General features: G+C 46.0%; 1 protein-coding gene across 1 annotated transcript; it reads left to right on the top strand.

Annotated features, from left to right (window-relative positions):
• Positions 1-38,524: 38,524 nt before the first annotated feature.
• PLEKHG4B (pleckstrin homology and RhoGEF domain containing G4B) lies at positions 38,525-141,596 on the top strand. The gene is made up of 23 exons (XM_054991717.1): positions 38,525-38,638; positions 38,982-39,179; positions 50,974-52,351; positions 59,562-59,744; positions 60,562-60,685; positions 62,026-62,119; positions 76,539-76,625; positions 78,422-78,538; positions 82,435-82,533; positions 85,836-85,978; positions 86,303-86,441; positions 88,102-88,224; positions 89,482-89,646; positions 96,077-96,972; positions 125,262-125,514; positions 127,995-128,084; positions 128,185-128,409; positions 129,378-129,548; positions 131,453-131,633; positions 132,780-132,896; positions 135,162-135,431; positions 138,600-138,817; positions 141,555-141,596. Exons 1-23 carry the CDS (start codon positions 38,525-38,527, stop codon positions 141,594-141,596), a joined length of 5,427 nt encoding a protein of 1,808 aa, XP_054847692.1.
• Positions 141,597-144,179: the final 2,583 nt, after the last annotated feature.

The raw sequence follows: 144,179 nt of genomic DNA, 5'->3' as shown, positions 1-144,179 counted from the left end.
GGAGTGCGCAGCGGAGCTGGCGTGGGCTGGCTACAGCTGCTGCTGCAGCCATCCAGCCAGCTCCGTGCCACCGCCGCCGCGCGCCCCAGCTGGGCGCAGAAGCCGCGAGCCGCTGCTCGAGCGGCGCACAGAGGCTGTGCCCGGCTGGGGTGTGTGGCGGCGGCGGCAGCAAGGGGCTGGCTGGCTGGCTGGCTGCAGCAGTAGCTGCAGGCAGCCCAGTCATGCCAGCTTCGCTGCGCGCGCCTCCACCCCCAACACCCCCTCCAGCGCCCACGTGCCCGAGGCCACCGCCTACCTGGCCTCCATGGGCGCGCCGGCCCTGCACCCAGTTACTTCCTTATTGTTCTGGTACTGTATTGGAAGGGTACCTTCAGAACCGGTCACTTTAGATGTTTTCAGGAGGTACATGAATGGTGGCAGCCATTTTCCAGGGGTTTTCCAAGGAAAAAAACGTGATTTAAGGGAGTTCCCAGCAAGGAAAGTCACCTTCCCCTCTTCCTACCGTTGTGGTGTGGTGGCTAAAGTGACAGACTAGGAAATGGGACACCCAGGTTTGATTCCCTGCTTTGTCATGGAAGCTTGCTGAGTGACCTTGGGCCACTCGCAAACTCTCAGTCTAATCTGCCTCACAGGGTTGTTTTTGTGCTGGGAAAAAATGGAGAAGTGAGTGGTGTGTCTTTGGGTCTCCATTGGGGAGAACCAAAATAAAAAATAAATATGTAGCTACAGTCATGATCTCTGGATGGATGCTGCTTTGTGGTTCACAAAATATGGCTCAAATAATTACTTGCAATATGAAAGAGAGTAGGAGATAAACAGTCTGGGTAAGTTACAGTTAGATATCTTCCCAACCTTTAAGACTGACACTGGTGTGAACTTAGTAGAGATATTATAATAAAATTGTGTCCAGCAGGATAGCCTAACAAGAGGGACATGTCACCAAAAATTTGCCTAAGATGGCCTGACTATCACGTGCCATGAAACTATCGCTAAGCTGTGTGTCATGGATGCCAGCATCCGTGCCATTGTTGTGTTATTATGCTATCACTGTGTTGTGACTTTTATACTGAGAGTAATGTAGACAATTCTACCACTGTGGTCTGCTGCATTTTACACTGCATTTTATATTAAGTCAAATACTGTATCTTGTTCATTTTATGAGAAGAATCCTGAGGGTGTCCAAACTGCTAATATTAATTGCCAAAGGAGCTGGCAAACTCTCCCTTATCGCTAAGAAATATTCGCTTTCATTTCTGTGTGGCCTTGGCTGAAAGCTTGCAGCTGGGTGCTGAAATATATCTGCTTCACAGGAGAGAAGACTCCACTGTGTACCTTATCTCAGACGAAACTATTTTTTGTTCCCATGTAACTTTTTAGGCTTTCGCACCTAAATGCAAAGGGGGGCAGGAGAACGTCTCTATATCAGTAGTCCTATTGTTTGACTAGTTACTTCTGTCAATTTCTACCTATGAGTGAACATCTGAACTGTCTGGATCTCTAATAGTTTCTTCAACGAATGCACCTGCCTGCTTGCTGTGAGGGACTTGGTAATCCAACTGCCAGGGATTGACACCCTAGGACTGACATTTTGACTGAAGTTTCTTTTTTCCCTCTGTACCCGAAACTCTGTTATTTGGCTACCGGCATCATGCCATATGGGGTGGACCCAGGGACCACGGAGCCAGAGGAACTACTTATCAACCTAGACCCCCGCACCCGATGCAGGTTCTGAGCCTGGAGTCTCTGGGGGATCTTCTCAGGAACTGATACCAGCGTCCCAACCTAAGCTGGATTACTTTATGGATGTAAACGTGGCCGAGATGCGTGGACTTGGAACAACGGGGGCTCTCCCAAGATACAGAGACTTGGGAGTGATCCCCAAGGCCGGAACTGTCTGCTACCCCTGGGATTTACCTCCTTGCCAGAGAATGGGTGCCCCGCCAGTCGATAACTACCGAGGAAAAAGTATGAGGAAGGGGAGCAATGTACTGCCATCGTTCCCTAGAACTAGAGGAATACTTCAAGGAAGAAGAAACCCTCCCGCCCATGTTGGGGGCCACGGGCAGAGACCGCGGGGATCTGTGTGAACTTGGTGCAGCAACGGCCGGGCTGAGTAACCCATTGTTGGGCCAGACACTACAACTGCCTGTGCAGAGGACATTATTGGAACTGGAAAATGCCCTGTCGGGACGACCACCTCGGGGACTGAACCTCAGGAATTGGGATTCCTGGACCCCTTGAGAAGGGAGGAAATGCAGTCGATCGAAGCACAAATGCAGTCCCTTTGGCGAAACATGGGGCAAGTAGTGCAAGGGGTACAAGGTATGATGACTATGCCCCTGGCCGGAACCCCTACAGATTAACAGATGAGAGGAGCAGAGCAATTCGCGGAACTGCCGCAACCACAACTCAGACCGCTCCCTCCACCTCCAGTTCCTCCGCGGAGGAAAGAGATGACCCCGCCGATCATGAGAGTATCATGGGGACCCGTGGGCTTGAGCGATCTCAGAGCGCTGCCACTATCTGGAGTGGTGATGGGATTACAAATGGGCCCTGGCTCTACACAACCACAGGAGTGGTTGGGGGCGCAACCTCCCAACAGCAAGCGACGGCTGGATCATCACTGGGAGCTATGGGGCTCGTAACCGGCCGGCCGAGAGAAGGAGGAGGGAGGTTGGTGAACCCTCCCATACCCGGCCAACTTTAAGGCCACCAGTAGGATTACAATCTACCCCTCCAGTAACTGACATACCCAAAGGTCCACTGCCACAAGGGATTCCTCTCGGTCTACAACCCCGAGGGATGGTGGCAAGCCAGCAAAGGGGGACCAACCTATACCTACTATCTATGTCCTGCTACAAGCGTCTTCAACAGGGAGGATGTTTGTCCCAATGGGAATGGATTACAAAGAGCCTCACAGAGGCAGGGAGCTCCTGTCATGCAAACCCCGCTACCCAGGACGGGAGCGGAAATAGACTGGGCCTCAATGGGGACAGGATTATAACTAGGTCTCCCACTTCAAGGAGACCCTACTCTACAACCTCATTACTGAGCGATGAGGGGACAGGTGCCGTTGTACCAACCACCCCCACTGGTTCCGACAACGATAGCCCCTTCACCTTACCAGGGCTACAATGCACCACAATGGCCCCAGGGGGCCCAGGGAGGTCAAATGGTAAAATCTCCCCTTGGGGCCCCTACTGCATGGGACTCATGCAGTAGGACCATCAAAAGGGTGGTGCAAATTGGATGCAAGATTTAATGGCAACCCAGAGGATTTGGGATTTTTTATTGTGCAAGCACCAGAATTTTTCCAAGACTGAGGACACATGTTCCCAAATGAACATAGCCGGGTAAGCCATCTGGGATCCTATTTAGAGGGACCTGCAGCAACACAGCCCTAGATTCCTTCCAGTCTGGCTTCCGCCCGGGACATGGGGTCGAAACACTGCTGGTCGCCGTTACAGACGATCTCCGCAGACATCTGGATCAGAGCGGATCAGCACTGCTGATTTTATTGGATCTGTCAGCAGCGTTTGATACGGTCGATCATGAGCTTTTGACCCACCGCCTTGCCAATGTGGGGATCCAGGGGACAGCTCTACAGTGGCTGGTCTCCTTTCTCCATGATCGGGGACAGAGGGTGGCGCTTGGGGAGAGAGTGTCATCTCGTAGGCCACTGGTTTGTGGTGTGCCACAGGGAGCGATACTCTCTCCATTATTATTTAATATCTATATGCGCCCCCTCGCCCGGTCGGTATGGAGTTTCAGGCTTGGGTGTCATCAATATGCGGATGACACCCAGCTTTATCTGTTGTTGGACGGGCGGCCTGGATCGACCCCTGATGTCCTAGAGCGTGTTTTTGAGACTGTGGCTGGTTGGTTGAAACAAAGTCAGCTGAAATTGAATCCCACGAAGACGGAGGTCCTGTATGTGGGTCGTGGGGAGATGGCTTTGGGACCCCGGCTTCCTACACTTGATGGGGCACCACTTACATTGGCCCCGAGAGTTAGGAGCCTGGGGGTGATTCTGGACTCCTCCCTGAAGATGGAGGACTAGATCAAGGCAGTTGCCAGGTCCTCCTTTTATCATCTTCGGCAGGCCAGGCAGCTTGCCCCTTATTTATCTCCCCGCAACTTGACTACAGTGTTCCAAGCAATGGTCACCTCTAGGTTGGATTACTGTAATGCGCTCTACGCTGGGCTTCCCATGGGCCTGATTTGGCGGTTACAGCTGGTACAGAATGCAGCGGCGCGGGTCATTACTAGAGTACCGGTGTGGGAGCACATTACGCCAGTGCTATGCCAGCTGCATTGGCTGCCAGTGGAGTACCGAATCAGGTTCAAGGTTTTGGTGTTAACCTGTAAAGCCCTATGCGGACTGGGACCGACGTATCTGCGGGACCGTCTCTCACCGTATGAGCCCCAGAGGACTCTTCGATTTAGTGGAAAATATCTTCTAAATGTCCCTGGCCCTAGGGAGGCCCGCTTGGTGTCAACCTGGGCCAGGGCCTTTTCGGTCCCGGCCCCGGCCTGGTGGAATGCTCTGCCTTGCGAGACTAGGGCCCGGCAAGATTTGCTTGCATTTCGCTGGGCCTGTAAGGCGGAGCTATTCCGCCAGGCATATGGCTGACGCCAGGCGGTGCCCCCCCCCGTGGAGGGGGGGTTAAACTATTCCCCCATGAGAACGCAGATGCTGCTGCCACACTTATTATTACGGTATGGATTTGCTCTGGTAACACCGCTGTGTGATACACTAAACTTTTGCTATGTGCTGCTTTTAATTTTTTTAAAAATTATTTATAAGTAATAGATGTAGATGAGATGATTGTGTTTTTTAAGGTTTTTTTAATGATGTGTATATTTGTATTCTGTTATCTGCCCTGAGCCTGTGAAAGCGGGGAGGGCGGAATATAAATACAATAAATTAAATTAATTAAATTAAATGGTATGTAACTCTCTATGAGGCGGGAGCACCCAAACTCCTGAACCTAGATGCGTGTGTGTATGCCCTAAGAGCCCAATTTGAAGACCCTCTTGATGAGGAAAGGGCCAGGACCAAGTTAAAAACTATGTGACTGGGGCACTGACCTCTACGGGAATAAGCAGCCGAGTTCAGACAGTATGCAGCTAAAGTACATGATTACCATGAAGGGATTAAAATTGAACTCTTCAGGAATGGACTAAATTCGGACCTTCTTGCTAAAGCATTAGTGCAAGACGACCCCAGAATCCTTCTGGGATGGATCTAGTTGGCATGTGAGGTCAAAAACCGAGACCAGGTAGTGAAGCTTGTGAGAATGCAGCAACAAATGGGAGCCAAGAAAACGGCCTTGGAACCCAGAGGGAGAGAGCCAATGGCACCCAAACCACCCTCTCAGGAGACAGAGAGAGCCATGCGGTTGAGAAGAGTCTTATGCATCCAATGTGGGGGCATTGGACACTTTGCTTTCAAATGTCCGGGAAGACAAAAATTTGCCGGGAGGGGCCGGCCGGTGAGAAGAGCAACGGCTCCACCTAAACCTTCAAGTAAGAAGGCACCTCTAAGACGTGGCCAGCCGGACGCCGGACTGGAGGCTACCGAAACCCCAGAAACAGTGGGCGAGGACCCTTTGGAGGAAACTGAGGGCCAGCCTGCCCAACAGTTGGGAAATGACAACGACCTGTTGTAAAAAGGCCACAGCGGCAGGTCTCAAAGAAACCCGCACCAAGAAAGGTGAGAGAAAAAGGGGCCCTACTTTTTCTACCAGTAACTTCAGTTAACCCTAAAACGGAGACTCAGGTATGAGTGCAAGTGTTAATTGACTCGGGTTGCACTCAGGACTTGATAGCCCCAGCTCTAGTTACAGGGCTGGGACTCAATGTAATAAAATTGAACCAGCCTATCATATTTGAGGAAATGGATGGATCTCGTATGAAAAGTGATCCTGCTACCTATCAAACCAATCCAGTCCCAATGGGCATGAGAGATCACTGGGAATCCAGAATTTTTATAGTTAGCCCGGTTGCTAAATATCCACTGATGTTAGGGAACCGGTGGCTTTGGGACCATGACCCATACATCAAATGGAAGACAGGAGAGCTATATTTTGATGCGGGGAAAATTGCACAGGACATGTGTGGGCCCAAGAATGGGGTCGAAATGCTCCCCTGCCTCTAGATACTGAATTACTAACCAGTGAAGAGGTGGACCAAATCCCCTTCGAATACTGAGACTTGAAACAAGTGTTTGATGAAAAAGAAGCTGATGAACTTTCCCCTCACAGGGGTACGGACTGTGTCATTGGTTAATCCCAGGAGGAAAATTACCCAAAGGGAAACTATTCTATGAGCCCGGGGGAAAGAAAGGAACTAAGGGAATTTATTGACAAAAATTTGGTGCGAGGATTCATCCGTCCAGCCAACTCCCGCCATGCGGCTCCAGTACTGTTTCGCAAAAAAAGGATGGGGAGACTAAGATTCGTGGAATAAATGCTGTCTCCATGTCAAATGCCTACCCCCTCATGCTTATCAGAGACTTATTGAGCAAAGTGGCACAAGGAAAGATTTTTTCTAAACTGGATTTAAAAGATGCGTACTTCCAAGTGAGAATAAGGGAGGGGGACGAATGGAAAACTGCTTTCAATACCCTGTTGAGGCAATTTGAATATTTTGTCATGCCTTTCGGATTACAAGGGGCCCCGGGTTTTTTAATGAATTTGATTAATGAAGTTTTGCATGAATACCTGTACAAAGGTTTGGTTGTTTACCTTGATGACGTGTTGATTTATTCACAAGATTATGATTTGCATGTAAAACCGGTCAGAAAGGTGCTGACCACTTTAAGAGACCATAAGTTGCCAGTGAAACTGTATAAATGTGAAGGAGTTGGACTTTTTAGGTTTCCGTGTATCTGGGCACGGACTGAAAATGGATCCGGCCAAAATCCAAACCGTGGTGGGGTGGGACCCCCCGCAAACTAGGTGACAGTTACAATCTTTTCTGGGTGTTGCCAACTTCTATAGACCATTCATAAGAAACTTTGCTCAGATCTCCCTACCCTTAACTGACTTGCTGAAAACAAAAGGAACTAAACCCACTGATAAATTAAACTGGACTAAAGAATGGCAGGAGGCATTTGAGTAATTGAAAAAACTGTTTACCTCAGAGCCAGTTCAGCAGCATCCAAATGAGAACCATAAATTTATCGTACAAGTGGACGTGAGTGATGTCGCGATTGGGGGAGTTCTCCTGCAAATTGATGAGGAGGGAAAATTGCACCCCTGCGCATACGTGTCCAAAATGTTTTCTGAAATGGAGCGCCATTGGAGTGTATGTGAGAAAAGACATTTCTCAATATGTATCTTCTTGTCCAGTATGTGTAATGGGGAAATCCAGAAGAGGAAAAACCCCTGGACTGTTGCAACCACTTGAAACCCCTTCTAGACCATGGGCTGTGGTCTCGATGGACTTTATAACTGATCATCCCCCTTCAAAGGGACACACTGTCGTTCTAGTGGTGGTTGATTTGTTTCCAAAACAAACACATTTTGTTCCGTGTACTTCCATCCCCACAGCAAAGAAACTCACCACCCTTTTCAAGCAGCACATGGTGAGGCTCCATTCATTTCCTGAAAAGATAATTTCCGACAGGGGGACACAGTTCGTTGCCAACTTCTGGCAGGAGCTAATGAAAGTAGCAGGAATTGAACAAGGACTTAGCTCCACCGATCACCCAGAGACTGATGGGCAAATGGAATGGACTAACCAATATTAGAACAGTTCCTAAGATGTTACATCAGTTATCAGCAGGATAATTGAACAGATTTCCTGGCATTTGCAGAATATGCTTATAACAATTCAATACACAGTTCCACAGGCGCCTCCCCTTTTAAAATAGCACAAGGCTGTGAAGGGACAGCAATGCGTTTTGCTCAAACCCCAAAATCTCAGCAACCAGGAGATCTAGGAGAATGGTGGACTAATTTAACAACCCAATGGGAAGTCAAAAGACTTTGAACAAAGCTAAGGAAGACTATAAAAAGTTTGCTGACAGAAAACGTTCTGTACAATGGAAATTGCAAACGGGATTTTGTGCGTATCTTGACAAAAACCCAAGTGGGGAGCAGCCTAGTAAAAAACTCGGATGGAAATTTTTAAGAGCATTTACAGTTAAGAAATTGATCAATGAAGTAACTGTAGAGGTGGATCTACCAAAGAGGGGCAGTATGTCATGGATGCCAGCATCCGTGCCATTGTTGTGTTATATGCCGTCACTGTGTTCTGACTTTTATACTGAGAATGATGTAGACATTGCTAACTATCATTGTGGTCTGCTGCATTTTACACTGCATCTTATATTAAGTCAAATACTGTATCTTGTGCATTTTATGAGAAGAATCCTGAGGGTGTCCAAACTGCTAATATTAATTGCCAAAGGAGCTGGCAAGCTCTTCCTTAATGAAGATTGCCCTCTGTGCTGCTTGGCGGTGTGGAGGGCAATCTAAACTCCCCTCTGTCTGGAGATCAAGGGGCGGGGCCACCAGCCATGTGACCATGTGATCATGTGACCATTTTCAAGAGGTTCCGGAACTCCGTTCCCCCGCGTTCCCCCTGAAAAAAAGCCCTGCCTCCGTCCAGTTGGAGACAGGAGAACACAAGTGAACAGAGGAAGTGGGATCCCAAGAGAAGGGGGTGGAAGGTGGGATGGGCAAGTGGAGGTCTGCCTCAGCTGCTGGAAATGGTGGATAAAGGGGAGAGTGAAGAAGGGGGTGGAGAAAGAAGATTAAGGAGAGTAGGGCAACTGGGAGCCACCTTGTAGGTTGGGTTGAAGATCTGTGGTCAGGTGGACCTTTAAAGCAGCCACATATGAGCCCCTTTGTGTGCTTCCTGACTCCTGTCCTCAACAAAAATGTCTCATAAACAACCCACGTGAAGTGAGGCATATTTTACCCATGAAGAGATCTCCAGGTGTGTGCATGTGGGGGGGGGAGAATCACAGTTGAAACAGTCCTCAGGTGTGCACTTGCGATCGAGATGTTTGTCTGTTTAGCTGGAAAAAATTCAACAGGCTTGCATGGATAATCCCTCTGGAACATAAAAAAAATTGCTTCTGCAGTCTGCTGCTCTGTACCGTTTCTTACTGCAAATCTGCAAAGTTCATTTCATGGTGGAGTTTGCTGAAGTCTTGCACTTTTGTTAGGAAATGTGGTGATCCTCCAGCTCCCTGCAGGGCACTCGGGAGAAGCTTTGTTGTTGTGTTTGAGGTGGGCTCCCTCTCTCTCTCTCTCTGATGGAGGAAGTTACATCAGTATGCATAATGCAGCAACGGGAGAGCATTCTGGGCTGTTTGGAGGTGGACTCTTTAGTCTGTTCTCACGGTCTGATAAGTGTGCAACTGGCAGTGCAGAAAACGTCCTGAGAACATTTAGGGAGTGTGTAAAATTCACATGCAAAGGAGGGTGAAGGGAATCTAGCAGAGACGTCAAGTGAAATTATTAGAAGGGCATGGAGTTGAGTTACAGGCTGCATTGTCTTGACAAGGCTGATTTTATGGGCTACTTTTCTTTGTACTGAGTTTGGAGGACGTGTCATTATGAATCACCAAGCTGCAGCTCCAAAAGCAAGAGGTGATAATTATCTGAGCATAAAGGTATGTTGCATGCAGACACAATAATAATACAAGCTTGCCGAGTTACAGAAAGGCTGCATTTAAACAAAATAATTAACTGCAATAATGGTTTTATTATTATTTATTTGCAAAGTCACTAAGTAGTTTCATAGAGCATTTTAGGAAACATTTGCATTTTTCTTGTTATGGGCAAATAAATCAGACCAGCTTCCTAAATAATACTTCAGTGTCCATTTAAAGAGAGTGTTCGTTTTGGTAGTGAGTTAATACCATCACTGAGTTGGAGGGAGCCTGTTGAAACCTAAGATTGTCTCCCCTTTCTTGTCTGCTAACTTGGTGTTGATTGATAAAGAGGCTCTTCTAGCTTGTAGTTTGCTATCATATATTACTCTTTGTAGGAGACAGAATTTATTCTCATCAGAACTATAGGCAGCCGCTTGTATGAAAGAATGTGTTGGCTTGCCTTAGGGATTAGTTCCAAAAGACAGTCCTTTGAGAAGTGAAAGAAAATAACATAACTGCCTTTGTAATCTTATGCAAATTGTTAAAATGGTTCTGGGCTTCTCTTTTATTCTACTTTTATTGAGAGAGTGAGGCTAGGTTTTATTCCTTTAGCATTTTTTTTAAAAAAATGTTATTTCCTGCAATGTTTCCACATTGTAACCGGTGACAGCTTTTTGGATGCTTACGTTGGAATGAAAGTGCATTGACAAATCTGGACAAAGAGATAAGAAAACTTTGCGCATGCATTTGCTATTAATGAATGGGTTGCTTTCAAATAGGCTAAGCTGTACGAAGGAAGACTTTTGCTTCTGGAAAGCAAGTTCATTGTGTGTATAAAAGTCTGTAAACGTACCAGAACAGGTTTGCCTGATAGTGATGTGTAGGGCTCCTCAAACGATTTAGTGCTGCAACATTGCCTCAAAGACAAACTAAAGCGTAATATTCCCCGCAGAGCCAGTTCAAAGTATTCTGTTGCCCCCGGGGTTGGCTAGGACCTGGCTAGCTGTGAGGTGGTCCCAGAAAGGAAGGCTCCAGTGCCTGCCTTCCCTATACTGCTGCTGGCTCAGAGAGAGCGTCAGCTCCCTTCTCTTTGCGACTCCCAAAGTAGTCATGGTCGTTGGCCGGCTGATGTCCTCCTATGGGCCTTCAGAGTGGATTTTTCTCCTTAAAATTAAAAAAAACCTGAGGAGGATTTTAAGAGGATTTTTCCAGGTTCAGCTGCCAATTAAACCAGCATTTATATACCCTGTTACATTGTTTAAGATCAAAGGGTTAGTAGAACATACAAAGCCAGTAAGTAGGAGGAAAAAGTTGGGAGGGGGATTAATTGAAAGGGGAAGTTTCCATTTAAAATGTGAATTTTCATGGAAGGAAGTGGCCTCACAGAAACGGGAGGGGTGGAACATTGGCTTGGATGTGCCACTTGATACCACATAGCCGCCGAGCTCTTCCCCTTCTCCAAGCTCTTGAGGCTTGCTCTGTATGCCCCTGCCATCAGAGGTGGGACAGGCTGTGACCAGGGACAGGGCATTTTCTGTGGTGGCACCTCCCCTCTGGAATGGCCCCCATGAGGCTCTTTTGGGTGCCAGGCCAAAACATGTCTGTTTTGACTTGAGTCAGCCAGTAGGAGGCTGAGAGATAAGTCAGGGGGAGCTGTAAGTGAGAGGACTTGAAGGCTGCCGTTAGTTAGGGATCAAAAGTTCAAGCATTAATATCTGAATCACTGCCATGTTATTTAGAGTTTTAAATAAAAAGTTAGCTCCTTTATTCCCTCAGCCCTGCTGACTGACTGCCTCAAGGCTCAAGAGGCAGGGTCCAATATTTGCCCTTCTGCTGTGGTGCCATCGCTGGGTCCATTCTCCTGCGGATCCCTCCTGCCGTCGGCCGCCTGTCAGCTGCTTTCCTCAGGGCTTCTTCACCTAGTCGAGGGCTCTCCCATGTGGCCTCAGAAATGGCAGATGCAAGGCCGGGGTTGTGTCCCTTTTTATTTAAAACTTGAAATAACGTTGCAGTGATTCAGATATTAATGCTTGAACTTTTGATCCCTAACTAACGGCAGCCTTCAAGTCCTCTCATTTACAGCTCCCCCTGGGTCCAGGACAGGGCTCCGAGAGTGGTATCGCTTCGCAGGATCCTAACCAAGGTGCAGCCCAGTCCCTGCAGCCTCATCACCTGCCACCAAATGCAGCTGAGCCAGATGAACTCCCAGCCTGTTTAGGCTGAGGTTTGAGGCGCCTGCATTGCTGGATTGACCAGTCCGCTAGGTGCAAGCGCCCAGCCCCAGTCTCTGCTCCCAAGCCTTGCCAGCCAAGCCATAGAAGATGCTTTAAGCTGGGTGAAGCTAAATGGGTTTTCATACATGGGGGCGAGGGAAGATGTTTTTGCATTGTGTTTTGGATTGGAAAATGGGAGAACTCAAATGATTTGTTCCATTCTGCACAAGAAAGGGGTCTTTCCTTCAGAAAGCATGATGTCTTTGATGTCGTCTTTTCTCAAGGTTTACGTAAATGATTGTAGTGCCATGCAAAAAAAAAAAAAAGGGGGAAATTTCATGGTCTTTGCTTTGCCCAATTTAGCCTATAACAGTTGCTGGATCACTAGTAATTCAACAGGTGCAGCTTTCCCCCTCATGAACCCATTGTTCATGCACAATCATGAATATAATTCATGTTCATGAGGAAAATGAACAAATCGTTTTGATCTGTGACCTGCCAAGCTTAAAGTACTGTACCTCACTAGCCATGTGTGGGAGTCCATAAGAATTTTCTAGTTTTGTTGCCTGCCACACCATGTGTCAGAGGGTTGTTGAGCACGTGGCAGGCCACGTGGTAGCGATTGGTGTTTGGTGTGGTGGGCAGCTGTGCAGGCTGGAATTATGTTGCTAATGTGGAATTCAAACATTATTAGGTGCTTGCCTCTGGCGTATGGTAATATCTAATTTGGCCATCATTGCTGAATAAGCTGCCCTCTGTGTTTTAAAATCATATTTATGTTCTCTCTTCCCTAAAAAGCCATGGGAGTGAGTGCACATTATGTGCAAACATGCTTACATGCCTTTTTCTTTGAAAAATTTGTTTGGGGAGCAAGTTAGAGCTTGCAAATAGTGGGCAGGGAAATGAATGAGTGTCCATTTCCCTGGCATTTCTGTTCTCTCAGTTGTTTTCCTGAAGCAGCTTTTCTAAAACAAAACTGACTCTGGCATGTAATGTGTAGTTAGCCCATTAATATGGCTTCCATGGAAATGGCAGTGGATTCCTATCCAGATGCAGAGGTTGACATCTACATAGCATCGATATTGCTGCAACGTTGGGTGATCTGCCATTGTCCATTGCTCTGTGATACAGAAGTCCTAAGTATCATTAGGATGGCTTCGACATGTTCCAGAAATGCCAACCTTCCACATTACTGAAATGGTTTAAGTTTCGCTTCAAGAATTTCACCTCTTTGTTTGACTAGTACTCCAGTCTCTAATATCTCTGCAGGAGTTCATCCTATAGATTGAAACAGCTGGCCACCTAGCCTTTTGTTTTGTTTCTAGAAGAATCTCCTTTTAAAGCACAAACCATCAATCAGAAGTGGCAGCTTGGCAAGAAAAGGGAGGCTGGGACTAAAAGAGATGACTTAAAATCCACAAAGCCTCAAGCTTAGCCTTCAGGGCTAGAAGTAAAGCTGTTTTCGTAGGGCATGCTTTTGTGACAGCACAGAGAAGAAAAGAGTGCAGCGAGATGTACATTTTTGTCTTTCCACAGCACCTGCCGGCTGACCTCAGACCTACATGCCTTGACAGGTTGCACTATAAAGTTGGTGTTAGGCTGCCCCCTAAATCCACCCCACCCTCATTTTTTACATGGCTGACCCTCCTCATCTGACACCCCCTTCGCTTGGAGCTGGAGATGGGTTTGAACTGTTTGGTGTTGCACATGCTGTTCCTTTTAAATTACTGTGGCTGAGCTTCATTAATTCTCTGAACTGGAATTTAATTTTTGGCATCTGTCCTGTGTTAGTTTCTCTGTGAGGTTTCCAGAGGATTTCAAGTATACAGCAACAAGTGTACAGTAATAATGTTCCCCATTGAAGGAGCTCGTCACAGGAAGTTCAGTGAAGGGTACCAAGAATGGCTAAGAACACCGAAAGTCTTCTCTTGTGAAAAGAGACTGAAAAAATAGGCATATTCCTGAGAGGAGAAAGGCTTAAAAGAGAGTTACGATAAAGCAACAAGGAGATGGAGCCTCTGGATTTTCTGCCACATAATGAAAGAAGATGAGAACATTAAATTCAGAAGTGTTTTTCAGTAGAAAGCAGTTTTCACAAGTCATTAGCTCACTGTCATACAGCCACAGAAGCTGAGGCAAGGCATATCTAAGGGCATAACCACAATATGCCCACATGTGCTGGATCACAGGTGTGTGACTGGACTTACCGCAAAAAGCACTTGTTCATTTGGTGCTGTGAAGGAGCACTGTGAGGGGGCCGTAGAAAAGAGCAAGAGTCCAGTCGCACCTGTAAGCTTAACAAAATTTGTGGTAGCTTTCGTGAGTCGCAGCTCACTTTTTCAGAGGGGGCTGATAGAGGGTTTAGTCTCCTGCTGTACAATATGCCCAACACTTGACTGCTCACATGTGTGCGACTAGTCAGATGTACATCAAGGGAGCTCACCTTTAAAAAGGATCACTTGCTCAGCGCTATGAAGAGGTAGAAGGAGCTTCCATTTTTCAATAGTGGCAAGGATATGGGGGCTCTTCACCCCTTTTCTCTGTCTTCATGTGTCGTTCCTTGGGCATGCAGAACCAGTGAAAACCAGTGCAGGATCAGCCTAAAGCATCTCTGACAAGAGGCTGGATGAATACTTGTCAGAGATGCTTTAGGCTGATCCTGCACTGGGCAGGCGGTTGGACTAGATGGTCTGTATGGCCCCTTCCAACTCTGTGATTCTATGAAAAGCCCCCCACTGTTTCCCATTGGTGAAAACCAGGCAAGAGGGGAACTGGAAGCTCCTCCGCTTTGCAGCCCTGTTGTGGATGGAAACTGAAAGAAGTAGAATGAGATTCCTCTGAAACCGCTGTCTGTGAGATGTTTGTAATTGTGAACCACAGTTGGTTCTGTAGGAGTCTGTTGGCATGATGAGACTGCAGCTCTGGGGCTGGAGCCATTCTAGGTTCCAGACTGGCAAAGGGCAGCGTGTGGGAGGAGAGAATGGGTGTGGGGCATGCGTGTTGCTGCCTCCCTGCCTCTTGCTGTTCCCGAATGCCTGGGCCCCAAGCAGGCTGCAGAAAGCCTCTTCAGGAGCCAGCCGGGGTAGTACAGAGGGAGGGTGCTGGGAGCAGCAAACTGCTGAGTTGGTTCATATGATTTGGAGAGATGTCCCCCCCCCACACACACACACCCTTTCCAAGGAGCCTTGAATATTATAGTGCTTAAATAGCTTGTTGTCTCCAATGCTCTACCAACGTTTAGGATCCAGTCATAAAGACTAAGGAAGCGCCTGATAATGATGGTGAGATAAATATAGTGCTTTCCGCATTCTTTCTCCCCTCTAATATTACTTCTAAGCTTGTGTTGTGCATGGTTCCAGCTAAAGCATAATCCAGCCTGTCCAGGTGTTTCCTTTAAAACTGGAGACCAGCTTTGGTGACTTGTCTTCTGGCAATGCTCTCGTCATGATTTCAGAACAGGATGACACGTCCATAGTAATCTTTCTATTTAGTGCGCGCTCTGTTTTGTTTGTTCGCTTGTCCGTGGGGTGTGTGCCCGTGTCTTTCTTATAGCCGAGGCAGATCCCACAAAATTAAAGCCTGAAATGAACACTGTTTCTTCCAGTGCAGCTCCTCATTTAGTCATTGCCTGCTCCTGTTGACATCCTTGTGCCGTACCTGCTCCAGCCTCCTTTTCTTCACTTTGTTTTTATTGCTCGTCTTCCCTTTGCCCTAGCTTCCTTTGTGCGATTCCCTAGGTGCACGTGAAAGACTCCATATTAATCAGCGTCTTTCCTCCCTTCCCCTTCAGAGATGCTCCAGTTTCCTTGATCCGAAAGGATCATTCCAAGAGGGAGCTCAAGAGCAGGGTGACTCTGGTGTTCCCATGAATTTGTTCCCAGGGTGACTCTGGTGTTCCCATGAATTTGTTCTCAGGGTGACTCTGGTGTTCCCAGAGAGCTGCAGTAAGGCCTTTTCCGTGGCGTCTACTGTAGGCACTGCAAGGAAGAAAGGGCACTAGGGCCTGTGCTCCTTCTTCCATGTGAACCGATCATCTACTGTGGCTTCCTTTCCTTCTTTAGTCCGCTTAGCCGAGCAGGTGGAGCCTTGCTACAGTTTGTGCTCCCTTACAAAAATGCAGAATCTTGCTGAGTTTTCTGTATTGATTTTTTTTACATGCAGCCTTTTAGCTTATCTTTGAGAAGAGGAAATGATTCTTTCTCAGTTTGCTGTGAGGGTGACTGGCAGAACAAAAACATTAGACGCCCATTCAGAGATCTATACTGTTGTCACTGGTTCTCAGTCTTCGATGAACCAGATGAGCATTTATGTAAGCTTTAAAAACTCCTCTCTCCGTTCCTTGGAGGGAAAAACGCTGTAACTTGCATGGGGATTTCCAAAGAGGATGTAGGGTTTATCGCTAGAGAACAAGATGGGTTTGCAGATGCCAAGAGCTTCTGTTTGTTTACACTGATCCAGACTATAAAGACCTTGGAGATAATAAAGGAAGTTGTGTTAGTCAAAGCCAAAAGCAGTCCTTGGATACTTTGGGGAGAGCTTTCTGGAAATCATAAACTGACATGCAAAAGCTTAACCTGCTGTCTTCTGCGAGCAGAGTAGCACTTTTTCTCTCCCCACCCTGCTGTGAAATAGTTAATTAAAACTCTTCTAACTAGCTATTTCAAAATTCCTTCTTTACCAGCTCTGAATAACGAACACCCTGCTTACATGATCTGTGGCATGGCGTATGTGGCATCTCTGATGTCTGGACTGGTCAGTAGGAGGCTGTGACTGCAAGGAGCCTTGGTGCCTTGTGTAATAATGGCTAACAGTGCCTAGAGCTGAGCCTCACAAGTTGCTCGGTTATAACATTTCACATCTCTGGTGAAGGATCAAATGGGTGAATGCCTCTCTCTCCCACCCCTAGTCTTCTAGTGAGCTGCCCCTTGGTAAGTGGCTTGAGAGCGTGGCTGGTTGGTTCCATTTTGCAGGGTGAATTTGGCAAGCCCATAGGTTTGGATTTCAGTAAAGCTTTTGATAAGGTCCCCCATGACTTTCTGATGGGCAAACTGGAAGACTGTGGACTGGACTATAGGACAGTTCGGTGGATAGGGAACTGGTTAGAGGAACGCACTCAAACAGTGGTGGTCAATGGCATTTCATCAGATTGGAGGGAGGTGTCCAGTGGGGTGCCGCAGGGCTTGGTTTTGGGCCCGGTACTTTTCAATATTTTTATCAATGATCTGGATGAAGGAGTGAAAAGGCTGCTCATTAAATTTGCTGATGATACCAAATTGAGAGGAGTAGCAAACACCCAAGAAGATAGAATTAAAATTCAACAAGACCTGAATACTCTGGAGAAGTGGGCAGCTGTGAATAGGATGCAGTTCAACAAAGACAAGTGCACAGTATTACATCTGGGCCACAAAAATGAGAAGCACAAATACTGGATGGGGGATACACTTCTGGGCAGTAGTATATGTGAAAGGGATCTTGGGGTGAGAGTGGACTGTAAACTGAATATGAGCAGTCAGTGTGATGTGGTGGCAAAAAAAGGCTAATTCAATCTTGGGTTGTATCAAAGGGGCCATAGTGTCAAACTCGCAGGAGCTCATAGCCCCTCTCTATACTGCCTTGGTCAGGCCACACCTGGAGTATTGTGTGCAGTTCTGAAGGCCTCACTTCAAAAAGGATGTGGACAAAATCAAGAGGGTGTAGAGGAGAGCGACGAGAATGATCAGAGGTCTGGAGACTGAGCCCTACGAGGAAAGGCTGAGGGCCTTGGAAATGTTTAGTTTGGAGAAGAGGAGGTTGAGGGGGGCATGATTGCTCTCTTTAAATCTTTGAAAGGCTGTCATTTGGAGGAGGGCAAGGAGCTATTCCAGTTGGCAGCAGAGGGCCCGAAGCAATCGGCTTAAATTACATGCACAAAGGTACCAGCTGGATATTAGGAAAAACTTTTTCATGGTCAGAGTAGTTCAAAAGTGGAATCAGCTGCCTAGGGAGGTGGTGAGCTCCCCTTCACTGGCAGTTTTCAAGAAGAGGCTGGATGAATACTTGTCAAAGATGCTTTAGGCTGATCCTGCACTGGGCAGGGGGTTGGACTAGATGGTCTGTATGGCCCCTTCCAGCTCTATGATTCTATGATAGGTGTGACTGCATGTACAAAATAGACACCCCAGGGTAGAACTGGAGCCTTTGCACCTCAGTTGAGGAGAAGGAGTACAGGTCCAGAACATTCCCAGACAGTCTCCAGACCTATGAGAGAGCATTCCTTGTGCAAAGGAAAAGTACATGATTGGGGTATTTTAAATATACTTTTTTTGTCCTTTCAGAGGAAAAGTTGTAGTCAAAACACTTCTGCAAAGAAAAAACAAGCAGCCCCTCTTTGACAGAGAGATTTGAAAGCATGAGACATTATGAATTCCAGTAAGGTAAATGCCATGGGAACCCTAATTCAGGAGTGTTTACCTTTTTGGGTCTTAATGTTCAAAGGCATTGGTGCCGAATTTGGGGGCCAGGATGTTGACTGGAGACGGTGTAGGGAACAGATCACTCTAGTCTTGGGCCCATCTACGGTGGCTCCTAATCTGTTTCTGGACACAACCCAAGGTGCTGGTGTTGACCTTTAAAGCCCTATATGGCTTGGGATCAACGTACCTGAAGGACCACCTGCTCCCTTACGAACCCACCTGACCAGTGCTGTCATCTTCCAACACCCTGCTTCAGGTGCCTCTCACCTTCTGAGATTGGGCAGGTAGCAGCCTGGAGAGGGCCTTCTTGTGGCACCGGAGCTCTAGAAATCTTTCCCCAGGGAGACTCATCTGTCTCGTTCTGTTGACGTTTTCCACCAGCAGGTGAAGATTTTTGTTTGTTTAGTACACCCTCAATGACCCCTCCTTCCTGCTCATTGTTTTAATTGTTGATTTTATGCTTTTCTATATATTTTAGCTCTGGTTTTAATGATGTGTTTTTGTTGGTGGTCATGATTTTTAAGATCTGATTTTATCAGGCATCTTAGTGGCCCTTAAGAGGACAGAAAGCTGGGGTATAAATTTTATCAAATTAATGCTCACGTGCCGTTAAACAAGTGACGAGGGAAAGATTAGTGTGCTGCTTTGCCAGGCGTGCTGAGAGACAGCCAGATCCTCAGTGGCTCAGCTGGGGGCCCCCTGCTTGGGTCTAGGAGGCAGTGAGAGGCATTGCCAGGCCTTCTCCCACTCTGCCAGCCCCAACGCCGGTGTGTTCAGGGCTCATCTCAACTGCTTGGGCACAGAACTAACCCCACGTGCCAGGAAAAGGGTCTGGTGCGCCACTGTTTAGCATTCATGATGGGCAGCAGGGTTGCCTACCTTCCCTGTAAGAAGATTTGGGTCCTGAGTAGAAAACGTGACTCTGTTGTCACTGTAGGGATAATCTGGTGTCTGGGCTGTGCCGCTTTAGAATGCAGATGGAGGCTCAGGAGATTTAATGCTTCTCAGTGTAAAAAACATTCCCCACTTGTAGGAAAACAGATGTTAGGGAGAAGGCTGGGCTAGAAGTCTTCTCACTAGCAGACAAAAAAGTGTGTTTTTTTAACACAGAGAGCAGCACTTGCTCATGCAAACGCCCACCTGCAGTCTGAAGGAGAACAGCCCAGGTACGAGTTTCTCCTTTCTGTGGGCAGGGTCATGCTGCCTGAACCAGGACCCTCAACCTCCAGATATCCTGGGTGCTGTCAAGTGGGAGAGGAGCACCTGCTCGTTTGTTTGTGAGGCTTTCCAGTCTTTGGGTTCACTCGGGGCGTATCCACGTGCGAGCTATGAATCCAGATACAGGCTTAAATAAAACTTCAGTTTATTGACGTAAGGAGTGTTTGCAAAGCATGAAGCACTCAAAGCACAGGCAACAGATTCCAAACAGATAAAGCCTATACTGTTGCTAGCTAAAAGATACCTAAGCTTACTAACTAAGCATCTCTGGTTGTCATTCTTGGTAGTTTGCCTCACCCGTTTGCTAGCATGTGTACCCTCTCCCATGTCAGGCTGCACAGGACAAGCTGCAGAGACAAACAGGGTGGAGCTCTCAGCTTCTGTCTTACATGATGGTATGGAGTAGAGCATGAAGCAGAATGAATAGGACTCGGGGTAGGGTTGCCAGGTACCTCTCACTTCCCGCCAGGAGGGTGGAGTCCCTGGCACTTATCGTGCGTGCTGCATGAAGTCCTCTTTTGCGTGCGTGCGTGCGTGTGCACGTGCCCCAGAGCTGGCATGATGACACCACTTCCAGAAGTGACATCACTACACTGGCTGCGCGAGAGCTCCCAAGCCGTATGGTGCCTAAATCGGCCCCAAACGAAGCATGGGAACGGTCCCACGGGTGGCGCAACAACGTCACTTCCAGAAGAGACATTGCTGCGCCAGTCGGGAGCGCGTCCACAGCACGTGTTCCTGAGGTGTCTTCCGGTGGAAGGCAACCTCCGGAAGCTTGCCCCCTCCCGCCGATCGCTGGGTGATTGGCAGACAAGAGGGCAAATTCCTGGGAGTTTGCCTGCAGCCGGTGGGTACCTGGGAACCCTAACTAGGGGAGAAGGGTGAGCTGAGGAGCCATCTTTTCAGGCGTCAACACCTAACGACTCAAGAGCCAATCAGGGCAAAGCTGTTAATTGGCATTCCAGCTGTATGGGAGTGTAGACAATGGCTCCGTGAGGCCAGATGTCTAGAGAAGGGAGACTGCCCTGCAGGTGGCTTCAGTCAGCTTAGCCAGCGCATTCTTAACTAGGCAGGGGTCCTTTCATAGAGTTTCATAGAATCATAGAGTTGGAAGGGTCCATAGAGACCATCTAGTCCAACCCCCTGCCCAGTGCAGGATCAGCCTAAAGCATCTCTGACAAGTATTCATCCAGCCTCTTCTTGAAAACTGCCAGCGAAGGGGAGCTCACCACCTTCCTAGGCAGCTGATTCCACTTTTGAACTACTCTGACCGTGAAAAAGTTTTTCCTAAGATCCAGCCGGTACCTTTGTGCGTGTAATTTAAGCCCATTGCTTCGGATCCTACCCGCTGCTGCCAACTGGAACAGCTCTTTGCCCTCCTCCAAATGACAGCCTTTCAAATATTTCAAGAGAGCGATCATGTCCCCCCTCAGTCTTCTCTTCTCCAAACGAAACATTCCCAAGGCCCTCAGCCTTTCCTCGTAGGGCTCAGTCTCCAGACCTCTGATCATTCTCGTCGCTCTCCTCTGCACCCTCTCGATTTTGTCCACATCCTTTTTGAAGTGAGGCCTCCAGAACTGCACACGGTACTCCAGGTGTGGCCTGACCAAGGCATTATAGAGAGGGGCTATGAGCTCCTGCGAGTTTGACGCTATGGCCCCTTTGATACAACCCAGGATTGAATTAGCCTTTTTTGCCACCGCATCACACTGACTGCTCATATTTAGTTTACAGTCCACTCTTACCCCAAGATCCCTTTCACATATACTACTGCCCAGAAGTGTATCCCCCATCCAGTATTTGTGCTTCCCATTTTTGTGGCCCAGATGTAATACTGTGCACTTGTCTTTGTTGAACTGCATCCTATTCACAGCTGCCCACTTCTCCAGAGTATTCAGGTCTTGTTGAATTTTAATTCTGTCTTCTTAGGTGTTTGCTACTCCTCCCAATTTGGTATCATTTCGTAGAAAAAGAGCTGGAGGAACTCCTCAGCATAACTCATTAGCATAACTCATTAGCATATGCCATGCCTCTTGCCATCACCCGAAATGTGTCATTAGTATAACTGATTTGCATATGCCACACACCCCGATATGATCTATTCTGGCTGTTTTGGACCCAATCCTGCCCATTCAGGGCCGAAATGGGCCCAAAATGGCAAAAAGGGTCTGAAAACGGGTGAAAAGAGGCCAAAAATGGTCAGGATTGGGCTGCTGCTGAGCGGGAGAGTGATCCACCACGTGTCAGAGGCCCGATCCAGGCCATTTTGGCCCCAATCCAGGCCGAAATGGGCCCAAAATGGCCGAGAGTCAGGTGGGCGGGGCCACCTGACATGTGACCTCTTTGGGGAACTGCCGGAACTGTGTTCCTGTGCGTTCCCCCTCGAAATGAGCCCTGTAACTAGGAATCCCATCAGCCCTTACAATTCCTAAATTGAGGTTCAGCCATGTTACCAGGACTTAGGCCTTTCATTTAGGATTTCCTTACATGCACTTTAGGCTGAAGAAAGGCTTCTAACTTTGCTCAGTGGAGTGGTAGGATGGAGAGGACTTAGGAGTCAGCAGCAGGCCCCCCCTGGTCTCTCTCCCTGCTGTACGCACACTCTGTGTCTTAGGTTCAGCCTAATTTGTATGAACCCAGGTGGTTGAGACTATAATTTATATGAACAAATTTGCCTTCTGCTTTGAAAACATTTATAAATATCTGTGCTTTCCCCACTAATTTCATTGTTATTTGAACTTAGGAAAATGAGTGGATTTTTCTGCCAGCAGGGTGACATGAGTGATCTTTATCTTTCCACCACCAGCATTCCTCCATTGATGGACTGTGGTTTATAGGGGACTGAAGTAATTGGACTTAAGTAATCTGAAGACTTCTAAACTTTTTTGCACTTGCACGTAGGCTAAAATGAGGACCTGTTGATGTCCCCCACTAAAGGTTGTGAGAAATCAGGTGTGTTCCTTTCTTAGAGTATCCTGGAACCCGCAAAGTAGTGACGTAAGTGGACCGAGCAGGGCTTTTTTTCTGGGAAAAGAGGTGGTGGAACTCAGTGGGTTGCCCTCAGAGGAAATGGTCACATGGCCGGTGGCCCCGCCCCCTGATCTCCAGACAGAGGGGAGTTGAGATTGCCCTCCACGCCATGTGGCGCGGAGGGCAATCTCAACTCCCCTCTGTCTGGAGATCAGGGGGCGGGGCCACCAGCCATGTGACCATTTTCAAGAGGTTCCGGAACTCCGTTCCACTGCATTCCAGCTGAAAAAAAGCCCTGGTACCAAGAAGTGCTTTATGGAATTAGAAACCAGTGGAAGAAACGGCCCTTATCTGAAGCTCCAAGCATGTAGCAATCAGCTAAATCAGTATTTACAAACTGACTCATCCAGCGCTTCAGTGTTTTCCTGCCTTATCTGTGGCGGAATCAAAAGGAGAGTGCAAAGTAACCTTTTCACCTTGTGGTTTTAAAAAGTGGCTGGAAATCCAAGCTTACAACAGGACCTTTTCATGCGGGATAGCTGAAAGCCCTTAACAAGTCTGGACTGGACAGTAATTGTAGATTATTTGAGTAAATTGGAGAGCCTTTTTCCTGTAGGGAGAGCCAGGGCTGGGCAAGAATTCCTGTGACGGTTTTTGAAAAGCGTCAAAATCGCTCTCTGAAAAATCGCTTTGTGTTGTGTGGATCAATTTGAATAAGTTCTTAGAGGAAGGTAGCAAACATTTTAAGAAGAGACGCCTTGTCTGCCTTGTTCAAACTCATGAGGTTTTTCTGCAGCATACTCTTGCTGTACATTTCTCTTGCGTGAATGTGAAGGAATCTAACCTCATGTGTGTACGACAACAACATTCGATTGATATACCACCCTTCAGGACGACTTAGTGCCCGCTCAGAGCAGTTTACAAAGTGTGTTGTTATTATCCTCTGTGAGTGAAATGAGAGGGTCAAGCTAAGTACACCAAAGTAATACAAAATTACAAATATTTATTATAGAGTGTACACATGGACAACAATTAAACTTTTTTTTTAAAGTCTAAATATCAGACTGCATAACAAATACATACCAGGTTATAATATTTCATATACAATGATGGATTACTCAGTGACCAATAATAAGTACATATAGATTTATAATATCTCAAACAATTGATGGACTACCCAGTAACAAATGGACCAAATGTGTTTCGGCCCCTATTATTATCCTTACAACAATCACCCTGTGAGGTGGGTAGCGCTGAGAGCGCTCTGAAAGAGCTGTGACTAACTCAAAGTCACCCAGCTGGCTTCAAGGGGAGGACTGGGGAATCAAACCCGGCTCTCCGAATTAGAGTCCTGCCACTCTTAACCACTACACCAAACCGGCTTGATTTGTGATGATGGGGTATAAAATGAGGATATTCAGACAGCAATTTAAGTGCTTTGGTAGGCTGCTTATGGGCTTAGAGGACCTACGTACTAAGAGCTTGGACATTTGGAGGCTGGTTCTTTTGAGCTACATTTTCCGGTGGGTGACGGTGGGGACCAGGTTGTGTGAGGAAATAAATGTTGACAGTAAGGCAGTGAGGAGCAAGGGGTGCTGTTTGTTTCCTGCCAGAAGTTACTAAAGAGAGACAAACAGCATCTCTGTCTTCAGCAGGTAATTGGAAGCTACTGGTTGTTTCACAAGGGGAGATTGCACTAGAGGCCAACCCCACCCACGTGGCTGGGGAGGTGTGCTTGCTGTCGTTCTCTGTGAGTCCTTTAATTTCCACAGACTCCCAATACAAGCTATGGCCGGCATTGACTATATACTTCTTATGTTGGGAATGTCAGGCTATGGGTGACAGGATATGGCAGACAGACCCCTGGACCATTGCAGCAAGGAGTCCAGGCTCTTGGTTAAATGGTTTTATTCAGAAATCAAATCATTTCCATATATATGTCCATAGGATTACTCAGAAGCAAGGTAAGCATCTAAGCGGTAAGCAAGAAATTGACAAAAATGGAGACCTGTGGAAAAACTCCTCCTCTTAACACATACGTTTGCTCCTTCCCCCTCCCAACAATAAACATGATTTTGGCGGGCACTTTGTGTGAGAACATCTTGCATATTTGTACTATCAAGTTGAGTCACTGGAAAGCAAGACATAGCAAGGAACAGGAGTGAGTAGTGTGCAAGGTCATGAGGACTGGAAGTTTTTACAGCTTGTTAGATAAACACCTGCAATCATTCTGTGAGAGAATTGAACAGACAAAACATTTATGGCACTGGTAATAGGATACCAAGGTACAGCATGAACCATTGATTTAAACAGCATTAATGTTGGCATGGATGGGGCTCAGACATGACAGGGAACTAAGGAGAAATTAGGTATTCTGCTTCTTTACCGACTGCCTAGTTCCCCAGTTAGTACCCTTTCTGAGCTGGCAGAGGTGCTGAGAAATCCAGTGTGAGTATCTTGGGTGACTTGGTGCTGAAAGCTCCTCGTCAGGACTGGCTCGGGATTTTTTAGCTTTGGCAGCCCTTGTCCTTTCTCAAATTGTGACTGACTCCACCCACACAGGAGAGAGAGAGAGGCCATACCTTAACCTTTTGTACCAAGACTTGGAGTTGGAAGTCTTCTTTTGGGATTGGAGATTTGGCCTGAACCATGGTCTGAACATTATCTACTAAAGGCAAGGGTGAATATGGCCCCAATACCCTGCAGAAATGGGGGTCCTGTTAAGATGGTCCACCCACAGCGGTTCATGGATCCTTCTGGGTTCCAAAATGTTCTAGGAGATTTTCGAATTCCAAACACATGCTTGGTTGAAGCGGCAGGAACAGCTTGGAATGCAAAGCTCCTTGAAGCCATTGGCAAGATTACTCCTCAGTGAGCTCTCCCACCCTTAGTGTGGAAGCTAGCCCTGTGATTAACCACAAACCTGGTGGTGACCTAAAGCGGGCTGGAAGACATCTAGAGAGAAGTTGGTGGAAAACTTGTGCTGAATCTGACAGACTGTGCTACGGAGCCCATTGGAATATTTATGAAGCAAAGAAGAATTATTTCTCTGCAACCATTGTATCAGCTGGTTCACAACCATCCTAGTTGTTCAATAAATAACAAGAGTGTGCTTATATATCACGCTTCTGGACAGATTAGTGCCCCACTCAGAGCAAAATAGTAAAGAGTCCAGTAGCATCTGACGAAGAGAGCTGTGGTTCTCGAAAGCTTATGCTACAGTAAAGTTGGTTGGTCTTAAAGGTGGTACTGGACTCCTTACTATTTTGCTACTACAGACTAACACAGCTAACTCGTCTGGATCTATGACCACTCAGAGCAATGAACAAAGTCAATGTTGTTATCCCCACAGTACAACTGGGGAGCTGGGCTGAGCGGAGTGGCTGACCCAAGGCCACCTGCTGAGCTCATGACGGTAGTGGGAGTCAAACTAGCAGAATGTTGGTTTGCAGCCCAGTTTAAGTATCTCAATGTCTTATGACTCCTAAATATGAACCTCTACTTGCTCAGGAACAGATAATTAGCTATGACCCCTTTGAAAAAAAATTTGCTGGTAAAATAGCACAGGTATGCCCTGATCTGGATGCTGGATATAATTTAGGTGAGACGGAAGAAATGCTTCATATACCATTTGGCCTTTGTGTGGACCATTTTGACTCAGTTACAGTGATGGATATTGACAGCATCCTGGTGTCCTTGCAGGCTGCTACTTGTGCACTAGATCCTTGCCCATCTTGGCTGCTACAATAATAAATGATAATGTAATAAATGAACCCTTGATGTCTATCATAAATCAATCAGCCGCTCAAACAGGCAGTTATCTGCCCATCACCTAAAAAAACATCCCTAAACAGAAATTATGTGGCCAATTATCACCCAGTCTCTAATCTGTCCTTTCTAAGCAAGGCGATTGATAGAGCAGTACCTGACCAACCTCAGGCCTTCTTGGGATAATTCTAGTGCACGGGCCTCCTTTCGAGACAGCTCTGGTGGCTTTAGTTGACGACCCCCATCTGACTGTAGAAAAAGGCCCTGTTTCCTTGCTGCTCCTGGATCTATTTGCAGCTTTTGACACAGTAGATCATACCATCCTGGAGGCAGAAGTAGATATCCCGGCATATGCCTTGGACTGTTTTGAAGTATTTCTTGTTGGTCAGCTTCAAAAGGTTGCTCTGTGAGATCAGCTATCTTCAGTGTAGAAATTATCTTACAGGGTTCCTTCCACAAGATACAGTTTTATCCCCCATATATTTAAAGCCTTTAAGATAAATAATTTGTAGCTATGGAATTGGATGCCATCAATAAATGGATGACACCCAGCTCATAGCCAAATCCCCCAGTGATACAGTGAAAGCCCTCCTGAATCATGGCCTGACAGCTCTGGTCAATTAGCGGAAAGCAAACAAACTGAAACTCAACCCAGACAAGACAGAAGTGATGCTGATTGGGAAGGCAGAGACACTATAGGATGTTGTCTTCTCCACTTTTGGTGAGGTTCAGCAGACTTTTGCAGACTTGGTTAGGAGCCTAGGGGTTATAATGGATCCAGTGCTGCTGTTAGAAAAGCGAGTTAATGCTGTTGCAAATAATGCCTTCTACAAACTCAGCCTAGCCTGGGAGATGGCCCCCTACCATGACATGGCAAAGTAGACCTCCTGGATCCATAGTATAGTAACACCCAAACTTGACTACCACAATGCACTCTTCGAAGGTTTCCCTTCGAAGTTAACTTGGAGACTTCAGTTGGCCATCAGTTACCATTTACCATCACGTACAAAGCCTTTCATGAACTTGGTCCCTCATACCTATAGGTCTGCCTCTCCCCCTATGCTCTGCCATGGCAGATTCACTCAGCTGAGCAGGACCTTAGGCAGGTCCCACCCTCATACACACAGAGTCTCTGTGGTGGCCCCCCCACCCCCCCTTGGAGAACAGCCTGCTTGAAGAAGGCAGGAAAGGACCCGCTCTCCCGGCTTTCTGCAAACTGTACAAAACCGAATTATTCAGGAGGACTTTTTTACAGACAAAATACGGCTGTGCTGTAAGGAAATGGTTCAGAGATATGCTTTGATAAAGGGGTGGAAACTGTTGGCTCTACTACTGTGTACTGTCTGTTGCTGTAAGTCTGTTCCTACCGAGTAGTTCCCATGCTGACTAGTTTGCCATGTCAAATTGCTTATAATTTGTTTTATCGTTGTATCAACTCTGTATCAAGTTTTCTGCTTCTTTTCCATTTCTGCAATCTGTTGTATTGTCTATCTGAATGGCCCAGCCATTGATCATGTATTGATGTTCACTGTGTGTCAACGAGAAAGGCAGACTATAAAGAACAACAACGACAATAATAGTTCGGCAAGGAAAACAGTATTTCTCATCAGTTGTAGCAGCATTTTTCCTACTGATACAGTTTGTATCCTGGTATTTTATTGCTTCATTTTCTGTCCTCCGTACTCCTGGGTAATAAAAAATACAGGCATATGACTGAGAAGGCATTTTCTGCATCCATTTTGCCCTCCTGATGCTTGCAATGCATTGAGAAGTACCATGAGGTTGCGTCTCAGACCTAGAAGTGAAGGATGCATGCTGCACGGAAGCGAAGGCTGTTTGAAGCATGCCTAGGACGCAATGCAGTCAATTCATACATTCACATGAATGAAGAAAGTGAGCACTTGGTATCGCTGCATAGAAATACTTCACAGGGTATGCGCCACCTTACTAGATCTAAGACTGCCAGCACAGGGTGTCCTTTAGCACCACACCTGAATATATTTATTCTGTAGCGCAGTTTGTGAATAAAATCAAGCGCTGTGACCAAATGCCCATTTTGTGCTTTCTGCTGATAAAATGTTAGGACTGTCTTTTCAGAACATGATTTATCCATAATTCTGTCTCTAAAGGTCCAAGTCCTTATTTTCTGCAGGAAAGACAGCATAGTCCATATACAATTACATCAATGCTACCCTCCCTTATGAAATGGCAAGGGAAACTTTATGCCATTTGTAATCCACCTTTCTCACTGAGAGTGTGAAATTAGTACAGTCAGTATCAGGACATTTCCATACAATATCAAGGACATGTCCATGAACAATGTCATAGGATTTTACAAAGATACAGCATTAGCAAGGGATCCAATGCAAAGTTGAAGAACTGCTGAAACAGAAAATAATCAATTCTAGGACTGACATTAGACAACATGAAGCACAGGTAGTATAGAGGAGTACATATTCAAAGCAACAAGTAATATGCAAGGCAACATAGTGGTGAAGTCTGTGGTTCCTAACTCATTAGTGAAACATCTGAGACCCCCTCCCTACAATACTTCCCCCCATCTGAGAAAAAAGCCTTTTTGAATAATTTGGTTTTGCATCGTTTGCAGAAAGCTAGGAGAGGGGGCGCTTATCCAGGTACAGGGGTCCAAGGGGGTACCTCCTGCCTGCCGTTTCAAGTGCTGCTTACAGCCACTCAGACTCCCAGCAGGCCTCCTGGAAGGATAGCCCTTGTCCCTCCTGTTGAGACTCACCGGTCTCCGGGTTCTTTTCCAACCTGGGGGACTCTGCACACACTTGGTCAGACCCTCACAGACACAAGGCTTACATAAAGGGTGTTTATTACTTCAGAAGAATGTGTGCAAGTAGCAGGAACCATTCTACTAAGGCACAAGCAAAGGGCATTTAAAACAATAAAAGCTTGTCTATTGTAACTATAGCTGACTAACCAAAACATAAAGCTGGCTAACTTGGCATTGCTCTGAGGAAAGCTTGAGGCTTATACTCACTCACATACTCCTTAAACTATACCAGGCAGGTCTGGTCGTCAGGCCTGGCATAGAGCAAAAAAATCTCCCTCATCTGCTGGAAAAGTCACCTGGAGCCACCTGAGGGCTGAGAGGAGCCAACCTCCCCCTCTCAGATTCCTAGCCAATCAGAGGTGCGTGCAATCTGCGTTGCTAGGCGGGAACTGAGATAAGACTCCCTCGTTTCTCAAGGCCCCCCCTCTCGGCAACAGCTTGCAGGTGCAGTTAATTAGCTGAGCCAGACATTCTGCTCCCAGGAAGTGAAGCTAGAACTGGGCCTGTGGGAACTTAGAAGCCTGAACCAATACAGGCAATGGACTTAAAGGGGCTCTGCTAGACAGCGCTCTCCTGACCTCCTGAGGCAAGCTGTTGTACAGGGAAGGGGCCACCACAGAAAAAACCCGTGTACGGCTGCTGTTGATTTTGCCCATGTGTAGGCTGGCACCTGCAAGAGACTCTGTTCAGATGAGCGAAGCTGCCATGGAGGGACATAGAGAGGGAGGCGGTCCCGTAGGTATGCTGGACCAAGGCCGTGAAGAGCTTTGTAAGTGATAACCAGTACCTTGAACTGAGCACGGTACCTGATAGCCAATGGAGTGACTGTAGGATGGGAGTGATGCTCCTGCTCCTGCTTGCTCCTGCTAACAGTCGAGCTGCAGCATTTTGCACCAATTGGAAGCTCCTAGTTAACTTAGATGGGAGACCAATGTATAGTGCATTACAATAGTCAAGTTTTGATGTTACCATGGCATGGATCCAGGTGGCCAGGTCAGTCATATCAAGGTACGAAGCCATCTTCCAGGCTAGAGTGAGATTGTTGAAAGCATTTTTGTGGCATTCTGTTGCTCTTGAATTCTTTAGCCAATTTTGAAGGTGATTCCTCCCCCACCCCACCCCCCATGGCTTGTACAGCTTGAGAATAAGATGCAGACAGAAGGTCATTGGTCAGGTTTTTGTAATGAGTTCCTATCAGGTCTTAATAACCAAAGAGTTGGTACAGTGTAGAATTAAGATGAACAAATTCCCCTAATCTGATTTGAAATTGATCTGGGCAAAAATAGAGTAATAAGCTACCAGGAATCCAAGCGTGCATGAAGTCTCTCATGGATCAGTTCTAAATTGCTGTACCCCCTGTCCGCTGTGTGGCCCAACCATATCTTCAGAGAGGCAGGCCAGGCTGGTCAGAGGCTTCTATGCACCTAATACTCCCTCCCTGTCCTGGCATATTTGGGAGGACTCCATTCATGTCAGAAGAGTATGGCGGAAGGCCTTGGCTGCTCCCACCCAGGTGACGGGCCAAGGCCTTCCCGTGCCCTTCTCTCTGCTTTCCTTACCACGCCTCGGTGGTGGAAAGGCCTTTACTCTGTGCTGGCAGATCCTGGAGCAACAGGAGTTCTCCATGAACTACGAATTGTTTCCTGCACAAGAGGAGCCCTCCCCACTTCTCCCTGGGCTGGCTGTATCTACCTGTTTTTTTCCTGCCGGAGGAAGCAGTGTTGGGAATTTTTGCTGATTTTTCTCCCCTCTTATTGTATATCCCCCCTTTGGCCCCTATTCTGTTAATAAGGGTCACGTGACCTTCCCACAGGCGATGTCGATATGGAGACTTATTGTGAGGGGGATGAAGACATCGCATGATACCTATATTTACTCCTAATCCTTCTTTCCCATGGGAAAATCATGGCAGTTTCTAAGTGGCTCTCAGCAGTTGTCTACCATCCAAGCTCTAATCTAGGTCCACTCCTCCTTACTGCTAGCAACATTGCTATTGGGTGCTCTGAGAGCATTTAGTCTTTTAGCAGATACTCTTAATGCTTATGTGGTCACATTAATATAACACTGTTTCTATAGGCACACAAAAACTGCATTTTCCCAGCAACAGAATGTTGCTATTTTGAGTGTTAGGAAAACAGAGGATCATCCACACAAGAGGCATTTTTGTGTTCCCCTACAGTAGCTGAGAAGCAGTTTCACACCTTGTGCAATGAAATGGTAGTTTGGAAAGGCTCTTTTACGCATGCACGTGGCTCATGGCTGTTTTGTTTCTCCGCTGCCTAAAGTTTCATTTAAAAAGCATTTAAAGACGGGTAAGAGCATTGTACATCTTGCAGGCAATGGAATTCACTGTCAGATCTCCCCAAAACATTTTACTTGTGCCAAGATTCTTTAAAATGAAGGTGGCTTTCTCCAGTGAAGTGCATCAGAGATCAAAGACCAAGGCATAAAGTGGGAATCTGGGGGATTTCCAGGATTCCCAAGCTGGCATCCTTTGACATACACTCCCAGAGCCTGTTATCTACAGACTGCCTGAGGGTGCAGTCTTTAAAGTGTTTATTTTTAGAAGAGCCCCAGTAGAAGATGAAGACATCCAAGCCCACACACAGGACTTTGGAATAATTCTGTATAATTAACTGGCAGAATTCACTACCATGAGCTTAGATTACCTTGGAAGACCATTAGACAAATTCTGAATTGATAACCTCAAATGCTGTGTGCAACTTTCATGTTCAGAGGTGGTACATCTGAGCGTCAGTTTCTGGGGTCAATGGAAGGTAAGGTGTATGCCCTTTTGGTGAGACTCCTCAAGACGTGTAGCTGGCTGCTGCTGAAAACCGAATGCTGGGTTGTTTGAGTGTTAAGGAGGAGAGAGATTGTCATCTTCCCATCAGAGAACTGCTTAAGAAACTCTACCTAATATCCTTTGGTTCAAAACATGCTGGGAGTTGATGCTTCCCATTGATCCTACAGCCACTCTGTTTTTCATGCTCTTGGGCACAAAATGGTTTACTCAGTGGATTATTTCTTGTCTGATTCAGCAAGGCAGTTCCTGTTTGAAAAACATTTAAAGCCTTCAGGTTGTGAAGCCAGGTACACTTTACACTTGTGCCTCTGGCTTGCTCAGGCTGCTTTGGGAAGGATGCCGGGAAGGGCTTAGCTAATCAGAAATAAATCATCCGGACGCTGGCCAGCAGTGAGCTCTCTGCTTCTGGAATGCTTCGGTACCATGAAGGTTCTGTCGCAGAAACCGAGGAGGAGTAGAAAGAGGCAAAGGGGCAGAAACCGGCCTAGCCACAGAACAAAAATCTGGACGCCTCTTCTTTTATGTTTGAAGCAGCAAAGTCAAACCTGGCACAAAGCCCAGCTTTGGAGGTAGCCAAGTTTCACTGTGAAAAGGGTTTTTTTTGCCTGTATTGTGTGTGTGTCTTCACTGGAATCTAAACTGTTTCAATACCTCTGTTAGTGGACGCCAGCAGTCTTTGAAGGATGCGGCACTTGGGTTAGATCTTTTGACCTCTCTGCCTGACCCCACCTCACAGGGTGGTTGTTGTGAGAAAATGGAGGAAGCAAGAAAAATGTTCTAAGCTGCTTTGAGTCCCAACTGGGAAGAAAAGCACAATATAAATAAATACAAATAAACACAAATGCATTCACAATGAAAATACCACGTGCTGGTTCACACAGGCATGCACATTGCTGGGTTAAGAGTAACTTAATGTTAACCCTCAGTTATGGCACTTCAGTGCTATAAAAGTAGCATGGTGGATAAGAATATGACTGCAGTCATTGTGTAAGATTATGCCTGTTTGAGATGTCCCTTGGCCCTCTTGTAAGGAGAGTTCAAATGCAACAGTGCAGAAAGGTGGTCTTTAGTGTTGGCATTTGTGTATGCTATGCCCATTTGTTGTTACGTGGTCTATAGGCGAATGAGTATGAGATTAGTATTTGTATAAATTGTTTGGAAGTTTAATGTGCAGGGCCAGTTTATCAAATAGGCTGCATTCAAATGTCTCTCTTAATTAATATTAAGTAAAAATGCTCACAGATCTGGCTAGGAATTGGATTGCGTGCACACTCCCCCCTCCCCCCCCCCCAGTTCATGGTTAAAAATGAACTCCATTTATCTTTGGCGTATAAACCTATGTCGGAAAAAGCCTGTAAGTAACACTGGATGCCGTGTCGCTCTTAGAAGACCAAGTGGAGGAGATGGCTAAGAGCACTTTACGTTCTCTGGGGCCGTCCTTGTCTCCATCTTGTGGACCTTGCCACACCCGTCCCTGCTGTTGTAACCTTGAGGCTAGGTTAATGTAACGAGTTATACGTGGGGCTGTCCTTGAAAACTGTTTGGAAACTTCAGTTAGCACAGAATGCTGCCACTTCATTAATGACCTGTTTATGCTGGTGTGATCATATTACATCTTCACTTTGTCAGAATCGCTGATCACCTATTTGTGTCTGGGCACGATTCCGGGTGCTCACTGTTACTGTTAAAGCTCTTCATGGCCAGGGGCCTGCATATCTCATGTTCCCTTAGGAGTGTGTGTGCAAACTAAAGTAATCAGGCGGCTCACTTGGGTGGTCTCTTGAGGTCTGGGAGATCCACTCATCTACAGCCCCTGTGTGCTTGTTTTCAGTTGCCTTGCCCACACTCTGGAATATCCAGCCATTTATAGCACAGGTGGCCCCCACCGCCTCTCTTCCTTCCGTAAAAGCTGGAAAGTGGAATTATGCTCATGTTTGTTGGGCAGAAGTATCTCATGTCTGTCTCTGATTGGCAGCTGGTGGTGGTATTTGTTGCAGAAGACACAGTTTTTAACCTGATTTATGCATTTTAACTGTATATGGTTATAACTTGTAAGCTGCCTTGAGCGTTATGGAAAGGTGGGTGTTTTAAATTAAGTACATAAATAAATAGCTTTTAAATTCAAATTTAACCCTCGTTTCAAATCCCAGTTTCTGTGGAGGAAACGACCTCCAGTTGGCCCTGCGTGCCTGCATTTTTGTGTGTTATGGGAAACCAGCTTGTTTTTCACCATGAGGTTCTGTGCAAGAAGAGGGGGGGGGAGTGTGAAACCACACAGCAACAAGCTAGGTTGTGGCTTTTGACTTTTCCGCGTGCTTAACCAGGGCTTTTTTTCTGGGGAAGAGGTGGTGGAACTCAGTGGTGGAACTCAAGACCACACAATGACATCACTTTGGGTCAGCTGGAACAAGGGGGGAGTTTTTAAAAGTTTAAATGGCCCTCGGCAAAAATGGTCACATGGCTGGTGGCCCCGCCCCCTGATCTCCAGACAGAGGGGGGTTTAGATTGCCCTCCGCGCAGCAGGGGGTGGGGCCATCGGCCATGTGATCATTTTTAAGAGGTGCCGGAACTCTGTTCCACCACGTTCCCGCTGAAAAAAAGCCCTATGCTTAACTACGGTACCTGAATGCAGACACAAACAGAATAAGTTGATAATTTAATAAGATTTGTTTCTTGGTGATACATGAAATCATATGTTTGTTCCTTCCATTTCCTTACTCTGGTTTTGCTGTAGAGACTTGTGCTGGTTATATACCGAATTAAATAAATCTGAATCTGAATCCTTCCATTTCCTTCTTCTGATACCAGCTCTCATTCAGTGCAGAAAGTAGTGGTGTGTTGGTGGGTCGGGGGGACCCATAATGTATGTATGCTCTCTCCCTCTTGTCCGGTGCTGCGCATCTTTCCAAGCTGTCTGTGTGATTGTAGGCAACATAACAAGAATAACATTTTGATTTTAAGAGGTGAGAGGTTGTGGAGCATAGTACCAAGGGAAACTGAAGTTCCTTTCACTGGAAGTCATAAAGCACATGTTTGGGAGGATACGTGTCTAACTGAGGTGAAACCAGCTTTGCTCTTAGTTGTCTTATACAGGACATTCTTGGGCTGTGAACTAGCAAACAAATCAAGATGGCATTCCTGGATTTAAACTGTCCCATAACTCTAGTTGGGATATAATCCAGGAATTCAGGTTTCACAGGCTTTGAGATCCAGCTGTCTGAGCAAAATATTTTGCTGTCCAGCTCTTGTGAAGGCCATATTCTTCATTGTGACAGCCCTCCCTAGGAGAAACATCATGATAAACCTATCTTAGAGAAAAGGAATAGAAGGCGCTGAAGAGAGAAATAGACACAGGAATGACTGCAATTCAGCATACCTTGACAAGATCCTATATGGCCGAACTGGGGGAGAAATGGAAAATTGCCCAAGGCAACCTGTTGAGCTTCGTGGAAAAGACATTTGAATCCGCGGGGCATTTGGAGCCAATCTCTGTCTCTTAAATCACATTACCAATCTGGTTCCTTATGTGTAACTGGACAAAACATCACTTTTTAGTTACTTCAACCCTATAATTCTATAGTTCAGTCTGCAGGTCATATTCCCAAGCTAGTAGGAAGTTCTCCTGCACAAACCCCACTGAAATGAATGGGAGATGTACTAGAGCATGGTGTCTCCCGCTCCCACATGCTTGTGCTGGAGAACTTCCTGAAAGATTAAGCCCTTAGCTCATTTTTGCTAAAGGATAATTGGTTGGCTCCGTCAGAAGTAAGAATTCCTTGTCTCAGGCATTGTGCAAACATGGGGCAAGCAAAATCCATGCCATTAAGACCTTCCCATTTAGAGATAGCTTTGAATGTGTGTTTGCACAGTAGTGTGAGAAACTTTACAAGGTTGTTTGGTTCCCATCCGTTTTCTCAACTTGAATTGAAGAAATGATTTGTGGTCGTCAGTCTTGAGAGAGAGATTCTTGCTTTCTTTGCTTGCAGCCAGTTTGACTAGTTCATGTCCCTGTCCACATCAATACTGAGACTTTGCTGTCGCAGGCAGGTCCGTGTGTATTCACATATCCAAGTCTTTAGTGTCTACTCCCAAAGCTACTTTAAAGCAAGGCGCTGCTGTAGTGCTTATATAGTGATTAGTTTTGTGTGTATTAACTGTACTTTTAACTTTGTGTTTAATTCCTGTTGGGAACCGCCCTGAGCCTGCTTGCGGGGAGGGCAGTATATGTGTAATAAACTGAACGGAACTGAGTGATAACTCCCTGCTGTATCTTAATGTGGGTGGGGAAGAGACAACACTAGAAAATATTCCAAGGCAAAGACGTGAAGGTTTCTTTTTGTTAGTATAGATGCACAGAAATAGTATCCAGAAATACAAAAATCAAAGTATGTTTTTCGTTTCATCCAAGTCATTCTGCTTTAAACTCTCTGGATTTCTGTGGAACCCGTAGAGTTCCATTAATATTCCTATGATGCAAGATAGAATATTAAGGGGTTTCCTTTGTGATGTAGAAAGGAAGGAAGATGCTTTAACTTGAGTGGGGTGTGTGTGTGGAATTTCACAGGTTCTAAAGTGAACGATAACATTTTGAGGTGAAGAAGAAGAAGGATTCCTGAGGTCAGAGGAGAATTGGTGAGCATGGGAACGGTCAAGCATTCTCCCCCGTAAATCGCTCCACCCCTGTATTCCTGGTTTCGGCAGCATGTTTGCCAAAGTAACATGTAACATGTATCTGAAATATGTGTCCAGATGAGACTGGTTTCAGAACACATCATGCTGTGTTATAATTTAGATTTTTTTTAATTCTAAAAATAAGCTTGGGTTTTGTGGCAGCTTGAAAATGAAAGGTTTTTATCATAACGTAACCTTCCATTACTAGAGCCTATTTTGTCAGATGCATGTAGTAGGTCCTCACTAGATGGTCCATACGAGATTATGAAGACAAACACATTTTAAACAGCATGGCCACAAAAGGCCACAAAGAGGAGTAATGTGATAAGTGGTTAAGTAAAATGCAAATATAATTAAGAAGATTAGCTCCTTCTTAATAATGGTAGTTAATGATTAAACGTTCTCTGTAGTTTTGCTAAGCTGGCAAACAACCTCTAATGGCTGAGGAATCCCACATACGTACGTATGTACATACATACATATGTGCTGTCAAGTGGCAACCAGCTTATGGTGACCCCAGCAAAGAGCTTTCACAGCAAGTGAGAAGCGGAGGTGCTTTTTCATTGCCTTCCTCTTCGGCGCAACCTTGTCTCCCATCCAAGTTTTGACTGTGGCTGACCCTGCTTAGCTTCCACAAGCTTGCCTTCCAAAATCTGAAAGATTGGGGTATACTGTGGTGCCTTCCATCCAAGGAATCCGAAGTACTTGTTAAATCCTTGAAAAATGATGTTAGACGTCTTGCTGAATTATATTTCGTCTATGCTGAACTCTCTCTCTGAAGTTTTTTTTTTGTTGGAGAATGGCAGCTTTTAGATCAGCTATAGATTGGAAGGTTGAAATGTTCTCCCACTGGTTTCTGAATATTGTCATTTTAATGTCAGATTGATTTACTTCATTCATACTCTGCCTTTTCTCCTCAGCGGAGATGCAAAGCATCTTACATCATTATCCTAATTTCATTTTATCTTAACAACAACCCTATGAGGTTGGTTAGTTTGGGTGTTTGTGATTGGCCCAAGGTTACCCAGCAAACTTCCATAGTGGAGCACGGATTCAAACCTGGATCTCGCATATCCTTGTCCAACACTCTAACCACTGCATCAAACTGGTGTGCGTTCTTCTGCATAGGGACTGGCTTATTGTCCTAGATAAAGGTCCGAAGGGCAGTGTCCATGCACGGTGCCATATTTCACACGGGAGGATGAGGAAATGGAGGAGCTCTAGATAGCGTGGCTGGTTGTGCCCTGTAATAGTGTGGATTGGGTGTGTATGGGGCAAAGATGGCACCTGAATTTATTGATGGGTCAGTCCTAGGGTTGCCAACTCTGGATTGGGAAATTCCTGGATATTTTGCTGGTGGAACCTAGAGAGTATGGGGCTTGGGGATGGGAGGGACTTCAGCAGGGAATAATACCATAGAGACCACCTTCCAGGGCAGCCATTTTCTCCATGTGAACTGATCCCTGTGGCCTGGAGATCAGTCATAATTCTGGAGGTCTCCAGCCACCACTTGGGGGTTGGCAACCCTAGCCTGCTCCCTAGATTTGTGTGTGTGCTCAGTGACCTGTTGCTGCTTGGTAAGAGGCTATTTTAGGTTAGGCAGCTTTCTCTAACCAAGGAAAGATCTACCACCAAGAACTATAAGAGAAAAATAACTTTGTCCTGGTGGGATGATATTTTGGACAGAATTGAGCTGGCGGTTGTGTGGGTGGCAGTGATTGGTCCGCTGTCTTTTGTGCGCTGGACTGTGTCTGAGTAGTAGCCCAGCCTTGTCAAATCTGCTTAATCACTTTGTTAAATGTTTGTTATAATCCCAAGAATACCTAAGGTATGATTTCTATGTGTGACTCTCTGAACAAAGGTTGTTGTCAGTTAACATAGTGCAGGTTGTAGCCAGTGGATTGTGTGATGTGCTTCAGGTGACAGCTGGAAGTATGTAGATACATCTAGTGGCCAGTGGTCATTTACTGGCAGTTATGTGTCTATAGTGTAGTTCTATAATGGTATCCGTAAATGGACCTGTTGTATGGACTGGTCCAGATTCATGTTGACAAGGAATATCTTGACGGTTTCCTTACCGTTGGTCAGGATTATGACTGTGTCATTGATAAAGTCATACCACAGACTGTATCAGTTACATGAAATGTATGCTCCAAAGCAATGTTTTCTAGTCTACTTCCAGGGAGCTTTTCACTTTGACTTGGCAGATGGGGAACCCTTTGTATATCAACAATGTCACACCCTTGAACACACTCAACCTCCCCTGCATTTTGAAGTAGTAGCCAAGTTGTTTGTCAGGGATATTTGTCCAGCATTGCTGTTCAAGAACCCTAAAGAATCCTAAGGTACTCCAGAACACAGAACAGAACATAGAACAAATACATTAAAGGTGTAGCATCGTTGGTTTAAAAAAAAAACTCTGGGCTATTTCCCTCCCCATAAATTAATGCTCTGTGGCTTTTCATTTCAGGATTCGGGATCCCTTGACACCTATATCCAGAACACTCTTTCTTCGCTCTACCCGCCTTTTGAGGCCACTGCTGCTACTGTTCTCTGGCAGCTTTTCAGCATTGTTGAAAAGTTCTACCATGGAGATGGTCTCAGATGTCTAATTGATTTCCTTGTCCCTGCCAAGAGAGTCTTGCAGTGCATCCAGCGGGAAACCTGTGTAAGTATATTTCAACCTTCCCTGATAAAACAGAGACTTCCTTTGTCCATGGTTTAAGATTTTTTTAAACATGAAGTTTCAACTTGAGCTACTAAGCTTTCTGAATCTAGCCAATAAAACCATTAGATAACCATGGGAAAGTGTGCATTCTAGTAAAAAAGAGAAGCATCAGTGAGAGAGGAAAAATATACAACTTCCTTTGCATTCTGCTGGGAATATGATCTGAGCATTCTTAAACCCTAAACTAGAGCACAGGTCATGGTGCACTTTGGAAATAGTGCAGAAAAATGGTCTTTGTTTTCCCCATTTAAAAAAAATATAGCGGCAGGCAGAGAAATGATAGAGAGCCAGAAAGAGTGATTCTTAATGAAAGGAGAAAATGTCTGTTTGTACAAGCATTGGAATTGTATTTGGATGAAGTACTGAAAATGGTAATCCAGTAATACCATTGCTACAGCCTAACCATTATGTGTGCTTCTTCGGATAAAGCCAGAGAGGCAGCCATTGGTAACAAAATAATCTGTTTTATAATTGATCTTTTGCTACCTTTATTTTTAATGGGGCAGTTCCCATCCCAGCATTGCATATGGTATATAGAAAAGCGAGTGCTGCTGATCTTTTTAGCTGCGGAAAAGGCTGCCATCTCCTTTCGGGAATATGAGAAGGGTTCAGTAGTCGCCCACAGGCTTCTTCTTCTGTTTTTTTTAATGTCCGAGTTACGTCTGTTCGCTGTTTCCCTTAAGCATAACCCTGTTTGGCCAGTATAGGCTGCTGATGGATCAGTCAGTCAGTCAAGCAAGCCTTTATTGGCATATATAAAATTTTAAATACCGAAACTCCATACAAAATGAGATTAAAATACAGATAGGAGCAGGGCAACAGTGCAGCAAAACCAGTACAGAATATTGCTTGTCAGGGCGTATAGCCATGGCACTGTAGAGAAACTTAGCTACTATTTCAGTTATTTCCCCATCTGGGTTGTCAAGCAGGAACTGAACCTTAAACTCATCAGAAAACTCTGAATGTTGGGCTAACGCTGATGGATATTCTAGGCTGAAGAACGTCTGCGTATGCGGCGTTTGTTGGAATGCAGATGCTCCGAGACTTGGACGAGCCAAATGCTTCATTGGGAGTGATGCCTCTTTAGCAAGTGCAGCTGAAGGGCCCCAACAGGGACATGGGTGTCCTGCAAGGCCTTGTGTCTTAGCATCAGAGTTGTCAGGTCTCCCACTAGGGCCGGAGACTTACCTGCGGGCACCTGATATGCCAGTGAGAAGAAAGGGGGGGGGGAGGGAGGGCACGCTGACATCACTTCTGTTGAAAACGTGAAGCGACGCTATGATGGGGGGAGATGTTCTAGGATTTGCTGAAAATAGGCTTTGCAAATAAATCTTACAGCCGGCCCTTCCCTGATGACATCATAACATCACTTGCAGTTTTTGTTGGAAGTGATGTCAGCATGCCAGTGTGATGCTTGCAGGGGTTGCAGGCTGCAGTGTGATGCTTGCAGGGGTTGCAGGCTGCAGCCTGGCCACCCTATGGACTAGCTGCAAAACAAGACGATCACAAAAATACAATTGTGGCTTACCCCTAAAATGTGGTGGCAGCCGCTGTTTGGCAGCAGTGCACGTGTGTCTTTGCCCCTGCTCCTGATAGAGTTTATTTGTACCTTGCACTCTACGGGAGCATACTCTTGGATTTTGGGAACGATTGAGCTCGCTGGTCTCCATTAAGGTGTAAGCACAAATGAAATATGAGGGGGGAGGGTACTCCAGCCCCCCCCCCCCCCCGCCGCATTGTGCCCTTCTCACATGCATTGCTCTGCATATAGGAGTCTGTTACTCCTGACCTCAGTCCCACGTGAGAAAAGTAGACTTGCCCAAGGAGGAGAGAATGGATCCTGCCACACACTTCCACGCACACCTTCTCTGCAATAAGTGCTCAACATTTTCTTTTTAAATCAAAGCTGAGATTCTCAGAAACCTGAATTCTGCCCTCCGTACTGTGCGTCTTGCTTTTCCTGACTACTCATGGGATTGTGATGTGCACACAATCCGCTGGATATAAATTTTTATTTAAGCAATAAACTGTCAACATAAAAGATTAGAAAAAACACAACCATCTAAAAAAACCCACACTAACAGTATATATAAACATGAAATAACAGGACAAGCAACCAATAATAATGAAAAGAAAATACAATTTAGAAAGATAGGAAAAAAAGAGAAAAACTAAACGACAAGTTAAGTGCCGATTTCTCTGAGTGAGAACCACACTTGGTATTTAACACTTGGAATAGAGTCAGCTACAAAATACTTAGTTTCATCAGTGAATAGACAAATCAAAGAATTTCAGTGTGCATGCCCACTTGTATCCAAACTTTGAGAATGAATGCCTGCATATGAGTAACTCGTCGTATGGGCTTTATCCAAAATTGCTAATATAAAATTTAAAAAGTGTAGTTCAGGAGCTGCTTGATAGTTTCTCATATTGCAAAATAAAAAGGCAAGGAAACAGAAGGTTGTTTAAACTATTATAGGTGTGTACACATTCTAATTTGAAATACTATTAGATTGCCTGAATTTCCTTGACTGTGTATAGGAACACACAATCTCATTGAGTAAGTTTTCTTTGCCACTGAGGACGAGGAGTTATTTCTTCAGCTGCTTTCAGGGTGAGCATGAGCACTTTCTGCGTGGGGAGCGAAGCGGAAGGAAAGTAGGGTTGCCCACACATACCTTATGGACTGCAAGTTTCCCAGGAATGCCGCTATTCAGGAAATCACTTGAAGATTTACAGCCCCTCGACCGCAGCTCACTAGGGAGGCAAAAGGATTTATAACCCAATGTTTGTGCAAAGTACAGCGTCTCAATAGGCATCCGAGTAAGGGGTTTAGCTGACTGTTTAATTGCAGCCACATAATGGACAGTTCTGTTTCCACTGTGTGCTGGAGGCCATTACTCATGGCCCTGATGATGGATGTGTCAGTCCTCCAGTTGCGTACTTCTCTCCCTTTGCCTCAGCAAGTGGTTCTCGTCTAACTGCCCCCCCCCACCTGACTGACAACTTTTAGTTTCTTTACAGGGAAGCCAGAGATAGTTTGGCCTTTTCTAGCAAACAGCATCTTTTATGTTAATTGTGGGGTAGGGGTGGGGACTAGAAGCACAGCAGAGTTGCAAGAGTAGCATATGTATTTTTTATCACCACCATGAACGGTGCTACCCCAATATGTTAAAGTGTTATAAATAGGCCATTCCCCCCCCCCCCGCCCCCTCAAAACCAGGCTCCATTAGGCATTGTCAGTAGCAGGCGGCTTGGGTCTATGCTGCTTTGTTGTGTTGAGCCTTTTGGAGTCCAATCTGTGCATGTATTGGGATGAACAATCCGATACTTCAGGCAGACAAGACTGCTGATTGGAAATATGTCTGATTCAGGAATAAGTGTAGACAGGGTTGTATTCCCCAATAGAATGTAGCTCGCATGTGCTCTTGGCTTTGATGCTTCTTCTGGATGCCCAGCTGGCAGGCTGTGGTGACCAGGAGTGCATTTTTACCAGCTTAGACTGGTTCACCAAGGACATATTTTCCTAGAAAATTTCCTATCTTTCTAAATTGCTCCTAGAAAGGCACAACCTAGCTACAGTCATTCATGCCTTGGGCACTTCCAGACTAGACTACTGTAACGTGCCACGATTGTGACTGCTTTTGAATGCTATCCAGAAAATGCAACTGGTGGAGAATCAATGGGGGCTAGCCAGTTGGAACATGTGCTTGTGTGTAACGCAGCCGTTAAGTTGCAGGTGACCCCATTCGGTTTAAAGGCAAGAGATGAACGTAGGTGGTTTGCCATTGCCTGTGTAGCAACCCTGGAGTTCCTTCGTGGTCTCCCATTCAAGTACTAAGCAAGGCTGATCCTGCTTAGCTTCCAAGATCTGATGACATCAGGCTATCCTGGGCCATTCAAGTAAGGGCAGTAGGATTTTATGACTTCACTGGCTCTCAGTTTGCTTCTGGGCTCAGTTTTAAAATGCTGGTCTTGCCCTTTAGTATGCTAAGCTACCTGGACCACCTTAAAGGACCACCTGCTTCCATGTTATCTACATGTTACAAATACAATCTGATTCCAGGGTCTTTCTCAATGTGTTGCTTCCATCAGAATTTCAGTAGTAATCCTGTCAGCAGTGACACCAAAGCTGTGGAGTTCCCTCACTAGGGAAAGTGCCTTACATCTTCCATGATGGTAATTCAGCATCAGGTGAAAGCTGTCCTCTCGAGAAGACCAGGGCTTTTGTTCAGGGGGAACGCGGGGGAACAGAGTTCCGGAACCTCTTGAAAATGGTCACATGGCTGGCGGCCCCGCCCCCTGATCTCCAGACAGAGGGGAGTTGAGATTGCCCTCCGCGCTGCTCAGCGGCGCGGAGGGCAATCTCAACTCCCCTCTGTCTGGAGATCAGGGGTGGGGCCACCAGCCATGTGACCATTTTCCCCCAGGACGACGACCCACTGAGTTCTACCACCTCTTTTCCCAGAAAAAAAGCCCTGGAGAAGACCATTTAGACTCCTTGACTAAAGACTTGTTGCTGTTGATTTGCCTGAACACTACACTGTTGTTGGTTGTTTTCTTGTTTTGCTTATGAGTGATTCTGCTGGCCATGGATTGTTGCCAACTAGCACTTGGGAAATACCCGGAGATTTGGAGGTGGAGCCTGGGGATGGCAGAATTTGAATACTTGTGTCCCCTTGAACACATGATTGTCTTCACCCCTCTCTGAGATGACGTTGGATGCTTTCCTCATGTTATTTAAGAGGCTGTTCCACAAGATAAGGGTGATGACAGAAAATGCCCACAAGCTGGCAGCAACTGATCACACTTAATTGCGGGGGTAGGAGAAGACAAGTGGTGTCAAAGGGTGCATGCTAGGAGAAGTGTCCCCACAAGTAATTGAGTCCCAAGCTGGGAAGGCCTGTCTAAGTAAGCACTAGCAACTTGAATTGGACTTGGAAACAAGTGGGCAGTCCATGGAGAGATGACAAACAGAGTAAAATAGTAGAGTCCAGTAGCACCTTTAAGACTAACCAACTTTATTGTATCATAAGCTTTCAAGAACCACAGCTCTCTTCGTCAGATGGTTCTTTGTCAGATGGTTCAGAGCTGTGGTTCAAGTGTGTTGAAATAATCAAACCTTGAAGTGGCCACAGCATGTATCTGTCAACCTTAACTGATAGATCATCTAGATGTACTTATGATTATTCTCTGAATTTTGTGTAGCTTGGGCATTGCATTTTAATTTTTAAATTTGCGTCCTCCTTGGAGAATGTGTTGTCTCTGTAATTAATTCAAACTTAGTAAACATCACTGGATTCATGTCTATTTATATTACTGTTCTTTTTGAAAAAAATGTAAATAGTGGCTTCTATTTCAGTTTTTATATGTTAAAACCAAAATTATGAAAAATTTCCCTATTTTAGATTAATTCAGTTTCTAAACAAATATTTACTTTCCTGTCATTCTTTGTTTAAAACTTAAGCAAATAATAATCAAGTAATTCTTTGTCCAGAGTTCTCTGAAGAAGAATTTCTGTGTTGCTTTTACAAAGGTGGAGTCTTTATTAGTCAAAACACCTGGAAAACACCTGGAAAGCTAGTCATACTAGCAAGGAATGATATATATACTGTTACATCAGTAAGCACCCTATAAATCAACATAACTAATATTTAAATAAAATCAGATGGTGGCGTTTCAGTTAACAAAGTAAAAAGGAACCACAGCATAAAGAATAATTAGTAGTTTGTAGCTACAAAGCACCTGCCCAGGCCTGAAAGAGGAAGAGACGTCTTTCCTACTGTTTATTACATATTTGGGAATAAGGCAGTTGGTTCATCTAACTGACTGTCAGAAAACTACAAAGGCTGTCTATTGCTCTAGGGAACAATTTTGACCATACACTGGAAATGTTCAGAGCTGAAACTTAGCATTACATCAGCACAAATAAAAAAACTACAGTACAGTAGAAGCAGTGTTTGAATTACACCAAACATAGAAGCTTTCCTTGGCAAAAGAGCATAATTATAGGGCAATTCCTTACAGTACATTATTTTTTTCCTGGAAAATGATCACAAGTGTATGATGGCTTGCCTGCTGCAAGACTTGGGATGGCTGACTGAGGAAGCACAACCATTTCCAGGACTACTGCATGGCTATCAAACAGTGCTCTCCATTTGGCAAGTATTCCTCAGTAATATCAGTGTCAGTGCCAGAGATTTTGCGCCGATGTACTGCTGGCTTCCAATGGACCACAGTCTGTAAACTCAAAACCAGGCTAATGGAACAGTCCCAGCTCTCAAGCAGATATCTTCAGATATTATCCAGTGGGACTTACTCACAGGGAGGTATCCTTAGGGTTGCATTGTGAGAATACAGTCCTACCTTTTTGTTCTTTGGAATGAATCCCCCCCTTAACTCTAGTTTCGCATTGATGCTAAACATAGCTTTAAGAATACTTTTGAGCAGCCTTCTGTTATTACAGTGAATATTTCTTTTTGTTTCTTTAATGAACACCTGAGGCTACTAGTCCATTTCTTTTAAAAACTTAGTCCATGAGAATATCCACAAGTTCGGGGTGGGGTGTATTAATACCTCTCTAACTTACATATTTTGTGCCCTATTTTCATCAATTCATCACAAGGTGATACTTTTCTTACCTTTTCTCCAGTCCCTATTTCTTGTAAACTAAAATATTTTACAAAGAAATATTGGAAGACTGGTGGAGGCCAATCTTGTGTAGGCCTTGTAAAAATGGTTAATGAAAAGAAAACACTGCCTTCTAAAGGGAGGAGGATTTACAGAGAGGCTGAGGAGGGGTTGCCTAGCAACGGGGCAGCTGGAGAATGGCAGTTGGGAGCTCAGAAGATGAAGGAGGGAAGGGTCTGAGATAGGGATGGATGTCTCAGGGGAGGGAGCCTGGAGAGGCGGGCTGGGGGGAGTTGGACAAAGCGTGACCCACATCAGGGGTGGGCCTTCTGAGGAAGAGTTTCTGCTGTCCTGAGGAACCCTGAATTCTTGGAGCCTCTACACGGTCCTGGAGCTTGTGAGTAGGAGCTCAAAGACTGGGACTAAAGTATTCCGGCATTGTGGATCTGGGACTTCCTAATTTAGTCTACTGCCAGCAGTGTTTGTTTGAAACTCCCAAGTTTTATTCCCCTGGTTTATCCCTCCTCCTTTAAATAGAGGTTTATTTATGCAAACAGCATTTCTGGGTTGAACGGGGCATCCACACTTGTGACCGGTAACCTGGTCCTTTTTAGGCTAAAAAAAAACTCTCGTAATTTTGTTCATTACAATTTATTTAAAATCATGAATATGCTTTTTTCCCATTAGGGAAAATCTCCCAGTCTACTTCCAGGTTAGATTTTAAATCTAACAAGAGAACTGATATTAGTGATTGTATCAAAAACGTGTCTTATCCCAGTACACTACTGTCCAAATAATAAAAGACTGGGGACAGCTAATTCTCCTTTCTGAACTGGTCTGCAAGGCAGGATGTGATACTTGTGGGTTTGTTGCATTAGCATTCCTCTAAAGGAGCGGCCTTTTTTTGTTGGGGGAAGACTCTAGAGGAAAGTACAACCGCTAGTGGAACAAATCCACAAGATCCGGTCCTGTTATGTTTTAAATTTGGAATGTTTTCTTGACCATATAGTTATTTTTTTGCTAACTGCTGGATTCTTAAAAACCATCAAGGGAGTTAACTGAAATGAATCAAGCTTTTTATCTTTGATAATTGTGCCAAATCTTTGAACAGCCCAAATATTTAATAGCTCAACGAGTTCTCAGATATTTGATTGGTTTCCCTGACTGTGCAAGACAAAGTTCTGTATTCCTTAGTGGAAATAGATATTCCCAATAAGCAGAGCTTTTTTTCAGCAGGAACGTGGTGGAACGGAGTTCCGGAACCTCTTGAAAATGGTCACATGGCTGGTGGCCCCGCCCCCTGATCTCCAGACAGAGGGGAGTTTAGATTGCCCTCCGTGCCACTCGGGCAATCTCAACTCCCCTCTGTCTGGAGATCAGGGGGCGGGGCCACCAGCCATGTGACCATTTTCTCCGAGGGCAACCCACTGAGTTCCCCCACCTCTTTTCCCAGAAAAAAAGCCCTGCCAATAAGTAAGATTTATCTCTCTTTCCCTTATAGCCAGAAGTAGGAGGAATGTATACTATTAGCTGTGATGATGTATATCAGCACAAACATTTTGAACCATGGTTCATAAGAAGTGAATATTATGGGCTATGTTTTGGCTTATCTCTAATGTTTAACCATTAGGCAAGATCTCAGTTGGAAAATCAAGGAATTTTGATTAAACATTTAATTACTGCAGCCCAAAATGATGCTACTGGCTCGAGTATGAAAGCAGCCAAAAGCCTTGGTACTGCGGGCCGAGCTACAAGTGAGGAATGACACTCGAACGGCAAGTGAACAGACTCACGTGTATTCCTCCCTGTTCACTTGTGATTGAGTGGAGTGCAAGTGGAGCGCAAGTGAACAGGGAGGAGTACACGTGAGCCTGTTCACTTGCCGTTCGAGTGTCATTCCTCACTTGTAGCTTGGCTCTGAGATGATTGTTGAATTAGGTTAGTCCTACACTGATTATGAATAAAATCAGGATACAGAAATCTTAGGCAGGTCAGAAATTTATAGAAATGTGATCACTGTTATTAATTATTGGAACTGGCATAACCCACCCTGTGGTACAAAATGCTGGACAATCTTTTCCCTCTTCGAATGTGTAAATGATAGCTCTCTAAAATGGTGTGTTACTTCTTTCTTGTATCTGCGGTAGTCAGTGTTGAGAGAATGATATGCTATTAATATGTTAAGAAGAACATATTTATTTTGCAAAATGGAATAAAAAATTGAATAATCAAAAATGGGTAATTTGTTGAGAGGCCGTTCAGAGAACCCGGTTTGCAGGCAGAATGGTAATGGGTGTTCAACCTTTTCCTGAACACAGTATTGTAGAAAACTGAAAAGCAAAAAAGCATTGGCTTAAATGCCAAAAAGGCAAAGAAAAACACAATTACAGGTGATCTCTTTATTCCAAATTCTTACTCATTTTCTGTGCAACTGAAATTGGGACCTGATCATTTTGTACTGTATTCTTTATTTCTGTTTGTAAATTTTTGGAGGTTTTAAAATTCATTTTTTTTCTTTTTACTGCTACTGTGGCATTATTAACCAAACCTCTGTTCAGTGGAACAGAGGTTTTGCCAGTCCAAATGGTGACTCCTGCTGGTCAAAAGAAGTCTCTTGTCTGAAACCCACGGGTAGAAATGAGCTCAGTGAATGGAAACCCGAGACAGAAATATTCCACTCCTGGCTAGGAGACAGGATACTTCCATCAGATACTTTGTTCCCCCTATATTGTTCCTTTAATAAGAAACAATTGAATCTTTATGTATGCTGAACTTATCACCTGTCCCTTGAGAGGAAAGGATCAAGAAGTATGTTTCCTAATGCTTTTGTATCACCTTAGTTGCTAAGATACGCCTCTTTGCTGATTTTGTGGGGAAAACACAGTTTTATTCCATTTTCTGTTAGTTATATGGTCAGTGAAAGGACTGCAGTGGTCACGTATTACATTTGTAGTTGAACACTTAAAAACAGAATGTATTGAATGTGACCCAGGCATGTTTGGGAACATGCACATCATGCAGGAACATCATTGAGAGACCCATGATTGGCTGCAGTTCCCTGCTGAACATGCACACAATAGCAAATTCACAGGACCTACCACAATTGTCCAGTTTGCATGTAACACCAAGCCACGGTTTGGCATTATATGTATGACTCTCAGGCTCAGGCTCCCCTTGTGTGCTGTGACTTTCCTGTTTTGAGACAAACTATAGGTGGCCATTACATTGAAAGTGGCAAACTGTATTTTGTATTCACCCTCCAAACCAGAACTGCAAGCCATGAGTTCAGTCTGGGAGGCACCGTAGTCGCTGCTTCTTCTTGGCTGGTTGTTTCCAGAAGTGGAAGTAGAATACCACCATTTAAAAAATTTATTATGTTATTTATAGCCCACCTTTCTCACTGTGACTCAAGGGAAATTACACAGTGTGAGTTAGTATACTCAATGTATTGTCGAAGGCTTTCACGGCCGGAGAACGATGGTTGTTGGGGGTTTTCCGGGCTGTATTGCCGTGGTCTTGGCATTGTAGTTCCTGACGTTTCGCCAGCAGCTGTGGCTGGCATCTTCAGAGGTGTAGCACCAAAAGACAGAGATCTCTCACACTGTGACACTGAGAGATCTCTGTCTTTTGGTGCTACACCTCTGAAGATGCCAGCCACAGCTGCTGGCGAAACGTCAGGAACTACAATGCCAAGACCACGGCAATACAGCCCGGAAAACCCCCAACAACCATTAGTATACTCAGTTTCAAGGACTTTTTGGTAAACAATGTAATAGGGTATATAAATGCAAATTTGCAAAGATTTAAAATGAGCAGCAATCCAATATAGAGTAGAAGAAACTCTGAAACAGCATAAGCAATTCTAAGACTGACATATTAAACAACACAGAACTACTCAGTAGAATCATATGTAAAGCAACAGATAATACATAGGAGCAAAATCTGTTGTCCCTGTCTCTTTACTGATACACCCTTCGACACCACTTCCTTATAGTAAGCCCTCCTAAAGGTAAAGGTAGTCCCCTGTGCAAGCACTGAGTCACCTATGGGGGGACATCGCATCACGACATTTTCTTGGCAGACTTTTTACGGGGTGGTTTGCCATTGCCTTCCCCAGTCATCTACACTTTACTCCCAGGAAACTGGGTACGCATTTCACCGACCTTGGAAGGGTGGAAGGCTGAGTCAACCTTGAGCCAGCTACCTTAAGCTCTCCTAGTTGAGTAAAAAGCCCTCTTGAATAATTCAGTTTTGCATAGTTTACGGGCAGTCAGGAGGAGAGTGGGTACTTCCCTGACATTTTCATTTGGGTTGCCAGGTCCCCTTACCCTCCAGGCGAGAGGTGAGAGACCTGGCACCTACCTCACTCCTGCCCTCTCACTGCTGCGAATAGGGCTGCTGCGGAGCGCAGGAGCGCTGCTGGGGCCTTGGAGTACTCCTGAGCTCCGCAGAGGCACAAACCAGGATGCTCTCAATGTCATCAGTATACTGTCCCACACTTTCCACTATGGAGTGATGTGTCAGCTGTACATTACATTCCCAGGTTAATCTCACACAGTCACAAGCACCAAGCATGCTTTTAGAAAACAGCAGCAGTTTACAGGTAGTTCTGAATCAAGCCTTGCAGAAGTTGTAGTAAAGTAACGCTGCTTTCGGTCTAGAATAAGGCAGCATGGGTCGAAGAGGACTTCCTTACAAGCACCCGGGATGTCTCTTAAGTGCCCATGCAGCAAAGAAAAAGATACCCTTTACACATTGTAAAAAACCATTGTCTGGAAGGGGTTCTAAGAAAAGGCACGAAGAAATGTGCTACCATGATTTTATAGTATGTCCCGTTTGTGCCCGAAACAATTATTTACTTTATTTGATGGTTTGTTGCTTTACTAATTCTAACTGTCTGAACCCCAGAGACAGTCATGGTTCCGAAGCTATAGTTGGTTCTACAATATATTGTTCCCTGCAAGATTTCATTTAAAAAACCCCAATACTTTACCATTCTTTTCTGTTGCACAGAACAGTCAATAGTGGCATGTCTTCCCTGGAACATAATTACATGAGGGGAAATATTTCCTGTCAAATGTTTTGTTTTCTCTCTTACTTACAGGACAATTATACTGGCCTGATTTTCTACCACGAAGGATGGCCATTGTGCATACATGAGAAGGTCATAGTACAGCTGGCCTCTCTCCGCAAAGTCCGTTTAAAACCAGGAGACTTTTACTTCCAAATTGTGCCAGTGGGAAAGCAGTCAGCCAACCTAGTGTTAAAATGCCTCTCCAGACATGGGAAAGGAATGGAAGAAGTCCTTGTACCTGAAACCATGTACGGATATATTTTCACAGCAGAATTTTTGGAAAATGTGAATTGTGAACGAAATGGCTGCCCCTTGCAGAGCTGCCTGCTGACCGCTGGACCAGCCGCCTACAGGACTCCTTGGAAGAATATTGTGAATCCCATCTTTATTCCTACAGCTGAAACAATCCTGCAAAAATATTCCAGTAATTCTCTGCTTGAAAAGTTAATCCTCGGCCATCCTGATGCTAAAGCCATGGCACAGACCCCAGAAAGCAGCAGCTCCTGTGAGAGTTCCACGTCGAATGACACTGGTTCTACCGTGGCAGAGGCACCACTGGCAGAAAATCACGGGGACCAAAGCAATAACCATTCTGCTGTATGCCATGGCCCTGAAAACCAGATGGGAGCAGAAAGCTCAGAAGCCTCCGCTGAGGATGGGAAAGTTGCTGATGCAAGCCCCAGAGCACTTCCTGAAGGATGCCCAGATGTGGATCCCATTTTCGGGCAAGCCACCAGGGAACCTGAGAAGACATTTGAATCGGCACAAGACTTTCTGAAGGACAATGCATCAACCCCTCTGCAAGCGAAAAGGAAGGGCGCTAGAAGCATAACTTTTGGTACAGACTTGAGCAGCCCGCGTCAAAGAGGGCGGGACTCTGTGTATTTTGAAACAAAACGTTTGTTTAGAAAGTCGTACATAGAAGCTTTGCAAAACCCAATGAACTTGGGTTCCAGTTCTGAGGAATCAATTGTGGAAGAAGAACTTTCAGGGCATGTAATGGATTCAAGAGAGACGGGCAATGCTTCCAGGGTTGCCGAGAACAAAGTATGTGGGAATTGTGTTGAGCAAGGGAGCTTCTCAGGCAAAGTATTATCAAGAAGGGAGGAACTAAAAGAGGGCTTTAGATTTGGGGAGCATTCCCAAGCACCAGAAAAACTGTTTGTACCTCATGAAACTTCTTCCGTGGCAGGTTGCAGGTTGGATTCAAGAAGATCTCGGTCTTTAGATAGGCCACTTAAGAGTTCACGAAGTAAAGATCGCAAGCCCGGAATTTCCTCAGATGGAATGTTTGGTGCAAATCCCAAAAAGCTCTTAAATGGACATTCGGTAAGGCTGGAGAAATTGGATTCACGTTTCCATGAATGCACTTCTTCAGAAAATCAAAAATCCAGCAAAGAAGATGAAGGTAAAATCATTGTACAGCGGATATCTCATTGCTTGTTGCCTAGTAAACCTGTTCCAACAGTTCTGAACTGTATGCCTTCAGTTAGGACAAGAACGTTGTGTGTTTCATTTCATTTATGTTTCATTATGATCCTGCTGCCCCTCAAGACCTCACAGAAACAAATGGTGATTTTAAATGAAGTAAATGGATTTATGGGGCCCTTAATCAGAAAGCAGCATTTGGCTGCTCAGATAGTGCAGACTGACCCACAGGTGCCACATGGTCTTCTTTACTGCCTGCATCCCTACTAGAAGTAAACATGGCTGGGATGGAAAGGATGGGGGGGGGACATAGCTATGGGGTGGAATCAGTTGTGGAACGTGGGGGCTTTAAAAAGCCCCAGGAAACAGTCAGAAAGGGGAGAGGAGAAGTGGCCAGAAGATGCTAGCCCCCAGAAAAGGACCCCGAGTGTGGGTTTTGCTTTGAGAGATGGCAGTGGCAGGGAAACCACTTTGAAGATAGCCCAGGAAACCAGGCCAGATCTAGGTAAGGGAAGGGGCAACAGAATGGGCACCTGGATGCTGGAGCTAGCTGTGGGGCAGCCCCAGCAGGATACTTGGAGCACATGAAGACCAAAAGAAGGTCAGGAAGGTTTGGTGGGACTCTCCAAGGGGACATTGCTCCCCTGCAGGGGGGATGTCAGCAGCAGCAATGACTGTGGGAGCAGTGCAGGCCCTGAGAGGCCATTATGGATATAGGTGAAATAGGCAGCCAGCACCCATAACCTCTGGTGGTGAGCCCACAATAGGGAGGCCAAGGAGGAGCCAGTAGGTACCTGCCTATGGTGAAGAGGTGGGGCACCTGGTCTGAGACCAGGGAACCAGTGACAGATTGGAATAAATGAGTCCTCAACTAAGCATCAGTCTTGGGGACATTTTGTTTATGAGTTTATAGTTATAATCATCACACAGGGGCCAGGAGCACTCTCAGCCCTATTTGGGGCCCAAATCGACCTACTGCAAAGTGTGGGAGCACTCCCAGCCCCTGCATGATGACATCATCGCGCGCCATGGGAGCATACCCAGGAGGCCTGCTCACCCACATTTCCCCCCACTGGCCAGGTGAATGGTGCTGGAGAGCGGAGGGTGGGAGTGGGGCACCCCCCTCCCACTGGGGAATCTGGGATCCCTATCTCTATCCTTTAGGTGGTCATATCAAAGTGTCCCCTAGGCAGTCATATCAAAAGCCTTAACCACAGACAGCAGTAAGATTTACTGTGATTAAGAATCAGTAAATGAAGGCTTAAGAGTAGGAATGACAAACTTGTGCTCTGTTTCCTGTGCAGCTTTGAAAAGGGCCAGAACCAAGTCTCATAAATCCTCAGCCTGTCTCAGAGAGGGATAGGACTCATCCTGTCTCCTTCTTACTTGCTTTAGGAATGGAGGTGGAATCTGCCTGGTGTCTGGAGGCACTTTGTTCAGTGTCTTTCTAAGAAAAAAAACTGGCAAGACTGCAATGCACTCATTTTTACTGGCTACTAATGATCTAGAGCAGGGCCTCCCCAGTGGGGTGCCTGAGGATGCCCTGGCACCTCACGCCGTTCCTGTTGCTCCCCAAGTATTTCTGAATGTGGTTGGGGAGGTGGACAAGTGAACAGGGAGGAATACATGTGAGTCTGTTCACTTGCCATGCAAGTGTAATTTGTCACTTCTAGCTTGGCCCATAGAATCACAGAATCACAGAGTTGGAAAATCAAAAAGAGTCCAGTAGCACCTTTAAGACTTTATTGTAGCATAAGCTTTCGAGAACTGTGATTCTCGAAAGCTTACGATACAATAAAGTTGGTTCGTCTTAAAGGTACTACTGGACTCTTTTTGATTTTGCTACTACAGACTAACACGGCTAACTCCTCTGCATCTATGACCATGGAAAGCACAGAGTTGGAAGGGGCCATACAGACCATGTAGTCCAACTCCCTTCCCAATGCAGGATGAGCCTCATCTTGAAAACTGCCAGTGAAGGGGAGCTCACCACCTCCCTAGGCAGCTGATTCCACCTTTGAACTACTCTGACCCTGAAAAAGGTTTTCCTAATATCCAGCCAGTACCTTTCTGCATGTAATTTAAGCCTGTTGCTTCGGGTCCTGTCCTCTGCTGCCAAGTGGAACAGCTCCTTGCCCTCCTCCAAATGACAGCCTTTCAAAGATTTCAAGAGAGCAATCATGTTCTCTTCTCCAAACTAAACATTCCCAAGACCCTCAACCTTTTCTCATAGGGCTCAGTCTCCAGACCCCTGATCATCCTCGTCGCTCTCCTCTGCACCCTCTCGATTTTGTCCACATCCTTTTTGAAGTGAGGCCTCCAGAACTGCATACAGTACTCCAGGTGCAGCCTGACCAAGGCAGTATAGAGAGGGACTATGACCTCCTGCGATTGCGATGCAATGGCCCTTTGATACAACCCAAGACTGAGTTTGCCTTTTTTGCCACCGCATCACACTGACTGCCCATATTTAGTATACAATCCTCTCTTACTCCAAGATCTCTTTTGCATATACTACTACACAGAAGTGTATCCCCCAGCCTGTATATGTGCTTCACATTTTTGTGGCTCAGATGTAATACTGTGCACTTATCTATGTTGAATTGTATCCTGTTCACAACCGCCCACTTCTCCAGAGTATTCAGATCTTGTTAAATTTTAATTCTATCTTCTTGGGTGTTTGCTACCCCTCCCAATTTGGTATCATCAGCAAATTTAATGAGCAGCCCTTCCACTCCTTCATCCAGATCATTGATAAAAATATTGAAAAGTACCAGGCCCAAAACCAAACCCTGTGGCACCCCACTGGACACCTCCCTCCAATCTGATGAAATGCCATTGACCACCACTCTTTGAGTGCGGTCCTCCAACAAGTTCCCTATCCACCGAACTGTCCTATAGTCCAGTCTGCAGTCTTCTAGTTTACCCATTAGAATGTCATGGGGAACCTTATCAAAAGCTTTGCTGAAATCCAGCCAAATCACGTCGACAGATTTCCCATGGTCCAGTAAGCTCATCACTTGATCAAAGAAGAAAACCAGGTTGGTCTGACAAGTTCTGTTAGGGACAAAACCATGTTGACTTGCCTGGATCACTAAGCGGTCCTTCAGATGCTTACAGATCGATCCCTTTAAAATCTGCTCTAATACCTTTCCAGCAACAGACATCAGACTGACTGGCCTGTAGTTTCCCGGGTCATCCTTCTTCCCTTTCTTAAAGATTGGGATAACATTCGTGAGGCCAAAAAGTCATTAAGCCTCTCTGTTTTTTCTTTGTCCTGCATCAGAGTTTCTCCATCTACTCCCAACAGTGGTCCAATTGCCTCTTTTACCTTGCGTTTGCTTCTCACATATCTGTAGAAGTTTTTCTTATTGTAGCGAGCCCTCCTGGCCAGACCCAGCTCGTACTGAGCTTTGGGTTCTCTGATGGCTGATCTGCAGGATCTAGTAACCCTCAAATATTCCTCTTTAGTGGTCTGTCCTTCTCTCCATTTCCTGAACATTTCCTTTTTCTCCTTTAGCTTATTCTGGAGCTCTCTGTTCATCCACATCGGTTTCTTGGAGCCCTTACCATGTTTCCGTCTTGCTGGAATAGTGAGGGCTTGAGCTTGCAAAAGCTCATGTTTGAGAAGAGCCCACCCTTCACTCGCTCCTTTCTCTTCCAGTACACTCCCCCACGGAATAACTTTCATCAAACCTCTGAGTTCATTGAATTCAGCTCTATGACAATCTAACCTACGAATCTTGCCCCCTTGCCCCCCCCCCAGCAACTGGAATTCAAGGAGGACATGGTCACTTCCCCCTAAGGTCCCCACCACCTTCACCCCATCTACCAATTCTTCCCTGTTGGTTAATATTAAGTCTAGTATGGCTGAGCCCCTTGTAGCTTCTTCCACCATTTGAAAAAGGAAGTTATCGGCCAGGCAGGTCAAGAAGTTGCATGATTCTTGTCACTTTGCTGAGCTTGTCTCCCATCACACATCGGGGAAGTTGAAGTCACCCATAATTATAAGGTTTCTGATGTCTGGATACTCTACCAGTCTGTTCAAGGAGAGCAGCATCCATTTCCTCTCCCTGGTCAGGTGGTCTGTAGCAGACTCCAACAACAATACCCTTTGTCCTTCCTCCCCTTATTTCCACCCATATACTTTCCACTGGGCTGTCAACCACATTCTCCAGAACTTGCTGACAATCAAGATTTCTTCTCACATACAATGCCACTCCGCCTCCTCTTCTACCCTTCCGTTTTTTCTTGAACAACTCATACCCATCCACTAGCACATTCCAGTCATGGGAATCATCCCACCAAGTCTCAGTAATTCCTACTATATCATAGCCCTCTGTTTGCAATAGAAGCTCAAGCTCTTCTTTCTTATTGCCCATACTTTGGGCATTGGTATATAGACACTTGTAGCCTTGTACCTTTGTTTGACCTTTCCTACTCAGGTGGGCCCCCGCTGTTTTCACCTCTTCATTGAAATCCTCATGTCGATTGTCCCCTTCCCCTTGCGGCATCAGTTTAAAGCTCTCCTGATGAAACTCTCCGGGTTCTTTCCAAACATTTTCTTCCCTGACCTTGAGAGGTAAAGCCCATCATGTTGCAGAAGGCCATCTCTGAGAAAACTTATCCCGTGGTCCCAGAACCTAAAGTGCTCCTGCTGGCACCACCACCTCAGCCACCGATTCACCTCGAGTATGGTCTGCTCCCTTTGCATTCCTCTTCTTTTGACAGAAAGGCTAGAAGAGAATACCACCTGTGCCCCCAGTGTCTTCAGCTGCCTTCCAAGAGTCTCATAATCCTCTTTCATTCTTGCAATGGTATTCATGGCTGTTTCATTCATTCCCACGTTTACCTGCACAAATGGGTACAGATCAGTCAGTCTGATCAGTTTCGGCAATTGGTATGTAATGTCCTGAATTCTGGCCCCTGGCAAGCAACGCATATCTCGGAATAGGGGAACTGGCCTGGACACATGATGTTCCATACCCCTGAGCAGAGAGTCCCCAATGACTACCACTTCCCGTTTTCTTCCATTTTGCATCACGAGGTTTTCTTGGCAGACTTTTTACGTTGCCTTCCCCAGTCATCTACACTTTACTGACTTTTTAAAAAATGAAAGCTGAGAATTCAGAGTCCATGGTAAACACATTGATATAACACTAAATTGGCATAAGTGTTCTATTGATATATTTTTTTAAAATTGCAAAATCCCCATTGTCTCAGGAGAGGGGGTGGGTGGCTGTTGCTGAGATACTAGGCCAGGGAAACTGTAAGGAAATCTGCGATGTGGAATTACTGTTGTTGCTGTGCTTTATCAGCAGCTGCGCCAGAAATGGGGAAACCATGACAGCCCGTCCTCGTGCGGAAACCTCCCTAGTGCGGCTCTCTTGCTACTACACCCTACTTGCTCTTTTTCATCTTTCTTTCCCCACTTCTGCCCCACAGGTTCATTATTCTGTATGGGCATTAGGTCACGTTATCTGCTCTGAGGTAGATCCATATTCCTTTGAGGTAGCTTTTTGCTCTGGTGCCAGACAGGGCAACAAAGTGTTTTGTAATAGAAAGAGAAACCTTGCTTCAGAGGATCACATTGACCAGAAACGACAAATATATTTTCTTACCATTAAGCCACTTTTGTATTTGTGTGATTTCCCCACTCAGAGGTTGTGATATGAAACAATCCTACACATGTGTAATCTTTTATACCACGCCAGGGTTATTAAATAGTACACCATCCACTTGGAAATCATGGTATTTCTTTCCTCTATGGGAAACAGGAAAGTAACTTCCATGTCAAAACCTATCAAAGTGCAAAGCAGCCCTGAGACACCTTTTCTCAGTTGCTTGACTGGAAAAGATCAAAAAACCCAGGCCACTATTTCAGCCTCATCCATTTGTTTGACTCGTGGCTCTGATGCTTACTGTAAATTTCTCATAGCACATGGCCTTTGCTTTGCAGTTGGGGCAAGAATGCCAGAGACTCAATTCCCTTAGCTGCTTAGTTGCTCAGAATCATGATTACATGCAAAGCCCCCTAATCCCCAGTCCCCAATTGGTGGGGTTTTGTTCTCCTCTTAGGGGATTAGGTGCTTCAGCTTCAGTTGGGTTGCATGCCATTCCAAAAGCCACCGGTTGCTTTCAGAGCAGTTGGCTTCACTGTGTCAAGAACTTTATCTTGGAATTAATTCAGTAATGCTCAGTAAAAATCTTTACCATAAAATATTGTTTTATTCTGGAATAATTTTGCAATCTACACGTTTTTCAGTGGCTGTCAAGTTGTGTGGATTCTGTACAGTTTTCAGACTCTCTCTGCAGCAACTCCTTAAGATGTTAAAAAATACTGTTAGCAATTAAATATAGCAATAATGTATTTTAATCTTTCCATTTATTCGTCCATGTCCTGTTCACAAACTAATTAAATGAAAGGCTTGGGATTTTAGAAGACCGAGGCTGGAGGAGCACACATGTTAAACTTTGCATGACTGCATCAAGTCCTGGTGACTTCAGTAGGGCAAAACAGATGCAGACACTACTTTTCTCTCAGAGCAAGGTTTTTGTGTTTGCCCGGTCATCCTGTGGGTGAAACCTAGATGAAACTTTATAACTTCTGAAAGGAGCTCTGGCAGAGAATCTGCAGCTTGCTTTAATTCCCAGGATTTGGAGATGGAATGCATAATAATTACATTTATAATATAAGTATTCCAAAAGTTTTATGTTAGAGGGCACATATCTGAAAAGTTGGCCATAAGCCACCGAAATGTATTATTCAACTCCCATCCCATACTTCTCTGGTTTTTTTCCTTCTATTGTTCACTTTGCTTTAGCGTATTAGTGGAGTAATAAGTTTTTCCGTAGCCTTAATTTTCACATCTCTTCATATTCGCTCCCCAAAAGCAAACAGAATTATCTGCTTCATGTCCATGCAGAGTTTCAAACAAGATGAGAGGGAGGAGTATTTCATCATCATGTGCTAAAAAACAAAATCAACGGTAACTTGCATCAACAGGAGCTACTGAAGTACTTAATGTGTTACGGTCTTCCTGATGTCGGAGGCTTCTGTTTTTACCTAATCCATCATCTCATACTATTTAATGCTCTCCCAGAACAATAGCAAATAATCCAAAGTAAACTTCAAGAAACCAGAAAGATACTTAAGTTGTCTGCTTTCATTTGGCTAGTGTTTTCTTCAGACCCAGCAAGAGACTCCAGAATCGGTTTTCAAAGTTGCGAGTCTAATGTAAATGTGCCACCTCTACTGCTTCGACATGAGAATGAACTCTCAGCAAATACTGGGGATCGTGACTGTACATTTCCAAGCCAGTTGTCTGAACTGAATCAAGAATTACTGCAGTCGGGAATAATAACGCTGTGTGGTATGTAGTAAATAGATAACAGTGTGTGTGTGAGGAAACACCCAAGTTTAAGCACAGGGATTTTCTTGCGGCACATTGACATGGGAGCTTCTGTCACTCCTGATCCAGTACTGTAAAGTTAATTGTGAAGTACAAAAAAGCCCAAGCCATCATTCTAGACTGTGCTTTTGTTTGCAGAAGTCCAGCCCCCAGCCCCTCCCCCCTGGGCTACCAGCCTCACCTCTGATCATCTGCACGGGCATTTACGCTCTATTCAAACAATACATGCAGTCACCTCGTAGAGTTGATTTTCTACTAAAAAAAAGAGGGGTGGGGGGATGGACCATGGGATGTGTATGTACATCCTTTCTGATTAAGCTCCCAGGTGGATATTCAGAGATGAGCTTGGAGCCTTGACCCCCTCTGAACAGCTCAGTGGCTTGGGCTCGGAGTCCTCAGAGGAAGTGCCTGAGGAGCCACAGTCACCAGTCGAGGAGAACCAGTGGAAGCAGGGAGGGCTTCCCGTTGCCAAGGCACCAGCTAACCGTGTGCCTACAAGGAAGTCCTCACGACTGGCCCATTTGTGGCATCAGCAGCCAGTACATCAATCCCATTCTTACTACATATTTCTTTATGTCTGAGTGGAATGTCAGGGATTGGTGTAAGGGCTCGCTGATGTCACAAATCCCATTCTGATGTCACCCTAAGCTTTTAAAAGAGGGTATGCTCTTGCCTATGCTGGCAAGGTGGTTTGGGAGCAGAATCAGGAGGCAAGCAGACTTGGAGGTGTGGGAAATTATTATACAGGATTCCCCATTAATTTATAATTTCTGCTTAGGAAACAGGGACCGTGGTGGAAGAGCTGTTGTGCAGGTCTGCATTAAAAATGGTGTGTGGTTAAGTGAGCTTTCCAGAATCCAGGAGCTTACTCGACTTCTGATCTATTTCCACAACATCCCCAGGTATGAAAAAGAAGCAGCTGTTACAATTCCATCCATCCATCCATGATATTTATAGTCCACCTTGCTGACAGAGACCCAAGGTGGATTACGCAGCAAGGTTAATACTAGTCCTGTGGAGGTACTTTCCATCTTCAAAGCCTTCCATCACAACCAAGATCCCAAGTCCCACAGCTTGTAATGCAGGAAGAATCCCATTATAAATAGCCAAGAGTTCCAGCATACAGTACCAATGTGGTATCTTCAGTATTTTAAACTTGCAAAAATGGGAATTTGTGTGTGGAGAGGGGCACGCTGGCGGCACTGTCTTGTAGGCAGGCGTGGAGAGTTGCCACCCAGGCAAGAACATTTTTTGTTGCAGGCCCTGTTGCAGAGTGGCCTTCTTGAATCTCTTGGGTCCCCCTCCCACATTTGTTAGTTTTTTGGAGACTTAACGTAGTCGTATTCTTTAGATGTGCTTTTTTGTGATCAAAATTGTTTTTGCAACCATCTTTGCCTGAAATCTAAAAACAAAAGCAAAATCTATGTTATACTTTTTGTTAGGGCCAACCGAAATGACACAAATGGACCAAAAAAGTAATTAGAAACAGCATGTGTAGCTTTGCATGAATCCTTGAAAGTTACTGTTAGATTGGGTGACTGCATTTAGTGAAGAAAAGGATGCTTCCATCTTTTTAATAGCTGTTTAGGAGACAGGGTTTCAAGAAGTTCAGCTTTTCACACAGGGGTGAGGAAAATAACTGGAATTCCTTCTTCTCCCATAGTATTAAAGGCACAGCAATCTTGCCCTCCTTTGTATGTGTTCAGCCTACAGCGAACATCATTTTAATTGGTGATTATGTCATCAGCACCAAGTTCCTTATATCGTTCCATCCAGATCCACCGCTAACGAAACCCTCTGCTCACCCATTTCTGTCTTCTTTTTAATTGCTCACTTCTGTAGAGGGTTTACAGCAGAAGTGCTGTTTGGCTGGTGTCTGTGCCATTGTGATCCTATCCCCAGAGCAATTTCAACAACTTTTAAACAATGTATTGTATTTTTGTTGTTGGTGGTGGTGGGGAACCAAATGAATAAAGACAGAATCAGCACTAAAAAAAAAATAAAGGTTGTTTTAAATACAACCTTAAACATTCCAATTTCATTTGTAACAATGGAAATGGTTTGCCACTCTCCATTGTCAATAAAGTCTGGTTTTATGTCCAGGTTTCTGGGTGTTTATATCCACATTCCTGTTTTTTAATATTTCTTGGTGCGCAGTAGGGTCCAGTATGTCACTTTTATTTGGCCGCTTAAATCCTTTAGCTGGTATAATTTTCAGAAATGTCTGGTCTTTTTGTTGTAGAAAGGAGGTCCGCGCTTTGGGACTGCTCGTTTTAGTGGACGCTCGCAAAAGTCAGAATGTACCTACCTTTTTCAAAGCCTTGGCAGCTTTGCAGGTGAGTGTAAGTAGTGACAATGCAGTGTTTAATATCGGACTAAAACACAGACGTTTTTTCTAATAATAAGACATTGGTATGTGCTTGTCTGTCCAGGAACAATGAATGGGATTTCTTTCCTTGAAGCTAGTACGTTTTCTGTTGCTCATTTCTGATCCTGATCTGTTTGTCTCACTGTGATGTTGTGCAACTTCAAGAAATTTAGGTGCTGATGGCAGTTAAAATGAGGATAACTGTAAGCACACCTAATTTTAATTGGCTTCCTCTCAAGTAAATATTTTTAGGCCGGGAGCTTGCATATTCTGCAACTATGGATTCTGTCTGTCTGCAGGCTTTGGGCATTGCACATTTTTCAAAAGCCATAACCTACCCAATAAAGTCACAAGGTATGGATAACATTCTTCCCCATACATGCCTCTAGCATTTCAAAAGGCTTGGGAGAAATATGCACTGAAAAAGTATCTAATCAGACATTATGGAAAAAACCTAGTTTGTTTGTAACGATGGGCAAAAAGTCCTGGGCATCAGGCCTGCTCCTTCCCTTCCTTCTTTTTTTCCTGCTGCTTCTCAGTTCTCCTTGTGCAGTGAGCAACCTAACTCAAGCTTAAGATTCACCGCTACTGGGAACCTCAGTCAAGATGTGGCTGCATTGTGACTAATTGAAGTCAGAGTGAAAACTCCATTCTCAGCACACCAAGAGAAGTACATGCAAGCCTGGCATATCTAGCAGGTGTACCACTTTCAAGTGGCTGAATTAAAACGGCAGGAGGTCAATTTTTATTGAATTCACATTGATACATTAATTTTGTTAAACGGAATTCAGTGTTTTCCGTGCACTTGAATATAACAAGCACGTCTTGTGGGAAAACATGTCCTCACGAGATGTAGAATTAAGTTCTGGAAATGTGACAGTTTGTGTTGGCACCAGGTTTTAACAAGGTTTTGGCCTCTTCTGAAAGTAGTGGAAGTGAGGAATTAGATAATGCTGTTATTATCGTGCCTTTCTTTGTGAGGATCTGGCATTTTTCCCTACACCAACTCCTTCTTTGAAAGGATTTTTAATTGTAATTCACATTAAACTAAAGCCTGCATGGAGGGAATGAGGCATTTCCTTCAAAAATGTTTGTTTTGTGAATTTTCTTCTGAAGTGGTGGGTTTAACTAAAGCAACAGGCTTTTGGGTAAGCCTCTTTGCTGCTGCTGTGCCCCCCCCCCCCCCCGCTTCTGCACAGACACTCGATCTTCGGGTGAGAAGCCTAACCCTTCCCCCTACTTCAAGAAATAAGTATGTTGAAAACATTTAGGTTTTATAAGTTGCGTAACATCATATACAAAAGAAATATATTTTGACTCCCTACAAATCCTAGTGAATGAGCGGGGAGCAGGAGAGCTTTTGAATGTGATCTTTAAAAATAATAGCAACATTATCTTAAGCTTCAAATAACGCTCAATGTTGTCTTTTGATTAAGACTTTGAAGATGATGCAACGAAATTCAGGTACTTTTAAATCTTAATGCTTTCAGCAGACAGAGAGATATCTCTAATGCGGGACAATTATACCCCTTGTATTATTTTGTAATATAACTTCATTTTAATTCAAAATCAACAGTAAAGAAAAGGAGCAAATAACATACAACTCATAATCCTATCAAATCAAAAGACAGGTAAGGCTGAGCTCCATCTTGAAACCTGCTATTTCAGAACATGGCCAACCGATTAGTTTCAATAATGTAAAATGTAATTTTGAATGTTGCACAATAAATTTTATCATAAATAATAATACTAATAACATTCAATTTATATAGTGCCCTTCAGGCCAACTTAACACCCACTCAGATTGGTTTACAAAGTGTGCTATTATTATTCTCACAACAGTCACCATGGCTGAGAGAGCTCCAGAGAGCTGTGACTAGCCCAAGGTCACCCAGCTGGCTTCAAGTGGAGGAGTGGGGAATCAAGCCCAGTTCTCCAGATTAGAGTCCTACCACTCTTAACCATTACACCAAGCTGGTTCAATAAAATCAATCATGAAACAATGAAAACAATCATGAAAGCAATCTTCCAGATTCTTTGAAACTAATCTGTAAACTGGCTTTGCACAGCTTCACTGCAGGAAGTATATATAAAATAATTTCTAAATCATTTTCTGTGCCTAATCTTCCCAGGTAACCTAATAATAGGTTACAGTCTGACATCTAGTAAATTCTTTGTCATCTCATAAATATGGTTTTATTATCCTATGCCAATATTCTTGTATTTTTTAGAAAATTCCCCCAAATGTGCAAAAATCAGATTTACTCACTTGGCACTTCCAACAAAGATCTCTGAAGAGTCAGCATAAATCTGAGATAAACAGAGTAAGATATCACTGATACATTTACAGTTTTCTCTTAAATCCATATCTGCCATTTAAGCACAAAACCCTGCACAACACAATCAGTTTGCAACAATATTGTATATACAATATAAGTCCATTTTAAAGAGTGCCCACATTTTTTATTCTCTCCGATTCAGCTTTATTCCTTATATTATTTCATATGATACTAGTAAAATATTCATTGTGTGTCATAACTGAAAATAAATTGGAGATCTTTTCCCATTCATTATCTCTGCAATTTCTTCAATAATGATAATAAATGATTTCCCCATTGAGAAATCAATGGGGTACGGGTATATGGTGGAGGTACTGTCAGTGATGGTGTGACATCACTTCTGGGGATTCTTAAAGAGGAATGACATCACTTTTGGATTTTTCACAGAAGTAGTGACATGCTGTTGGCCTAGTGGTGGAAAATGAGAGCTGGGAGCAGGGAATCCGCTGCTCCAGTGGAGTCTTGGCAGCCCTATAAATGATTCTTTATGTTATTATATATTTCAAAAGTGTAACATTTATATATATATGCTCTGAAGATGATCCAAGTTTGGTCAGTGGAACTTTGTGCTGCTATGTTGATGTTTATATATGTATTTTAAACTCTGTAAATTTGGATGTTTTAAGGGTTGCTAATTTATAATAACTGTTTTATATATTTTAACCTCTATGTATCTGTAATCCGCCCTGAGCCTGTTGGAAATGAGGGGAGAGTGGAATAAAAATAAATAAATAAATAAATAAAAATAAAATAAAAGTAGAGAGGAATAATCTTATGTATATTTACTTAGAAATGAGTTTCACTGCATTCAGTTGATTTACTCCTAAATATGGATATATATATTTTTTGAAAAAAAAATTATTAGGTGAGAATATTAATACATACAACTTTCAAATAACATCTCAATATCATTTTCCCCCACCCTTTCCCTCCCCCCTTTTTCAGGACTTCCAACAGCTTTCCAACCCTATATCTTAATCTATTCCTAATCTATCCCCTTTTTCTATAACTCATTATATCATGTTTACATTCTGCTTTGTTAAGCTAAACTCTATCTGTTAGCTTCAGATCTATTATTACTAACTTAAAATCTGTTATCTATTACTATCTGTTAACTTCAGATATATTTAAATTTAAGCTAACAATTAAATAAAATATCTACTTTATTAATTTTACCAATATCTATTAACTCCATATCCACTTAAATTTAAGCTAACAATTAGCTAATACTTCACTCCATATGGTAAAGATTCCATCTCTTCCAATAAAAAGAAACCCATTCTTCATCTTCGTTCTTCTGTGCCTCCACACATGGGACTGCGCAGGCGCAGGCCAGCCGCCGGAGAATTTTCTAGAGCTTCCATGGCTCCGAAGGGGCCGTTTGTCGCGCGCCTCAGCGACCGTTTTCCCGCCCAAACGGTCACGTGATCCTCCAGCGACCAACGGCCCCTTCCCTCAGTTCTCTTCTTGCCGCCGCTTGGAGAGAACGTGAGCTTCGTTGCTCTGTGCTTTTGTGCTTCGTGCTTTATTCTGACTGATTGTTTGGCTTTTGACTTCGGACTTCGTGACCTCGACTATTCTTCGGATCTCGTTTGGACTTTGTTGTGGACTCGGTAATTTGACTCGGACTGTTTGTTGACCTTCCTTTTGCGTGCCCCTGAAGATGGCCTCAAAGGCTCTCTTCAAGCATTGCCTCCAATGCCACACTAAAATGGCCAAGACCGATGGCCATGAACTGTGCCTGTTCTGTTTGGGGGAGACCCATAATGTAACGGCCTGTAAGATTTGCCAGGGCTTCACCAGCAAGGCCCGACAGGAGCGCAAGGCCCGTCTTAACTCCTCCCTGTGGCAGAAGGTCATGTCCGGAGGCGCCCCGTTGCCCTCCTCCAAGGCCGGCCCTAGCCCCTCTGCCGAACGGCATTCCGGAGCTGGCTCAGTGGCCTCCGCGAGGTCGGGGTCGAAACCGCGTCCCCCGAGTGCCTCGGCGTCGAGAACGGCCTCTCCAGCGCAGGGACCGGTGCGGCCGCCCCGTAGCGCATCTTCCACCAGGTCGGATCCGAGACCGACATCGGAACCGAGGATCCGTCTACCGAGTCCCCGATCGGAACCGACGACCGGGTCGATTCCGGTAAAATCTAAGAGATCGAGGCCGAGGTCCCCTTCGAAGGCGAGGAGCGCGTCGGTTCCGAGGTCTTCTTCGGAACCGGCGAAGAAGAAGAAGAAGACCAAACATCACCGGTCGCCACATCCCGCTCCCCAGGAAGAGGTCATCGTGCTTCCTCACACGCCTTCCCCTCATCTGGATTCACCGGAGCCAGAGGACATCTCCGTGCCGGTGCCGGATCCGATGGCCTTCGAGACGGTGCCTGCAGAATTCTCTTCGGGACCGGAGCCGAGCCCGCGCCGTCGGATCCGAACATCGCCTGCTCTTCGGTCGCCGACGCTGGAACCGAGCCCGTCTCCTCGTCGGAGCCGTCCGTCGCCTGCCCGTCCGTCTCCACCAGCTGCCGGTCGTGAGCGACGTCGGTCTGGGGACAGTGTCCGATCGGTCCGGTCCACCGCGTCCCGACATCGACAGGCCTCCTACCTCCCCTCGCCATACCATTGCCAGTGGGAAGGGGCACCTGCAGGTTTCTCCGTGTCGGAACCGAGGCCTTCGACATCGAGGTCGACGTGGGCTCCCCCTCCGCACCAGGTCCCGGAATCCCAGCTCGGTTCCGATGAGGAGGATGTGGAGAGCTTTGGCTACCAGTCGGAGTCCTGGTCCGAACCATCGCCAGCTGAAGAGCTTGTACCATCTGCGGACTCGCCATTCGAGGACCTCCGCATCTACGCCGACCAGATGGCGAGGATGGCCAAGGCTCTCGAGATGGACATCTCCTCGGCGGTTCCCCAGACCAAGGACAAGCTCCTCAAGCGCATTTATGGAGACAACCCAGCATATGTTGGCTTCCCCATGCTCGAGGGTCTTGAGGAAATCGTGGAGAAGGTGTGGCAGGTGCCCTGCGATCAACCTCCAACATCCAAGAGGATTGAGCAGCTCTATAAGATCAAGCAGGGTACCTGGCCGGCGCTGGTGAAACACCCTCCACCTTCCTCCTTGGTCACAGAGGAGTTCAACCCCAGGCGATCGGGTCACTCCTCGGTACCTGCTGATAAGGAAGGCAAGAAACTGGATGCCATGGGCAGGCGCCAATACATTGTTTCTTCCCTAGGTCTGAGGATTGCCAACTATCAGACCATCATGGCAGGGTACCAGCTGTACCTCTGGGAGAAGTTGGCATCCTATACGCGAGACCTCCCTCCTGAGCAGAAGGCTGTGGTGTCCCTGCTGCAGACAGAGGCTGTGAGGCTGTCTAAGCAGCAGATGAACGCTGGAAGCCACGCTGCTGACACTGCTGCTAGAGGAATGGCTTCGGCGGTGGTCCTCAGGCGCCACTCCTGGTTGCGGTCTACGGCCCTGTCCCAAGAGGTGCGTTCCAGAGTGGAGAGCATGCCATTTGAGGGGGACTCGCTCTTTTCCAAAGCGACCGACGAGACCCTGAAGAAAAAGAAAGAGGACCGGCAGACGGCGCGGTCTTTGGGTCTGGCTCCAGCGGACAAGCCCTCCTCCAGGTCACGGTACGCTCCCCGATCTGGCCCTTACCACTACCAGGGCAGATACCAACAGCAGCGGCCGGGCTACCATCAGTATCCTGCCTACCAGCAGCGGCCTTACCCTCCCGTACAACAGCAGAGGAGGCGTCGGCCCTTCAAGCCTCGTCAGGCACAGCAACCGGCCCAGCAGAAAGACCAGCAGGGCGCCGGGAGGCAGTACTGACGGGTCGCGCCAGCCGTATCCCCGAACTTTTCGGACAGACTTAGTCCACTCCTCTCTGAGTGGGAGTCAATAACATCTGACTCATGGGTCTTAACTATTGTTGAACTGGGATACGGGCTGGAGTTCGTTGAGCTGCCTAGATGCAGTTCACCCCTGACAGCTGTCAATAACACTATGGCCGAGCTGGATGCGGAGATCGTGTCGCTCTTGGCCAAAGGTACTGTGGAAGAATTGCCCTATGAGGACTCTGTAAAGGGATTCTTCTCTAGGTTCTTCCTGGTCCCTAAGAAGGATGGGGGCTTACGTCCCATCTTGGATCTGAGGGGCCTTAATGCCTTCCTCAAGGTGACCAAATTCAAAATGGTAACGTTGGCGGCTGTGATCGCCTTGCTGAAACAGGGGGATTGGTTTGCGGTTCTTGACTTAAAAGACGCATACTTTCACGTGGGCATACGGAAGGAGCACAGGAAGTACCTGAGCTTTGTTTACCGGCAACGGGTTTTCCGGTATAAGGTGCTCCCCTTTGGCCTGTCCACTGCCCCACGAGTGTTCACTAAATGTGTGGCCCCTGTGGTTTCCTTCCTACGGGAAGAAGGCTGTACCATCTTTCCGTACCTCGATGACTGGCTCATCGTGGCTGAATCAGAGTCTAGGCTGGTGCAGGACATTGGCTTGGTACTTAGCACTTGCCAACGCCTGGGGCTCCTGGTGAACTTGGAGAAATCCAAGCTGGTGCCCAGCTGCAAGGTGTCCTACATTGGTGCACTTTTAGACTCTGTGGAGGGTAAGGCCCTGCTCCCCTTGGAGAGGGCTCGGTCCCTAAGGGGTCTAGTGTCCATGTTTAAAAAGAACCGGTTCCAGTCTGTGCGCACTATCCAGTGCTTACTAGGGCATATGGCAGCGGCCACCTCTGTGGTGCCTTTCGCTAGGCTGCGTATGCGCCCTCTACAGAACTGGTTTGTGCGGAGGTATGATGCTCTACTGCACCCTCCGTCCCTCAAATTCTCTATCCCGAGGGTCATCCTCTCCTCCTTGGACTGGTGGCTGTCTGACGACAACTTGTTTAGAGGGACCCCTTTCGGGTATCAACACCATGATATCACGGTTACCACTGATGCCTCTCTGTTGGGATGGGGGGCTTACTGTGGTGATGTGTCGGTGCAAGATGTCTGGTCTGACAGGGAAAAGACCCTCCATATCAATGTGCTTGAACTAAGGGCCATTCGTTTCGCACTTGTGTCTCTTACAGCACTGCTGAGAAATCGTCATGTCTTGGTGCAGACGGACAACACGACTGCCAGGTACTACGTGAATCAGCAGGGGGGCACAGTGTCCATGGCCCTGTGCCGGGAAGCCACACTCACTTGGCAGTGGGCTATCAAGAACGGCGTGTCGCTCCGTGCTATACACGTGGCTGGGTCGGACAATGCCCGGGCAGATGCCCTCAGCAGGGTCCCTTTACTGGAACACGAGTGGGAACTGAACGTAGAGTGCGTTGGGCCGATCTTCCAGATGTGGGGTCATCCAGTGATAGATGTGTTCGCCACTGCGGCGACCACCAAGGCCCACACGTTCTGTTCCAGGGCAGGGAGCGACCCCCTCTCTATTGGGGATGCCTTCCAGTTTACGTGGACGCAGGGCTTGCACTACATGTTTCCTCCGTTCCCCTTGATTCCCAGGGTCCTGTGCAAGATAGAGGAGGACGGGACGGACTGCATCCTGGTGGCCCCCTTCTGGCCACGGCAGGTTTGGTTCCCGAAGCTCCTGCGAATGTCCCAACGGACATATGTGAGTCTGCCCCCTCGGCAAGACCTTCTCCTAAACGGGAGCCTAGTCCACCACGATCCCAGGAAGCTGCACCTAACGGCGTGGCGGATCATTCCTCCCCGGTAGGCTTTACTGACGAGGTGCAGAGGGTCCTCCTGAATGCTCGTCGACCATCCACTAGGCGCGCTTATGCGGCCAAGTGGCGCAGGTTTGAGCTCTGGGCACTTGCCAGAGGGGTGGTGCCTGACAACAGTCCCTTGGGGGTTGTGTTCGAGTATTTGTGCCACTTGCGTGGCCTGGGCTTGAAGGCTTCCTCCCTCAAGGTCCACCTGGCAGCGATATCAGCTGTTCACACCCGAGTTGAGGGTGCTACGGTGTTTTCTCACCCACAATCCCGCCAGTTCCTTAAGGGCATGTACAATCTTTACCCACCTGTGTCAGCGCCAGTGCCTCAGTGGTCGCTGTCCTTGGTGCTCTCACGTCTCATGTTGCCTCCATTTGAACCGATGGCTACATGCCCCTTGGATATGCTATCCTATAAGGTAGCATTCTTGGTGGCCGTCACATCGGCCAGAAGGGTCAGTGAGCTGTCTGCACTGAGGTCTGACCCTCCCTTTCTTGTGTTTCACCCCAACAAGGTGGTCCTGCGTCCCTGCCTTGGGTTCCTGCCTAAGGTGGTGTCCGCCTTCCACCTCTCGCAGGATATCTCACTGCCTGCATTCTTTCCGCAACCCTCCTCTAAGGGGGAAAAGGCCCTCCATACCCTAGACTTGAAGAGGGCCCTAGCCTATTACCTGGATAGGACGAAGGGATTCCGCACCTGTCCTCACCTGTTTGTATGTTTTGGGGCCAAGGACAAGGGTAACAGGGCTTCCTCACAGACCCTGTCTAGGTGGATTGTGACGGCCATTGGCAAGGCCTATTCCCTAGCAGGGGTGGCTTGCCCGCTTCATGTCAGAGCCCACTCCACGCGGTCCCAAGCATCCTCTTCGGCACTCCTCAGGGGGGTGCCCCTGGTTAACATTTGTAAAGCAGCCACATGGTCCTCTGCAGACACCTTTGTCAGGCATTACGCCGTTGATGTCAATGCGGAGCAGGATGTATCTGTGGCCAAGGCTGTCTTACACTCCCTTTTTTCCTGAGGGAGTTTTGGAATGACTTTCTTGGCGTGCCTGTTGGGTACCCTTGAGTGAAAGTGTGTATATATGTACCTGGGGGTGTGTATATATGTAAATATTGAATATTTATGTGTCCTTACACAGTATTTTTACATAGATGTATATATGCATATCTATTTATTGTTGATCTTGTTTGCTTAATAAAATTGTGTTGGACTTCACCCCCGCCTTCCTTATTGTGTGAAGCTTGGTACACTCCCATGTGTGGAGGCACAGAAGAACGAAGATGAAAACAGGGTTAACATACCTGTAACTTATGTTCATCGAGTTCTTCTGTGCTGACACACAACCCTCCCTCCTACCCCGCTGTGAACTCCAATGCACGGTATTGTGATGGCTGTAACGGATATTGGTGTTTTTAAGGTGTTACGGCTGAAGTGTGTTGGTCAAGCGGCGGCAAGGGAGAACTGAGGGAAGGGGCCGTTGGTCGCTGGAGGATCACGTGACCGTTTGGGCGGGAAAACGGTCGCTGAGGCGCGCGACAAACGGCCCCTTCGGAGCCATGGAAGCTCTAGAAAATTCTCCGGCGGCTGGCCTGCGCCTGCGCAGTCCCATGTGTGTCAGCACAGAAGAACTCGATGAACATAAGTTACAGGTATGTTAACCCTGTTTAATAATTTTCGAATTGCCATAGTTCCCCTTTCACGTCCCACTTCTTCTCTAAATATGTTTTCAGTCTTCCCCAATCAGTAAAGAATTCTGCCAGATTCTGATCTCTCAGCTTTCTTGTCATTTTATCCATTTCTGCCATGTACAGCAATTTATATATCCAGTCTACAATAGTTGGTATTTCTTGCACCTTCCATTTCTGCACATATAAAAGTCTTGCTGCCGTCGTCATGTAGAATAGTAATGTTCTGTATTGCACAGGAACATCTTCCATACTTAAATTCAGTAGCAATAGCTCTGGGTTCTTCTTTATTTGGGTCTGCAAAATCTCATTTATTACTTCTAAAATATCTCCCCAGTACTGTCTAGCTACATCACACGTCCACCACATATGATACAATGATCCTTCATGCTTTTTACATTTCCAGCATTTATCTGACATATTTGCATTTCCAAGCACAATTTTCTTAGGCGTTAAATACTATCTATAAATCATCTTATAGACATTCTCTTTAATACTGGTACAAGTTGAAATCTTCAGTGTAGTTTTCCATTAATATTCCCATGACTCCATTGTTATTTCTTTGTGACAGTTAATTGCCCACTTCACCATCTGTACTTTGACTGTCTCATCCTCTGTATACCACTTCAAAAGTATTTTATAAATTTTAGATATCTTCTTTTTACTTTCTTGTAGTATAGTCTCTTCCAACTCTGAGTTTTTCCATTTGATTCCTCCTTTTGAACAATCCGAGTTGTAAAGGTCTCTAATCTGTCTATATTGGAACCATCCATAACAGGAGGATAACTCTTCCTCCGTTTTGATTCTGATCATTTTTTGTTCCATAATCAATATCTCTTTATATGGTAAACATTGTTCTTCATTATAGATAGCTCTCGGATCGATCACTTCAAACGGTACCATCCAAGAGGGGATACCTTCACCCAGATATTTTTTATATTTTTTCCAGACCGTAAAGAGGCTCCTTCTAATATAATGGTGCAACTTCTAAATATGGATATGTTAGCCAAACTGCCTCAAAGATGGGGAATTAATAGACAGTAGGCTTATATTAAGGGATCATGACCTGTGTATACCAAGGTCAGAGTTCCTGGAATGTGCCCAATAAGAGAGGAGACTAATATTTCAATGAATCAAAGACTTCACTTGAGTATACAGAATACAAGAAACACACACACATTCATTATAAGACTAGGAAATAAAAAGTGGGAAAGTGTAGAGACAGTTGCATTAGCAGGAAGATTGTTGTTTGGGCAATACTCACTTGTCCGTTGAGAAGCACAGTTCAGCAGCAGAGGAAAAGATCACCTAGTGTAATGCCTGCACTACACGAGGCAGGGTGGGGACGAGATATCGCCAAGCAACCCGCGAGGGTCTTCTTAAATAGCCAGTTCCTATCTGGGGGAAGGACCCAAGGGGGTTACATGCCTCCAAAGTGGTTCCCAGGCACTTTTACAAAGAGAACGATTGATGTGCTGGACTAGTGTGATCAACCGGCTAGTGATCGGCACAATTGATATATTGGTTTAGAGCACTATTTAACATTTGGTGTTGGCGACATCTTGGAATGTAAGGAAGGATGTGTGAGAACTGATCGGATCTTTAGATAGTCCATCACGCTCTGCATATCAGAGGCAAGACCTTTATGACCTGATCTGCACGTCAAAGGTCTGTATATCAAATGCGAGTGCTGCGTGACTGGAGCACCTGCAGGTCATGGCTCCAACGGGAAGGTAGTTGCTCTGTTAAGCTGTCTCTGGAAGATGGCTTCTCCTTGGTTCACTGCTAGCCCTGGTACTTATAGAGGACTCAGCAGCAATGGCTGGCATCTTAGCAGCAGGCACGTGGATCTGGGCACACAGGGTAGCTACACCAGAGTGGTGACCTCAATACCAAGCCATGCACAGCTCATATGTATATATGCCTATGTCCAGCTGCTGCAGGCTACATTTAGGATAGTAGCTTTAAGTACATGCTTTAATTGCAGCTCTTGAAACTGGGGTGATTTTTTTCGAGTGCTTAACTTTGGCTTGATTGTGCTCATTTTGGCTTATCACAGACCAGATATTTAAATTGTTCTTTTTGATAACAAAATGCAACAGTTGGGAGAATTTGGAGAAGAAGCATGGTGCTGGGGGAGAAACCCTTATAACCCTTTCCCTTGCATCACAGTAATTCAGCCATATGTTCTCTCAGGGATTTGCTTTGCACCATTTTTGAAAAAGCAGCAAGGATATTTACAGCTATTTCTTCACTGTGCAGCCCATTCAGGGTCGGCTCCAGTGTCACCGGCACCTGCAGCAGCTTAATGCTGCCTCTGTGTGTGCGCGGGTGCACACCAGACTGCATGCAGGGGCTGGCGCGCATGGGGGACCTTCCAGCCCTCCCGTTCAGTTGCTCTGCAGGCCAGGGACAGCCGGCCGCCCTGGCCGCTGGCTGCGCCTGGCCCACAGAGCAACTGAACGGGAGGCTGCCCACTCAGCTGCCCCATGCTGCTGCCACCAGCACATGCTCCTGGCTGGTGGCGGCGGCAGCAGCTCCATGGCGCACACCCCTGCCCCTGGGCTGGCGTCCCTCCGGCGCCTTGGCGCCCTGATGCAGCGGCCTCGCCAGCCTCAATGGGCAGGCCGGTCCTAAGCCCATTCCATAAACATGAAGTCACTATAGAAAAATACATTGGGTTGGATTCAGCCTCACCCAATTCTCCTTCCTACTACAGCCCACATCCCACATGGCCTTAGTACTTGCAAGTCCCTAGCACAGTTTTTTTTAGTAGTCAAATGCACCCTTCCTTTCCTTTTCACCAGCATTAAAACTGGTTCATCCGACCCCTTTCCCAAGCTGCCATAGATCTAACCTCTCTAACTGAGGGGATGGTAAGTGTGACGGACAGGAATAGTTCCAACTCTGCCTGCCTTGGGGAACAGCTAATGAGAGCTGGCAGAATGCTGGGGCTAGGGACAGTCAGAATCCATTAAGGCACTTAGTGAGAGGGGGAGAAGGGTTGGAAGCTGCTGAGGAGAGGCAACAGAGAGATAGTTGGCTGTGGACACCTGTTCTGATATAAACATCCACTATTATAAGATTATGGAGTTATATGTGGACCTCTCAACAACAACAGATGTATGTGTTTGAATCATTCACTCCAGTGTTAAATGTCTTGTAAACAGAAATTATTCTTGTTTCTGTTTTAACCCTGGCTGGCTTGAAGTTGTGGACTGAGGTATAATAAACACAGAGATGAACATCAAGCATTCTGGTCATGACCAATGGGCTTTATTTAATTAAATAATGGTGGTACCCTTTCCCCAATATCCCTGAGCTGCAGCTGGTTGAGAGGTAGTGAATATGGGGAGCTGGTTGCCTGTCTGGTGGAACCTCTGGGAAGAGAGGGTGTTACCCAAATAGTCTACATGTGTGTGCTCCTTGACTGTTGGAGTGTCCTCCTTTGCTGTGTGTCAAGTACAGACACACGTAACTGGGTAAATGATGGGATCCTGCCTATGTATACCAAGGTCTCTGATCTGGGCTGTGCCTCATATCAAATTGGGGAGAATCCCAGAAACAGGCAGGCAGAAGACAGAATAAAATTAAAATCTTTATTGAGAAACTGATAGAACAGGGGAATGGTGAGAGGCAAACACGCCTGCAAATGCACGCACGCACGGAGTAACACTTAACACCAAAACAGTAGACAAGGGAGGGAGCAAATGAAAGCATACGGCCTGTCCTGCAGAGAGTAGAAATCTTGCAGAGGTCTGATGTGGAGAGCATAAGGAAGGAGTGTAGCAACAGAGACCAGCTTGTCTCTCCAAGGAACCTGCCCCAGACAGGGGCAGTACCTGGAGAAACTGCTGCAAAGTATTGTACAGTCACTAAGATAGGGGGAGGAACTAGCTAGGAGCAGTCCATTGCTCATTGTCTTGGAGACCTGGGTCATTCATTAGGGTCTGATTATTCAGGGAGGAGGCTCCAAAGTCCACGGGGAGAATGGCCCTCCGGTTTAATCAGCCTGCGGTGGGCTTTAGGGAGGAGCGGGTCTGCATTCCATTGCTGCTTAACGGCTTGTGCTGGGCGTGGCTGCTGCTGCATAACGAGCCACTGCTGTTAACTTCAGCAGGATGCAGACTCCGTTTTCTAGCCCATGTTAGAACCAAAATGGGGAATCAAAACAGGAGTCCCCATCAAGCAAGGTTTCTGGGGGCTAAAAGGAGAGAGGATCTGGTGTGGATTTGGGTTAGGGCTCTCTGCCTAATAAATAGAGGTTAGACAAGTTGCATATTGTGACTGCCCTTAACTGCCTGTGAAACCCCAAACCAGTTTAGGGAGGTTTATGGTGGGTGGCAGTAAGTAAGACCTGTTGAGAAGGGTGAAGTGCTGTTGTGGGATCGTAATGTCAGAGGTGGCCCAGTAAGTATGGGGTCTTAAACCATCAAGAGCTTTAAAGATCAAAACCAGCACCTTGAACTGAACCTGGATTGATCTGTCGGCTGCTTTCCCATTCTGTATCCTCCTTTCTGATTGCTGCTCTTTTTTATTTTTACAAGATCAGGTTTAGTTTCATGATCACCAATAAGCTGATATCAAGGCTTATCTTGCCTTGGGACTCACTTAGACTGTGCCAACACATTTGGTTTGTTTGCTTTCTTTAGGGTGCAGTTCCTCACTCCATTCACAGTGCCCTGATACTGACTGATAAGGAATCTACTTTTAAGCCTGACAAAGAGATTGCTTTTCAGGTAAACAATAAAGATCGAATTTATTAAAAGTGGATAATAATTAATATTGTGGGTCATGTTTTGCTAGAGGTGCAAACTGCATGGTACTCTGGAAGCCAGGGCATAGGGGAAACTGGCTGAGCAGCCAGAGGTGGTTCACGTTCTGATAGAGACTAATCAATATCCAAAAAGAATACATTACCTTCCATAGTACACCCATCATGACTATTTTAGACTGGAAAATTAAATGATCACATGATGGTAAAAGTATGATGTCAGAGGAAGAGAAACGTGTGTGCCAGGCAGCAATCTTTGCAGGCCTGCTGGCAGCACCCTGTCAACCAAGAGCCAATCAGGGCTCACTTGCTTAATCGGCATTGCTAGCTGTGTGAAATTGGAGGGTGAAGATGGGAACTGTGAGAGCCAGTCTCTGAAGGCTGAATCTCTTGGGAACTGGCACTGGCCTCCAGGTGTTTTAAAAACAAGCCAGCATGTTTTTTCTAGCTAGGCTGGAACCAGGCCTCCAACAACTTACAGCCTGAACCAAAGTTCAGTGACTTTTAACAGGAGTACAAGGCTTGACTGATCATCTTCCTTACACTGCCCGTTTAGGGCACCAAACATCCTTCCTCCCCCTGCCTCACCCCAACACAAGTGAGATTTTTAATTGCCTGAAAATGGGAACCTTTTCTATTTGCCTGAAATTTTACAAGGCCCACTGGCACAAGCAGTGTAATCCCTCGGAATTTCAATCAAATGCTTTTGAAGCCAAAAAAGGTTACAGGAAGAAGTGTGTTTCACTGTAAAAACTAATGGAGTTGAATAAAGACTGTGAACACATGTAACAGCAAAAATAAAGAAAAGGGATAACATAAGCTCAGGGTAGACTGATCTCATCAGATCTTGGAAGCTAAAGAGGATTGGCCCTGGTTAGCACTTGGATGGGAGACCACCGAGCAAGTCTCTATTCACTAGCAGAGGTAGGCAATGGCACAGCACCACTGAATGATTGCCTTGAAAACCCTACAGGACCTCTACGAGTCATCTGTGACTTGACATCACTTTCTACCACCAAGATCATTAAAGAATAAAATAAATCAAACATGGGTGCACATTGTAAGGGCAAGCCTTCTGTTCAGAGAGAGGGAATTAACACTGCCATGCCAGTTCCTTATCAGGGTATCTTGACTGCCCCACTCCCTTTGGGCTCAGCAGTTGCTTCCATACTGATCCAAAAAGCTGTGGTGCCAATCCCGTTAAATTAAATGGGACTGACTTCTGAATCTATATGTGTAGCATGTATAAAGCTGCGTAGGTGAAGGGCAGCAGCTTGTTTTTAAAGTCTCTGATCCTCTGTGAACTTCTGCTTCTTCCACCTTTGAGTATTGGCTCTTGCACATACGCGTTTCATCCAATGAATTCTGCTCTTTTGATAGCAGCTGATAACAGTGCTTTGAAGATCATATACTCTGATGGAAGTTCAGTTAAGAAAGCCTCCTACCCCCAACCACTCTCCAATCCTGTGCCCCCCTTTGTTGGCGGGTGAGCGGATGAATAGATAGGTAGTTATTTTTCACAAGTGAGCTTTCTTGCCTATGCCAGTTGCTTTAATGTTACAAATTCCCAATGTTCCTGGGAATCTGGTAAATGAGAGTGTTTACATAAGAAGAAAAATTCAGGGTTATTATTGGTTTTTTCTGAAAGGGTCTGTTGCTAGATGGTTTTAGGCACCCTGTAACTATTTTAGGGTGAGTTGTGTGACAGAATAAGAAATGACACTACCAACTGGGCACTCAGCTGCTAATTCTGTTTGACAGTGTGAAGTTCTCACATCTCTGAAGGCCTTACTTAGGTACATTGACTGCACCCAGTTGACAGCCGAGTTTGATGGGACTTTCCCCTACAATCACAATGACTGGATACGTTTCCGAAGGGTAAGTCAAGATTTTCTGGTATTTCTCATTATGCTTTATAAAATATTTTTAATCCACTTCAGTTCATCGCCAGGGTCACTGTGCTCCTCCACAAGGGTACTGCACATGCGCAGGCTTGCTGCAGAGTATGCAAAACCTCCCAAAATACATGAGGTGTTCCCCTGCCCATGCCAGTTTTCTTCCTTTTGAGGGTGAGTGGGGAGGGGAGAGTGCTTCTTCCTCAGTTCTGTCTCTGCCCCTGTGGAGGGAAGTTGTTTTTTCTATCAACTTTGGGGTTTTGCCTTGAGACAAAACTTGGTTTCAAATAAATAAAAAAGAGTGCATTTTTTTCCACCACCAAGCTTTTAGGTTTTTGAACTGCCATGTGTTTAACTGCACTTACTTATCTGCATGATTCTCCTCCAGCACCTCATTTCAAATGAATCAATTTTTCTTCCTGTCAGCTTTCTTTATAGTCCAACTTTCACATCCATACATAGTAATGGGGAATACCATTGTTCTCCTATCCTCCATTTTATCTTTACAATAACTCTGTGAGGTAACTTAGGCTGAAGATATGTGACTGGCCCAAGGTCACCCAGAAAGCTTCCATGGCAGAGCAGGGATTCAAACCTGGGCCTGCCGTATCCTAGTCTAACCACTCTACTATACTGGTTCTCAGTGAAAGCCTCGCTTTTCATCAACAGCTGAGTAGTCGGTTAACTACATTTTAGAACCAGTGTGGTGTAGTGGTTAGAGTGTCAGGCTAGGATCTGGTAGACTCAGTTTCGACTTCCCACTCTGCCATGGAAGCTTGCCGGGTGATACACACTCAGCTTAACCTGCCTCACAGGGCTGGGAGGGTAAAATGGAGAAGAGAATGTTGTATGCTACCTTCGGTCCCCATTGGGAAGAAGTTTGTAGTATAAATGAAGTAAATAGTGTAGTCTATAGAACAGACATAGTTTATCTTGATTTCAATAAGACTTTTTTAGATATTTTTTGTTTTTCAACAATTTTTTGATTTAACAACTTTATCAACAGTAAACAAAAGTAAACAAGTTTTAACAGTACAGGTAAATTGGTAAAACAAAAACAGAGAGAGAGAGAGAGAGAGAGAGAGATTTGAAGTGCATACATGTAGCCTACAGATTTCAATAAGACTTTTGATAAGGTTCCACATAATATCCTTGACAGGCTGGAAAACTGGGCTAAAACAAATAAAATGAATTTCAACAGAGATAAATGCAAAGTTCTGCATTTAGGAAGGAAAAACCAAATGCGTGATTATAGGATGGGGGAGACTTGCCTTGGCAGTAGTATGTGCAAAAAGGATCTCGGGGTCTAAGTAGACCATACACTGAACATGAGTCAGCAACGTGATATGGTAGCTAAAAAGGCGAATGCGGTTTTGGGCTGTATCAACAGAAGCAAAGTGTCCAGATCATGAGAAGGGATGGTGTCGCTCTACTCTGCTCTGGTTAGACCTCACCTAGAGTTTTGTGTTCAGTTTTGGGCACCACAATTTAAGAAGGATATAGACAAGCTGGAACGTGTCCAGAAGAGGGCAACCAAAATGGTGAGGGGTCTGGAGACCAAGTCCTGTGAGGAAAGGTTGAAGGAGCTCAGACTGTTTAGCCTGGAGTGGAGACGACCGAGAGGTGATATGATAACCATCTTCAAGTACTTGCAGGGCTGCAATATAGAGGATGGTGCAGAGTTGTTTTCCGCTGCCCCCCAGAAGTTCAGACTAGAACCAATGGCTTGAAATTAAATCAAAAGAGCTTTTGGCTAAACATTAGGAAGAACTTCCTGACAATTAGAGTGGACCCTCAGTGGAACAGGTGTCCTTGGGAGGCGGTGGGCTCTCCTTCTTTGGAGGTTTTTAAGCAGAGGCTAAATAGCCTCTGACAGCAATGCTGATTCTGTGAACTTGGGAGATCATGAGGGGGAGGGCAGAATGGGTTACATCAGTGCTTGGTTCTTGTGGCCTTCTTACATGCCCAGGGCAGGGCCGGATCTAGGGTTGCCAGCGCCCGGGGCAACCCTAGTCCGGCCTTGCTTGAGCGCTCAGTGCACACATTCCCGGCAAGGCGTGATGACGTCATTTTGGTGACATCATCACACGGGGCGCCGGAGGCAGCGTGTGGGGCTGGGAAGCCACCCGCGCCATTCGCTTCTCCGCAGGCGAATGGCGCGGGTGGCCTTGCAGCCCCCCACGCTGCCTTTTTGCCTGCCCTGCAGGACAGGGGGCACGCGGCAAGCCGGCCACCCCCTGTCCTGAGGGGCAGGTGAAAGGCAGCGTGGGGGGCTGCGAGGCCACCCGCGCCATTCGCTTCTGGGCAGGTGCATGGCGCGGGCGGCTTCGCAGCCCCCCACGCTGCCTTTCACCTGCCCCTCAGGACTGGGGGCGGCCGGCTTGCCATGCGCCCCCTGTCCTGCAGGGCAGGCAAAAGGCAGCGCGGTGGGCTGCGAAGCCGCCCGTGCCATGCACCTACCCTGCAGGACAGGGGGCGGCCGGCTGTCCCCTCTCCTGCGGGGCAGGTGAATTGCATGGGTGGTCGTGCTGCCCTTTGCCTGCCCTGCAGGACAGGGGGTGCGCAGCAAGCCCCCCCCCCCCCGTCCCGCAGGGCAGGCGAAAGGCAGCACGGGGGGCTGTGAGGCTGCCCATGCTGCCGCCTGCACGCTCTAGCAGCTGGCAGCTGCTCCTGGCGCCCCCTCCCTGGCGGAGCTGGGGGCAGACTACCCCCCCTGCCCCCCCTCGATCTGGCCCTGGCCCTGGGTAATGTCAGTTACCACCTTGGGGGTCAGGCCAGTTTGGCTAGGGAGCCTGGAGGTGTTTTGCCATCTTCTGGGCATGGAGCAGGGGTCACTGGAGCCGTCAGGAAGGCGTATTTGTAAATTTCCTGCATTGTGCAGGGGGTTGGACTAGATGACCCTAGAGTTCCCTTCCAATTCTATGATTCTAGTCCTTTGAGCTCTTGGTCCTGGAAGTATATTTGCGTGTGCTATATTATGTTCATCCTGACCTGGATGGCCCAGCTCAACCTTGTCAGATCTTGGAAACTAGGCAGGATTGGTCCTGGTTAGTATTTGGATGGGAGACCACCAAGGAAGTCCAGGGGCAGACAATGGCAAACCATTGGGAAACCATCTCTATTCATTTCTTACCTTGAAAACCCTGTGAGGGTCACCATAAATTGGTTGCGATGACAGCATTTTATACTCACTCATGTTTTGTGTACTGAAATCAGTAGTGTTTCACTTGCTGATCCCAGAAATCTTTAGAGTCTCTGTTTAATATAACATTGACTTGAAAGTCCAGCTTCTTCTACTTGATGACATGTTTGTTTTAGTGTTTTAAGAGTCTCTGCTGTAATTTTAAAATCTAGATTCCCTTTTTTAAGCTTTAGGGAACATCTGAGTTCTCTAATTATGTTATATGGTCAGCGGGTTGGATCCCACACCTTCTCTACTAGCAGAGGTGCTTTCCACCAGTACAAGAGCCTTCTGGCCCCTTCTGCTGGAAGAAGCGCCTCTGCTCGTGGGACAGTCACATGGGATCCAGCCATGTGTTGCTCTCTGCCTGTTACACTTTTGTGACTGGCATGTTGGGTTTTCTCCTTTTTTAATGCTGTGGAAAGCAGTTGCAACAGCTAGAAAGTGGGTTGTTTTGGTGATTTATACCTTGTGGAGTACACTGATCATGTTCGTACTTACTAGTCCCAATTCCTCTCTGCAGCCTCTTCTCTTTCCCATTTCTATTACCCCTATCTCACGGTTGCACAGCAATTTAGAACACTTCTTTGTCAAAGAACAGTCCTTGGTTACATCTTAGGAACAGGGAAACAAGGTAGTGGAAGGTGGTACTTCTTTTTAGCAACTGCTTTATTCGTTTTTTGTGCTTACACTTGCAGAAACTTGAGCCATTCATTACCAACTGCCAAGAGGCTGTGGTTTTCTTACAGTATTCTGTGTGTTCACTCAACAGTACCCAAACTCCAGTCACTGCACAGGTAAATGTTAGTTTTATTTGATGTTCTTAAATCTAATGCTATATATAACCAACTAAGCTTGAAGCACTGCTCCCTGGGAGTTGTAGTCTGGGAGCCAGTTTAGCACAATAGCTAATTGGGATATGAACCAGTGCGGCTGTCATTTGAATCTCTACTGTGTCATAAACTCAAGAATTGGCCTTATCCTAGCCACACTCTCAGGCCTTCTACAATACGGGGATAATTTGTAGACACTTGCCTTGCAGAATGGTTAAAAGGTTGCAGGTGGTACTGTATGTGAAATGTTTTGAACTCTCAAAAATATGATATAAATTATTATTTAATAAGAGAAAAGGTTATCCAGGAGCTGCATGAGTTTTGGAGCTAAGCAGTGTTAATATATTAATATGAGTTAGTCTCTTGCATTGATCAGTTTTGGAACTTATCTGGTCTGTGTGCCCTAGCCCTGACTTTGCTGTACTTGTTTGAACCGGATGGAAGATTAAGGAGCAATCCAGATTGAAAGATGAAGGGTTGAACCTGCTGCCACTTCTGTAAAAAAGTTTTTGATGAGTTTCTTCAAACTTACCAAGAGTTCTGAAATACACAAACAAAAACAAAGGCTTTTTTCTTGGAAATTTTTGTCCGGGTCCTCTCACCTGACAGTGTCAGACTAGGATCTTGGAGATCCAGATTCAAATAGCCACTCTGCCATGGAAGCTTGCTGGATGACCCTGGGTCATTTATCTGCTCTCAGCCTAACGTATCTCACAGGGCTGTTGTGGTTGTGAGGATAGAGTGGAGGTGGTGAGAATGATGTAAGCTGCTTTGGGTCCCCATCGGTGAGAAGAATGAAAAATAAGTAAATCAATATAGAATGGAAACATCAACTTGAGGAGGAATCTCGGATGCTGCTCATTATGGCCTCGTCTTTACTTTAACTGAGCATCTCCACATGCTTGTGCCCAAAGGAGCATTTGGAAAACATGACCACTTTGCCAGCAAAAAAAAAAAAAAGATTTTACAAATAACAAATTGCAGTCTAACATTTTCATGTGTGACCAGTTATGAGATCATCTTAAAAAGCAAATCCATACATGCAAAAGTCTGAAAGCCAAAACCAGCTCCTGTCTCTCTTTGTTCTCTTTGTCTCTGTTTTTTGAGTTCTGTCCTTTTATTCTAATCTTTCTTCATCCTCGTCATCTTACCAGTGATGGTTATCTCGTTACATACTGTTCTTACTGGACTGAAGCAAATCCAGACTCCACACCATCCATTCTCTCACAATCGCCAGGCAAGAGGCCTGAACAAACTATCTCATTGGCTTTCCCAATGTGTACCATTAGCCTAGAGTGGAAGCAGACCCTGTGTAGATTTCCATGATTATTGTGCATGCATGTACATCAGTTGATTTCTCTGCACTGTGACAAGCATCTGAATGTATGGACTGACTCGGCTCAATAGTAATGTCCTTTGGGGATAAAGTTCTGCCTATTATGATAAAGCTACACTGGCCCATTCTAACCTGCAAGCCGTCTCCTGTTGCAGCAGCCATCAGATGATGACTATGTGAATCAATCCACCTCCCCTCACTTCATGCCACTCAGCCTGTCAGTTGAGACCCTCCTCATATGCAGGCCTGCAAAGGTGACCAGAAACGGGTTTTTCCCCCAGTAGTAACACGTTCTCTGTAGAATGCCCAGGGCTTTTTTTCAGCAGGAACTCAGTGGAACGGAGTTCCGGCATGTCTTAAAAATGGTCACATGGCCGGTGGCCCCGCCCCCTGATCTCCAGACAGAGGGGAGTTTAGATTGCCCTCCGCACCATGCGGTGTGGAGGGCAATCTAAACTCCTCTGTCTGGAGATCGGGGGCGGGGCCACCGGCCATGTGACCATTTTTGCCAAGGGCCATTTAAACTTTAAAAAACTCCCCCCTTGTTCCAGCTGGCCCAAAGTGATGTCATTGTGCGGGCTTGAGTTCCACCACCTCGTTTCCCAGAAAAAAAGCCCCAAGAATGCCCCTTCCCCTCGATGATCACTCTAGTCTCTTTTAGGCTCTATGTTAAAGCATTTTTACCCAGGCTTATAACAAAGGGATTAATTATGGATTATCTTTTAAAATTGATTTTATGGTCTGTTCTAGCTTAAGAACTGTATGCTATGTTTACTGATGTGCTCTTAATGGCTCTTAATGGTTTGCGTTGTAGTTGCAAGCTGTGTCAGATGGACAAAGGCTCTGCCCCTTTCTTTCAGTCTCCAGTCCCCTTTATTTCTATTTGGTGGGTGTGCAGATCTGCTGACAGCCAATCAGACCAGGGAATGCTGGAGGAGCAAGATGGGAGGGGGAGTGAAAAATGGTTAAACTGTCAGTTTGAGTTAGATTGGGTTTGTACCTCTGGGGAGTAAGACAGGTGGAATCCGCTCTCAGAAGACTTTATTTATTTTTCTTCAGAGCCTGGCTTTTAGGAAAAGCAAGGTAATATATTGAAAGTTTTAGGAGATAGGGTTTGAGCCTCCAGAGAGTAAGCTCAGAGTCTCCTTTCTCAGGAGATGGTGTTGTCTCAGAGCTTAGTTTCAGGGAAAGGAGACTGTGCGTGTCTCAGAGCCTGGTTTAAGAGGAAAAGCTAGCTAAAGAACTGGGGTTTCTAGAAGGAGCTTATACTTACGCTGTGGGATTTTTAAGGTTGTTGAAAAGCTAAATATTCACTTCAATCACTTTAAAATCGTGACTAAAATAACCGTTCTTTGCACCTAGGAATTAACAATTGGAACTCTGTAACAGAATGAGTCCTACACATTTTGTATGTTGTACTTGTAAATAGTACTTGCCTCTTGCTTAACTTCCTTATTCACCTATCTAATAAAATACAATAAAAGTTAACTGTTTTTTCCCGTTTTCCTCATGATTTCTGTACAGTCCTTGGGAGGGCAAGGTGCTTCTAAAATATGTAGTACAGGAGGGGAAAAGAACTCAAACCATCATAACTAACAGCCAGCCGCTCCACTAAATAAGCTGTCATGAATTCTCACATGAACTGGAATAACTGCATTTAGAAGCCGCTTGGGGTCAGTGTGTTAGGTGGAGGCTGAGTTAGAAACTTTACTTGTCAAACCTCTCATGACGCTACCTCTATTCAGATGTCATTTAAAAACACTTTTCGCACAAACCACCTCTGTCAGGTCTCTAAAGAGGTGGCATAAAAATGCTCCAAGTAAACAATAACTAAACCTTGCAATAACTACTGGAAGCCAATGCTGAGTTTTCAAATAATTTCTCTGTAGATTTACTAATAAGATAATATGAACAGTGTTTGTTTTTATAGGAAGTGAATGATTTAATCCAGAAGCACAAGACAATGATGAAACTGGTTTTGGAAGAAGAATTGTTGGTGACCTTAAGACTTGAGGGTGGGACAATCTTGGCAAGACTTAGAAAAGAGGAATTCTGCAGTACAGAAGATTATCGGTAGGTGCTTGCTTTGTAAATACATGGATTACAGATTCATAAAAGTTGTGGGTTTTTTCCTCTCCAGCTGTTGATTGTTTCTGTCCTTTGATTTTTATGCTCCTGCAGTTTTTACTACTTTTTACAAATTTTAACTGTTAATTCTTTGAATTTTTAGTAAGCTCTGTTTTGTAATGTTTTGGGATTGCCAGGTATTTTTCTGACACTTTGATACTGAGGTGAGCAAACCTTGATGTTTGAAAAATCCCGAAAGTACTTTTAACTTTTGGCAGCATCTAGAAAGTTTTTTAAAATTGACAGGTTAATTATGTTCTCCTCCAACAGAGATGCTATGGAAACTGCTACGAGGCTATATAATCAGGTAGACGAGGAAGTCCATAGGCTGGTCCTGTTGTCTAATAAGTGCTTGCAACAACTGGAAAATTTCTTGGCAGTGAGAAAATTTGAAGAAGGCTGTGATCAGGTCAGTGCGACTGGCGGTTGAACCAAGTGTGTTGGGGCCCCGGAAGATTCCAGAGCTTCTCAGAGCACAGCCCCTCCCTCCTCACGTGGCTTCTACTGTCTAGGCATCACATGAAGAAGGAAGGGCAGTGCTCTATCACCTCAATTCTTTGCCGCTGTCATCAGCAAATACATCAAAGTTTTCTTTGTATACTTACTGTATTGTCTGAAAAGGAAGACGACCCCCTTAAAAACGTTATTCACACTACACAAAATATTATTGGACATAATTCTAACTTGTACATAAATGTTAAACCACCCCATCTTTTGTATGTCATACCTGTGAAAAAACCTAGTCTTGCATTGAGTGAATACTGTACTGTGTTGACTTAGGTTCTTGTGATTTATGCCCCCTTCCTTCTCTCTCTTTCCCCCTCTTCTTCTGTATCTGCCCAGTTTTGATCGGGCATCTGATGAAGAGAACTTGATTCTCGAAAGCTTATGCTATAATAAAATTGGTTAGTCTTAAAGGTGCTACTGGACTCTTTTTGATTGTGTTGACTTAGGATAAGAGTCACGTAACTTTCCTGGAGAGCCAAAATGGTTCAAAAGCCCTTTTTAAATTATATGTAGACTCTGGGTGCAAAATGACCACAATGTGATGATAAATCCCTCTGCCTTATCTGTCTGGAAGAAGGGCCTGATGTCTCAAAATGTCTGATACGCAGGCGGCTTATGCCTGAAGCACATAACAACAGGGAGTCAAGATTAAAAGATACAGTGTGGGGAAAGGCCCTAGCAGCAGACATTAGTGGCTGCGCTCCAAGTGATAATCAGAAGTAACCCATCTTGGAGATGCAGTCGCAGATAGCCTTGGTTTCAACTTCAGAACCTAAAAAGGCAACTTGGGAACCGAGGCAGACAGTTTAGGTTGAAGGGAGAGGGGAGGGATTCTATGTTAGAGGTTAGTCCAAATCTCCAGCTATGATGGCTAAAGCCAAGAGGAAACGAAGAGAGAACAGAGTGTATTTCAGTATTAGGTTTAATTGTATATGGCCAAAGGCCGTCACAATACAAAGTTAAAAACAGTAAAAATAGAAATTATCTTACAAGCATAAAATACAGTTATTAAAATAATAAAAATAAAATACAATTAAAATAGGACCTTAATAAATACCAGATAGTTATGAGAAAAGTTAGGTTTCTGAGGAAACAATCTTGGCCCTAATCTTTTTTGCAGCTAAGGCAAACTCTGCTAGTGACAAATGAATCAGTATCAGATAACAAAAAAACTAATTTGTCAATAGAAGAGGTAAAGTTCCACCCCACTAACAAGTTAGCAAGAAATTTAGCTCTAACCTCTGCATACATGGGACAAAATAAGGTGTAATGTAGAAGATCCTCAGGAACTGAGGCACCGCATATGAAGAGACGGGGAGCCATTGGGGTTTGATGATATCTTCCTGTAAGTAAGTAACAGAGTGTAGTGAAATCACCAAAAATGAAATTGAAATTACTTCAAAGGAAAGATCAGCAAAGTGGCTCTGATAAATCAGCACTGGAAAGCTTTTTTCTTTATATAAAGCTAATTTTAAAAAATACAGTAGCTCATTTTTTTTGCTAAAGTATGTTGGATGAAATGTTTATTAATTTTAGATAATAAAACCTTGTGTTCTTTATAGATAAAAGTTTGGTTTGAAAACGAGAGAGAGAAATATCTTGGCCCTTTGGATCAAGAAAAGCTTTCACTTGAAAATGTGCAACGGAAACAGGAAGAATTCCAAGCTTTCCATGAAAAAGCAGTGGTATGCTCCTGGTTCAGTAAACTTTTTTCCACTTACTGAAATTGTTCTTTGTGTAGCTAAAGCTATCTGCAAATAAAGTTATATTTCCAAACTTTAGTAGGATAAGACTATTAGTTAATATAGTTAGTTCTTGTTAGAGCAGCCAGAACATGGGAAGGTTTATGAGCATTTGGATAAATGATTCTTTGACAAATTATCCTAGACGGTTGAGCAATGTAAATGTTAGGTCTTGCCAGGTACTTCTCCCAAACACTTTATTGCATCACTCCAGTGTATGAGTTAAAAATGTTTATTAGAGTAAATACCAGTATCAAGCTGCTGTAACAAGGGAATTGACTGGAATGCCTAAAGGAGGTACAGCAGGATCAATTATAGGTCAGTTTCTCCTCCCCCCTGTTTGGAAGGGGAAGACAGTTAGGATTTTGGTGCGCATCGCCTGAGAATGAGTGAGGGGGGGAGAGGAGTTCAGTTCAGACTTCATAATAAGTCCAAGGTCACATTCTCAGGCTTCTGCAGGAACTTGTAACCAAAACACCTTGCTTGGAAGATAAGCAGTTAGCAACAAGCCCATACAACTATAGTTATACTCTGCATGTACTCAGAGGCACTGAAGCAAAATACATACAATGCATGGCAGATATGCTGAAAGCCTATCTGACAGTAAGGAAGCGTCTTTCACTGTAGTTCTAGGCATCTTGTTAGAGGTACAGACATGCTTCCTTATCTCCAGAACAGGAGAGAAGAGAAGTCATGGCCTAATAAATGGGAATGTGTTAGTTTTGACACATAATGAGCACTCTAGTCTAAGCGCATATAGTGCGAGTGATTGGCAGACACTGGTACAATCGTGGGTTAATTGTGCAAGCTGCCATTTTATTAGGCCAATGAGTTTTCAACAACTGTATGCTTCATATGGAGCTCTGCCCATTTAGTATACTGCTGATGAGGGCTTCACCAAGTTAGGACTATGGCACCCAGAATATGTGGAACTAAGAGCCAGAGAGAACTAGCAGCCCAGAGCCCACAGTTGTGCCCATGTGTGTGTGAACAGCCTGGCACATCTCATCTTGTTTATCTTGATGTAGTTGAAGCACCACTTTGAAGGTTTTACATGTTCTGTTCTGCAAAACAGAATCTGACCACTTTCAAAAATTGGGAAGTATTTTCTCCTCCCCCCTATCTCTTCCCTTATATAATAGCGGGGAAAACTTAATCAAGAAGAAAGGGCAGTAATGTGCTTTTTATTTTATACTGCAGCAGTATTCCCAGAAAGGGCTACAGCTCATAAAAGAGAATTCTACATTGAACTCTGAAGAAGAATTTCAAGCCTTCAGCAAGTATCTGAATAACATCACCGTTCAAACAGAGAAGCGGAGGAGGGAACTAGAGAAGCTGGGAAAGTTATATGAATTTTATGAAACGGTAAGAACAATTTGGGCTTGGCCTCTTACATTGGGAGAAGGATTGTTGCACTGGAGGAAAGCATCACTGGTAGTGGATGGGATTTGCACGATACAGCCCTTTATAATTACCTTTCAGTACTCCACCAAAGTACTTGCGTACCAATATCTTTTAATGTTTCATTTTTATTCTTTATTTTGTAAACTGCCGTAGGCAGATTCCCAGAAAAGCAGTATTTTTTTTCTGAATACATAAATAAAAATTTGCTCATCTGCAGTGGACTTGCAAACTTTATATATGCCTTGCCACAAAAATTGTTTTGCTTGCACTTCCTTCCATATCTCAGGGCTGACAGTTCCCCACATGATATTCTGAAGGTGATATTTACAACCGACATGCTTAGTTTCTTCAGGTGGAGGGGGGGGCAGGTTTTTCTCAGCAAATTAGGAGTTAATTTCCAAAAAACAGAGTTCACAGGTTAGAAGCCACAGGTGCGCCTTGTCAACATATGTGACTTGCATGTTGTCCTAAATTTCCATCTGTTTAGTTCTCACTCCAGGTAGAGATTGTAGTACATGTGGAAGGAGATTCAACTTTCCTCTGCATGTTGTTATCTTGAACTGAAAGGGAAGGAGTTATTTGTTTCCATCTCAGAAGACCATATGGCACCATGTGCTCTCCTGCAATGGAGCAAGTAACAGTGTGTGTGCGCGCCACAGTCTCAGTCTAGTGCAACACAAACAGAGGCATTACCAAGGGAACCAACAGAGCTATGTACACCACTCCCCGGATTTAACTCAACAAATATACAGTGTAATCAGTTTCAAAAGTTATACATAATGAGACTTACACAGTCAAGATTTCAAAAATATCAATTTATCAACACATATATATGAATACTAAACACGCGTACATTTGGTGTTGGCCATACAGTTTGGTGTAGTGGTTAAATTAAAATAAATAAATATATAAATTAAATAAATAAATAACAGTGTCAGTTTGGGGGTGTTTGGGAGTGGATTAATTTAAGACAAGGTGTGAAAGTTGTAAATTGCAATCTGTACACTTTCAAAAGTTGGCAGGGTCCTCGGAGACAATCCCAGAATCACTGGAAGGCGATGCTCTTTTACACTCGTAGAATGCTGTTTTACCGGCCTGTGGCTCAAAAGTCTCTAAGCAAGGGTTTACCAGGATGATCAGTTGCCCTACTTTCTGCCATGGTTCCAGGGCATCAGATACAGGTGTGCCATCATTACTTCAAGGTGGCAATACATTTCCTTTGTAACAGCTGTGACTGGGAAGGGGGGCTGCACAGGAGGCTGCACAATGAGCTACTTAGATAGCTTTGTTTTCCAGCAGCTCAAAAAGGGAATGCCAGCACAATAATACTTCAGCAGTTTAATTTGCGTCATGGTGCTTATTTTGTAATGGGAATAATATTTTCTCCCTCTGAGGCGGAGGACATCTTGTGTGATTCCCCTCACCCAGTCAGGGAGGCAGGAAGTTGAATTTCCTTCCTCCTCCTGTTGGTGCTTGGAACACCCCTTTCTTCAGTTCTTTCCTGCCTCCAGGGAGAGCAGGCATCTCGGCAGATCCCTCTGCCTCTTATTACTGGCACGCAAAGCTTTTTCCTTCCTCACTTTCCTACCTCTTTCTCTGCTTCTTCTTTTCTTACTTTCTCTCCCCCCCCCCCCCGCTTTTCTCCACTCCCCTTCTCTCCCAAGACAACTGAATGGAGTCCAGAGATTCAGAGGGGAGCTTCATGGACACCGAGGAGGAGACCTTTGCAGCGGATGCCACTCTGGACGCCTTAACCTTCTCCAGAGCCATAGCTTCTGCAGCGGTTGCTAGGAGGCTCCTCTGGTTGAGGGCCTGGCCTGCAGATTTTCACTCCAAATTGATCCTCATGGCCTACCCATTTCAGGGAGACAAACTTTTCGGAGAAGCACTAGAAAAGATCCTAGTGGAGACTCGAGATACGAAGAAGGCTCTGCTGAAATCACTGAAAAGAGCCAACTGACACTCCTTCAGCTCGCAGTCCTTTTGCTCCCATCACACTCTATCCAGATACCTCCAAAAGACCAAATATCCTGCCTGGAACTCCTCCAGACAGAATTTCAAGAAGACTTCGTTTGGATCCAGATCCAACCAGCATCTACAGTCCAGAGGAGATAGACAGGACTTCGACACCAAAGCCCCTAAATCCCGACTCGCTTCAGGCTTCAGTGGGAGGGAGACTACAATTGTTCCATACCTAGACACTCAAAATGGTTTGCAAAGGGTATTCCATCGAATTCAAATCCTATCCACTGGATCATTTCCTGAAGTCCCCCCTTCACAGGAATCTCCAATGGAAGGTGATATGGAAACGTATCACTCTAAAGGCAATTCAACATCTCTTAGACATTAAGGCCATAGAGACTGTTCCCCCTCATGAGTCAGGCCTAGGTGTCTATTCCATCTTCTTCACCGTTCCTCAGATGGTGGTCTTGCAACAGCAATCTCCAACAAGGCAAATCCTTCCTGACTCCTCAGAGGCTACAGATATTCATGGATGCCAACCTATCAGGCTGGGGGGCGACCCTGGAAGATCGTCCAGTACAGGGTATCTGGATCAAAGAAGAATTGCGACTTCCCATCAACCTCCTCGAGATGAGAGCAATCTACCTGACCCTATTACACTTCTCTGACATTATTTCTGATAAGGACATACTGATCTGCACAGACAGTGTTTCCGCCAAAACATACATCAACAAGGCCCCAGGTCATCCAGTCTCCATAAGGAGGTGATTAAGATCACTCATGGGCAGAGCTGCACCTGTCTTCAGTCCAGGCGGAACACATCAAGGGCACGTCCAACTCACAGGTGGATTGGCTGAGCTGACACTCCATCCAGTCAGGAGATTGGATCCTCAAGCGGGAAATGTTTCAGGAGGTGATGATCCAGTTTGGCCGACCAATCATCGACCTGTTTGCGACTCACCTAAATTATCAGCTTCTGAGATACTTCACCAGATATTTTCACCCACAGGCGGAAGGGGTCAATGCCCTCACTTCCCAGTGGCCGAAAGGTCTCCTCTATACCTTTCCTCCCATTCTGGTCCTACCCACGCTGCTAAGGAAAATAGCAGACCAGGGCGCGGAAGTGATCTTGGTAGCTCCATGGTGGCCAAGGCGACCATGGTTTTTGACGAGCCAGTTGATGTTGTTGTTCTCCCCTTTCGCCTTCTGTCCATTCCGTACCTGATCCACCACCCCGAACCAGAATGGATATGTCTGACCACCTGGAGGTTGAGAGGAATTCCCTATCATACTTAGAGTACAACTCTCAGGTAGTTCATATGATCCTAGCTTCAAGAAAAAAGTCGACAATCAGAATCTATAACATGGCTTGGAAGGCCTTTGTCAGGTGATCAAGATGAAAGAAAGTAGACTACTTACACCCTTTGCTGGGCTCAATTCTAGCCTTTCTCCAGGAGGGCCTGGACTCCGAGGCTACACATCGTCTTATTGGCTCTAACCAGACCACCTTTCAGGCCATTGAGGGAAGTCCCATTAAAATGGCTAAACTTGAAAACGATGTTTCCTGTGGCCATCACCTTGGCCAGGAGAATATCTGAACTTGGGGCATTATCAATTAAACCCAACTTAAGCATATTCCACAACAATAAGGTGGTTCTATGCACAGATCCCACCTTCCTACCTAAGGCCAGCTCAGTGTTTCATAGGTCTCAGGAGATCGACCTTCTGTCCTTCTGTCTGAATCCATCTCATCCAAAGGAGAAGTAATGGCATAACCTTGACATGAGGAGAGCCCTCAAGACGTATCTGGTTAGGACAGAAATTATTAGAAAGTCGGACTCACTCTTTATTAACATAGCACCCCTAACATGGGCAAGAAAATGTCAGTCTCAGTGATAGGTAGAAATATCAGAGTATGCATCACCGAAGCATATAAAATTTGCAAGAAAGACCTTCCTGAAGGGTTTACGGCACATTCAGTCAGAAGTACGACAACCAACGTGGCCCTTCACAACAACACATCAGTGGAAGAGATTTGCAAGGCCACCACGTGGTCACCTATATCCACCTTTGTGAGGCACTATAAACTAAACCTGTACAACTCAGCAGACACTGTGTTCAGAAGGAGAGTACTTCAGCACATGGTAACGGACGAGGAACACGACCCACCCTACAGAGAGTGATTACTTTGGGAGTACCCAAGATGTCCTCTGCCTCAGAGGGAGAATGGACCATGGGACACTTACTGAGAAAGGTCCTTCTCTGAGGACAGGACATCTTGCCCTCTCAGGTCCCTCATCCTCTGTCTTGTCTCATCACATTATTTCCTTGTTACTAACTCTCCTTCTATTTCCAGTCTATGTTTCTCTTTATGTAGCATAGGTAGCCTCACATATTTGCCATATTAAGTCTGATGCTGATGCCAATGAAATTACTGCTGTTTGGAGTCATCCAAACTGAAGAAAGGGGTGTTTCAAGCACCAACTGGAAGAGGAAGGAAATTCAACTGCCTGCCTCTCTGATTGGGCGAGGGGAATCACTCAAGATGTCCTCCTGTCCTCAGAGGAGAAGGACCCTTCTCGGTAAGTGTCCAAAGGTCCAATCTTAACTTTCACATGAATACGTTCTACCTGAGGCAGCACTTACCCAAGTTCGTTACATCCTTGGTACTAGCAGCGAGTTAATTCATTTCTGCTTTGATGTTCTGCTGAAGAATACAAATATCACTACTACCCTCCTTTTCTTCTTGTTGCTGGGGTGACCCAGACAAGCAGCACTTACCCAAGTTCGTTACATCCTTGGTACTAGCAGCGAGTTAATTCATTTCTGCTTTGATGTTCTGCTGAAGAATACAAATATCACTACTACCCTCCTTTTCTTCTTGTTGCTGGGGTGACCCAGACAAGCATCTTCCCATCTTGCAAGTGATTTTCTACCTTTGGGAAACATTCTGTATCCTCTGGTTAGAGTTGTGTGATCAAGTCACCAGAAACAATCGAAGGATTAGTTCCATTCTTAAATTCAGCCTGTTTATTAATGATAGTTGAAGAAGGCATATAATGTCTCCTCTAGCTTTCTTCTGTCAATAGCCTTTGATTTTTTTCTTCCTTTAAATAACAAAGGTAGCTTCAAGCTACCAGACCACCTGAAATTAGATGAGGACAATCATTTACTCTTGACCCTCTCTTGTATGAATTAAGCACTTAAAACAAATATGCTACCTGGGAAAAAAGACTTGTGAAAGAGCCAATACTACAGATGCATGCACTATAAGAAGTATATTAACGCTGCTCACTGGCTTAACACCTTCCCTCTGGCTGGGGAGCTTGGGAACATGGGGACTAGAATTCTTTACACTGTAATTCCCTGTAATTCTGTGGGTAAAGCCCTAAGAGTTCACTGTTACTGGCTGCTTGTCTGTTTCTGGACACAATTCAAAGTGCTGGTTCTTACCTAGAAGGCCCTAAATGGCTTGCGGCGGCTGGAGTACTTGAAGGAGCAGCTCTGCCTGTATTGCCTGGTCTCTGTGTGCCGCCACCTTCAGAGTTCTTGTGGGTGCTTGCCAGAAACAGGGCTTTTTTTGATGGTGGGATTTCACCTTTGGAAGGCCCTCCCTATGATGGTCACCTACTGCCTACTTTACTTTCTTTTAGGCACCAGGCAAAACCAAGGGATGTAACCTAAGACATTTTATATATTTCATTTGTTTTCTGGCATGAGGACTTCTTTATTTATATCAGTTTAGGCTGCTTGATATGTTTTACACTGCTTTCATGCCCTGAGTTGTTTTTAATAGCCTGTTTTGATGTCTCTGTTTTTAATTGCTTTGTTGTTTTTTGTATGTGTTTTATAGCTATGCCGTAATGGTTTCATTTTATTATTTTAATTGTAAGCTTTCTTGAGCGAGTCACTGGTCAGGCAGCATATCTATTTTCCAAACAAATGATAAAACTGATGGAAAACAGATATCCATTTTTAATGTAGTTCTTCCCTAGATCTCTTTTTCCTGTTGACTTGAATCCTATGCAGGTTTTCTGCTGACAGAAGGGATTTCTGTTCACTAAACATCACTTTCTGGCTTTCCCCCTTTGTGTAACCCCCAAAAGCTGCTTTGGGGGGACAGTTGACACTAATAATGGCATCAGGCACTGCCATGGGAGGGGTATTGGTGAGAATTACCTCCTTTCTGCAGAAATCCTCTGTTGGATCCAACCTTTTACAACCTCTGGTGTAAATAAAATATAAATATATTAGCTCTTTAGTCTAGTGTACACAATGATGTTTCTACTCTCAATAGTAGTGAAAGTCTTGAGATTTTCAACTATTCTTTCTTTGCTTCTAAAGCTTCACTTGGCTGCTGCACAAATCCACACAAAAAATTAATGATGGTATCCTTCATTTAATTGAATTTTTCTTTTCTCTCTCTCAGGCTCACAACTGGATGGTTCATTGTAATGAGTATCTTGAGCATCTTTCAATAGAAGACAAATATTCCCAATCAGCAATTCAGTGTTTGCAAAGTTACCACCAAGAAGCTACGAAGGTTTCTGCAGAAAACTTTCAGAAAGTCAATGAGGTTATCATTGCCCTAGGAAGCAAAGAGGAACTAAAGCAGTGGAATATCTTATGGCTGAAATGTCAGCAGGCCAAGCACCACTTAGAAGAGGTCCTTTCTGAAGCAACTAAAGGTTCCAACAAAGAAGAAACCAGCTGTACGGCCAAGAAGACTAGCCAAAGGGTTAACCATACACTGGAAAGCAAATCTGGAACTCAGCACTGTGGTGCCACTAGCACTGATGATAGCATCTGGGATACTCTCTGTACATTTCAGCAGGGCAGCCTACCAGTAGTCATACCTCCTTCTGTCTACCAGAGAGAAACCATTCAAAGCACAGATGTGTTTTCTCCTGTTAATCCTTCCCAGTCACAAGCACATACATCACTGTTGGGTAGGCTTCAAAGGACTAACCGTGTTTCAGAGGATTTGGACAACATCTCCACCTGCTGTTCAGAGCCAATCCAAACTCCCACCACCCGCCACAGGAAACACCCACTAAAAAAGATCATGAAGAAGACGCAGAGTTTTGAACTGGCCCGACATGAGAGCAGCCACTGTGAACTTCATCACCCAGGATACACTGGAGTTTACATCAAAGGACTGGAAGTAGTCAGTAATATTGCTGCAGAGAAGAGACACACCCAGCGCTCCGCTATTAAGAGCCCTTTGGTTGGTAGAAATCGGAGCTTATCCTCTCCGTCAAGAATTCACCACATGGCAGAAGAAGAAGAAGAAGAAGAAGAAGAAGAGAGAAAAAGTGCAGGAAGGTGAGCAAGTCCAACAGCAGGATTCCTTTTGATGAACATACTACAGCCCTTCTAAAGTTTTAAGCATGTTCTCATGAGGGTGATAGCTAACTAAAGATTTATAGTTTCTTATACTGTTTTCCTTTTGATCAGTCAAATTAATTAATAATAAATACTGCAGCATCTCAGTACAGGTCATGGTTTGAGGGTCTTTAATGGAGATGATGTGTTCTTGACTGGCAAGCCAGTAATTTTTGCCTATTATTTTTAGCATTGCTCTATGCACTAAGCAGTGTATTAGAGGAATCTCCAATTATTTTATTGTGATTTTATTCTGACTTTTATGTCCAGCCATACATGGCTCCATAGAGCTAGTAATTTAAAAACACATTTTGGGTCTGAGCTTGAAGGATTAAGCAAACAATAGTTTTGTTTTCAGAACTACTGAAGGAAAAGATTTCATGCCATAGGTAAGATCAAGAGGATGCGGCTGAGTTTTTTAGGCCCATCATGCTGCAAAGAAGTGGGGAAAAAGAGCATCCACATCTCTCTGGAAGGCCTGAGTGTTTATGCAGCTGAATGCAAGGATGCTAGGGTCAATGCTAAGCAGTACTACTCTGGAATTCAGACCCATTTTATTCCATGGGTCTTTCTACTGGGAAAGTATTCTTAGGACTGCAGCCTTAGCTACTCCAGAGGAGAGGCTACTATGTCCCTTTCCATTGAAGTGAATGGGGTTGCGCACATGCACAGGAATCTGAGCACCTATTGGAGTGCAAGTGGGCTGGTGTATGAATTTAACAACTTTTTTTTCTTGTGCATTGTGTCCTTCATTCTGAAATCTGATAGTAGTTAGAATTCTTAACAGTCTCTGGTGGTGTTTTCTGATTTACAAATACTTGACAATACAATAGAATGAAACATAGACATGTGAACACTTCCAGTCACACATCAGATGGTACCATACACGATACCCGTTTCCGACTTTTTCATAAATCCTAGAAAGAACTGAGGTGACACTAAGTGCTTTGTTATCACTAAAATTGGGGTTCTATTAAAAGGTTTACTTGATGCTAACAAATAAGGTGGAAAATTGTTTACACTTCTAGAAATCCCAAGAAGCTCAGCTAGCAGGTGTCAGTGTATGCAACATAATGGCCCACTCTATACTTTTTCCTTGTCCTCCATGGTTTTACTTTATTTGGCTTTGAATATTTGCTACTTTTTGCCACCAAGTACCAAAAGTTTCCCCCTCCTACATACATGTGGTTCATTCAGGTCACACACAGGTCACCAGTTGGTTGGCCATCTTGACAGAAAACCATTCTTCAGCAGCTTTTCTGCTCTGAAGAGATCTCTTCACTACCTGTCAGACGGAGGAAGCTACACGTATAGAAGGAGGAGGACCCTTGCTCTTCTCAGAATCCTTGCTCTTCTCAGGATGGTGGGAAGAACATCTTAGCTCAGATTTTGCCCTCCCATTCTGTCTGTCAGCAGATGATACAACCACTGGATCCAATATTGGCCCAAACCTTAGTTTGTGCGTTTGTTGTTGATTGATTCATTTATATTGTATTCTTGTAAACTCCTTTTGGGTCCTTTTGTGGGGAGAACAGTAGGATATAAATTTCTAAATAAATAAATAAAATTCCTTCCCTGCAAAAGCTGGATAGAAACTTTCTAAACTTCCTTCTCTGGCATTGTCCTCTTATTTTATTTATTTATTTTGGATAATTTTAGACCACCAGTAGATTCATGGGCAGCTTACTATATCAGAAAAACCAACAAAAGCACAATATAATCTAAAACATTTGAAGGAGGAGAACCATCAAACTTCATTCTAAAGCAGCAGAGGAAAAGTAACACAATCCTTTTGTGGTAGAACGGTATGAAAACATAAAGCAACAGTCAACAGCCCCCCTGCCCCTGGCCCCAGCCCCCCCCCCCCACCAAAAAAACCCAACAGTGAAAGTCAAGAAGCACGGGTGATGGGCTATAAACTGAAGCTAGGCTGCTTTGCTGTTCATGACACAGCACAGATTCCTTTGTGACTTGTACAGCCACCTTTTTGAGCCTGGAGTTTGCTTTGCTGGTTACTACGTACTTTTGCCACTTCCGAGGATCACTGCCTGCCAGGTCTTCCAGGACTACGAGCCCAGGAGCTGACTTCCTATCTTCTCTGAAGGATTTCCATCGGTAGGGGAGGAGAAAGGCAAGTCTCCTCCCTCACCTGACAGCTAGCACCTCTCTTCCTTGTCAAGTGACCCTTACCTGAAAGGGTTGTCGATGCTTAATGCAGAAGGGCTGCCTTCATGCAGAAAGTACTAACATGTAAGTGCAGTAGCCGTGGCACTAATGTGTATAATAACCTCTGAAGAGTTAGGAAGCACACTGCCTACCGATAAGTATCTGCCACACTTGCTGAGTGCTTCTCCTGGCCAGTGTGACACTGACTTAGAAGGGTTTCCCACCAAGTGGCCTGCCTGTGGACCAGTGTGGAAGAAGAGCAGCACTTACAGGTAAGGAACCTCGTTTTCCAGATGTTTCTTTTTGTAACTTAAAGTTTGCAGTTGTGATATAACAACAACCTCCCATATGCCTCATTCTTTTTGGAAATCTCCTTCCCATCACTAAAAAAACCCTTTCTTATATTTGCACTCCACCTTCCTTTTCACCACAGCTTCCTCCTCATGTTGCTCTCAAGGTCTCAAGTACTTGATGCCTTCCTTTTGGCATATACTTTTCTCCAGTAGTTCTCATCACATGGGTCTTTTCACACACTGGGCTGGAGGAAACATGTTTTCTGAGCAATTGCTTCATGACCACATGGAACATCAGTTCATCTATGGTCTTCCTGTGCAGTCCCATACGGGGAACTGCGCACGCGCAGGCCTGCCGATACCGGAGATTTCCAAAGCTCAATAACACCAGGGGGCGCTCTCGCCTCTCTGCGTGCATGTGTGGCCTTTTTCCCGCCGAAACGGCTCCTAAGAGGCGGAGCGTCCCCCACATACCCTCAGTCTTTCTTTCGCCGCCGATCGAAGTAGGTTTTCTAGCTCGTTCGTCGCGATGTCTGAGACTGCGCATTTTAAGAAGTGTGAGACGTGTGGAGGAAAGATGACCAGGTCGGACGGCCACTCGAGCTGTCTTTGTTGTCTAGGAGAGACGCATAACATCCATTCATGTAAGCATTGTCGGGCTTTTACGTCCAAGGCAAGAGCAGAGCGGGCGGGTCATTTACACGCTTCCCTTTGGAAATGGACGATGGCGGTTAATGATCCATCTTCTGAACCTGCAAAGGCGTTTGAAAAATCCGCCTCCCGACCCGGCCCAGGATCGACCAGCTCTCGGGCCTCCCATTCCCGCCCTTCCCGGAGTCAATCGGAACCGAGGCCTTCGGAGTCATGGACTGTCCCGGCGCGGAGTACTTCGGAACCGGCCATCGCTGGGAAGGAACCATCGATTCCGAGACCTCATCGGAACCATCCTCCGTCGTCGAAGGCAACTTCGAAGTCTTTGCAAGAGCCTCCGGAACCAATGCCTCCTCAGAGTAGAACACCCATCGGTTCCGAGAACGACTCCGTCGGATCCGAAGCCGTCGGAACCATCTTTGGTTCCGGACACACGGGATCCGGTAGTGGAGAAAAAGAAAAAGAAATGCAAGCACTCCTCTAAGAGTGACGCTGCTATGCTGGAAAGCATCATCTCTACTCCTACCCCGGTTCCAGCTGAGGATCGCCCTCCATCGAGTGGAACACATTGAGGATTGGGGGACCGTCGCTCACCTAGAAGCCCACGGAGCCGAGCGAACCCGGTGGAGGACGTCATCATGCTGGACAAGCCCCCCACACCTTCGGGACGTCCACGGTCAGCATCACGAGACCCTCGGTCTCCAAGGTCTTCAGAGAGTGGCAGGGGTCGAACTCGGCATCGACATAGTCCTTGTTCCTATCGGAGCCGATAACGAGAAGACTGGTTCAGTGAGGAACCTGCTTCCTCTTACTATTGGGGAAGGGCTTCCTCTCAGTCCGACCATCCATATCGACAGGACTCACGGTCTCCATCATTCCGGAATTGTTCCTATGACGACCCTCGAGAAACACCGCGCTATTCTGGAGGGGATTTCCCGAGGAGCCATGCTCGCTACAGTGTTTCCCCCTTGTCGGATTCACCTATCAGAGATATTGGACCTGCAGACGAGGCTTCACCGAAGGACAACTTCAGAGCATATAATGACCTTCTGCAGAGGATGGCTAAGGCCCTGGATATTGAAGTGTCGTCCACGGAGTCCAAGTTCACGGACAAAATCCTCCAACATATTTACTCGGGCTCCACCCTGACGGTGGCCTTCCCTCTTATCGATGGCTTTGCTGACCTTTGGAAAGGCCTGTACCAAAAACCAGCGTCCACCCCTGCGACTAACTGTAAGGTGGAAAATTTGTACCGTCTTAAGGATGATGCCCATCCGTTTCTTTCCATTCATCCCCCTCCTTCTTTGTTGGTCACCGAGGAGATGCAGACGAGGCCCAAGCAGGGGACAATGTCTGTTCCGGTCAACAAGGATAGTAGAAGGATAGATGCGATGGGGAGGAAGGTCTATGATGGCAGTCTACCAGTTGCTGCTTTGGAAGAAGGTTGCGGCATTTATTCCGAAACTCCCTGACGACCAAAAGATCTTCCTTCGTGTGATTCAGGAGGAGGCTACGAGGCTCTCCCATCATCAGATAAATGCAGTGCAGCAGACACATCAGCTAGATCACTGCTATCAGCTGTAGTCTTAACGTCGCTATGCATGGTTGCGTACGACGGCACTTCCTCCGGACACGAGGAGTAAAGTTGAGGACTTCCCTTTTGAAGGGGATACACTGTTTTTGGAGAGGACGGATGAATACCTCTCTAAGAAGAGAACGGACAGACTGACAGCAAAATCGTATGGAGTACTGCATCAAACTCCATATCAATCTTCGAGACCATACCACAGATCCTTCCAGCGGAATCGTCAGCAGCACTATCAGCTGTATCAGGGGTATGGCTACCAGTCCCGTAGGACCTACCAAAACCCTCAGCCATCCTATAACCGGCGTAGGCAGAACCAGAGGGGTCGGGCCGGCTCGCACCAGCAGCAGCCGAAGGACCAACCACAATCACAAAAGAATTTTTGACAATTACAGGGCTCTGACCCATTTTTCGGAGTCAGACTGAGCACCTATTTGGCTGAATGGCACTCTGTTTCTTTGGACGTTTGGGTTTTGTCTATTGTTGATGTTGGTTATAAAATAGAGTTTGTGGAGTTAACCTTATTTACGTCTCCCTGTCTTTACTTCTGACCCACCTAAACATGAAGTGTTTGCTGAGCTCACTACATTGTTGCAAAAAGGGGCTATTGAGGAGGTCCCGCGTACATTTGTGGGGTTTTTACTCTAACCTGTTCATGGTAGAGAAAAAAGATGGTGGTTTAAGACCCATCCTGGATCTGAGGGCCCTGAATAAATTAGTGCGGGTTTGAAAGTTTAAGATGGTCACTCTACAGGTTATTTTGGCATTATTGCCTCCAAACTCTTGGTTTGCCGTCCTAAAGACGCTTACTTTCATATTTCAATATTTCCGGAGCATAAAAAATTTCTCCGTTTTACATATGGTGACCGTATTTTTCAATACAGAGTGCTGCCCTTCGGGTTGGCATCTACCCCGAGAGTTTTCACGAAATGCATGGCTGTGGTGGTGGCCCATTTGAGGCTCCAGGGATGCTGCGTCTTCCCATATCTGGATGATTGGTTATTAGTAGCAGCCTCTCCTGATCAGGTTACGAATCAGGTTTCTCTAACCTTAGAGGTGTGTCTCAGGGTGGGGCTCTTCGTAAATCATAAGAAGTCGCAGTTGACTCCTGTTAAGAAAATCCAGTTTATTGGGATAGTACTAGATGGTTCCAGAAACACAGGATTTTTGCCTGGAGAGAGAGCGCTTAAAATTAAGACTCTCATAGGTAGATTGAAGAGGTGTCGTTTTCAGCCAGCTAAACTCCTGCAGTGCCTACTGGGGTGTATGGCCTCAACAACTGCTGTAGTGCCCTTGGCCAGACTTTATATGAGACCACTACAAATGTGGTTCAATTCTGTTTTTTCTCCTGAACGGGATTCCCAGAATAGGAAACTCTCTGTACCCAGGAGGGTGGTGAACTCCCTGGACTGGTGGTTGAGCGATTCGAACCTTTTTGAAGGTGTGGAGTTTGGTTACAGACAACCGCAAAGTACGGTTACTTCAGATGCCTCCCTTTTGGGTTGGGGGGCCTATTGTGAGGGTTCGTACGCCCATGGGGTCTGGTCAGATGATGAACGTAATGAGCACATTAATTTACTCGAGCTGAGAGCAATCTTTTATGCTCTGGTTTCCTTTTCAGATGCCGTCCAGAACAAGTCCATCCACGATGTTCTATGTGAACAAACAGGGAGGAACAGCATCGGTGTCCCTGTGCACCGAGGCGGTGAAGCTGTGGCAGTGGGCCCAGGAGCACTCGATGTGGCTGCAAGCTGTACACATCCCGAGGGTGCAGAGCTCGTTGGCAGATCACTTGAGCAGGCTTCAGGGGGACCAGCACGAGTGGTCCCTCCGAGAGGAGTACCTCTTCTCTGTCTTTGCCATGTGGGGATTCCCCGAGATAGATCTCTTCGCGTTGGAAGAGAATTTCAAGGCTCGAGACTATTGCTCCAGAGGAGGAGTCGGACTAAAATCTCTTGGAGAGGCGTTTCAACTTGGGTGGTGGGGTCACCTGTATTACGCTTTTCCCCCATTCCCACTTCTGGCCAGAACCATCAGCAAGATACAACGGGACAGGACATCGGTCATTTTGGTGGCCCCGTTCTGGCCCCGTCAGCCTTGGTTTCACTCCCTCCTGCAAATTCAGGTTCAATCCTTCGAGTTTCTGGCGGTCCCAGACCTTCTATCTAGGGATCCTCCACCACAACATTGGGAAACAAATTGACAGCTTGGCTAATCAGGCAGGGTCCCCATTCTCCACGGCAGTAGCTCATGTCTTGGAGAATGCCAGGCGACTGTCAACTAGGCAGTCGTATACACTTAAGTGGAATAAATTTACGGAGTGGTGTCGGCAAAAAGGGGTTAGCTCTTTGCAGTCTTCCCTTCCGGAAATTATCGATTTTTTGTGGGAGATCAAGCAGTTGGGACTTGCTAACAGCTCGGTGAAAGTATACTTAGCGGCTATCTCTGCTTTTCACCCCCCTATTGACAGGAAATCAGTGTTCTCTCATTATACAGCTAAGTTATTTTTAAAAGGGTTGAATAACCTCTTTCCCCCTGTGAGGGCCATTGTTGCACAGTGGTCGTTGCCGTTGGTCTTATCACGTTTGATGACTAAACCCTTCGAGCCCCTGGCTTCGTGCCCATTGCATTTTTTTACTCTAAAGGTGGCCTTTCTGGTGGCTATCACCTCAGCCAGAAGAGTAAGAGAGTTGGCAGCATTATCTTGTGAACCACCATATTTAAAGATTCATAATGAAAAGGTGGTTCTCAGAACCAAGATAGATTTCTTACCTAAGGTGGTATCTAGTTTTCACCTGTCTCAAGATATTACTCTACCAGTTTTCTTTCCCTCGCGCAGATCTGGCGCAGAGAGAGCCTTACACTCACTGGATGTTAGGAGAGTGATTCTTTTTTACTTGGACAGGATGAAACCCTTTCGTATAGATTCTAACTTGTTCTTGTGTTTTGCGGGGCATAAGAGGGGAAAGAAAGCTTCTTCCCAGTCTATTTCTCGTTGGGTTGTACAGACAATATTGACATGCTACAAGACAGCTAACCTACCTTGTCCCCTAGAAGTACATGCTCAGTCTACCAGAGCCCAGGTGTCGTCAGCAGCCCTTCTGAAGGGTGTTCCTCTCCATGATATTTGTAGAGCAGTGACGTGGGCCTCTGCGGATACGTTTGTACAACACTATGCCCTTGACATCTTGGACAGAAAGGAGATGGCAGTGGGCACTGCTGTTCTACAGTCGTTGTTTCTGTAAAAGAATGAATAAGTAAGTAAATTATTAAATGTATATATGGTTGGTTGATATGAAATGGAGATTGTAAGTACTCCTAATAAATCTTTTGAAACCTCCACCCAGTGGTTAAGCTTTGTAATCTTCCCATGTGGGACTGCACAGGAAGACCGTAGATGAAAAACAGTGTTTCTTACCTGTAACTGTTGTTCATCTAGGTCTTCCGTGCAGGCACACACATCCTCCCTCCTTCCCCGCTGAATCTCTTGATTTTTACTTGCAGTACGGCGGTGAAAGAGGACTGAGGGTATGTGGGGGACGCTTCGCCTCTTAGGAGCCGTTTCGGCGGGAAAACGGCCACACATGCGCGCAGAGAGGCGAGAGCGCCCCCTGGTGTTATTGAGCTTTGGCAATCTCCGGTATCGGCAGGCCTGCGCGGTGCGCAGTTCCCCATGTGTGCCTGCATGGAAGACCTAGATGAACAACAGTTACAGGTAAGAAACACTGTTTTTATATTCATTTATTCAGTAAATTTGTTGGCTGCCTTTTGACCAGAGCAGTTAACAATACAGTTTAACACACACACACTCAGACCCATAAAATCGGAGGCCTTAAAACAATTCATAATAAGAGACAAGCAAAGCTGCACCAGATTTTGGGGGAGGGGGGGCAGCAAAGGGTTAAAAAACTGGAAGACTAAACACAGAGCTTAACTCTGCCATCTAGAAGCAGCTCTCAGCTCTGCCCTCTCCCCCAGACTGATCATCCCATGGTTCCTCTTTTGAGCTGGATCAAAGGAGGTTTTTCTTTGATTCACCTCAAAGTAGGAGAAGCCAAAGAGACCCACAAGTAGGGTTGCCAACCTCAAGGTGGTGGGTGGAGATCTCCCAGAATTGCAACTGATATCCAGGCCACAGCGATCAGTTCCCCTGGAGAAAATGGGTGCTTTGGAGGGTGGACTCCATGGAATTATACCCCAGTGAGGTTCCTCCCCTCCCCAAACCCTTCCCTCTCCAGGCTGTACCCCCAGAATCTCCAGGAATTTCCCAACTTGGAGCTAGCAGCCCTAAGTCATGCTTGGGAGAAGCATTGCATTGTGTGGACAGCATGCTGCTGTCTAGAGAAAAAGCTCCACCTGCAAGCATCCCATGACAGCATTCTAGTTTTCAAAAGTTTAAGCCAGTTCTCATTATCATCATGCATCCTGGCTATCTAAGTTGCTGTGATTTTGCTTTGGGGTGGGGGAGGTGCTGTTGGGCTGCCACAAGTTGCTCAAGGACTTCCTATGTTAGTCAATGTCTGTGATTCTCCCCCCCCCCTCCTTTGACACTGTCACCTACCTTAAACTTCCCTTCACAGGCTTGGTGCTTCTTGGGCAGTTGAGGCATTGCTGTCTATTTTTCAGGCAGAGAGCCCTGACCCAAATCCATACAGGGTCCCCTCTCTCCTGTTCCCAGAGGACCCACCAGACAGAAAGCCAGTTCCCTATATTTCCTTTCCCTCACCTAGTTACTGACCAGGGCAGTTGGAGAAAGGGACTTTAGTGTTTACTCTCCCTAATATACGCTGCCACTATTTAGATTAATTATATTGGCCCATTGGTTGTGATAAGACTGTGGTTTGTGTGTCTGTGTGTTTTAATTCCTCTCAGACAATTTCAAGCAGCTAGGGTTAAAACAAAAACAATATTTTTTTTTACAACATAGAACACTGATGATTTTAAAACTTATAGATATATTGTGGTTAAATAAGGAAGGACTGCTCTGTATCAGAACAGATATCAACAGCCAGATATATCTTTGCAGCTAATCTCCAGCAGCTCCAAAACCTTCCCCTCCTTTCCAACAGATTTTCAACTGTCTCTAGCCCAGCATTCCACCAGGTTTCAAGGGCTGTTTTGCAGCATAGGTGGAGCTGGAATTATTCCTGATAGTCCCAGCATCATTAATGGGGAAGCTGATTCTTTCTCCCAGCAAGTGCAGCTATTGATGCGTGTGCTGTTGAGGGGATGATGGGCATTCTGGTGTGGTATGTTCATTTTCATGACTTCTGTGCAGAGCACACATGCAGCCCAGACACAGAAAAGATTTCCAGAGCTTTCTAGAAGACTTTCTAGAAGACTAGGAGCACCCCTTCTCCCTTTGACGTTTTCTCACCAAAAAGTATTACGTGACCAGAAGGGGGGACACTATTCCCTTGGTTCTCTTTTTGCCACCACAGAAAGAAGATCTTCATTGCTGTTCTGCTTTTCCCTCACCGCGTCCTTGAGTAGAGCAGCCAGGTAGGAAAGGGTTCAGGGAAAGCGTCTGGAAGGCAAAAAACCCCTTCCAGGCCAATGTGCAGCACATGTGCTCCTGCCAGGCATTATGACATCGCTTCTGGAACTGACATTATCATGCCCAGTGGCAGGCATGCTCCCGCGTTTCACAGGGGCTAATTTGGGAGGATAAAGGACCTGGCAACCCTATCCATGAGACTGAGGAGAATAAATTTTTTAAAAGTTTTAACTCTTCATAGACATTCTAATGAAGAATAAAACTGCATTTAAAAAAGAAAAGTTTCTGTATTTCCCTTTATCGTTATGGCTCAAGAGAGGCTCCTTCAAGAAAACGCCCGCCTGATTAAAGGCACCTGCCCCCTCCCTGGCCCCCTTGAGTGCCAAAGGCTAAGTCCAGAGGTGTGGTCCATCAGAGCCTCCTCACAAGGGCTCCTTCTCTAAGGCTGTGGCTTCAGACCAGCCTGATTAAAGGTAAGTCCAGATTAAAGTTAAATCCAGAGGTGTGGCCTGTCAGAACCTCCTCACAACTACTCTTTCCCCAAGGCTGCAGCAGCACGCCAGCCTGTTTAAAGGCACCTGCTCTCTCAGTTCCAACTTTTTCTCAAAGGCTTTGCCTGCCGGCCTGCCTGCCTGCCTGGATAAAGGCCTCCTCCTTGGCTGTGCAGGCTCTGAGGGAAGACACCTGGAGGTGTAACTTAACAGAGGCCTGGGATCTGAGGCTGCTTTTTCTCAAGGCCTTTGGAAATGTGCCTGCTTGACTCAAGGAATCCCTCCTCCCCCCAGGTGGTCTTTGGTTCTGAGGTGCAGTCCCTGGAGGCAGGATTGAATACAGCTAACAGTGACATAGCAGCCTGGAAACTTCAGTGTAATTATTGGGGCTGTTTCTGTTTTAATAGAGATGATAAACCTGCACCTCTAAGCCCAGTGCTTTCTGAAGGCAGATTTTTCTGTCTGTTCCATGTATGTCCACATCCCCTTTTCTCCAGTGGTCTCAGAGTGGGGCAGTTGTAACCAATGGTAGCTCCTCCTCCTTCTCTTGCACAGGGTCGGACCAATTTTTGCGATCCTGTAAGGGGGAGGGGCTCCCAGACTCGGCAGTTTTTTCTGGCCCTGCTCAGCAGGAACATGGACTTTTCACTCTTCAGAGCAGCGATCCTGGAAGAAGATCAAAAGACAAGCAGGCACGAGGCTCGTTCGGGGAAAAAGGAAGGACGAGTTCCTTCCCCACCCTCAATCCGTCAGTAAGAAGCAGCAGGAGCCGCACAAACGAGCAGCAGAGCTGACGTTCCTAGAGAGCTAGGACCCAGCTACTGCAGAGGCTTAAGGGAACGTGTGTGCGCTCGCGAACGCAGCAACAGCCGCGAAATCGAGGAGAGCTTAAGCACTGAAGCGGCAACAGCCTCTCCAAACGTGCCGAGATGGTGAGTAAAATCAACCTCCCATGGAAGGGGGGGGGGAATCCTTGCCCCAGTTGATCAGAGCCTAAATGGGTGCGTTCCGTAATGGGGGGTGATTGCTCTGGGTCTTAGCCTGACCGCATTGTAACGCTCGCCCCACCACTTTCATTTTTAGGCGGGAAGAGTTTGCTTGGCGGGAATGGCGGCAAAGGCAGGCCCATCAGAGCCTAAAGTGCCTGAAACAACTCTTAGTGGCATAGAATCCCCAGGATCACCAATATCCACGCCTTCTGCACTGGGGGATAGGCAGGATAGCCAGGACTCTGATCTCTCTGGCCAAGAGGCAAAAGCTAACATCTTAGCATGGCTAAAATCTGAAATAGAAAAAGGAATTGCCAGTGCTGTGAAGGAGCTTAAAGGGCAAGCTGTGCCTCAACAGAAGCCCAAGCAGTCACTAGTTTCTGCAAAAGGGAAAAAGTCTGCAAAATCAACCACCCACAGCAATCCAAAGAGGAGGAGGGTGGAAAAGGCAGAGTTTCCAGCGACTCAGAGGAGTCCCAGTGGGTATCAAACTTATCCCATCAGTCCTCAGACAGTGAGGAAGGGGAGCTCTCTGAGGAAGAGAAGGAAGACGTGGGCCAAATTCAAACTAGGCTTTTTCCTCCAGAGGTGTATTCTAAGCTTCTGGCAAAGGTTCTAAGGACTCTAGAAATAACTCAGATGACCAAAGAGGAGTCAGGTCAGTCCTACCCTCAGGGTCTACAATGAGCACTCCCCAAAATTAGTCCCAAACAGACAGGTGTGCCACTTCCAGCTGTTTTCCATTACATTCTTAAGGTAGAATGGGATAACCCGGCTAAACTAAAATTGTACCAATCTGTGTTCACCAAATTCTACACTCCGACACCTGATGCATCCAAAAAGATCAAGCTTCCTACAGTGGATGACCCAGTTACCAGCCTGGCTACCACGTCTGTCTTACCCATGGATGCAGAAGGTATGCCAAAAGATCCTTCTGACAAGAAAATAGAACAGGCACTGGGTTTTAACGTCACAGCAAGACGAAACACCTGGCTGAGGAACTGGGACGTTGACCCTCCCGCACGTAACAAAGTGAGGGTACCAAGCTTTTTGGAGATGCACTAGATAAATACCTAGTGGAGGACCCAGAAAAGAAGAAAGTGCTACCATCAAAGAAAAAGGATCGGAGACCTAAGAGCAAGTTTTCCTTTCGGGACCTCAGGAGGAACTCAAGGCAAGGAACAGACAGGCCCTTTAAGAGCCACTGGCAATCTAGGCCTAGGCATGAGGGCAGATCCTTTCCTTTTAAAAAATCAACTTACCAGTCAAAGGCCCAAAAGAAAGGAAACCAGGCATGACTATCCACATCAACAGGCGACAATACAAATAGGGGGATGATTGCAGGATTTTTTGGTCCAATGGATGGAGTCAGTGACAGACCATTGGGTGTTGGACACAGTATCAAAGGGCTACTCCTTGGAATTCGAAACGAGACCGACAAGATGCTTTATCCAAGTCTTCAGAAACCCATCACACCTGAAAATAAAACAGGCCACCAAGCACCTATTAAGAATACGGGCCATAGAACCAGTACCAGCATATCACAAAGGGAAAGGCATATACTCAATCTTCTTCATTGTTCTGAAGAAGAATGGGGATGTGAGGGCCATCCTGGATTTGAAGTGGCTGAATCTCCACATAAGGACCAGAAAGTTCAAGATGGAGACCATGAAGTTCACCATGGAGGCCATTCAACAGGGGGATTACTTGGGTTCCATAGATCTATCAGAGGCCTATTTACACATCCCTATAAGGCAATCTCACAGACAGTACCTGCGGTTCACCTACGATGGCAGACACTTTCAATACTGAGCCCTTCCCTTCGGTCTAAAGTCATCATCGAGGGTATTCACAAAAATGCTGGTCACACTAGTAGCTGTCCTAAGAGTTCAAGGAGTAGCCCTGTCGCCCTATCTGGACGATATCCTAATAAAAGCCCCGTCCCTGGATCTGGCCCAGCAGGCAGTGACAAAGACCATAGACTGCCTGGAAAAACACGGTTTTGTCTTAAACCAACAGAAGAGCCTTCTCGTTCCGTCGCAGAAGATGGTTCATCTGGGAGTGACCGTGGACACTGTCCGGAACAGGGCTTTTGTGTCGCCAGAGAGACAACAGAAGATTACTTCCTTGATAAGCCTTATCCAATCGGAACGGAGAGCGGAAATAATGGAACTGGCAAAGCTACAGGGGATGATGGTTTCTTGCCAGGACATTCTTCAGTGGTCCAGGTTCCACACACGACTGTTACAACGTTTTCTGCAGCCATACCAGAGGATCATAATGCAAAAACGGGACAAGACAGTAGAGATTCCACAGACCTTATCCAGGGAACTGAATTGGTGGACAAAGATGGACAGATTCTCCCCAGGGTCCCCCCTCAGGGACCCAAAGAGGATCGTATTGACCACAGATGCGAGCCTATCGGGCTGGGGATCCCACCTGAGAGAGGACGTGGCTCAAGAAGACTGGAACCAACAGGAGAGGTGCCACAGTATAAATTTCCTGGAGTTGCGGGCGATAAAGAATTGTCTCATTCACTTTCAGGACAGCCTGAGAGGAAAGCACGTTCTAGTGCAAACAGACAACGTGACGGCGAAAGCCTATATAAACAGACAAGGGGGAAGCAAGTGCAAAACCCTGAACAGGGAAGCAGAGGAAATCTTCCTTTGGGCGGAAAGACATCTGGAATCCATACGAGCAATCCATGTGGCAGGTCAACAGAATACTCTGGCAGACTGGCTGAGCAGGAACAAGATGAGCCAGTCGGAATGGCAGCTGGACAAAAAGGTGTTCTCACAACTGTGCCAGAGGTTTGGTCACCCAGAGGTCGACCTCTTTGCAACCGCACAGAACAGACAAGTTCCAAAGTTCTTTTCAAGACAAAGGGAAAAACTGGCGACAGGCACAGACGCTCTAAGCGAAGACTGGCCCAGGGGGACTAATGTATGCCTTCCCACCGATACGGATCGTACACAGAGTACTACAGAAAGTGGTGGAACAGAAGGCGGAGATAATAATGATAGCTCCTTTTTGGCCCCGAAGACCGTGGTTTCAGGAGCTGATGAGACTGTCACGCACGGAACCATGGAGACTTCCATACAAGAGGAATCTATTGATGCAAGGGGAAGTGCTACATCGAAGTCCAGAGTCTCTACGATTGACAGCCTGGAGCTTGACCGCAGTCAGCTCAGAGAGATAGGATACTCAGAGAAAGTGATTGTCACGATGCTAGCATCAAGGAAGGACTCCACGAATAAGAGTTACAATAGGACATGGCAAGTGTTCGAGAATTGGTGTAAGAAAAGAGGACGGGATCCGTTGACTGCATCTGTTAAGCAAATACTGCTCTTCCTACAAGATGGTCTAGATACGGGACTTAGTACTAGTACCCTGAAGAGACAGGTGGCAGCAATTTCAGCAATCAGGGCCTCTTTCTCCACGGTGGCATAACGGGTCTCAGCCGGCTGCAGCTTGCGACTTATGAAGAGGACCGGCCACTCCTGCCCTTCCACTTCCTGGGACAGGATGGCCCCAAGCCCCACGGCCGAGGCATCGGTGTGCACTACGAATGGCTGCATGAAGTCTGGGTTATGGAGCACGTGGGCCTGTGACAGGGCCGTCCGTAGCGACTCGAAGGCCTCCTCCCGCTCGGACGTCCACCAGATGTGGGACAGCTGGTCCTTCTTCAAACAGTCGGACAGTGGGCTGGCCCGAGTGGCGAAATGGGGGATGAATTTGCCGTAATAACCCACGAGGCCCAAGAACCGTCTCTTCTGTTGCTTGGTGCAGGGCCTTGGGGTCTGCTCCAGGGTGGTTACCTTGTCGGGGACCGGGCGGAGGGTCCCCCATCCCACCCGGTACCCCAAGTACGTGAGCTCACGGAAGCCGAGGCGGCTCTTCCTGGGGTTGGCTCTCAGTCCAGCGTCCGACAAGGCTTGGAAGACTTGATCCAGGTGGGAAGGCCAGTCGGCGCTGAAGACGATGATGTCGTCAATGTAAGTGTGTGCAAATGGCTGGCAGTGGGCCAGGACCTGATCAACCAGCCGCTGGAACGTCGCAGCCGCCCCGCGCAAGCTGAAGGGCATTACTCTGAACTGGTAGAGCCCTTGGGGGGTTGCAAAGGCCGTCTTCTCCTTGTCCTCCGGGGCCATGGGGACTTGCCAATACCCCTTCGTAAGGTCCAGCGCTGAGATAAATTGGGCGGTGCCTAGCTGATCTATCAAGACGTCTGCCCGGGGCATAGGGTAGGCGTTGAACTTGGCCAGAGCATTCACTTGGCGGTAGTCCACCTGACTGACCCATCAGGCTTAGGCACCAGGACAGTGGGACTTCGCCACACGCTCCGGGAGGGTTCGATGATGCCGAGCTGCAACATGTCCTGGACCTCCTTCGCCACCACCTCCCAGCACTTCTGGGGCAGGGGCCGCCAGGGGGCCCGGGTCACTGCCCCCAGGGGGGTGTCAATCCTGTGCGTCAGTACTGCTGTGCGCCGCGGCCGTTGAGAGAACATGCTGGGGTGGCGCTGCACCACCCCGAGGACCTGCTGGCGTTGCTTTTCCATGAGGTTGGTGTTGAGTAGAGGCAGCTCGGCGGACCCCTCTTCAAGGCGCCAGGGCAGCTCGCCCTCCGGGAGTTCTAGCGGCTCCTCGGACAACCTGCACCGTCCGGCAACCGGGCTCTCCTGCCATGCCTTCAGGTCATTTACGTGGAGCCGCTTGTGGTGCCGGCGAAGGGGCCCACACTGCACTTCGTATGACAGGGGCCCCAGGACTCACGTCACTGGGAAGGGCCCCTGCCAGGGGTCCCCTGGCCCTGGTCCCGTCACTCGGCGGTTCACGAGGACCCGGTCACCCTCCTGGAATGTACAGCCGTCTTCTGGGTGCCCTGATGGCGGGCCCACGGGTGGTTGTGGGCCTCTTCCAACACCTGGCTCCGGTAGGCCACCGGTACCAGCAGTTGGCACACCTCCCCGGTCTGGCCTCGCACCAGCCGATACCACAGCCCCCTCTCCTGGACGACCCGGGGCCAGCGGCAGGCCCACCTGGCGTCGAGCATGACCCCTTCACTCACCGCCACGTTCTTGTGCAGGTGCTCCAATGAAGCGTCTGTAGCCTGTTCTCCGGTGAACTGTGGGTCCACCTCCCACTCAACCTGCAGGTCTGGGGCATTTGTGTCTCCGCCCGGCACGTTGGTCGTGGGCCGGAGCTGGGGGGTCCCGGACCCATAGGCGCAGAGCTCCCCAGAAGTGCGCGGCGTCTCAGCCCAGGAGGACGGGGAAGGGCAGTGCCCGGACGCGGGCAAGGTCGGTTAGCTGGGTGTGCCCGGCGTACTCTACCAGCACTCTGACGACGGGACATTCCTCCACATGGTTGTGGAAGCAAGCTATGACCGCTTGCCGCACGACGGGGAGATCTGCGGGCAGCAGGTGGGAGTGGACCATAGAGATAGAGCTCCCACTATCCAGCAAGGTCATCAGCCTCCATCCTGCGATGGTAACCATGGCTATGAGAGGGGGCGGTCGAGGGGCCCGAGACGTGACCTGCATGGTGGTGTCCCAGCCGAAGTCGTATTCCATGAGCGGACAGTCTTTCTTCCAATGGCCCCACTTCCTGCACGTGAAGAAGGGCTCCCACCCAGGGTCCTCCTTGCCGGGCGCCGCAGCCTCTCCTTTGCTGTGCGGCCGGACCATCCCTGGGGGCGGGGCTTGCGGACTGGTGGGCGCGCTCCCTCGGTCGGGCCAGGACGACCCGGGTCCTGGCGGCCACGGCCCCACACGGGCCCGTCCTCCTTGGCCCCTGTCTCTCTGGCCGCCATGAAATTCTCCCAGAGGGTTGTCGCCGCCTTCAAGCCCGTGGGTCAGCTGCACACCACCCAGGCGTGGGCGCGGGGCGGAATGACCTGTAGGAGCTGCTCCATTACCACCAGGTCGGCGACACACTTGGCCTCCGGCGTGCTCGGCTGCAGCCAGCGGTATGCCGTGTCCTTCAGGGTGGCCACCAAGGTGCGAGGTCACTCGGCCCGATGGTAGACCAGGCTCCGGAACTTCTGGCGGTACGTCTCGGGCGTGATCTCATATCGGTTGAGAATGGCTGCCTTCAGCCGGTCGTAGTCTGCGCTTTCCTCCTTGGTGAGGGCCTTGAGGGCCGCCAGTGCCCCACTGGTCAGGTAGGGACCCACTATGAAGGCCCGCTGCCCCCTGGGCCACTGGGCCGCCTCTGTGGTGCGCTCAATGGCGTCTTAAGTAGGCGTCCACGTCGTCTTCAGGGCCTAGCTTGGCCAGGTGGAAGGGCGGGGGCCGGACCCCCGGCCTGGGAGCATCGCCCCCAGGGTTCACAGGGGCTCTTCCGGCCTCGATAGCCTACCGGAGGTCCCTCACAAGGGCCGCCTGGGTCTCCCGCTGCTGCTGAGCCAGGGTGGCCTGGGCCTCTCGGTTCTGCTGCACCACCTCCCGCAACAGCTCGCCCTGGTGCTCGGCGAGCCATTGCTTGAGCTGCATCAGGTCCATTGTCAGCTTCTCCGGCGGGGCGGTGACGGAGGGTCGGGCTGGGTCTACCTGGAGAGTAGGTGGCCGCAGCAAGGGCTGGGAGCTGGTTCAGCCAGAGGGCGCGGGGATGCACGGGAGGGGGCGGCTCACCACGGGGTTAGTGCCCACATTCTCCACCACGTTGTGAGCACCAGCTCCGCCCCCCACGCTGCTCCCACCCTCCACCGTGACGGGTCCAGTGAAGGGCTGCTCCCTCTGCCTCAGATGCGGGTAGGAGGTGGGGGTTTAAGGCACCCGTCGTCCACCTTCGCTACCCCGCTGGGCTCTGGCTTCGCTCTTCCCTCTCTCTCTCCTTGCCTCCAGTTGCTCCAGCCTTCTCCTCCCCGGCGTCCTTGGGAGCTGCCCTCTTATAGCTCCTTCCCCACCACCCCAACCAATCCTGCCATCCCCCGCCCCTCTGTGCCTGTGCTGCTCGTCTTGGTTCGCCCTCCACCTTGCCCTTTCACTCCCAGAATTGTATTTCTGTGTTCTTATATATACTTGTATGTATCCCCTTAGCAGATGTCGTCTTCACACTTCATGGGATACACGAATTTGGTTTCTTCTTTCCTAGACAGAGCATGTGTGCATCTTTCTCATGCTTTCAGTGCTCTGTTCTTCCCAGGGAACTCTTGTGGTGCTGTGACTCTGAGAGTTAGTGCCATCTCAGGGCTGCCCCTGCTGCATGGGGACCCTGTTGTGAGCGTGTGCCTCCAGGAGTCGAGGTGGCTCCTGGTCTACTGAATGACTTTTTCATAGTACTACATTCACCTATCGTACTACATATATCTTACTTTTCTTTGTCTTTGTTTTACTGTAAATTTTCCATGTCATTTTAATGTATTGCAATAATATTTCCTCAACTAACTGGCACCAAGTCCTGCATATACAGAAGAAGATGTGCATACACTGGAGGCAGGGCTATTTGGCCTTGCCACACACTGTGACGGTCCATGGCCTGCCCTTTTGTTTGCTCCTTTGCTTCCAGGGACCCCTGTCATTGGGGGATGCCCTTGCTAATCCACTGGCAAAATAATATCTTTTAATGGTTTATCCCCTGGCTCTTTTTTTGCTGCACAGATTGCTCTGCTAGCAGCACATGGTTCATTGATGGTGCATACTGTCTGTCCTTTTGTTGGCCCCATCACACTTGCTTCATTATTCTGGTGTGGATCTGCTATGTTTTTGGCAGTTTTGATCAGCTACTTTTCCTGCACTATAGCAGTAGTCTGAGGTTTTTTTCTGAGTGGCAGTTTCTGCTCCTTGACTACCGTATCTTACACCTCTTAAGTGGTAAGAGTCTCTGCTGAGGCTATAGCAGGACTTGGACCCTTCTTCTTGTGCTGTTGACTATGTTTGGAACTCAAACACTATGTTTTCCTGTTCTTTACTGGATCTCCAAAGACATTTAAAATATGGATGTAACCCCTTGTTAATTTTTTGCACTTGCCTGCTTCTTCATTTTTAGTGTACAGCACTGCCACCTGTGGAATGAGAACATTGTGGGTTTCTGACCTATGTCGCCCCCATTCATAGAGTTCCACAATGTTAATGTGTCCAATGCCCTGGCCAGGATTCCCTACCAGGGGTTGACTTTCAGCCCTCATGTCTCACAACACTATCGGTTGTATTAGTCATTCAAGCTCCAAGAGAGACCTGGCAGTATCCTATCACGTCCCATCACTGCCATTTGTGGGTCAGCAAAGGCTATCACACTCTCCCTTGAGTGCATGGCCGTTCGATACCCTTTACCTAGCATGGCTGTCCCCACCAGAGCTCTGTTTTTTCCTCGCTGCATTCCTGCTTGTATTTTGGCAGGGACAGTTTTTAGCGTGCTTCCTGCTTCTTTGGATGAATGTCAGTGAGATGCTAAGCGTCTGTTGCAGAGATGGTCCTCCTTAGTCTCTTACCTGGAGAACTTCACTCCCACCTCCTTCATTAAGTGAGCTTGCTACTCTCCCAATGTGGGACTGCACAGAAGCCACAAAGATGAAAACAGGGTTGCGCTTACCTGTAGCTGTTGTTCATTGAATGGTCTTCTACGCAGGCACACATCCCTCTCTTTGAACTCTCTGGAATCTTAGTTTCTGGGGTGGGGGTGGGGGCTCCAACAGCAGCATGGAGAGAACTGAGGAAATAGCACCCCTCCTCCTGGCCATGTGATGATTTTGGTAGGAAAGCGCCAAAGGGAGGAGGGGTGCTCCTAGTTTTCTAGAAAGCTCTGGAAATCTTCTCCAAGGCTGACCTGCATGTGTGCAGTCTCAGTGTGTGCCTGCACAGAAGTACGGTGAACAACAGTTACGGATGAGTGCAACCCAGTTTTATATGTGACATTTGTGACATCACTGTGAGGCACATCATGAGTTCTTCCTATGTCTACTCAAGCACTACCATCTCAAAATACATTTTTCTGTCCTTGTTAGAGGTTATACATTGCCTTCTCTAATACTTGATCAAGTAACCCTACATGATCTTCTATACAACTCCAAATATATGTGTGGAGTGGGGGTGGAAAACAATTACCCTCCTCCCGTAGCAGCAGTCTTCTAAGGAGAACAGTAATATGAGACGTGCTTAGCACAAGGTCAACGTTCAGAGTGAGAAGACGTGTTTTGTGCTGGGGGGAAAGAGGCAGCTATCTACTAGAAGGTTCTTGCCGAACCAGGGCATGAGTCTTTGTATTACTCTGTTAACGAAAACAAAAGATTCAGAAATTGAGTGTGCAAAGATAAAACATAAACAGTGACGCTTTTATTTAGCCACAAAAAGACGTGGTTTGAAATCAGATGGGGTGGTATTGCTGCCGTTGCAAAAAAAGCTAGTTTTAATGTGAGGGGATTATCTTGACTGCACTTCACAAAAAGTAGGCACAGTAGTATTTGAATTATTTTATATCACTGCTACTAAATGAAAGGCTGAAATCCTATCCCCAGATTAGTTGCTTAAATCAAGGCACAAGAATGAATTTCAAAAACCTTTCAAAATTTCAAAAACCTTGGTTGTAACAGCCCCCATTTCAATTTTGTTTCTCCCTTGTGAAAAATAAATCTGAGAGTCTATGTTTGTTTTAGTTTCTTTTTTCTCACGCTGAAATTTCCCATTAATGTTAACTCACCATCAGTAGGTTGGAGCTCTTTCTGAGCATTTTGCATCAGGGGAAGTCCCCTCACTGGAGTAAAGCAACTCCGCTAGCAAAGCATTCCTACAGCATCCTGAGCAGAAATGGTGTTTAAAAGGTGTGGAGTGGATAAATGGCTCTGACCTGGATGGGCCAGACCAGCCCAGTCTCATCAGATCTGGAAAGCTAAGTAGGGTCCACCCTGATTAGTACTTGGATGGGGGACCACCAAAGAAGTCCAGGACCAGCACACAGAGGAAGGCAATGGCAAATCACCTCTGAATATCCCTTACTTGGAAAAACCTATGGCGTCACCATAAGTCACCTGCGACTTGATAGCATTTTCCAACATTCATGTACAAATGGCATAAAGGAAACAAAAGAATAATAACAGTCACAAAAAATTAGCTGTGCCAAAATAGATGACATCCCAAATCCAAAATAAAAATGTCTTTATTGGCGCATTCAGACTCAAATCCCATGGTTGTCAACTTAAGCAACCAAAATGTATGTAGGACTGCAGCCAAACAGTCCCACTCTGCTTAAATTACAACACATTAGATCTCAATCAGAGATATTCCCCTCCCACCCAGGGATGATAATATTTGGAATGTATAACATTTTCCCACAGCAGCTGGGGAAGAAAGGCTTGACTGAGTGACATGAGAAAAGCTCACAATTTTTTACCACTGGTTAAGTAATGCTCCCGATGGGCCATGGGTCCCTTCGGCTTCTCCCTTCTCCGTAGTACATTCCTATTCCTCTTGCGCTGTCTCTGGCAGCCTGATCACCACACCCCAATTGAAAAGGAGCCATAGCCTGCTTCCATGTGGATGTTTTCCTCCATGCTGGCTTCTGAAGAAGAGTGCTTTCATGGGTGCTTCTACATGACGTCGTGCTATAATGGTCTTGTTTCCAGCTTATCTCTGTCCTTAAGATGCTCATTTTTCAAACCTACTGTACTCTGATCTTTTTGGAAAGAACACAGTCTAAGTCCATGGCTTCTGGAAGGAAAAGTTAAAGCCAGGAGGGGGCCACCTTTGCCAGAGAGTGTAGTGCAGGGTCCTTCAGTCTGCTCCTTGGCTCAGAGGTTGGCACTACATCTGCACGAGCCAGTTTCAGAGCTTGCCTCCCCAATGATTCCTCTAACATACTAAATTGGGGAATGGCGACATTCGAGTGAAGGATGCTTTTCTATTACTCTGAAGCTGATAGATGATTCTATTCCTGGCTGTTATCTGTCGGCCAGTTGCAGCAGATTTTGTGAATACTATGCAGGCAGTTTCATTGAGTGCAGTGCTCTTTCACAGGAACAAGATTTTGTTTTGTTTTGAAGATAAATAGAAATGAAAGCTTGGCTGTTACATCACTGGTCTGCTGTAACATTTTAGGATCCAGCTTAGCACACTTCATTGTTCAGAGAAGTGTTTAAATTTCCATGTAACATAATCTGAGCCACCAGGCAACTGGCAGGCAGGATGGGGAAGGCTAATGTTTGCCGTTTTCATAGCTTAACCAGCACTGTAATGGTCTGTCTTATTGTAACCACATACGAGGACAATAAACATCAGTTGCTGTGTAGATCTAGTTTGGTGTAGGGGTTAAGAGCAGCAGGGCTCTAATCTGGGGAACTGGGTTTGATTCCTCACTCCTTCACTTGAAGCCAGCTGGGTGACCTTGGGCTAGTCACAGCCTCTCTCAGCCGCACACACCTCACAGGTTCTCTGTTTGTGGAGATAATAATGACACTGACTTTGTACATTGCTCTGAGTGTGGCACTAATCTGTCCAAAGAGTGGTACAAGGTTATTATTATAAGTTATAATCATAAAGAGAAACACTGTCCATTGATGTGGTCACACGCCACGTAGATTAGTGCAGTAGTCTTCGGCCTCTGCCGACCGAGGCCCACCTTGAACCCAAAGCGGCAGCGCGTGGCAGGAAGTTACATCTGACAGGAAGAGAAGAAGCCAGAGTCTCTGAACCTGCTTGCTCTGAAAAGGCACTCCACCACTGAGTGACCCGGCCTCGCCATCCTGCTCTTCCTCTCAGTGTGCTTGCAAAGAGAGCAAGGATAAATGACGACTTTGAACTCTACCCATTTGCACCAGTAACTAACTTTTTTGAAAGGAATGAAAAATGGCCCCAAAGGGATTGCAACCCAGCCAGTGAGGCTCTGCAACCCACTTGAGGATCCTGACCCATGAGCTGATGACCACTGGGCTAGTGGAAATCTCTGCCACAGCTGTGAGACAATGGACACGTTGCTGCATTTTGTGCCACTGTTTCAGGCTACTGGTGGCATGGCAACCTTCTCCCCTCTAGCATGGTGCAGTCCAGCAGGGTTTAATACAATCACAGACTTGCTTCACATTTTCAAATGAGGTGTTTACCTTTTATTTTAAAAAGTGCCTTCCAAAGCAGGACTTGTCTGACTTAATAAACTACAAAATTGGAGAATTTTAAAATTTCAGATAGGTTTTTATAATTGCAAAATTAGTTTCACAAACTACAAACCACCAACATCATCTTTTGAATAAATTGTTGATAGTGAATTCTTCCTCTGACAACAGAAAGCATGAGTTGTGTTGAAAAAGAAAAGTGCAAACTTTTTGAGTGCCACAGAATGCTTTGATCTAGTGGAACAGAAGAGTTTTCTCTTAAGCAGAAAGCAAAGGTGCTTGTGGCTGCAAGTGGGTGTCTAAGTGCTCGTGTCAACCAAATGTAGAAGAATGAGCACAGCAGGAACTGCTTGGGGAACAGTTCTTTCATTGTGGTAGCCATCACTCATTCCCTCATCGATGATGATTTCTCCTCTGCTTCTCGGGTCATTGCAACTGTCTGAAACTTGTCATTCTCAGAAATGACTGAAAAGGTGTAACTTTGCAAGGGAGCACCATTGTCCGTCCTGCCACCCCTTGATAAAGGCTTCTTGAGGGTCAGAAGCTTCCTGAAGTCACCACCCAACTCTTGCATTACCTGAAGCCACTTAATTAAGAGGAACAACCTCATCAGGTTTCTTTCTTATAGCAAACCAAAAATTGAATCTCCGCCCACTGTCCAAGCAAGAAGGTACATGCTCTTCTGCCTGGGCAAAATACTTTCTGTTGCCCATCAGGTTCTGATCTGCCCTGTCCCTGAAGGAAAGGCCATTCTATGGGTATTCTATGCATATTTCCCTTCCATTTTACCCAGAGAAACTTAATCATCATGGAATTGCCTGTGAGAAATGGAGTTCTTGCATTGTTCTTACATTTGCATTGTGAGCATAGCTAGAGAGCCTTTTCTTCTGATGGAGTGGTATAGTTTAAAGCCACTTTTAAAAGCTTCATATAGTCTCAGTTGGCACAGTCCATTTATGGTTTTCTTGAACCAAATTTCTGGGTCCCGATATATTTTGAGCATATTTGAGCAGCACAGTTCCAAATAGCGCCATTCAAGTTTGACCCCAGCAGTGCAGATCCCAACATTCAGAGGTGACGCACCTGCTGCTTTCTCTCAAAACTCACTCCCAGCATCCAGTTCTCCAAGCCATAGCAAATATGCTTCTGGAAACCATGGGCAGGGCAGAGCAGAGCAGAGCAGAAGAGAAGGCGGCATGGGAAGCTTTCCCCTCTCTCCACTCCAAATTGCTCCACGCTCCCTGCACCATTTCTGAAATGTTCATCAGAGATCTGAGCCTGCTGCCAAACATCTATTTTGGCCCTGTGCTATTTATTATCTTCCCTTGGGCACAAACGACCCCGCAACAGTTATCCAAGTAGGAATGTTCTTAGAATCAAGTCTGTTTCCTAAAGATGTCCTTCAACCTGAGTTAAGGAGACTAAAAATATAAAATCCAAGAAGCAGCTGGGACATTCTTGAATTTCAAAAAGACCTCTCTATTTCTGTTGCATCCCATTTATCTACCATTCTGTAAATCCGTTCTGTTCAGCATTTCCTCATAGTGACAAATTTATTGAAGGGAATGGTTTGAGATTTGATGCCCTAGATGTATGAGATTAAACTTTTCCTGTTTTCGTTAGGGACCCATAAACATTTCTACTATTTTTAAAGTTGTTTATTGTGTCTATTGTAGACAGAGAAGAAAAGTTTAGAGGAAGCCTTAGAGATAAAATTAGGAGCCTTGGACGGCTGCATCTCCAAATGCGTTTTCATGCTTGGAAGCCAGTTTACTTTGCCACTTCTGTCATACTGAGCTGATCTATGTTGTTTTTTCAACCAGGCACTCTGGTTAGATGCATGATGTGAGCCCATTTGTGGGGAGGGCGGGATATAAGTCAAATAAAATAAATAAATAATGATGGTACAGAAATTGCACATGACTGGGTGGAGAAGAAATAGATTAGTGGTTCTCTACTGAGAAGTTGAGAGCCACCAATCCTGGATTCCTGGTGTAGCCAGTCTGTTACATGTTTCACGTTGGTTGCCCTCTAGTAGCCAAGCAGCAAATTTATTTATCTAGAAGAGAAGAAAGCACAGGCTTCTGGTGGGAGGCTAGACTCTTTTTCTTCCCAAAGTGGATGCCAGGGAGAGGCCTCTGTGAACTGTAAATGGAACAAAACCTAATGTATACTTTGGCGTGCCCTGACCTGGATAGCCCAGGTGAGCCCAATCTTGTCAGATCTCGGAAGCTAAGCAGGGTCGGCCTTGGTTAGGGAGACCTCCAACGAACACCAAGGTTGCCCCCTCTGATCGTTTCTTGCCACAAAAACCCCACCAGGGGTCACCATAAGTCAACTCTGACTTGGTACCACACATACACACATACTTTGGCATGGCTTCTGAAAGTCACTCCCAAACGGTGTGAGAGGGTGCTCTAGTATTATCTAGGAGATAAATTAATGCGCTTGTGATAATTAGGGAGAGGCTCTTGGAGAATCTGGGTGTCTCTCTTTCCAGGACATTACTAAATGATGTGCTGGTTGCCAAGTCCCATCAAGTAGAGGTGCCCTGGGAAGTTCCAGCTGAAACTTACATTGTCAAGCACTTGGGCGCCAGTTTGGATGAGGGCTTCAAGGAGAGGAGGCTTAATGTACACCATTTTCCTGACCTGAAGCAACCCTTGTGAGTCCCTGTTTGCCCCACTGGGGAGACTCACATGAATCAATGGGCCGCACATATGTTTCCAAGTTGGGGCAAAAAGTATCTCCATTCATGGAACTCCCAACATCTTGTTTAGTTTGGTCCTAAGAAAAATGTTCATTTGTGGCCGAAGGCATAAATCTGTAGTCTCTCGCAGGATTGCCAGGCCCCCTGCTTTGAAACCAGGGTGCAGATGCCGGGCAGTTGGGGCGCCTCCTCTTCTGTCCTGCTCGAAGTGCATGCGTGCTCTGCGGAGCATCTGATGATGTCACTTGCAGCTCAAACCAGAAGCAAGGAGGTTTCAGCAGGGCGAATTCCTAGTATTTTTGCTGTGTTTGGGGCTGATTCCCGAATAATTGGGCCCCCTGACACCCGGCCACTTCTAGCTTGAACTGGAAGTGACGTCATCAGAAGCCATTTTGCCATGTGCTCTGACCAGGCTCCCCACATTTCTCCCGCTGCCATCTGGTGAGTGCTGGAGGGGCCAGCAGTTGTGGGGTGGGGAATCTCCCACCCCTAAAGAAGGTCAGGCAGCCATACACTTTCATTTCTGCAAAAGTGGTTGAAATCATGTGGGTTTTTTTATCTAAGCTTTTTATACAAGGTTTTAATCCAAAGAGTTATGCAACTACCTCTCCATATCAAAGGAGACTTTGGACTTCCTTGAATGGGAGCTTTTCCTTCTGTACCCACAGAAGGGCACATGTACATGTTCACGTGCATATACATAAAAGCAGTTTGTGGTGTGGCCGTGGGGTATGGTATTCAAAAGGTGAGGAGAATAGAGTCAAAAATCCTAGATACGCCAAGTCCTGTGGCTTAAAGTATCTCTTTGGATCCAACCCTCACAACTCTTCCAATAATTCTGTTTGCCTTTGGCTTTTTCAGTCCCTTTGCCAGTAGGAGTTCCGTGTTTGTTGGGGATTGTTTTGTTTAGGGAAAACTCCTGAGAAAGCAGCTGTACATCATCTTGGGAATGTCCTTCTGTTTTCCACCAGAATGTAAACACATGAAAGGTCACGACTGCAGCTGTAATAGGAATCTTTTCTGTACTATACATTTCAAACGTATTTTGTCTTCCTGGCTGCGTATTGTTCTTATTCAGCTTCTGTTGACTGTGCTTACTAACCCTGCTTACTAACCAGTGAATATTTGCTGTCATCATGGGGCAGGGGTGGGGGGGTGGGAACTAATTTCTCAAACAAGAATGTAAAAGATGCGAGATACAGGTTTGCTACAATGATGGCAAACTGCAGTAGAGTCACACCTATAAGATTAACTCTGCAATAACCTTTTAGCAAGCAGCCACACAAACCGGTCTCCATGGTGCCAGCTCTAGAGTTGGGGGCTCCACAGGCAAGGCACCTTTAGTGGGCCCCCTGAATCTGGGGAAGGTGACATACTGAGCAAGAATTGTCTCGTGTGGCCTCATGGGTGCTCCATACCAAGTGAGGGTGGTGGCACTGTGCAGGCCAAGAGCCCTTTGCTGGCCCCTCTGGAAAAGGCCTGCCCACCAAGGTCTCTCCCATGGGCAGCTTCTCAAGCAAGGACGAAGGGTGATTCAAGGGAATCCTTGCATGTCCAAAGAGGGACAAATGTTTTCTGAGCTGAGTAGTTTGCCAATGAAGATCCATGAATTTCTGTTTTCTAAAAGGGTCTTTGTCAATTCACATTTGGGTCTGGGAGTCAATCACATGTATGCTTTAATCTGTCAGGATGTTTGGTTCACAGAAGTCATGCTGTGGTAGTAAGTCAAGAACTTTGCTTCTCAGGTGACTGCTAATTCGGTCTCATCTTGTTTGTGTTCCATCCAGTTTTTCTGTCTCTTTCAGTAGCAAAGTGCACCATATAATGGATGAGATGATCACAACCGAAAGGGAATATGTCAGATCCTTAGGATATATTATCATCAGTTATTTTCCAGAAATGGAAAGGATCGACTTACCTCAGGACTTGAGAGGGAAAAGAAACATCATCTTTGGGAATCTGGAAAAACTCTATGATTTCCATTGTCATTATTTTCTGAAAGAGCTGGAACGTTGTACTGATTACCCACTGCGGGTCAGTCACTCTTTTCTCAGACACGTAAGTCTAATTTTCCTAAATGGAATGGAATATTACTGTGAGATTCTTGGTACTGACCACAACATATAACTTTCCGTTCTTCTTACTCAACTGTCACATTCTATTACATCTCTGCAGCATGTTTGTACAAAGGATCATCCAATTCTGCTTCGTAATGGACTCTTTCCTCCATAGGAACAGCTCCCTGTAATCCGTTCCAGGTCAAACCCCACCCCACCCCCCCTTTACATTAGTTCTTCTTGTTTGGTTGTGCAGACATTGATTTGATTTCCTTTAGGTTTAAACAGTGCGGATTATGGTCTTAGGTCAGTAGAAATGTGGTGCATTTTCCTGGGCCAGTCTGTTACGATGTAGGCCTATTTCCTTTATAAAAAGGCCCCCTTGAACAATCTGTTTTATGCAGTTTGTGAAATGACTGGCGCGTGGGTGCCTCCCTGACTTTCTTAAGCTGGGCATTCCACAGGGCGGCAGCGCCACAGAGAAGGCGTGTATGGGCCATTGCTGAACTTGCTCATTCTCAGGGTGGCCCCTGCAAGAAGGACCAACTCCGATAAGTGAAGTTGTCATGGCACGCCATGGGCAGAAAGGCAGTCTTGCAGAAGGCGTTCAAGCAGAGGTGCAGTTTGCCAACTCCCCTCTTCATCTGTGATGAGTAGCAGTCGCTTCTGGATGCAGAGCTGTGTGTCAGAGGGCCGCCTAGCCTACAAATAGGGCTGGCTCTTAGAGTTGCCAGCTTCAGCTTAGGAAATTCCTGGAGATTTGGAGGGTGGAGCCTGGAAAGGTTGGGGTTTGGGGAGGGGAGGGGCCTCAGTGGGGTATAATGCCATAGACTCCACCCTCCAAAGCAGCCATTTTCTCCAGGGGAACTGATCTCTGTGGCCTGGAGATCCGTTGTAATTCTGGGAGATCTCTAGCCATCACCTGGAGGCTGGCAACCCTACCGGCTCTTCACCCAAGTGACTGCTTAGGGCAGCACCAAGAGGAAGGTGCCAATGTGTCACAGGGGCGGGCTCAGTTTGCTCCCAGCCATCAGTGGACAGAAGGATGGCCAGGCCTGCAGAGCCACCAGCCAGGCCCCAGCCCAAACCCTTGCGATAGGGCCATAAGAGGTTGCCTTGGATGTGGTGCAGCAGGAAATGAGTTTGCACCTTGTTCAGGGCAGCAAAGCACCCAGAACTGGGCCTGCCAACCAACACACACATCTCGGCATCATCCTAACAATCTTTCCTGCCCATTAAAAGCCCATTAAACAGTTGGCTGGGATAAACCTTATTTACATCCAGGAAAGGATTGCTGCATGCTGTGGTCAGGGGATTATTTATTTCAATATTTTGCTTCCCACGTTTATTATTAGTACAATGATCTGTTCTAATGGCTTGTAGATCAAAAGGCGGATCTGGACATCCTCCCCCGCCTTTCCCCAACACACAAAATTTCTTAACAGCTTCTACTCGACAGAGCTGTGAATTTAAATACCTGTTTGGAGTTAGCCAGGCGCTTCAGTAAGATGAAAGGATATAGTTTCCCCTACTTGTCTTTTTTTATATTGCTTGTCACCACTCAGCAGATCCTAAAGAATTTCATTTCATTCCATTCCATACAAGTCCTTGCTCCATAGAACTGCTCCTGAAACTTTGGGGACGTTAGTATCATATTGAGGAAGAAAGGGAGCAGGAGAGAATTTTTTTTAGGCTGTCCAAGGGTGCCTCTGGAAATAAGAGGTCCTTTCCAGTGAATGTTAAGCATGTGAATCTCGCTGACCTTGTTGACATTATTATTTATATTTATATCCCGCCCTCCCCACAGGCAGGCCATTGAGGTATAAATGCACAACATGTCCATCACTATCATACAGTTCCACAAAGTAAATTAATTCAGGGCAGCGACTGATTTTTTGTGTATTTATTAATATTTATTCACAGTACTGTAGTGGAACTAGTAATCGCCCCCGAGGCGGTTTCTCGATGAAACATTCGGTCACTCTGCCGGCCCTGACAGTCAGGCGAACAGGGAACGTCTTACGGGGCATCCCGATACTTTCTCTACACCGCCTGAAAGAAAGCAGTTATTTAGAACGGACTCGGTCCACGTTTATACTTGCCAGTATGCTACGGAAACTGAACCTGCGGGATGTTTTCCAGCTTGTTTCTGTCCCTGTTGAATTGTGTAAATGGAGTGTTTTTTTATATTGTTGTATTATTACAATGGCTGGAATTGTTGATACATTTGCTTATTGTATGTATAGTGCTTTTGATATTTACGCTTATCTATGAAGGACTTCTTTGATCCGTAAGTAGTAAATTGCAATTTCACTGGGCATTATTGCTTTGTTTCCTTCACGTGTAAGTATCTTACTCTCTTTTCATCGGTTTAAACTGTAAGGCCACAACAGTAAGAGAGTAGACTATATACCAACAAATGACCCTCAGTTTGCATCACCGTTAATTAATGTACGTCAATACTGTTTTTCATTGTTTCAGGAAGAACAGTTTGGGATGTACGCATTATACAGCAAGAACAAGCCGCAGTCGGACGCTTTACTTATAAGCCATGGAAATGCCTTCTTCAAAGTAATTGCCTCTGAATGTTGTCTGCCGTGGTGTCTGTCTGTAGAATTTGCTGATGCTTTGGAGTGCTTCATTCCCTTAACGCTGTGTAATATTCCCACAGAATAAGCAACAAGAACTGGGTGATAAAATGGACCTGGCTTCTTATCTGCTGAAACCTATCCAGAGAATGAGCAAATACGCGCTCCTTTTGAAGGACATGATTAAGGAGTGCTCAGCAGCACAAGAACAAGAGCTCAGCGCCCTCCGTGCGGCCGAAGAAATGGTCAAGTTCCAGCTTCGCCATGGGAATGATTTGCTTGCCATGGATGCCATCAGAGGATGTGATGTAAGCACAGCCAGATTCCACTTCCTGTTGAGCATTTCAAGCACTTTTTGGGTTTTGCTGGGGGGGGGGCGGGGGGTTGTACCTGTGAGCTGTAAGAAAACCCTGGTTTGAATCTAACCTTAGCTGCAGGCTTACTTAGGTGATCTTAGATAAACTCATAGTGCAAGACTAAGGCTAATTGTGTTGACTGGGGCTTACTCCCAAGTAAATATGCATAGGATTACAATAGGCTTGCCAGACCTGGGCCGATTCTACACGACTTACCTGAACCTGGGACGTTGCGCTACGTTCCAGATCATGCCGGGGAAAATGCGATCGCGGAACGCATGATCCGCAACTTAGCGCAACGTCCTGGGTTCAGGTAAGTTGTGCGGAATCGGCCCTGGCCTGGCAACATGCAGGAGATGAAGGGCAGAGATATGGGAACATTTGGCCATGGTGAGACATCAATTCCAGGAAGTGATGTCGCACCTCTCTAGGAATTGCTGGAAACTATGTAAAACCATAGAGTTTCTGGCAATTCCTACAGAGGCATAACATGTGACAGCACAGCATTAGCTTAACAATCCAGTTTTTTTTCCTCCTCCTGCCTTTCTGAGCACATCAGACAGGAGACCCAAACCCAGACCTCCAGGAGGTGCTGTCTGCTACTCCCTGCTGTCAACTAAAGGCAAAAGTGGAAGTAGAGGAAGTGGTTTGCGGGCAGGTTGTTTTGAGGGCTGAGCCCTGACAGATCACCCCTCACACTCAGGCACACTAATTGTGGGCTAGGAGCATGTTGATGATTGAAGTAATGACCTTTAGTTTGCACTTGAAACATGCTTCAGAAATTGTAAGGCTGACTTTGTGTTGTTAAAAGAGTAAGACTCCAATACAAACTCTGGCCTAGTGAAGCTGGCCTGACCTCTGCTGGTCTGAAACCGCCAGGCCACAACAACAACCAAAGAAGGCGCCTCTTTCTTCCCCAGGTCAATCTGAAAGAACAGGGACAACTGAGGTGTCAAGATGAGTTTCTCGTGTGCTGTGGCAGAAAGAAGTATCTCAGGCATGTCTTTCTTTTTGAAGACCTCATCTTGTTCAGCAAAACGAAAAAGATTGATGGAGGATATGACATTTATACGTACAAACAGTCGTTCAAGGTAAATTTGGAGGAGGGCAAGGAGCGTTCCAGTTGGCAGCAGCGGGTAGGACGCGAAGCAATGGGCTTAAATTACATGCAGAAAGGTACCGGCTGGATATTAGGAAAAACTTTTTCACGGTCAGAGTAGTTCAAAAGTGGAATCAGCTGCCTAGGGAGGTGGTGAGCTCCCCTTCACTGACAGTTTTCAAGAAGAGGCTGGATGAATACTTGTCAGAGATGCTTTAGGCTGATCCTGCACTGGGCAGGGGGTTGGACTGGATGGTCTGTTTGGCCCCTTCCAACTCTAGGATTCTATGATTCCTCTTTGCAGTGGGTTTGGAAGCCCTGGTGTCAGTCCTGCAAGCCTTCTGCCTTGTGGTTTCTACGGAGGAGGAATGTTGTGGGCAGGACCCAGTCAAATTTAAACACATTTAAATCCCATTGATTTCCCCCTTGCTTTTCACTCCAAACCATCGCCTGTCCAGCCTGTCCTTGAAACTACCTTGAGTTTTAAAAATATTATGACAAAGATGTGAAGCAGATAGAATAAGCGCCTATATCTGCAGGCCTCTTTCAGATATTAAGCTGGCCTGTGAGTCACCTTTCTAAATGTGTCCTGGGAAAGCAGAGAAGAGAGGGATATAATGCCAGCAGGAAAGAACACCATTGGCTCCAATTGCTGTGATGGACACCTCTTTGGAACCTTCATGTAACTGATAAAAAACTGCCATCCTGGGAGAGGTGAAGGAGGCTGTTGTCGTAGGGATGGAGCTGGGAAAGTGCTAGAGGCTGGCGTGTCTCTGTCCCCTATGCCCATAAGGATGAACACCTATCCCAGTAGGGGAGGTCCAGGTTTGTTTGGTAGTGCTCAAGGTATAGTTACAGATTAGACTCTTGCTTTTTATTTCTTTTGTGTTATCTGCAACCCTGTCTTATGGTAACTTCCTATATGCTGTGTACTCTCTCTTTCTCTCTACCTTCTATATTCTTCTGTAAACCAATAAAGCTTCGTCTTTAGTGAAGTTAAGCTGTGTCAACATGTCCTCACTTATGAGTCTTCTGCTCAAGCCATTTGCTAAAAATCTGTACACACTCAGAGGCTCACCAAGTTCCCAAGCAGCTGATAAAGGGTCAAGCCTGTTCAGTTTGGATGTTGGCAGCCTACCGGAGGAAAAGTAGTGACTGGGAGGGAGAAGGAAGCCCCCTCCTGATGGTAATAAGGGTGTGTTTGGAAGCCCTGGAGTCAGCCCTGCAAGCCTTCTGCCTCGTGGTTTCTACGGAGGAGGAATGTTGTGGGCAGGACCCAGTCAAATTTAAACACATTTAAATCCCATCATTTCCCCCTTGCTTTTCACTCCAAACCATCGCCTGTCCAGCCTGTCCTTGAAACTAACCTTGAGATTTAAATATATTATGTAAATGATGTGGAGCAGATAGAATGCTAGATTTGGACTGTGGAGACATGTGTTCAAATCCCTACCTGTGCCATAAAGATTGCAGAGTCAATGCAATAATAGTAAAGAGTCCAGTAACACCTTTAAGACTAACCAACTTTATTGTAGCATAAGCTTTCGAGAACCACAGCTCTCTTTGTCAGATGCATCTGACGAAGAGAGCTGTGGTTCTTGAAAACTTACGCTACAATAAAGTTGGTTAGTCTTAAAGGCGCAACTGGACCCTACTATTTTGCAACTACAGATTAACACAGCTAATGCCTCTGGATCTAATGCAAATTAAACATTTGTGCTAATTGCTATTTTAAGCAATACTGTTTCAACTTCTGATTCTGTGGTGAAAATCTTTTTTAACCGTTTTTCATCTGCCATAAGTGATCCACACACAATTCTTTATTTGGTAAATCTGATACATTTTTATGCTGCTGAACTGCATTCTCGGGGTTTCTTTTTTCCTATTGGCCTGTAGACAGCTGAGATCGGCATGACCGAGAATGTTGGGGAAAGCGGCCTGCGATTTGAAATCTGGTTCCGGAGGAGAAGGAAATCCCAGGACACCTACATCCTTCAAGCAAACTCAGCGGACACGAAGATTGCATGGACTGATATCATTGGCAGGATTCTTTGGAGGCAAGCACTGAGGAATCGAGGTATGGTGGTGGCAATGGGAGCTCCAGGCAGCTCTTTGGGGTCTCTGCAACTTCAGTTCTCTTTTACAGATCCGCCATCATCCGAAATTTCAGATGCAAAAAACCACGAAGAAATAACATGTAAAAGATACACTTTATCAGCAGATTTATTTGTTTGTTTATTAGAAAATGTCTGTAGGGCTACTCAGTAGAGCTTGCAGAGCAGCACTCAGACCGGCAAGAATATTAAAATTCATTTAATCTGAATTCTGAAACAGATTCTTATATCAAATAACTGCCCTGAGAGACTTCCTCTAAAAACCTCATGAACTTAAATACTTTCAAAATCCCCTGTGAACAACACAGCCATGCAACGTTTGTGGATCCAGAAAAGTGCAGGAGTTTTATTTACTTCCGCTGGGCGGCTGTTCCATCAGGACAGAGCCAGTAATGGGAAAGATCTTCTCTGAACCATGATGGTTTGCATAGAGTTAAGGGTGGGGGCTGACAAGGGAAATGTCTGAGTGGATCTGAGATGGCACGCAGCCTCATTGTGGGAAAGGCATCCTCTCAAGTAGGCACCGCCAATCCTTGCCATTGTCAGGCTACGTAACAACCTCTGCTGCTGGGTGTAGCCCGGTGCACATCACTGCTTCTCAGAGGGGTTCTCCACCTTGACGCCCTTTAACCTCCTCTCACCCCCCACTTCAAGCTCCAGGATAATAAACCAAGCTGCCACCACTTACAGGAGGGGGAACACCTTGGTTTTACTCCATCCCCAGGTTTGTACTGTTAGAAATAGTTATAATTGTTCGGTAGCAGAGTTACCTAGTCAGAAGCATTTCCCCCAGTAATTAATCCTCAGGCAATTAAATTGTAGAAAAATAGAACTTACAGTTTATTGAAGTAGTGTTTCCATTCACAGCAATATCTTGTAGAAGAAAGAAAGAGTCCTAGTCTAAAGCATTACTTTCCCTATACCACAGTCAATTAGTTCAGTGTCCAGGCTGCGCTAGTGGAGAGGGAAATTCCCCATTGCAGGGGGAGAAGGGGAGAGGCCATCATTTATTTCCCTTAGCAGTGTGTGGGTTACCTTATCACAGAAGCCTTTTCTGCCTTGCAGAAGGAGATATTTGATATGATTTCGCTTTCTCTCTTTGTGCTTAGAACTCCGAATGCAAGAAATGGTGTCCATGGGCATAGGGAACAAACCGTTCATGGATATCAAGCCCAGTGATGCAGCTATAAGTGACAGAGCAATTGACTACATCATGAAAGGGACAGGTATGGCCCAGCACTTCTTAGGCTATCCTCTTTGTCTAATTAACACTAATTTTTTTAAAATCCTGCATGCAAAAGACCATGCGGGCAGATTGATTCTCAAACATAGGCCATGCTGCAAGCTGCTTTTGAAGCTGAAGGGAGTTTCCAGAGCAATTTATGAGACAGTGTTCAGGGCTGCTGGGGATAGTCTAAGGCATAACCAGGGCTCATTTCGAGGGGGAATGCACAGGAACGCAGTTCCAGCAGTTCCCCAAAGAGGTCACATGTCAGGTGGCCCCACCCACCAGACTCTCGGCCATTTTGGGCCTGTTTCAGCCTGGATTGGGGCTGAAACGGCCCGGATCGGGCCTCTGACGGGTGGTGGATCACTCTCCCACTCAGCAGCGGTCCAGTCCTGACCATTTTGGGCCCCTTTTCAGCCATTTTCAGCCCCTTTTTGCCATTTTGGGCCCAATCTTGGCCCTGAATAGCCAGGATAGGTAATGTCAGGGGGTGTGGCATATGCAAATCAATTATGCTAATGACATACTTTTGGTGATTGCAAGGGGCATGGTATATGCTAATGAGTTATGCTAATGAGTTATGCTAATGAGTTCCTCCAGCTCTTTTTCTACAAAATGACCCCTGGGCATAACCAAGCCCCCACCTTCAGTTAGATCCCAGTCATGGTAATGAAGAGTTTCCTTTCTGGTGTCCCCTTCTCTCCTTCTCGCCTTGCAGTTCCTTCTTCACACCAAAGATAATGTTAAAGGTCAAGAAATACCGCCCGCCCCCCTCCATATAACCTACTCTTCCAGCTAGTGGAGGAATGTACTTTATCTTCTTTCAGGGTGCAGGAAAAGCCAGCTTTTACACATCTTCACAAAGCAGCAGTGCATTTCTGTCAGCCATTCATGAAGTTTTTAAAAAACTGCAAATGTGTATGTTCCCCAGTTAGGAAAAAATAAGTTTCATGTAGCTGAACAGAACCAAAAGTTAAACCAATGAGTTTTACAATGCTCTGTTCAACATCCCACATATACTTGGGGGGCTCCTAACCTTGCTGAATCTAAGCAGGTGGGGGCTCAACTTGTGCCTGGATGGAAGACCCCCTGACTGTCTTTAATAAGCTTCCTTCCATGAAGCACACAGTTAGGATAGAAGTGCAAGAAATCAGCAGAAAAATCCCTCCTTCTAGAAGAAATAACTTGATGATGACTGCAACGTAATACTGCACAGTTGCACATGCTAATTTTTTATTCAGCTCCAGGTGTCGCAACATTCAAGTTTAGCTCCCCCTTTGCAACGGAGCAGTGCATCCCTGCTGAAAAGTCATTCTGCAAAGGGCACGGTCAAATATCTACATGTATTGCTTGATTACTGTGCTTGCAGCATGACTCCATGGCCAAACCCTACTGAAAATCATTGCACTGGAGATGATACGGAAGTTCTGCCATGATGCCCCATTTGCACATGTAAGAACAGAAGAGTCTGAAGTCAAGCCGAGGGTCAATAACAAGGGCGCAGCAGAAACAGTATTAGGGTCTGGTCAAAGGTCATTACCATGGAGAGGAAGTCTGAGGATAGGCAGAATCATGATTGAAGTCTAGCCAGAGTTCAGAATCCCCAAGGCAGTTATTTTGCCCTGGAGTGACCACGTAATTAGCGAATAGGTACAGCATGCAATTTTCTCCATCGCCAGCTCATCTAAACCTTTCCTGGCCCTTCAAAATCCACACCTTTGTGTAAAGTGAGAGGTTTAACTTAACCAGTGCTCTTATGTATGAAGCTGCTTTTCCCTGAGTCCTCCTGTCTAGACCAGGGCCGATTCCAGATGACTAACCAGAAGGCACTTCATACCGCCATGTTCCGGATCGCGACGGGGAAAACGTGAAATATCGCATTTTCTCGCGCGAGTTTGGCGCGACGTCGCGCCTAACTCAAGCGAAAAAACGCGATATTTCGCATTTTCCCCGTCGCGATCCAGAACATGGCGGCATGAAGCGCCTTCCGGTTAGTCGTCTGGAATCGGCCCAGTATTGCCTATTCTGACTGGCCGAGCCTCTCCAAAGGGCTTGGGCAAAAGTCCTTCCTGAGTCTCTTTTCAGCGGACTCGGTCTAGGACCAAACCTTCTGTATGCAAAGTACGTGTTTTGCCACGGAGCTGCAGTCCCTTCTCGTACCCTTTCTCCAAGCAGTGTTTTATTTTATAAGCTGCAGTGTTATGAGTGACTGAAGAATAAGCTGAAGAGTTTTTGTTGTTCTTCTTGTTGTCCGCTTTGCCAGAGTCAAGAACTCGTGCCTCAATTGCCGTATCTTCGTTTGACCACTCCACGCCATTTAAGAGGCCCCACTCCACGATCTCCAACAGCAGCACGTCGTCCTCGAGCAGTCAGTCGTCTTCTTCTATCCTGGGCTCACTAAATCTGCACACATATTCAGCGCCAACTCATTCTGGTTTAGTTGGGCCACCCTTCTATCACTGGTCGTATGACGTCAGAACCTGCATTGAGGAAGATGAGCTGGAACAGGAAACTGGAAGCCAGCCCTCCATGAGTGAGTGCATTGCGAAGCCCAGATAAGGGAAGGGCGGGAACGATGGCCAGTTATCAGGGCTTTTTTTCTGGGAAAAGAGGTGGTGGAACTCAGTGGGTTGCCCTTGGAGAAAATGGTCACATGGCTGGTGGCCCCGCCCCCTGATCTCCAGACAGAGGGGAGTTGAGATTGCCCTCCGTGCCACTGAGCGGCGCGGAGGGCCATCTCAACTCCCCTCTGTCTGGAGATCAGGGGGCGGGGCCACCAGCCATGCGACCATTTTCAAGAGGTTCCGGAACTCCGTTCCCCTGCATTCCCCCTGAAAAAAAGCCCTGCCAGTTATAATAACTCTCCATTCGGTAAAGAGATTTGTGCAGTTCCATAGTTCCGTAATAAAGCTTTCTGATCAATATCTTCTAACAGCACTATTGACAGATCAGACAAACTGCCTTCTCTCACACACACATTGAATTGGGTGTGACATTTTTTTCTAGACAGAGGAGTAGTCGTCTTCCATGTTTCTCACTCCAGGCTTTCTTTTATATATGGGAAAACAGCAAAATCTTTCAAAACAGTTTCAAAGCACTTGCTCTCAAGGAGTAGGTGTGTTGCTCTACTAGTGATTTTCGAATGTTCCACATCAGTGTGTCTGCTGAGGAACACTTGCCATCTGGTATGGGACTCCACTACATGGCAAAGAATCCTGGGACATTTCTAGGGCACAGACTTATGCCATGCAGACTCGGAGGCTTGCTGAGATTGGCTGCCGCTCCATCGAAATTGAACTCATGACCTGGAGCACAGCTGATGGTTCCTGCCTGGTACAGAACAGAATATACAGTATATAAACGTATATACTGTTTACAGACATAATTTGTTGGTCTGCTTAGATTGTGTATTTATCGGGATATGAGATTCTACGTTGTTGTAACTGATATTTATTGATATTCATTAGCACTTTGGCACTAGAGCACTTTTTAAATATTTATATATGTAGTAGTTGGTTTTTGTTCCCTCAGTGAGAGTTTCTCTCTCTCTCTTGGCTTTAATGTTTCCTACCTGGCAGCTGCACATGTTAGGGGGAGAGGGACAAAGGCAGTTTTTAGGGATGAATGCCTGCTATTGCCAACTTCCTCATTGAGGAATTCCCAGAAATTGCAGGGTGTCCCAAAACATCATTTGGAAATTGCTGTACCTAGTCCTTGAGAGCAAGTGCTTTGAAAGTGTTTTGAAAGATTTCGCTGCCTGTTTTCCCATATATAAAAGAAAGCCTGGAGTGAGAAACATGGAAGACGACTCCTCCTCTGTCTAGAAAAAAATCCCTCTTGTAATTTTTTCCTTGTTGTGGAAGTAACTGTTGCAAGCTTCTGCATGTCCCCACTTCAGATTTTATGCTGCTCAGTAAAATACAGGGAAGCAACTAGTTAATGGCACAATTCCAAGCAGAGTTATACACCCTTCTAAATCCATTGAAGTCAATGGGGTTAGTAGGGTGTAAATCCATTTAGGATTGCGTTGTAAGCAATCTCCTCACTAGGTCTTAGACTCTGGAAATATTCACCTTTTCCTAGTTCCTGACCTGGAAAGCTCAGGCAAGCCTGATCTCACCAGATCTCAGAAGCTAAGCAGGGTCAACCTTGTTTAGTAATGGGGTGGGGGACCTCCAGTGATGACCAGGGTTGCAGAGGCAGGCAATGGCAAACCACCTCTGTTAGTCTCTTGCCTTGCGAAAACCTCACTAGAGGTCACCAAAAGTCGGCTATGTCTTGACAACACTTTCCACCCCCCCACCCCCAGATTCCATAGTTTTTCAATACTTGCTGCTTCACAGATTTCCTTTGCCACATGTTTTCCTATGCATATTTTCCCAACTTTATACCAGTAGTTCTGGGACTAGTTTTCAAAAGACTACTTAAAGATTGCTGGCTTTATAACATTTACTATCCATGATCATTTCTTCATTTCCAAATAAATTAAAATTCTGTACCAAGGAAAGTTGAATTCTGCAATCTGTGTACATTACGTAAATTATAAACATGTGCATGTCTATTTTGTGGAACTTCTGGGGAGAGGCAGGGAGTTGTACAGGGTGCTGAAGCCTTCTCCTGCTTCCCTGGCCTCTGGAAAGCATATTCAGCCACTCCCTTTCTTCTGACACTTATGACACATTTTTCATCTCATGTTCGCAATCATAATGTCTAAAAACTTTAACACCACCCCATGACTCTCAGGAGCTCTGTCTCAGGCCACAATCTTGTTAATTGCGTGCAGGGTGAAGCAAGGTAAGGGCCACTGTACGCAACCAGACACATCAAGAGCACAATCTTGTGTTGCAGAGAGTCACTCTGCACAAGATGCCTTGTCAAAGTGTAGGGAGACGCAGTGTTAGCCACGAAGCGTAGCTTAAAAAGACAGAAGCGTAGTTTAAAAAGACAGAGCCAGTGGAGATCGCTCCTTAGAGCGTTTGTTAATTTCATCTTCACCTCCCCAAAGGCTCTGTCAATTATAATTCTCCAGTCTAAAACTATGTGGATTTGCAACCAGAGGGCAACAGGGAATGGAAATGGGCTGGAGCTGCCTTCCAGAGCCAGGCTTGGACTTGGAGAGGTTATAATGGGCTTAAGTTTCTTTTCTGGTATTTCATAATCCCTTCACATAGCTCCAGTGTATAGCAAAGCCTTTGCCCAGCTGGTGGCTCTGTCTTTTAAAACTACCCTTCCTGGCTACCATTGCCTCTCCCAACACATTCTTCTTGTGTCAGGTGTCTTGTGTAGAGAGACTCTTAGATCCAGCTTGACCCAGAAGCCTTTCTAAAGGCCAGGGAGTACCATCTGACTTGCTCCACTTTCTTGGCTCCTTGCAGTTTGGCTGGTCTTCATGCAGGTTCCTTTCTTCTGACGAAGCTAGATGGGAGAGTATAGGCTGGATCCCTGCCTAACATCCCACAATCCCGCTAGTTCCAAACTCTCACTCCTTCACGTCTTGACGGTGTCTTTGTATAAAGCCAGCTGATGCTTTATAGGCTGTGTGTGTTGGTGGAATGTTAGCAGCTGGTGTGTTGCAGTTTACAAAGAACTGTAATCTTTAGCATCACAGGTTTTCTTTTGGTATGTCCCTGGAATTCCTGTTGAACAATAGGCTGATAGTGGCCTCTGATGTCTCTGGCCTCTTCCTTCCTGCTTCCTGCAGTTACCGAGAGTTCTGAATCGTCCCAGGGCACATCAGGTGAAAGCCTGAGTGGCTTCAGCAGCCCTGCCCAGACCGGGCTCTCCTTGCTTCCTGCAGAGGCATTTCTGGATGAAGAAGGCCTCCCCAGCCCTGGCTCCAGGCCTCCATCGCAATGCACGTCGCCTGCCCTCTCGGAGAAGAATCCCAGGCCAAAGGGCAGCATTCAGGATATCACAGCTGTAAGTATCTCCTTTGCTAAAACAAATAATGATACTCCCAGTGAAAATGGCTAACAGTTTTAAACGTTTTGCCATTTTATCAATTCATTGCCACTTGGAGCTTTAAGGCCAGGAAAGCTTCCTTACCTTCTCCACTTCCTCTATAGTGGAGGGCTCCCCACATTCAAATTCTACGCCCAGCTATGGAGAGAGAACACAGAACTGACACGATTATGTAGCTCAGACATCATATCAAGGCCATGGTTTGCAGTTCCCAACAAACCACAGACGGGCCACCTCTCAGGTTCCATCAGCGTAGATCTTTCTGTGGCTCAGGGGCCTCTAGGGGCACGGCTGAAAAAATGATCTGTCAATACAGACATCATCATACCCAGCTGTAATGAGCACAAACCATGATTTATAAACCCAAATTAATTCAGATTTCTGCACGTTCAGACAGAGCCACTTTGGCGGCGGCAGGCCTCCATTCCTTGCAGCTCTTCAACCCCCACCCTCACGGCTCTGCCCTTTTGCATGGCTTGAAAACAGCTGGTCTATTATATCCGCCTCAGATTTTTTAAAAGATTCGTCCATTTTCCCACCCATACTCAAAGTGCTCAAATGAATCGACTTCTTTTAGTCCTTTGATTCAGTTTACCCCACATGGTACAAAAGCCCACATGGTACAAAAGCCATTTAAAAATCAAATCAAAACCCAGATGAGATCAATCCATTCATTCTACTGCAGTGGTTTCCAAAGTGTCATCATTGAGAGAAATCAAAAAGAGTCCAGTAGCACCTTTAAGACTAACCCACTTTATTGTAGCATAAGTTTTCGAGAATCACAGTTCTCTTCGTCAGATGCATGGAGGGCAAGAAGAAACTGGTCAGATATATAGTGGAGAGGGGAGGGAGGAGTAGATGCAAACAGCAGCTTCTGATATGGAGATCAGTTTGCTTCTGTTTGCATCTACTCCTCCCTCCCCTCTTCACCTATATATCTGACCAGTTTCTTCTCACCCTCCATGCATCTGACGAAGAGAACTGTGATTCTCGAAAGCTTATGCTACAATAAAGTTGGTTAGTCTTAAAGGTGCTACTGGACTTTTTTTGATTTTGCTACTACAGACTAACACAGCTAACTCCTCTGCATCATTGAGAGAATATTTTTCACCTTCATGTCTCTTAAGGAACCTTTGAACATCTGCCATGTTGTAGACGATTCTAGGGCATATTCTAGAGTCCCAGAATTCAGGCAATGTTGGCCAGGCCTGTGAATTAAGAATGCAGCTTAGAACACCTCCTGCACTGTTTACAGTGGTACATTGCAGGAAGATTTGTGGTGGCACCCATGCTGTCTTTCAAATAGGTTGGCCCGCCATTACTAATTTTTCACTGATAACCTTCCAAGGAATTTAAGGAACATTATTTGAAAGTCATTGATTCATGCACACACAGAGACATTTCTGTACATTTTAAAAATCCTGGCAAATGATATATGACATATCTCCTCATGTTGCTGCCTTCCTGGCTTGCTCTTGTAGTAAATAGCCTCTTGTTCTTGACAGTTTCTTCCTCCCCTTTTGGCCCACTTCCCTTAGCAACAGAGAACACAACTAGTCCCTGGGACTATGCTAGGACAAAGGCAGCTACTCACCTAAGTGGTCCTTCTGCTTTTTTCAGTCTGGAGAGTATCTGTGGGCATTGAGAATGCCTGAGAGCCAATCACAGAGATACTGGATGGCTGGACCTCCATAGGGGGCATAACCAGGTTTCATGGCCTGACCCAAATTTTCAGTTGCCTTTTCAGGGGAAGTAGCCAGATTCAAGGGGACAGGTGATGATTATATTGCCTTGAGAGGTTTTGCCCTTCACTCTTCCCACATGTCCATCGGGCCGTCTTGAGGCACCAGCACAGGCACGCTTTTCTCCTGGTTGGCCCCTGGTACCAGTAGGCTCTTGGCACCAACCCACTGGTCACCACCTTCAGTCTGCCAGGCATCGCGGGGCAGACTTGCGGGGCAGCAGATGCTGCCTCTGTAGTCTCGGGGTCTGAACCTCAGGGCATCTAGCAATCCTAGTCCCACCAAAGTGAAACTCTAAATCCTTCCAGTTTCAAAAGGAGAGAGTGAAATGAATGAGCTATGAACATGCTTCGTTTGGGGGGTTATTTTATATTGTCTTTAATCATTTAGAGCACAGTGTACCTATTCAACTAACAGCACTAAAATTATTTGGTCTTCATCTTGCGGGGCAGCAGATGCTGGAGCTGGTCCTCAGCTGCTGGCTGACTGAAGGCGGCGATCCGTAGCCTTCCGTTGGCAGTGGAGCGGTCAGGCGAGGATGAATTCCAGACACTTCCTCGTTAAGACAGCAAAGCATAGATTTTAGGGCAACTGTTTTCTGTTGTTTCTCTTAAAATGTTGGCCAAGCTTTGTCTGAGGTTACCTTAAATTGTATCTTCTTTATTACTGTAGATCAAAATATACAGTAAATTTTTACATCATCACCTTTTATAAATTGTAAGGTTACGTTGCTTGCAGTACAATCCTAAACAAAGTTACACCTTTCTGAATCCGTTGAAGTCAGGAGGCTTAGAAGGACATAACTGTTTAGGATTATACTCTTTGTGAATGAGAATCCTTGTCAACTGGAAAATATTACGAAGGTAAAGAAGATAGATTAGAAGTAGGGCACAGATTATTTTAAATAAGAAGTCATGCTGATTGTAATTAACTTTCCCTCCCTTTTCTATCAGAATAAAACCTCTCATATTTTAGGCCTTTCAACAATGGTTTGACACACAGACAATACATTCAGTAAGTAAGCTCTATGCTATAAAGATCTACTTAATTTTAAAAACTGGCCTGATTCTAATTTTGCTAAAAAAATTAATAACCAATCATACTGGGGCATGAGAAAATTTTTGAATACTTGCCTTGCATGCTCTAACAGTATTTGAGAAAATACTGAATATCAACTTTTATTGTAGTTTAATTTCTCTCCCTATCATCATTTTCTATAAATGGTTTCTCTTTCCAGTGTCAGAAACTGTCTTGTGGGCAATTCCAAACATGCCTTACAGCAGTGTGGCCTGCAGTTGCATTGGATAGCCTGTTCCTGAACGGCACGCAGGTTTTTGGATTATGATGAATATGAAGATTTGGCTAAAAAGAAAGAAAATAGTCAAGAGGCAATATCCATACTAGAATCTCACTTCCATAGGACATGCACAGAGGGCTCTCACAATGATGATGCTCTTGGTCTTCATCACAATTACAGTGACTAGGGGGAAACATGGGCCGTTCCCACACTGTTTATAAGTAACACGAGACTCACAGAAGGCGTCCGGCTTCCTCGGGTGATTTTTGATGCCATCTGTTTACAAAATGCCACAAACAGTGATTTATGGCGTTTTGTAGTCGGATGGTGTTAAAAATCGCATGAGTCTCCTGCTATTTATAGACAGTGTGGAAACAGCCAAGGTGTCTTAGTTACATGAGCCTTCTGTGATTAAAGGTTGGATGAAATCCTGCCCACAAGAATGCTGACTTATGGCACCCCTTGGCAGGATTTTCATGGCAAGAGACTAACAGAGGTGGGTTGCCATTGCCTGCCTCTGCAGCCCTGGCCCTTCGTTGGAGGTCTCCCGTCCAATTACTAACCGAGGCTGACCCTGCTTAGCTTCTGAGATCTGATGAGATCAGGCTCTCCTGGGCTGTCCAGGTCATCATAGGTCAAAAACAGCACCTTCAACTGTGCTCAGAAGGCCACAAAATGCTAGTCCAGACTAGAGCCCTGGCATAATGTGTTAATGGGAAATCAAACCCTGGCAGGTGAAGGGCTACCTTACATTGTTAAAGGCACCATTAATCCCATTCTCCAGATGAGAAACAGCCTGGCAAAGTCTGAACAGTTGTTGGAATGGAGCTATTCTTGTTCCAGTCCAGCACATAATCTGCTCTGCCAACAAGGTTACATTCTACCATGCTACAAGGCTTCAAACTATTAGAGATTTTAAAAGAAGATACACTCACTGAACATGATCCAGACCCTGCTTGTATGCACGGAGGACAGACAGGGTGTGCAGAGTCCGTTGCAGTTGGGGCGGAGTGTGTGTGCCGCTGACTTCTGAATCTAATACCCCAGAACTGTGCAATGTGCAATGTGTGTGAACATCGGCACCTCAGCTGAATATTTATGGCAGACCATGCTCTTCTTCTTGCCTCACCAGAGTACCGAGTGGCCTGAGTTAGTGTTGGCCTGAGCATGCTAGTTAACCTCTAGTCAGGAAAGAGGAAAGGAGGTTGCATATCGCGGCCTGGAGGAATCTCATGGTAGATGGCTCCACCTGTACAACTGCCCAGGCCCCTGGCCAGAACTGATGCAGCCAGGCTATCCTCAGATGCCTTCCTGGGCCCTGTGGCTGCACTCTGAGGGGCCCGCCGCTCAGCCCTTGCCAGCTCCTTTCGAGCCCGGAGGAGAAGGCCGTGCAGGGAGCGGGGTGGGGGGTGGGGGGACCTCTTCTGGCCTGGCATGCTGCCTCATCCGTAGCCTGTGTTGACCCAGAAACCAAGCAAATGCATTCCTGCTGTTCCCTTCCCATGAGTGGACTGGTTGCATTGGACCCGTTGTTTCGACACTTGTGCTTAAAAGGGATGAGAAACTGTTATGCAGAATAGTGCTGGGCCAGATAGTGCAAATTATTCAAAATTCTTTTCATTCGGGCATTCCTATACAAATTCTCGGAGCCTGAGTTATAATAGGGAACTTCCTTCCAGATACACCTTCCCCCCCAAAATCTCTTCATGTGACTTCTGAATTACAAGATAAACTTTGTCATTTTTCAGGATGATTTGGTGCAAAGTACATAATACGATTTTCTAAAACCAGAACCTCCCAGTACCTGCAACTGCGTGGATTCCCGTTGGCATTCTTCTGAGAAGGGGATTCATCCTTGTTTGTATGTGAGAAGTACAGTTTTTTGCGGGGGGCGGGGGGGGGGAGATGTCTTCAACCTGGATCTGAATTTTGTATATGGCTGATGAGCATTAGATGTTACTATATTTCTGGCAATCCTGTAAATGCAGAAAAGCAATTATATGTACAATTTTAAAAATCTGTCATTGACTGTCATGTAAATATTTTATTATGTCACAATATGGGTTGTTCATTTTTATAGAAGAATTTTGTTTTACATTCTTGCTAGTGCATACTCAGTAGGCAATAGTAAGTGTGTTCTGTGAAGAGCAAATGTCGAACTTGAATTAAAATATGGGAATATTTCTATATAGTAAGAACAGATGTATTTGTAATCATTTATGCTGGAGATTCTCAAATGTTCTCAGAATAAGCTTCCATACCGAGCACAATAGTTGCTTGA

Source organism: Eublepharis macularius, chromosome 11 (assembly GCF_028583425.1).
Source record: "Eublepharis macularius isolate TG4126 chromosome 11, MPM_Emac_v1.0, whole genome shotgun sequence".
Lineage (NCBI taxonomy): Eukaryota > Metazoa > Chordata > Lepidosauria > Squamata > Eublepharidae > Eublepharis > Eublepharis macularius.
Note: the sequence above shows the minus strand (reverse complement) of the source record. Positions and strands in the feature narration are given on the sequence as shown.

Bases quoted from the DNA above. Each gene is read 5' to 3' on its own strand.
- PLEKHG4B (XM_054991717.1), top strand. From the start codon at position 38,525: ATGGACCTGTTGTATGGACTGGTCCAGATTCATGTTGACAAGGAATAT. The intron at 39,180-50,973 runs GTAAGTATATTT...TCTTACTTACAG, and splicing joins GCATCCAGCGGGAAACCTGT to GACAATTATACTGGCCTGAT. The intron at 138,818-141,554 runs GTAAGTATCTCC...CTTTTCTATCAG, and splicing joins GCATTCAGGATATCACAGCT to AATAAAACCTCTCATATTTT.